Below are 139,091 nucleotides of genomic sequence, written 5' to 3'. Positions count from 1 at the left end.
AAGCTGACAGGTGTTCAACGATTTATCTAAACAAAAGAATTTTAAAATGCTTTACCACTTCTCCAAAATGTATGTCATCACTGCTGTTCATGACAGATAAATATATTCACTCTCCATCTAACTAATCAAATCAGTATTTTCTTAATGGTGAGAGAGTAATAAATGTGGAGCAGCAATGGGATTTGGGCATCCATGTACCATAATTTTCACAAACTTGAATAGATATAAAAATAATCAATATGACTAATATAATGTTGGCTCTTAAGGGAACTGGAATGCCAATGTGAGGAAATGGTGTTTCAGGGGTTTTTTACAGAACTGTACTCAGTTCTCATCTAGAATATTACATTCAGTTTTGGGCACCATACATCAAGAAAGATGTCCACCTTAGAGGGTTATAACACAAATTTCTCAAATTATACTAGAGTTTAAAGGTTTAAAATGAGGAATAATTGAAAAGCATGATGTGTACTTCCTAGAGTATAGAAGGTCAAGGGATGATCTAGGGCAGCAGGTCAGGCAGCATCCAAGGAGCAGGAGAATCGACGTTTCGGGCATAAGCCCTTCTTCAGGAAAGATTCCTGAAGAAGGGCTTATGCCCGAAACGTCGATTCTCCTTGGATGCTGCCTGACCTGCTGCGCTTTTCCAGCAACACGTTTTTCAGCTCTGATCTCCAGCATCTGCAGTCCTCACTTTCTCCAAGGGATGATCTAGTCAAGGTGGTTAATATGATAAAGGGATTTGATAGGGCAGATGCAGAAAATGTATTTCCTTTGTTGAGGGAAATCCAAAACAAACAGACATACTTGTCAAATTAAAATTATTATGTTTAAGAATAAAAATCAAGTCACATATTTGTATACAAAGAGAAGTGGAAATCTTTAACTCTTTGCCCAAATGACTCTTAATGCTGGGTCAATTGAAATTTTCAAGACTGAGACCTAGAGTGTTTTTTTTAAGTGAGTGTATGAAGGGATAGAGACAAGTATTCAGGGTAATGAGATGAGGTGTAGCTCAGCCTTGATTTAATTTACTGGTGGAACAGGTTTCAAAAGGCTGAACGACCTACTCCAGTTTCTATTACTTTCAAGATGCCAGCCATATTACGTTGAAACAATTCCAAGATCACATCATACATAATTAGCTGTTTTCTGCTTTCAAACAGGCCCCATTTAAAATGAGAAAAATCTTGAAACGCAAGATTTCAGACTCTATGAACGCATTTGAAACAGTGCCTTTGGTTAATCATCAGTGTATCCATTTTACTGTTATCTCATTCACTCTGCTGAAATCTATAAACCATGTTGCCCCAAGTTCCAGCAAACTATCAAGAAGCAGCCATTTTCTACATTGTCAGTAAGGAAGTGACATCTTATTACTGTTTTAATCATATGGGCAATGGCATTTTGTGAAGCCCTGTAGAGCTGGTTGGTTATCAACTTAAAACAGATGCTGCTGGACCTGTGTTTGTAGCATATTTGAATTTATTCTAACAACCTTATGCTTTGCACAAATATTTTGATGCATCTTCAAAGCCCAATGATAAATCTAAAGGCTCTTTCTATACTCAAAACTTATTTAATCTCATATACAAGTTTGACTTATCTTTCAGTTCTTAAGAGTAAAAAGCACTGGACAACTGTGCCCCATTTGAACACTTAAAATCCATGAAGAGCAAGAAGTTTACATGAAGCACAGCCATAGGTCTTTGAGAGATTCTAGCATTTGTGTGGCTTAGCACACAATTATCTGAATGCAGAGAATTTCAGAAAAATTGCCTTTGTCAGGGTGCCTATTTGCAAAAGGAAAGTGCCCAATGCACTTGAGTAGATTTCGGAAAATCTAATTATTTTATCCCATCAATTCCAAAAATAGTTATAAATTTTTGAATAACATTTCCTTCTTTTTTCTGCTGAAGGATATCAAACACATTGGAATGCAGTTCCACAGACACTGATTACACTGGTGTATAGAAAGTCAGCACTTTTTGCTTATGTTTAAAATTGTGCCAGATATCTAATCAACTCCTGACAGAAAAGCACCTCCATATTTTGCTCATTCAACATCTATTTTCTAGGACTAGTAACTTCACCTATATTCCTACTCTATTCAGTGCAGTGAACCTATTTCATTTATCTTGAAATTGTATTTTTCTGATGTAAAGTTTCAATTTCAAAACTCAATTTTACTTTATTCAAATTATAAAGCTTGATTGTGTTATTTAAAAATAGCATGCTTATGAGTTTATTTTTAGAAATGAAGTCAGAAGTGTTCACTCATGCTAAAATATCCTCGCCTTTTCATCATTTCGGTCTTAACAGTGAACAGTATAATACTCTGAACTAGCAAATATAATAATTATAATTTTGATAGATTTATGTAAACAGTCCACAATAAATCATTTCTAGCCAATTATGTCACAAATGCACATTTTGCACAGCAGAGAAGTTTTTTTTTTAAATAAAATGCTTCCTGTTTCTTTTGCAGCTTGGACTTGCATCCTGAGAAACTGTAGAATTTCTTGGTCAGTCATTTTAAAGTCTATTATGATGTTTTCGCATGAGCATTTTGTTCAGATTGATCCTCATCATCTGAGCTGCTGTCCACATCACTTCGATCATCTTTAGACACCTAACAATCAGGAAAAAGTACAACATTTTGGTTCAATGAAGGATGCTTACTTCCTACAGTTCAGAATGTTCCAAAAGCAACATTCCATTGTTTGTTGTTGCCTATTGCAAGGGAAATGGAATATAAAGTGGAAATGTCTTGTTACAGTAATATACAGCATTTGTGAGGTCACCTTTGTGCACAGATTTGGTCTTCTCATTTAGGAAGATATAAACGTATTAGAAGCAGTTGAGAGAAAGTTGACTTAGCTGAGACTTGGGACGGAAAGAGTTATGTATGAGGGAAAGTTGGATGGGTTAAGCCTATAATTTTTGGAATCTAAAACAATAATATGATCTTACCAAAACAGACAAGATCCTGAGAGGACTTGACAGAGCAGTTACTACAAGGATGTTTATCCTGGCAGAGAAACTAGAACAGGGATACAGTATGAAAGTAAAGGATCTCCCATTTAAGGCAGAAATGAGAAGAATTTCTTTTCTCTCAGGGGTCACAAGTTCTCTTCCTCAGAGAGTGGAGGTAGGGGTGGGGAATATTTTTAAAGACAGAGGTGGAAAGATTCTTGATTATGTTTAACTCGGACAGGTGGGCACTCGGAGTTGAGGCCACAATCAGATTAGCCATGATCTTATTGAACATTGGAGCAGGATTGAGGAGCTGAATGGCTGACTCTTGCTCCTTATTCGTATGCCTGCATGGTCATGTCAGAGATATTCTGCGCCATTTTCTATAAGGCTAACAAGATGGACTTATACTGTTGCTTTTGGGTGAATGTAATTGAACTCTTAATGCATCTTGTTAAAAATGGCAATGAACTCTAGGGCCAATAAGAGGTCCAATTTCCAACTATACTAAATGTAAACAGTGGAACAGCGTCTCCAGCAGATATTCTCACTCTCTTTGGGCTTTGCTTTGGATGCAATACCATCATTTTAGTATGAAGGCAGATTTTTTTTTTAATTACGGGGCATCCTACTAGATACCGTGAGAGTTTTTAAACTGAAATTTGATTTTAACACAAGGTCAGGAGGAACAACAGCTGTCTCCAACATTATGAATCAGATAGCTGGAAAGACAGTGGAAGAGGATGTGATCTTTAACTGCTGCAGGGATGACATGGTTGACAAATCACACATTGGAGTTGCTGACACAGAGAATATAATTTGTTTGGTCAGGGCAATCTTAGTGCTATCAAAATATTCTATGAGATATTTGAAACATAGTATAAGACAGAATCAACATGAAGTTGGAAGTGTCGAATTTACCTTCCACAATGATCCTGGGGTAGCAAATAGTCATGGCTTGAAATAATAGAGCATAGCATCATTTGACATTGTGACCAGATCTGGCAGTGAACAACTTTATTGATTGTGCATCAAGAAGTCAAGTTCACAGCCTTCGGAGTTGAATTATGGTTATACTGGATAATGATTGGTAGTATATCAAAAACGCAATGATCTCAGCACTGAGATGAAGTGTTAGTCTATATTATTGTCTCATGTCCTTCAATGGAGCTTCAACTTCTAATCATCCGACAAATGTGATTTCAGTGAATGAATCCAATCCACAAAATGAGTTTGGATGTTTTGACCAATTCCTAGTGAATGTGGATCCTTAATATTTCTTGGCACTCTCACCTGACAGACATTGTGTGGGAGGCTGAAAGAATTCACACTGATACAACTGAGTACAGTTTTTTGAGGATAAAGTTCAGATATATAATATTCAGCACTATGAGTCCATGCCAGGTGGGTATTCAGTTGAGGACATATTACAGCTAGCTGGGACACAGCCTTCCCAACAGGCCTAATAATCAGTAGCGGCTGGGTGCTGAAGTCAGTTGCCTGTTTACCATATGCATTAATACATAATTAAGGGTTGACTTAGATTGCTAAAAGTTCAAGTGACTCCAAAACACAATGCTCATTTCAAAATACATTTGTTATGGGCAGGTGTGTGGGAATGGGATATCCACTTCTTAAAACATTTATAAAACCAGGGGTTAGGAAAATGGGATACTGTCGACAGAGAGTGCTATTATGTAATGGGAGCCCCCATTAAGATGGTATCCCCTTTTACTTCTCACATACTTTGCAAAACTCATCCCCTGAATTCCATCTTGTCACACTTCCTACAATTTCTAAATCCTCTTACCTTAAGCGAATGATGCATCAGGCTTCCTCCTTTGAGGCAGAGGTAAGTAAGAGGATAAGTAAGGGGATAAAAAGTTACTGGAGGTTGGCAGATCTGCCATGAGCTTACTAAAGGGTGGAACAGGTTAGATGACCGAGTGGCATACATGCTCATTTTGAGACAGAGTAATGGGAGTTTTCTTTTGACACTGGGAAACAAAAATGCTTTGGCTTCAATTAAATCAATTTTATATTGTTGACAACACTGTCTGTCAGGGTCCTAATTATAATCTACTGAAAATGATAAGTTCAGAGGTTTACCTTTCCTTTATGAAATGCTTTAAACACCATACGAATGATTAGATGGGACCAGTAGATGTGCATAATCAGCAGCGTGATAAGAAGAAGATTAATAAAGCCCCAGATTTTGAAAGGTCCTATGATCTCCCAGCTTTCATAAAACACAGATCTGATGCTCCTGTAAAACAAAAAATACACATTACACATACAGCTTGTCAGCTGAGCAATATTTAAAAAATGAAAACAAATTTGAATCATACATTATGAATGGGGGAAGAGGTATTCATTATTTGGGTAATAAGCTAGTGGGTGAATCACTTGCCTTTAAAAAATTATTGAAATCAGAGCAAAAATGTCAGGTACTTTAATGACAGGCAAGATGCCCTGCTAGATTACCACATGGGTAGTAGGAATTAAAATCTACCCAATTATTTGTCCCTTGCTAATTGCAGGATAGAGTGAACTGGCAGTATGCAGCCCCAAAAATACTCGTGATCACAAGTGAAGCTCACTTAACAGCGTCACTTGGAAAGTATCTTTAGTTCAAATTATGTAAATTAACTCAGTAAAATTAGCAAACAGTGAAATTACGTCATCAGTTGCATTCTTTGGAGATAGTTAAGAACTTGGTAGAAATAGTTCAGAAGATTGTTGAGCCAAGCAACCTCTCGCTACTCCTAAGAAATAATATTCTCTTTTTGTGCAATACAAAATGCTATACATTCCTTTTCCACTCATTTATAGATCTCTTGCCACCTCAGCTGCTGAAAGCATGGGATACATAGATTCCTTATAATAGCTTCTCAAAGACATGTTAGACAACTAAGTCAGGAATAGCAAGGCTTGGTTAAATTGAAGACCTCAATAGCAAGATAAGTGAGACACAGAGAACCTCAACTAGCTGAGACATGAGGCAGTCCAGGATTTTGAATTCCTGAATGTAAATTTTGCAATCACGATCTTCAAATTACTGGGCAACATTTAAATTCAACACCTTCTATATGAAAACAAGTAGTCTATCAGAACACAAGCCACAGAAATCAACTTGAACCTTTTCCTCTTCGATGATGTGGATAAAATACACCAGTCATACATATTGCGCTACTGCTCCTGACTTTGGGAATTAGATTAGATTAGATTACTTACAGTGTGGAAACAGGCCCTTCGGCCCAACAAGTCCACACCGACCCGCCGAAGCGAAACCCACCCATACTCTTACCCCTACATTTAACCCTTAATTAACACTACGGCAATTTAGCATGGCCGATTCACCTAATTTGCATATCTTTGGACTGTGGGAGGAAGCCGGAGCACCCGGAGGAATCCCACGCAGACACGGGGAGAACGTGCAAACTCCACACAGTCAGTCGCCTGGGGCGGGAGTTGAACCCGGATCTCTGGCGTTGTGATGCAGCAGTGCTAACCACTGTGCCGCCCAAAATGTTTAATCCAAAGTGTTTTCCTACTGTTATTTGCAATAGGGAACAATTTCCTACGTTTGTTAATCAAATTATTGACCTGTTATACTCAAAATCATGGCTCACTACAGATAGTAAAGTGGAATTTGTTTCTTCATGAAACTTCTCCCTCAATCCAAAATAGTCAATCTAAGTAATAATACTGTTGCAATGTCATATGAAAATATATTTTTGCTATTGTTACTTTCTTTTTCTACAGAAGAGCTTTGGCATGTCCAAATATTCATGAATTTTAACCTAAGGCAATGTTTGCAATCTTATTCAATCTTATCACATGCATTCATCCAAATTATTTTTTAAAAGTTGGTTGTAATTAAACTAGGGAATACGGTGGATGACAACTTAACAAGCTGAACTGAAATGTCTTCCTGCTTTACAATGGAGGTGGCAACTCATTCATGTTATTATGCACCATGAATAAACAGCGTATTTAGTATTTTGAGCTTTTAAATTTCAACTTTTCTGGAGTCAATGAAAACTGGCTGTCATTTACTAATTTGTTCACGGAATCAGAATCACTGTCAAGGCTGTTGTCATCCTTTTCTTCCCCCAAAGTTAAACTACAAATGAGAAGATCCCAGGTTCATTTCTCAGTCTGTGCTGAGTTATCTGATTTCAACATTAGCTTGAAAGTTGTTTTCAGGAACACTGGATAAGCTCAGCATATCTGGCAGCATCTTTGGGGAGAAAAAGAGAGTTAATGTTGAGTTCAGAACTCTGATAAAAGGATCACTGGACTTGAAATGTTAACTCTTTCTCTCACAGATCTGCTGAGTTATTCCATCACTTTGATTTTCCTTCAGATTACAAGCATCCACCGTTCTTTATTTAATTTAAATTATCAGCCTTGGTTGCTGGAAAGTTGATGTAAATGGACATTGGGTGAAGTCCTGATGTCAAAATAATGCAAACAAACAATCTGTCAATATTCAGAATATGGGCTCAGGAGTGTACATTTGGCTGAGGTATCAAAGCGTAACTGGAGTTTATGATTTCCAATATGAGTCAACACAGTCAAAAGAAGAGGGGAAGAAACAAAACAAAATACATGTACATAAAAGAAAAAAAGGCAACCATTTCATTAGAAAATCTTACCTCTCCTTAATCAAGAGAAACTAAGCTTATCTGTACAAATAAAGAAATGGTTACTTACATGAGGGGGTATATTACCAGACGGGTTACAATGAAGACCACAGCAAACATCAAGAAGAAAATGTTACAAAGTGTTTGCCATTTAGCATAGTTTGCCATTTTAGCCAGCTGTATTTAAAAGGAAGTAGTAATTAGTGGTTTGACCATAATCAGTAAATTTGTAAGAAAATTGTCCACGCCCACACAAACATACAACTTGCAGGAAGCATTCATTCAACAGGCAAGTTATCCATATGCTTACTTTAAACAATGAAACTGTGCATTTCACAATTCTATTGATAAAGAATCATCTTGACCCAAAAGTTTAACTGTTTTTCTCCACAGATGTGTTCTAACCTGCTATTTTCAGCATTTTGTTTTTATAAGGTGGTTTCCAGTGACATTTACAGATAATGGTTGATTCAACACTACACCGATTTGCCAAAAGGAACTTTCTTATTTTAAGTGTATGACATCCACTCTCACTCAAAGTTAAAGGTTTTGCACCCAGCCTAGATATAACTTAATGGCAATACTTATCATTGATCAAAATGACTACATCACTTTCTATTGAATCATTTATACTATTCTAGACTTGCCTGGTTGATACAACATAGAATCAAAAATTACAACTAACCAGAGTTAAATTACAGAATTAATAGTGCATTAAGTCTTAATAAGCTTCCCCAGAGTCTAAATATTACGTTACAGAAAGAGGACCATCAGCACATCAACATCACACCAATGTCAAGAACTATCTATTCTAATCCCCATACTTGATCCATAGCCTTTGTGCTATGGTGCTTCACATGATCCTCTATGTACTTTTTCAATGTTATAATGGTTCTTGCCTTTCTCCATCCTGTGATTTCCAGTTATGCATGGCCCTGTAGGTGAAAACATATCTTCTTAAATCCCCTATAAACCTCCTGCTCCTTACTTTAAATCTGTGACTCCTCATAACTTACCCTTCTGCTAAGGGAATAAGTTTATTGCTATCAATCCTATCTTTGCCCTTCATAATTTTGTAGAGCACGATCAGGTTGCCTCTCAACCTTCTCAGTTCCAAAGAAAACAACCTCAGCCATTATAGTTTCCCTTCATAGCTGAAAAGCTACAGCCCTGACAACATCCTGGTGAATCACCTCTGCAACTTCTCCAGAGTAATCACTTCCTTTCAATAATGTTGTAACCTGAACTGCACACAGTACTCCAGGTGTCGCCTAACCAATGTCCTATACAGCTTCATCATAACCTCCCAACTCTTGTATTCTATTAGCTTTGTATTCTTCCTTGCATTTCATTGTCGTTACATTACTAGTTATTCATACCTCAATTTTTCCACTTTGCTCTTGATGCTCACACTCTTAATTTCACAAATTTCCTTAATTCCTAACATTTTGCTTCTCATTTATTGACATTCATCTACCTTCTTTTGCCTAAAGTGGAATTTTCACAAGTTCTCCATTGTGAAACATGCCTGGAATCCTTGTTCAATCTTTTTTCTCAACATTTCTGTAGAATCCCAAAATCCCTCTAACTTTTGAATACTGCTCTTATTCTAGTGAGGATCTTATGATAGCAACCAAGGGAAACATTCTCATAATAGTTGAATATGTGACCCCTCTGTGATTTTTAATCTTTAATCCCTGCAATGCACGGCAATGACAAATCATTCTCATTTCTATATCTATAACGTCGATCAATAATATGATGATTAGCCTTCTGAGGCTCCTCGTCTGCATTCACATTGTTCCAAGTGTGCTTCTGCCATCCTAATATGTTAAATTGATGCTAACTGCACAATTCCATCCTCCAACCTAAACATCTTACACAATCTTTTTGAAAAAGTCAATCTGGTTCATCTTGCCAAGTACTTTTTTTATTCCTACAATTAACTATTTTTTAAATACAAATCACCTAATCATAGAGTAAGGTACAGGATAAGAAAGTGTTGTTCCAACTCTGCCATCAGAAAGGCATGCTGTCACATTCTAATTTCCTTCTTGACATTTGTGCCTGCTATGGTCACATCTACTTTATGACACTATCAATATTTGGGATGGGAGCCCATATCCTCATCCTTAACTGTATGCAGTTGTAAACTTGACATTACTGCACTTCAGTGAGAGAACATGGGCCTTGGAATTTTGGGACTAATGGATTTTGTAGGAATACAGGTAATAAAAGGTATAAAAGGATTGAATGAATAAGGTAAAAGTAAAATAGCATGCAAGATGGTGTTAGAACGCAGATTGCTTCACTCTACAGGTAGCTTTGGAACTTCATTTAAATTAGCTAAGTATTTGAAAAGGAAGGGTAGAAAGAGTATAGTAAAACAGGCTAAAGTGTATAATTTACCTTTGAACCACAGGCCTACGTCAAATCCCATCTGCTTCAGTAGTGTGTAATAACATTTGAGCAGATTGATTAAAAAATTTAAAACTTCAATGGGATTGAGTGACTAGAATAGATAATTTGCAGAGGAGAGGAAATATTGGTATAGTTTGATGAGTTAGTGGTCTTGTTTTTCGTTGTTAATTCTAATGATTTTTTAAAAAGAAAATATAATATCATTAGTTTAGCTGAATGAAAGCACACACCACAGGCCTGGTTACATTTAAATCTGCCATTTTTAACAACAGTTTTGAAGAACTGTTTTCATCACCACATTGTAAGTTAATCCCATAATTACCTGGGTAATGGATATCTTTGTTGGATTATCTGCATTGTAAGAATCCAAGTACATGGCTTAGCTGGTACATATTAACTGATTAAGAAATGTTATATTTTCAAAGCCCGTTTCTTATACCTACCTCTAAAACAATGTCAGCTGCGTCATGCAACAGAAGAACAATGGCTCCTGCCCGTGTCATGTTGGCAACATACGCAATTGTAAGTAGCAGAATAGTGACATGATGATGGATACACATGACAACAAAATCCTAAAAACAAAGAAGTGAAAGGCAACCTGCATCATTTGGATCTTGTCTCATTTCAATCCATTCCTTGCCTTAATCTGGCTTATTTAGTGGTGTTCCACTGGTATTATAATCTGTAGACTGCAGTCCCAGCTAAGGATACACAAGCTTGTGACCAGTACACTCTCTTTTGGCCCAGATGGATCAGAGTCCTTAACCAGGAATTTGACACAATACCTAGATAGCATTATATTTGAGTGACAGAGGGATGCTGCTTTATCTGATGGTCCACTTTTCTGAATTCTCAGAATTGTATGGACAACCCTTTAACTAAAAGCAAAATTCCAGATACAAATTCAAGAGTTGCTACCAATGATACACATCCCAACTTTTCTTCAATTCTCATGTTACAGTACACAAGAGTACACGAACAAACCAGAACCAGAGGGTAATACACATTTTGTTTGTTGGAGACGAGGAGGATCTTAAAAGAAAGTGGAACAAGGATCAGTTAAAAAGTATAGTATTTGTTTAAAAGAATAATTTTTTTTTAGATTAGATTACTTACAGTGTGGAAACAGGCCCTTCGGCCCAACAAGTCCACACCGACCCGCCGAAGCGCAACCCACCCATACCCCTTACCTAACACTACGGGCAATTTAGCATGGCCAATTCACCTGGCCCGCACATCTTTGGACTGTGGGAGGAAACCGGAGCACCCGGAGGAAACCCACGCAGACACGGGGAGAACGTGCAAACTCCACACAGTCAGTCGCCTGAGTTGGGAATTGAACCCGGGTCTCAGGCGCTGTGAGGCAGCAATGCTAACCACTGTGCCACCGTGCCGCCCATAATGTTTTTGTTCAACATTCTGGAGGATAACACTCAATTCTTCAGTTTGCGTTTTGTTGTCTCCTGACCATTTTTTCTCTCATCTCACCAAAAATTCAAACGTCCCTGCTTATCTCCTGCAGACAGTGACATCTTAGGATAACATGCAATTTACACAAGCATCAGAAATAGAAGGAGGCCATTTAGCTCCTCAAGTTGCTCATGGCGAATCTGATTGTGGCTTTAATTTTACTTGTCTGCCCACCTTCTGTATCAAAAATCTATTTAATGCAGCCTTGTATATACAACTGTGACACAAATCAGTCAAGTATGAACAGGACGTATTTGAGCGAGGCTGGGTTTCTACTCGTCATAGAAATCCTGACCAAATTTTCTAGCCCATGGGTCAACAACACAACGGAAACATAATATAACCAAGTCTTCCTCAAATGGCTATGCATTTGAGTTTCCTACAAAACAGGAATCCTGCCTGCCTTTCTCTCCATAATCCAAATGCACTGTGCTGCTCAGGCTGAGGTCTGCTAATACAGGTCAGGGATTAGCCTGGGTTGTCCCTGGTCTGTAACAATTAGCACAGCAATATCTAGGTATTGTATCAAGTTCCTGGTTAAATTCTCAAGAATAAAATGAAAGCAAACAAATTTATTTTGAGGAATGTATTGAATTTTCAAACATCCACAGCTCCATTCCAGTTGTGTGGAGATATAGGCAATGGTTTAAAATTTTGTGGTAAAATGCAAATTTGTAGTTTACTTGTAGTTTATTTCTCTGGGCATTAAAATGTTGCAGAAAGTGAACACATTGTGGAGACTGTACACATGTCATTTCTAATCTGTATGCTGTTGATGCAGGAGCTTGTTAACTGTCAGCTACAGATAGGAACCTTGGACTGTGGTACATGTCATGAAGAGTGCACATAATGGGACAAGTGTTACAGAAAGTAATAGCCTGGTTTGTAAATTAAGTTTTTTTTTGGGAAGTATGTTTTATGATAAAGTAGTGGCATTTATTTCATATTTTGACACTTTTAGCTAATCCAAGATTTACTGCGATGCATAATTTGTACTCTATGAAGAGCCTAAATGGGCCAATACTACACTGGTCACCTTTCATAAACAGGTTTCATTGCTTTCTACCATGCTGTAGTCAATAATAGCTTTTAAACATCAACAATACAGAATCACAATCTGGAAAAACAATAAGGATTACTCAAAATAATTCCCAGATTAAATATCAAACTTATTTTTCAGTGTCTCTTTTACCTCATGTCCAGCACCATAATTACAATTTGAGGTATTACTTCCTTCAGTAGCACCTTCCCAAATCTGTGACCCCCTAGTACCAGGTAAACAAAGGCAACAGATGCACGGGAACACAATCAGCTGCTTGATCCCTACTAGCTGCACATCATCAGGACATTGAAGTGTACTGCCATTTTTTTCACTGGTGCGGTGTCAAAATTCAGGAACTCCCTTCCTAACAGCACTGATCATACTTACACCCGGAGAATTGCAGTGGTTGAAGAATATGATTGATCATCACCTTCACAAAGGCAATAAATGCCTGCTGAGTCAGCAATAAACACATCCCATGAACAGATTTTAAAAACTAGGAATAGATCCCATTTACAGAAACAACGACATGAATAAATATGTTCTCATCTATAACTATAGGCGAGGTGCCTGATGATTGGAGGGTGGCTAATGTTGTACCTTTGTTTAGGAAAGGTTGTAGGGAAAACACAAAAGACTATAGACCTGTGAGTCTGACTTTGGTTAAAGGTAAATTGTTGGAGGTGACTATAAAAGGAGGCAGTATTTATGGACATTTAGAGAGGCAAAATGTGAATGGGAGAGACAGCATGGTTTTATGTGAGGAAAATTGTATCTCACAAACTTGATTGAGTTTTTGAGGAAGTTACCAAAAACGTTGATGATGGCTGACCAGTAGACTTTGTTTATTTAGATTTTAGTAAAGTCTTTGACAAGGTTCTGCATGGTAGAATAAGTGGTAAAGTCAGATCACATGGGATTCAGGGTGAGCTTGCTAATTGGATACATAATTGGCTTAATGGCAGGAGACAGAGTAATGGTGGAGGGTTGCTTTTTCGACTGGAGGCCTGTGATGTTTTGGGTCCTCTTTTGTTTGTCATCTATATAAATGATTTGGATGAGAATATAGAAGGCATGGTTAGTAATCATGTGGATGACACCAAAATCAGTGACACAGTAGACAGCGAAGAAGGTTTTAAGATTACAAAAGGATCTTGATCAAATGGGGCAATGGGCTGCAAAATGGCAGATGGAGTTCAATCTGGATAAATGAGAGGTATTGCACTTTGGTCCAACAAACAAGGATAGGGCTTATACAATTGATGGTAGGGCCTTAGATAATGTTGTAGAACAGAGTGACCTAGGGGTGGAGGTAAATAATTCTTTAAAGTTTGCGTCACATATAGACAGGATGGTTAAAAAGGTTTGGCATACTCGCCTTCAATGCTCAGTCCTCTGAGTATAGGAGGTGGGATGTTATGTTGAGGTTGTACAGGATATTGGTGAGGCCTCTTCTGGAAAACTGAATCCAGTTTTGCTCACCCAGTATAGGCAAGATGTTGTCAAGCTGAAGAGGGTTCAGAAGAGATTTAACAGGATGTTGCCAGGTATGGCAGGTTTGAATTACAAAGGAAGGCTGAATAGGCTGGGACTTTTTCATTGGAGCGTAGGAGGTTGAAGGGTGACATGATAGTAGTTTATAAGATAATGAGAGGTCTTGATAGAGTTGTTAGGGAGTTTCAAGTCTGGAGGAACATTTTTAAGGTGAGAGGAGAGAGATTTAAAAAAAGGGGAGGCAAATATTTTTTTACACAGAGGGTGGTTCGCATGTGGAATGAACTTCCTGAGGAAGAGGTGGATGTGGATACAATGTTTAAAAAACATTTGGATAAATACATGAATAGGAAAGGCTTATATGGATATGGGCCTGGAGCAGATAGATGAGACTAGTTTAGTCTGGGATTATGTTCAGCATGGACTGGTTGGACTCAAGGGTCTGCTTCTGTGCTGTTTGACTCTTTAACTCTAAATGAGAATAAAGTGAATTCAAAAACTAAATTTTGCAAATGTGGTGCCACTGTTTTAAAAAAGGAGGTAGACAAAAGGCTGGTAACTAAAGGTCAGATATCTTAAAACTTCTGTGGTGGGGAAAATGCTTGAATCTATAATTAAGGAAGAAATAGCGAGACACCTGGATAGAACTGTCCCATTGGGCAGACGCAGCATGAGTTCATGAAAGGCAGGCCATGTTTAACTGAAATTTACTGGAATTCTTTGAGGACATTACAAGCACAGTGAACAACAGGAAACCAGTGGACGTGATGTATCTGGGAGTTCCAGAAGACATTCAACAAGGTGCTGCACAAAAGGCTGCTGCACAAGATAAAGATGTGTGGCATTATGGGTAATGTATAAGCATGGATAGAAGATTGGTTAACTAACTGAAAGCAAAGAGTGATGATAAATGGGTAGTTTTTAGCTGGTGATCAGTGGCTAGTGGTGTGCCTCAGGGGTCAGTGTTGGGACCCCAATTGTTTACAATTTACATAGATATTATAGAGTTGGGGATTAAGTGTAGTGTGCCAGAGTCTGCAGATGTTACTAAGATGAGGGGAGTGGGAGAAAAGAGTGCAGACAATGCAAAGTTTGCAGAGGGATATACATGCTGAGTGGGCAAGAATCTGGCAGATGGAGTACAATGTTGTTCCTACCATCCATTTTGGTAGGAATAACAAAGCAGAATTTATTAAAATGGTGAAAAATTGCAGCATACTGCTCTGCAGAGGGATGTGGGTGTCCTTATGCATGAATCACAAGAAGTCAGTTTGTAGGTGCAGCAGGTAATTAAGAATGCAAATACAATGTTGTCCTCATTGCTAGAATGATGGAGTTTAAAAATAAGAAGGTTATGCTGCAGTGTGTGGGTGCTGGTGAGACCACACCTAGAGTACAGTATACTGTACAGTTTTGATCTCCTTACTTGAGAAAGGATATACAGGCACTGAAGGGACGTACATTGTTTGCAGAGTTCAGAGGGTTGACTTCTGACGAGAGATTGAGTCGATAGGGACAGTCCTAATTGGAATTTAAAAGAATTGGGGGGGGTGGGGGGAGAGAGAAGAGAAGAGAGGCGGAAAGAAGTGAGGAGTTTGTTTCCACTGGTGGGTGGAACTAGAACTAGGGGACATGGTCTCAAAATAAGGGGGAGCAGATTTAGGACTGAGTTGAGGAGGAACTTCTTCTTCTAAAAGGGTTGTGATTCTGTGGAATTTCCTGCCCTGTGAAGCAATTGAGGCTACCTTGTTGAATGTTTTTAAGGCAAAAGGTAGATTTTTGAACAGTAAAGGAATTAAAGGGTATAGTGAGCAGGGAGCAAGTGTAACTGAATCCATGATAGATTTATTGAATGCTGGCCTACTCCAGCTCTTATTTCTTATGTTATTATGTTACATTTTTAAATAACTTTCACAATTAAAGAATGGTTACATTTTAACTTAATAAATCAATGAAGCACTAATTTCCATAAAAACATGATTAACACTGATTTTATTTATGATTATATCCAAGCCATGAAAAGCATGCTCAACACCCATCAAAAAAAATTGCATTTATATAATGCTCACGATAACAGGGATGTACAAAAGCACTTTACAGCCAACTTTCAAAGTGTAGTTTCCCTTGAAATACAGCAGCCTGTTACTCTTGAGCCAACTCCCAAAAATGGCAATATGATAAATGACCAGCTATCTTTTGGAATGTTGACTGGTGATGAATATCAACTCTCCTAATTGCTCTTCTTCTATATAGTCCCATAGGACCTTTTATGTCCACCAGATAGCAGATAGGACTGCATCCAAAATAGTACCTCAAACAGTGCAACACTCCTTCAGCATGCACCATTGTGTCAATCTGATTTTTGTGCTCAAATCATGAAATAGAACTTAAATTCACATCTTCTGAATGTGAAGGCAACAGCACTACCAAATGAGTCAGCAAACATTCCAATACAAGATACAAAATAATGCATTACCTGGTCCACTGTTCACTTACATACACCCAATGCATAAATATGATATTGAATCCCTGCAGCACACCCTCCTATGCTTTCCTTTCTAAAAACTATTGCTCTACCCAATTTCAATAGTGCCTTCAATGTGCTGTCTATTTCTCTCTGATTTTACCAACTTTACCTTAAGCCCAATCAACAAGGGGGTAATTTAGGTGAGCTGGACAAGATATCCCATTACGTGTTGGGAAAGCAGGTTTGAACTGTCATTTCAAAACCAGACACCGTCAACATATTGTCATCTTGGCTATTAGTTTGTATGAGATATCAATACGTGCAGATCATAATATGTCCAGAGGTCACTGGTAGACTTACCTTTCGTTTAACATCAAAAAACTGTGAAAATATCAGTGATCCATAGAAAGCAAATTCCATCATGTAGTGTACGTAAATTTGAAATGAAAGTTCCTGCACAAAAGGGAAGGAGACAGGATTTAACTTTTGGTCCTCTAACAAATATCCTTTGAGTGATAAAAATTTTTTTCCAATTATTTCCTTTTTCAAGCTACCGGCCTTTTTGTTTTAATACCCTGCCCATCTAGTGGAAACTTCCTGTAAATTCATTGAAGACATCCACAGAGATTCTGATTGTTAAATCTGCTTTACTCAGTAGGCAAGGAAGGTACCTGACAAAAACTAACCGAGTTAAACATCAGGGTTTGTATTCCCTATTTGTAAAGGATAATCACCAAAATGTTAAACCATAAGTGGACCACAAATCTTCTACTCTGCTCAGTTTTATTTTGACTTCTGGTTGTATAGTACTGGACCATTCTCAAGCCTAGACTGAAAAATTTTGAAACTTTATACCAGTTTTCAATTTTCTCTTTAAATGCTGCACATTTCAGGGAGTGGGGCCAGTGCTGGCACTTTTCCACTCATTGAACCCATCAAATAGAAAGTCAAAAGTTAATGTAAGTCCTCCATTCAGTGGTCTAAAAATGCATCTTTATCTAAGAGCTTTATTCAAATGTTGCACGTTCTCTTTTTGAGCTGGATTTAAGACCCAGATCATGATTTCTTTGAGCTCAATGATCTATCAATCTCAGTACTGGATGAACTTAGAGGCAGATCATCTGCTGTTCTTAGGGATGGATAACTCTGGAGATATCTGGCTTTTTGGGGTCCAAACCATCTCAGTCCAGAATGGCTGATTCATTGTTCTAACTCAAAATAATCATCATAATTAAGTTGGTGCAGGGCTGAGAGATTATAAAGATGCAAAATACTGCATATGCTAGAAATTTTAAACAAAAACAGGTGTGGAGAAACACAACACATCTGGCAGTATTTGTGGACAGGGAAATAAAGTTAATTTTGAGTAAGATTGGATTCTTCTTCAGAACTCAAATTATCTGAAAGAATATTACATTGTTGAAAATACCATGCAACAGAGGAGATGTTTAGGATGCCCTGACCAGGTGATCAGATCTATAATGATGCAAACTTTTTTATTTTCTAATCTCCGGTAAACATAATTCATCAATTTAACTGCTGCTTTCCCTGTCACCAAATTATGTCTCTCCCTTTGTCAATTATGGATAGTTTTATTTGTTGCACTGCACTCACTAGAAAATGGCTGAGCTCATTATATCTAGAAAAGTAATGGTCGGTAAAGTGAAGACTTTTTCACACCAGCTCAAGTGGATTCAAACACACTTTTACGACAAAGCAAGGTTAACCCATCTTTTGGATGTTGGTCATTGAAGTGGAGAAAGCTGAATATGTTTAATATTCTTCGATTTTGCACTTCGAGCAAATGTATTATCAGATGTATACCAAAGAGTGTTTATTTATTCTATAGGGAGTAGTTTGGCCACAACTAAATAGAACATAGTGAAGTACAGCACAGAACAGGCTCTTCGGCCCACAATGTTGTGCCAAGGATTAATCCTATCTAAAGTAAAATAACCTAGCCTATGCACCCTCAATTCACTGCTGACTATGTGCATGTCCAGCCATTGCTTACATGTCCCTAATGACTCTGCTTCCACCACTACCGAAACGTTGATTCTCCTGCTCCTCGGATGCTGCCTGACCTGCTGTGCTTTTTCAGCACCACACTCTCATGTTGGAAATTTTAGCAAACATCAAGATTGTTAAGTCCCCAGGGCCAGACCAGATTTATCCTAGATTGCTCTGGGAAGCGAGAAAGGGGGTTACTAACCCACTGGCAAAGATCTTTGCTTCCTCACTCTCCACGGGAGTCGTACCAAAGGATTGGAGGGAGGTGAATGCTGTTCCTCTTTTCAAGAAAGATAATAGGGAAATCCTTGGCAATTACAGACCAGTCAGTCTTACATCTGTGGTCAGTAAGGTTTTGGAAATAATTGAGGGACAAATTTATGACTATATGGAAAAGCACAGTGTGATTAAAAGCAGTCAGCATGACTTTGTGAGGGGCAGGTCTCATTGAATTCTTTGAGGAGGCGACGAGACAGGTTGACAAAGGTTAGACAGTGGCTGTGGTGTATATGGACTTCAGAAAGGCATTTAATAAGGTTCCCCATTGTGGGCTCATTCATTAAGTCAGGAGGTATGGGATTCAGGGAGATTTGGCCCTCTTGATTCAGAATTGGTTGGCTCACAGAAGGCAGAGAGTGGTTGTAAATGGAAAGTATTCTGCCTGAAGGTCAGTGGTGAATGGTGACCCACAGGGCTCTGTTCTTGGGCCTCTGCTCTTTGTAGTTTTTATAAATGACTTGGGTGAGGAGGTGGAGGGGTGGGTTAGTAAATTTGGTGATGACACAGAGGTTGGAGATGCAGTTGGTATTATCAAGGGCTATTGCAGGCTGCAGCGCGACATTGACAGGATGCAGAGCTGGACTGTGAAATGGCAGATGGAGTTCAACCTGGATATATGTGAAGTGATGCATTTTGGAAGGTCGAACTTGAATACTGAATAGAGGATTAAAGACAGGATTCTTGGCACTGTGGAGGAACAGCAGGATCTTGATGTTCAAGTGCATAGATCCCTAAGTTCAAGTTGCCACCAAATCGATAGGGTTGTTAAGAAAGCATATGGTGTTTTGACTTTCATTAATAGGGGGACTGAGTTTAAGAGCCACAAGGATTTGCTGCAGCTCTAGTGAGACCATATTGGAATATTGTGTCCAGTTCTGGTTGCCCTATTATAGGAAAGATGCGGAGGCTTTAGAGAGGATGCAAAGGAGATTTACCAGGATGCTGTCAGGACTGGAGGGCTTGTCTTACAAAAACAGGTTGACTAAGCTTGGACTCCTCTCTGGAGAGGAGGAGGAAGAGAGGTGACCTGATTGTGGTGTACAAGGTAATGAGAGGCATAGATACAGTTAATAGCCGGGCACGATTGACTTCCATGAGGGGTCATAGTTTTAAGGTGTTAGGAGGAAGGTATAGAGGAGGCGTCAGAGGTAGGTTCTTTACACGGAGATAGACTAACTCAAACTTTAGAGAGGCTCTAAAGAGACTTTTATTCCTTCATGTAATGTGGATGTTGCTGGAAAGGCTAGCATTTGTTTCCAACCCTAATTGCCCTTGAAACCAGAAGGTTTGGGAGGTCATTTCAGAGGCAGTTAAGGCAATCACATTGCTCTGGGGCTGAAGTAACATATAGAGTCGAAATGGGTGGCACTGGAAAAGCACAGCAGATCAGGCAGCACCCGAGGAGCAGGAGAGTCTGTGTCTCGGGCATAGGCCCTTCATTAGGAATGTGGAGGGGGAAATGGGGATGAGGAATAAATGGAGAGATGGGGCAGGCAAAACCAGGTAGGAAAACGATAGATGGATGCAGGTTGAAGTTATTATGATAGATTATTGGGTAGGGTGCAGGTAGGTGGTAAAGAAGATGGACAGGTAGGACAGGTCAAGAGGGTGGTGCTGAGTTGAAGGGTTGGATTTGGGATGGGATTGGGGGGGGGTGGGCGGTTAGAGATTTGGAAACTAGTGAAGTTGAAGCCAAGTGGTTGAAGGGTCCCAAGGTGGAAGATGAGGCATTCTTCCTCCAGTTGGCAGTTGGCTTTGATTTGGCAGTGGACACAGTCTAGGACTTGCATGTTCTTCGGGGAGTGGCAAAGGGAGTTGAAATGGTTAGCCATAGGGCAGTGGGTTGTTTGAAGGGTGTGTCTTAGAGATGTTCCCTGAAACGCTCCACATGTTGGCATCCTGTCTCCTCGATGTAGAGACCATATCGAGAGCAACTGACGCAGTAGATGATGTGGGTGGATGTGAAAAGATCCTTTGGGGCTTTGGACAGAGGTAAGAGTGGTTGCAGGTTTTAATCTTGTGTGGCAGCAAGGGAAGGTGCCAGATGTGGAGGGTGGGTTGGTGAGGAGCGTGGACCTAACAGAGTCATGAAGGGAATGGTCTCTGCAAGCATGCAGATAGGATTTTATATTAGATTAGATTCCCTACAGTGTGGAAACAGGCCCTTCGGCCCAACAAGTCCACACCGACCCTCCGAAGAGAAACCCACCCAGAACCATTCCCCTACATTCACCCCTGACTAATGGGGCGGCACGTTGGCACAGTGGTTAGCACTGCTGCCTCACAGCGCCTGTAGACCCGGGTTCAATTCCCGACTCAGGCGACTGACTGTGTGGAGTTTGCACGTTCTCCCTGTGTCTGCGTGGGTTTCCTCCGGGTGCTCCCACAGTCACAAAGATGTGCGGGTCAGGTGAATTGGCCAAGCTAAATTGCCCGTAGTGTTAGGTAAGGGGTAAATGTAGGGGTATGGGTGGGTTGCGCTTTGGCGGGTCGGTGTGGACTTGTTGGGCCGAAGGGCCTGTTTCCACACTAAGTCTAATCTAATCTAATCTAATCTAATGCACCTAACACTATGGGCAATTTGGCATGGCCAATTCACCTAACCTGCACATCTTTGAACTGTGGGAGGAAATCGGAGAGACACAGGGAGAATATGCAAACTCCACACAGACAGGCAGCACTGCTAACCACTGAGCCACTGTGGTAGGGTCAGACTGTAGATGATGGAAATGGCAGAGGATAATGCACTGTATCTGGAGATTAGTGGAGTAGAAGGTGAAGTCCAGAGAGTTTCTATCCTTGTTGCAGTTGGCGGGGTGGGGATCAAGAGTGGAGGTGAGGGACGTGGAGGAGATGTGCTGGGGGGTATTGTTGATCACTTGGGAGGGAAAATTGCAGTCCCTGAAATAGGAGAACATCTGGGATGTTGCGGAGCGGAACTGCTCCTCCTGGGAGCAGGTACAGTGGAGGCAGAGGAATTGGGAGTAAGGGATCGCACTTGTAGAGGTGGTGTAGTCAAGATAGTCGATGGAATGGAAATAGATGCCTCTGTTGAGTCAGTCACTGGAGTTGGAGACAGACAGATTGAGGAAGGGGAGGGAGGCGTCGGAGATGATCCGTGTGAACTTGAGGTCAGAGTGGAAGGTATTGGTGAAGTTGATGAACCATTCAACTTCCTTGTGGCGCCAATACAATCATCGATGTAGTGGAGGAAAAGGTGGGGATGGTGCTGGTGTAACTACGGAAGATGGATTGTTCCATGTACCCTGTGAAGAGACAGACATAGCTGGAGCTATGTTGGCCAGACAGGGTAAGCTTAGTGAATTTCCTCTCCCAAAGGAGAGTAGCGAAGCAGATGGATATTCTGAACAAATCGACAATGTTTACTGAGACTAGTTTCAATTTTCAATGGTATTAATTTAGTTTCCTCTAGCTGCCATAATGGAATTTAAACTCGAGTTCTCAGTGCATTAGCCTAGGCCTCTGGATTCCTAATATGCAAGAAAAGTCCTGGAAAATCTCAGCACGTCTGGCAACGTCTGTAGAGAAAAAAAACAGAGTTAACAGTTCAAGCACCATAAGATTTTTATTCAGAACTGAAGAAAGCTAGAAATGTTTTAGATTTAAGCTATTGAAAAAATGGGAGGGGAGAAGGGATAAATGGAACACAAGGACAGGTCAGGGAAACGCTAGAATGAGAAAAAGATAAGAAATCAAAGCTGCCATAGTACAAATAACCAAGGAAATGGTAATGGTTGTCAAAAAGCAACAAAGCATTGGTTTAGAGAAGGTGTTGATGGCAAATAAGAGTGAGTTCTGACAAAAACAAGAGTATGAAAACATGATGAATAATTTGAAGGAGAAATGGAAAAAAATCTTTCAAAACAGCAGACAGAGTTCACGGTCTAATGTTGCTGAACTCTATGTAGAATCTGAAAAGGGTGTAAAGTACCTAACTAGAAAATTAGCAGCTGTTCCTCCAGCTTGCACTGGATCACTCAAAACACAGAACAGAAATGTGAGTGAGAGAGCCAGATGAGTGTATCGAAATGGCAAATAACTAAAAGGTGATGTCATGTTTGTGGACTGAACAGAGGTGTTCCACAAAGCAGTCATTCAGTCTGCACTTCGTCTCTCCAATGGAGAGGAAATTGAACTGAGAGCAGCAAATTCAGCAGACTAGATTGTAAGTACATGTAAATTGCTGCTTCACCTGGGAGGATTATTTGGGGTTTGGACAGTGAAGTTGGGGGAAAGAATTCTCTGGATTATTTATTCTGTGAAATTATCACTGCACCAAATCTTCACAGAACTTCATTCATGTACAAAAATCAAACTAAGTAAAAAATACTGTATTCTGAAAATTTGAAAATAATTGCTGCTATTTTTAAGTAAAATGCATGGAAAAATTTCAAAATATTTTAAGAATTTGTTGAAACAATTGGGGTAGGGTGACACAAAAATGAACCTTACTCCATCCTTTCAAATGAGAATATAAAGCTGTTCTCCTATTGGGTGTATGCAGTGAACTCATTTTCTTTCTGGTCAACCCAAATTCTAAGGTTGGAGCTGGATAAACTCGTCAGACAGGTAAACTTATCAGGAGAAATATCAAAAAAAATGACAGTTTTATGTTGGTGGTTGCGTGAACATGAAAGTAGACAAGTTGAGAGTGCAATTACAAACAAATGGTTAAGTACAGCTAAAATTATTTGTTTTGTAGAATATTAAAAAAGAATACAGTGAGCATAATAAATATCAGTTAAGAAAAAGTTAAGAAATTATTAATACAGAAAATTTTGTAAGATAATACTGTCTTGCATATACAATTGAGAAAATTGCAGTTTTTACACTAGATTAGATTAGATTCCCTACAGTGTAGAAACAGATTCTTCGGCCCAACCAGTCCACACCGACTCTCTGAAGAGTAATCCACCCAGACCTATTTCCCCTCTGACTAATGCACCTAACACTATGGGCAATTTAGCATGACCAATTCACCCGACTTGCACATCTTTGGAAGGTGGGAGGAAATCGGAGCATCTGGAGGAAACCCACATAGATACGGGGAGTATGATGGTGCAAAAGAGAACCGAAGAAGTGTTTGCAGCCATCTTCAAACAGAAGTGCCAAGTAGATGATCCATCTTGGTCTTCTTCTTAGCTCCCCAGCATCTCAGTTACCAGGCATCAGTCAACTTGATACACCACATATGGTATCAAGAAATTGCTGAAGGCACATGAGAAAGTACCGAAGAGTTACTAGGATGATACAATACACACATGAATATGCACATTGAGACAGAACTGCAGGCTCAATGTTGGGAAAAAAAATTGAGGGTGACATAATGGAGATATTTTAAATTATCAAATGTTCTGAGAGGTTGGAAGCAAGGACAGTATTTCCTCTTTGTGACGACTTGCTGCAGCTACAGCAATCGATACAAGATGGTGCAACTAGAGGCAATCAATAGGAGAGTCAGCAAGAATTCCAATAGGGAATGGAGAAGAAATATCTTCACCCAAAATGTGCTAAGAACCTGGAACTTTTGACGACAGGTTGTGCTTAACATTAACCTTTATAAGATCTATTCAAGGAGAGACTGTACAAACATATAAGGGAGAAGAAAATTATAGGTGATAGACTGAGATCAAGAAAGATGGGAAGATGCTCTGCTGGAACACAGTTTAGTTGGATTGAATGGTCTGTTTCTGTGTTGCATATCCAAAGAAATCCTGTGTAAAAAAAGAACTGAAGAAGGCTATTAGGCTAATGCAGGAGATATCGTGATCAATTTTTTTTAAATCAAGTCGGACCCTCTCATTGTTTTAACTGTGCCTAATAGAAGTATTCTTATAGCAGAGCAACTCTCTTTAGTTGGCCTGTAAATTTACTACATGGCATGCTAGTGAGAACATTAGTTCAGTCCTTATCTGGCCTGAGATAGCTAACCTCAGCTTGATGATCAGTGGTTGGTGTGCTACATTTGACCCGAGAATCCCAAATAGGTAAGAAGCAAGACCAAGAGAAAGTTCTTACATCTGATTATTATCCAGTAACACTATTTCATGTGCATTCATGCAGCTGTTACACAGGGACAGGATTTGGCTCTGCTGTGATCCCCTGGATCAAAACTTTTGCCAGTATTTAATTTGTTCATTTCCTGGAGTCAACTTGATCCCAGAAGTTTGACTATCATTGATCTCAATCTGGTCTGTCCTGTGTTGACCTTACATATTCTGAAGAGGCCAGCTGCATACAGTCCATTATATCCATCATCCACTTTTTCCTCTGTTCTTTCTATGTTTTCTGCCAGTCTTCACTCCCAAGAACTATCTCTCTCTACTATCTGCTCTAATGATAAGACCAAAGCATCATAATTTTTATTTGATTTTATTGGCTTGTTTCCTTTTTTCTCCAGCCATTTCCTGCATTTCCTCATTAGTCTATCTGGCTGTGTAGGATAAGTGGAATATCCTCCTTTATGCCCACATAGTCTCATTGTTGTTGTCCATTGCTTTGAGGCCTTCAACATAGAAGATAAAATGGAGCACCTCAGCGTTCTTTTCTTAATATTCAATTTCCTTGAGGTTTACATATACTTTTTTCTGACAACCAGATCTTCCATCACAACAATAACCGGTCAAAAATATGTGAATCATTTCACTTGTTCCAGGACTTCATTTACTTCAATTTTCACTGCTGGAGCTATGTCTCTGCCTATCACCATTATCTTGGTCTTTTTCCACATTCATTTTTAATCTATATGCTATTATTTACATATGATGAATAAGTGTGATACAGCATGGATTCTTTGTATTAGCTACAATTAGAGTGCAAAATTGGTCAAGGGCTTTCCTCAGAATTACAAAAGAATTATTTTTCATGACAAAGCCTCTGACCGTGCTATCACTCACCATTCCTTCCCCTGCAATATCCTTAAACCACTGCAATGAGTGCAATATGTTTATATGAATCAAGGTTTGTAATGTTCATGAGATGGCCAATGAAGGCCTTCAAATGTTCATTTTTCCATGGCCTGGATAACAATTTTATTTTTACCTGAAATAACAGGATGCAATAAAAATGTGCCAGAGCATAACATTAACCAAAAGATAATAAAAATAATTCTCACATGAAAAGGATAATTATACCAGCACTCTCTGGTGTTCCAAAGCCATGGACTCTGTAAAGGAAAGAAGCATACATAAATTTAAAAAGTCAATGCACTTTCAGTATGAAACAGAATTTTAAAAAACAAATTTATAAAGCAAACATTTTTTTAAAATACACACATCAATTCTGACACAAGATTAGCATCTACCAAGAAAAAAAACAAATGCAATACCATTGTTCTGTATTGCACAAAGAAAATGAGTTACAGTTTGGACACTGATTTAAACACATGGATCACTTAAAATTCAACTGATTTTCACTTAGTTTGCAACAGTCAAGACTCATGCATTAACATACAAGAATCTGGCAGACACCCAGCTGAGCTGTTTGCCTCCCAAGTGTAAAACTGCCAAAAAAAATGCTTGTGCTGGAGTTGTTGACAGTTCTGATTATAGATTAACATATCTGTAAATTTGTGCAATTGAACTGAACAAATAAATAGCAAGCTTTCAAAACCAAAGATCCTTTGAGAACTTACATGAATTTCCCCAGTGAGTTTGCTGGACTACGCAACCAAATGAATGTCCGAATTTGATCGATGGCTGTACTGAATGACCGAATCTCAATCAGAGAAACAAAAGAGGGGAAAAAGACTATACCTGGACATAGTAAGAAAAAGCAGGGTTCACCTTTCTTACAGTGCCATCCAATAACCCTTGCTGTGAATGCAGTCTTAATTGCAACAGGATCAGACTCAGATGTGATAGACCTGGCAGCCAAATAGCTCACTAACCATCAGTGTCAAGGCTCAGGCCTCAACAAAGGCTATTTGACTGAGGTACCACATGATGACTAACACCCACAGAATCGTACCCCAACAAGTAGCAATCACCTGCAAGAAAGGCAAACTTAATAGTGGAGAAAAAAAAAGACATTTTTTTTTCAAATTGTGAGAGATCCTAAAAATCTGTTTTCTGCACTAGTACATGTTCCAAACTAAGTATTTAAAATAAGACTAATTTATTTCCTCACCTTTGACAGGTAATAAAAACTGAACGAAAAGGCCCACAGATAGAAGGTGAATTTCCACCTGTAAAAAGAAAATCAAAGTTTTACTAATACAGTGCAACATTGTACAGGAACACCTTAATTTGAAAAATTAAACAAACTCAAATGCATGCATTTTGAACTATTTTCTCATTGTCCAATAATGGGATGCCCAATAGTTTAAAATTAGGTCATGGGTCTAAATAAGTATACATCGAGAGGCAGCAACTAATTTCAGCTGCTTGCCCCACATATAACCTCAGGTAAAAAGTTGAAGCCCAACCCATAAATAGCTCATTTTGGAGGATTTGATTGAAGAAATATTGACAGGGTCCTGGGATGTCCTTCCACCATCTCAGCAACAAGTGAGGTATGAAATGGAGAAATGCTGGGGAAAAATGAACCCCCTAAACATGAACAACAAGGAATGTCTTGGAGTTCTCAAAAGTACATTGGAAAATGTGGTATGACAAAAATCAATTACATGCTCTCGCAGAACTTTGTCAGCAGACTTGGTCTGTCCTGATATCGCCGCAGTTTGAACCATTGTATCACTTTCTTTGTGTCCCAATCCAGCTGTTTTGCCAAACGATTCAGATGAGTTTTACCAGGTTCCTACAAAATTATTAAACAGCCACATAAACTTCATTATTAAGCATCAGAAATTATTTTTCAGGACTACAATTTCCCAGAAGACATAGAAATCTACAATAGTCCTTTGCTATTAATTTTCCTTTCTAATATAAAAGGAAGTTGAAACTTGAAACGTCTAGAAAGAGAAACTAGATTTATGATCCTCTCACAGCAGCCTCAAAGACAGCAGGCTGTATATTTCACATTATCCAGCTTGAGTCTTTTCCTAGATGCAAAATTAGCTCATTGAACGATTTTGATATTCATTACCATGCTATTCGAAAAAGTCAAAATGCACTCAAAGCAAAGTAAAAATCAGAACTAATGATATATCAAAGTGTAGAGTTGAAGTGAATCTTTTTTTAAAAATAATCAATAATTGTGAGCAATGGAAAACAAACTTTCACTTACGAATTAATACTTCACGTAAAACATACTTGGTGATTTTACTGGACATTCTCATAACATTATCATTATTTTCTGTACAGAACTGCTTTTTCTTTGCTTATCTCCATGCACGATTATTATGTGCTGTCCTGGTTTGTCTTTCTTGCTCCATAATCTATAAACTGCAACACATCCAAATTTGTACTCTCTATATCTGTATTAAATACCACTCATCCATTACTTCAGTCACATTGGCTTCCAGTTCCCCAACATGTCAAAATTTATAATTTCCATCCTAGTATTTAAATCCCTTTTAATCTTTATACCTTCTTCAGCTCAATATCCTGCCCCTCAAACTCTCTCATCTTCTGACTGGTCTCTTGCTCATCTTTTCCTCCATTCACCTCACCAATGCTGGCCACGCCTTAAATCATATACCCTATATACTCAAGTAAAAGTCGATCTCATGTAAAAGTCAACCCCCTATTTTTGACCAAAAAATCTGGAATTTTCTATATACCTCAAGCAAAAGCCAACCATAGTTCTTCACAGATAACAGATCAGCATTTGTGAATCAAGATATTTTCCTGCACATAAATGTTACAATGAGGAAATTAATTTTTTCATACTATTATGTATTTTAATACACAATTCACACCAATTTGGCACGAAAGTTTAAGACACATCAGTCAGAGTCAGGTGACAATCTCACTGTGTTCAACTCAGCATAGTTCAGTTCTCGTGTAGCATTCTGGAATACAGTCAAATACCTAGTTGAAGTTTTGAAATTTCTTCATCTATTGTAAAGATGCCCTCCAGAAAAGAACAAAAAATGTACAGCAGCGTTTAAACTGCAAGTTATTGAAGTTCCTGTGAAGACAAATAATTGTGTAACAACAACTGAGTTTTGTGATTCAGAGAAACTTGAGAGGGACTGAATAAAGATATCAAATCAACTTCAGACAATGCCAAAACGAAAGTGTGTCAGAGGTAAAGCTAGCAAGTGGCCACAATTGGAGAAAAAAGTTGCTGAGTGGGTACTTGAAAATTGTCAAAATGCAAAATATATTGGTCATGAAGCCATTCAAATTGATGCATAAAACGAATCAAACAAGGATGGAATTTCGGGTTTTAAGACAAGTACTGGGTGGTGCGCAAGGTTCATGAGAAGGCATGCCTTAATACTTCAGCAGAGAACTAAGATTGCACAAAGGCTGGTATTTTGGACTATAAACATGAATTTCAGCCCCACAGAAGTAGTATCCATGTAACAGCCAACCCCATAAAAGTAACCTTTAAAAAAAAGTTTAAAACAAATTCAACTTTTACACAAGTATATACGATAGGTCCCACACTCTGGAATTCTCTCCCTAAACTACTAACCATCCCCCCTCCTAGAAAGCTTTCCTTGACCAAACCCCCAAGTCTCCTCCTTTAGCTTGTTTTCTTTGTCTCTGTGAATCCCTGTTCATCAATGCAACGTATAAATGCTCTACTACATTCAAACAATTATATAATGACAAGTTGCTGGTAATGAATATTATGTAAAATTAGATTATGTAAGATTAGATTAAAATCCCAGAAACAGTTCATATATTAATGTTTATAACCAATTGGTGTAAAGTTATTTATTTAGTTTCTAAAACTTATCCTCTTGTAGTAATTATTTCAAAGACATGATCAATATAATCTCACCGTAGTTATATCTTTGAACACTTTTTCAAGAACAACATTTTGCTGAGCCTTCTGGATTGGTCTACAATCTACTCCAAGGAACTTAGCAAATGGTGTTGCAATAAACCTAAAACCATTGAAATACAGAAATTGAGATTATACTAGTAAGCACAGATTTTAAAAAGTCACCAAATGCATATTTTTTAATATAATGAAAAAGACTCCATTTGTGAGATTTCATATCCAACAGGATGGAGATCTCTCAAAAATAGACTATGGTATTTGGCAGACCCCACAATTGATTGTGAGAGGTTCTGACAGATTTCTTTAAACCTATACTGAAGGTGCTAAACTAAAAGTAATATTTGTACAATGTTGAGATTTCAGAGCAATAATATATTAATATACAACACCACATTTATAAATTAGATAGCTGTTCAATAATTTTTATAACTTGGTGGTTTCCACTGTATATACTGCACACACATTATAAACAGTAATATTACTATATCCATGTGTTTAAACTTAATCTGACAAGCAAAAAATGATATTGAAATAACAAGTATAGTTGTAGCATTGTATATATGATAGCATTGAAATCCACAATGTTCTAAATTAGAAGAATTTTTAATAAAAGGAGAAAGCTATTGACTTCTTTCAGAACTATTTTGGAGTATTTCATGTCATTGTTTATGATATAAAGAGATAGATACATATTCATGTCTAAACTTGTTCATATATCTGAGGTATGGGGTGAAGGCCAAGTATTTTCTCACTGGAAAGGTAAATTGAACAGTCACTCTAGATTGGTTTGATATTCCTCTCTCATAAGTGACTGTAGGTTACAGCTCTGATAATCTTTAAAATACCATAATCAAAGTGGCTAATGGAATGCCAGCCTTTATATCTACAGGAGTGGAGTATAAGTTATACTGCAGCTACACAAAACCCTGCTGAGACTTCATTTGGAGTACAGTGAGCAGATCTGGGCACCACACCTTTGAAGGATATATTGGACACAGTCTTTGAAGGCAGTAAACATAGGTTTACAAGAATCATAACTGGACTTCAGGGGATAAGTTAAGAGATTATACAAATTTGGCTTATTTGTCTAGAATTTAGATTGTTAAGGGGTGATATGATTGAAGTCTTCAAGATATTAGCAGAAAAAAGACAGAGTGGATAATGATAAATTATTTCCACTGGTTGAAGAGTCTCGAACAGGTGACATAGTTAAAATTAGGATTAGACAGTTCAGGAGAGATGTTAGGAAGCACTCCTACACACAAAGGGTGAAACAGGTTTGGAACTATCTTCCATAAATTGTATTTGATACTGATCAGTTGTCTATTTCAAATATGATAGATAAATTGTCAAGCAAAGCAATTCAGAGATATGGACCAAAGGCAGATATGTCAGGCAGGCCACAGGTCAGCCATGACCTTACTGAATGGCGGAACAGGCTTGAGGAGATGAATGGCCGACTCCGATGTTTCTCGAAAAGTCATACTGGGTTTGAAATGTTAACTCCAGTTCCACCTCAATGCTGGAAATCTGACACAAACACAATGTTGGAGAAATTCAATAAGTCTGGCAGCATCTGTGGTATTTTGCTTTTATTTGACTTAGGGTGTAGGTTTGCTTGCTGAGCTGTAGGTTTGATATCTAGACGCTTCGTTACCTAGCGAGGTAACATCATCAGTGGTGACCTCCAAGTGAAGTGAAGCTGTTGTCTCCTGCTTTCGATTTATATCTTTCTCCTGGATGGGGTTCCTGGGGTTTGTGGTGATGTCATTTCCTGTTCATTTTCTGAGGGGTTATGGCGTTGTGGTTGGAGTGCCAGGCCTCTAGGAATTCTCTGGCATGTCTTTGCTTAGCCTGTCCCAGGACAGATTTGTTATCTCAGTCGAAATGGTGTTTTTATTCATCCATGTGTAGGGCTACGAGGGAGAGAAGTCATGTCTTTTTGTGGCTAGCTGGTGTTCATGTAAGCATAAAGTATGCTGTGAAGATGATACAAGGAGTTTGCAGATGAATATAAAAAGGTTGTGAGTGTGCAAGAAACTGGTAGATGGAATGTAATGTAGGAAAATGTTCACTTTGGCAGGAAAAAGAAAAAGTGCACATTGTTTAAATGGAGGAACGACTACAGATTTCAAAAGATGCAGAGGGTGGTCAAGTGCATGAATCATGAAATATTAGTATGCAAATGCAGCATATAATCAAGAAGGCTAAGGGGACACAGTCCTTTATTGCGGGAGGTGTTGAATATACACGGAAGGATGTTATGCTTCAGTTATACAGGGAATTGGTGAGACTACAGCAGAAACATGCTATTTCGGGTCTCTTTATATGAGGAAGGATTGGTACCTAAAATGAGTGGTATCTTTGATAAACGTAGATTGAATAGGCTGGTTTTGTTTCTACTGGAGTTTAGAAGAATGTGGAATGATTTGATTACAGTGTATCAGATCCGGCGTAGTCTTGATAAGGTTGACATAGAAAGGATGTTTGCTCCGGGTAGGTTTGTCCAGGACTAGAGGGCATTGTTTTAACATTAGGGGTCAACCTTTCAAATCAGAGATGAATTTTGTTCTCTGTTTGACAGACTTTGGAAGTACGTGGAAGTGGAGTAATTAAATATTTTTACGATATAAGTGGATAGATACTTATAGAACAGGCAAATTGTAGGTTATTTTGGGCAGATGGGAATGTGGAATTCCAAACACAAATAAATCACCCTGATTTTGTTCAACAGCAGAACAGCCTCAAGGTGGTGACTGGTATACTTCTACTCTTATTTTATCTACTCTATTAATCCATGCCATTGGCTTTATCCTGCACCACACACCAGCCTCCTGCAATGACCACATTGACATTTTGAAACATCCAATTACCACACTGCACTGCCCTTTTCCTATAACACAGTAACTGCTTTCCTGTTAAAGCATACAGTGAAAGATATGATGATGCAGATGCTAAGGTGCAAAAAGTGAAAACTTCACTAATAAGAAAATTCATTTTGAACAATTAAAATGAAGATAGAAATAAGAATTTAAAACCTTTGTAAGCTTTGAAATCCCTACACTACAAGAAAAGTTGTATAACATTAAACCACATTATAACAAACTTCCATTCAATTCTATATAGAATCATAGTCATAGAGATGTACAGCATGGAAACAGACCCTTCGGTCCCACCCATCCACGCTGACCAGATATCACAACCCAATCTAGTCCCATCTGCCAGCACCTGGCCCATATCCCTCCAAACCTTTCCTATTCATATATCCATCCAAACGCCTCTTAAATGATGCAATTGTACCAGTCTCCACCACATCCTCTGGCAGTTCATTCCATACACGTACCACCCTCTGCATGAAAAATTTGCCCCTTAGATCTCTTTTATATCTTTCCCCTCTCACCCTAAACCTATGCCCTCTAGTTCTGAACTCCCCGATCCCAGGGAAAAGACTTTGTCTATTTATCCTATCCATGCCCTTCAATTTTGTAAACCTCTAAAAGGTCACCCCTCAGTCTCCAATGCTCCAGGGAAAACAGCCCCAGCCTGTTCAGCCTCTCCCTGTAGCTCAGATCCTCCAACCCTGGCATCATCCTTGTAAATCTTTTCTGAACCCGTTCAAGTTTCACAACATCTTTCCAATAGGAAGGAGACCAGAATTGCACACAATATTCCAACAGTGGTCTAACCAATGTCCTGTTAGGCCGCAACATGACCTCCCAACTCCTGTACTCAATATTCTGACCAATAAAGGAAAGCATTCCAAATGCCTTCTTCACTATCCTCTCGAGCTGCGACTCCACTTTCAAGGAACTATGAACCTGCACTCCAAGGTCTCTTTGTTCAGCAACACTCCCTAGGACCCGACCATTAATTGTATAAGTCCTGCTAAGATTTGCTTTCCCAAAATGCAGCACCTCACATTTATCTGAATTAAACTCCATCTGCCACTTCTCAGCCCATTGGCCCATCTGGTCCAGATGCTGTTGTAATCAGAGGTAAACCTCTTCGCTGTCCACTACACCTCCAATTTTGGTGTCATCTGCAAACTTACTAACTGTACCTCTTATGCTCGCATCCAAATCATTTATGTAAATAACAAAAAGTAGAGGGCCCAGCACTGATCCTTGTGGCACTCCACTGGTTACAGGCCTCCAGTCTGAAAAACAACCCTCCACCACCACCCTCTGTCTTATACCTTTGAGCCAGTTCTGTATCCAAACGGATAGTTCTCTCTGTATTCCATGAGATCTATCCTTGCTAATCAGTCTCCCATGGGGAACCTTGTCGAACGCCTTACTGAAGCCCATATAGATCACATCTACTGCTCTGCCCTGAATCTTCTTTGTTCCTTCTTCAAAAAACTCAATCAAGTTTTGAGATATAATTTCCCACGCACAAAGCCATGATGACTATCCCGAATCAGTCCTTGCCTCTCCAAATACATGCACATCCTGTCCATCAGGATTCCCTCCATCAATTTGCCCACCACCAACATCAGGCTCACTGGTCTATAGTACCCTGGCTTGTCTTTAACCGCTCTTAAGCAGTGGCATCACGTTTGCCAACCTCCAGTCTTCCGGCACCTCACCCGTGACGATCGATGATACAAATATCTCAACAAGAGGCCCAGCAATCACTTCTCTAGCTTCCCACAGAGGTCTTGGGTACACCTGATCAGGTCCTGGGGATTTATCCACTTTTAACCGTTTCAAGACATCCAGCACTTCCTCCTCTATAATCTGGACATTTTGCAAGATGTCACCATCTATTTCCCTGCAGTCTATATCTTCCATATCCTTTTCCACAGTAAATACAGATGCAAAATTTTCATTTAGTATCTCCCCCATTTTCTCTGGCTCCACACAAAGGCCGCCTTGCTTATCTTTGAAGGGTCCTATTCTCTCCCTAGTTACCCTTTTGTCTGTAATATATTTGTAAAAACCCTTTGGATTCTCCTTAATTCTATTTGGCATAGCTATCTAATGTCCCCTTTCTGTCCTGCTGATTTCCCTCTTAAGTATACTCCTACTTCCTTTAAACTCTTCTAAGGATTCACTCGATCTATCCTGTCTACACCTGACATATGCTTCCTTCTTTTTCTTAACCAAACCCTCAAATCTTTAGTCATTCAGCATTCCCTATACCTACCAGCCTTCCCTTTCACCCTGACAGGAATATACTTCCTTTGGATTCTTGTTACCTCATTTCTGAAAGCTTCCCATTTTCCAGCCATCCCTTTACCTGCGAACATCTGCCTCCAAGCAGTTTTCAAAAGTTCTTGCCTAATACCATCAAAATTGGCCTTTCTCCAATTTAGAACTTCAACTTTTCGGTCTGGTCTATCCTTTAGAAAATATTGAAGGTTACTATTTTTAAAAAATCTTTTAAAAGTGCAATAGATTGCAATGAAACTAATTTTGATGATTGAGGGATGTATTTTTTAAAACAGTGAAAAAAAGAAGCTAGAATAGTCATAGGAATTCTTTAAGAATGTACTCACGAGAGTTCAGGAAAAATGTTTTCTGTTAAAAGAAAATACAATCTAATCAATAATAAAAAACTTAGATGAATAAAAGGATAAAAGAGAAAAAATTAAAGGAGGGCAAAGGAGATCAAAAAATTAAAATTTTTAAAGAACATAATAAGTAGTACAAATACAGAAAGAACAAATTAAAAGTAAGGCTAGAGATAGGATCTTAAAGGGTTGTGTAAAATCAAGACTCTATTATAATAATAATAATGAAATGGCAGAAATATTGAAAGTTACTTCACGTCAATTCTCACCATGGAGGTTAACTTGACAAGGCATGACTTTAAAGAGATTTCAAAATAAAATCTCAAAAACTTTAAGATGGGAAGTGAGTGATAATTGAAAGGATAATTATACCCTGATAGGATAAAATTCATGGACCAATTGGATTATACTGACACATGCCAAAAGAATGTAACAGGAAGAGATAGCAAAGACCTATTAGATATGGACATATAAAATTCAAATAAAAGGTGAAATGTTTCGATGGACAGGACATGTTGTACCTATACAGAACTTAAAAAGAGAAATAGAAAATGTCCTAGAGTACTTTAGACCACTTAGTACAGGTAATGCAATCTTTATTCAAAGATACAGGTAAAAAAATCTAGAAAGAAGAAGTACAGAACAGTTTGAACAGATTTCAAACCATGTTTGACCAACATTATTGCATTATTTAAGACAAGGATAATGTAGTGAACATAATATTCTTGCTTTTTTTAAAAAGGAAGTCATCAATAATGTACCAGGCCCATGACTAAGGTCAGAGATTGTGAAGTTAAGGACGAGAAGCAGAATGAATAGCTAACTAGTTACAAAATAGAATAACAAAGAGTCAAGTTTCAAGATGATTATTCAGAATTTAAAAAAAATAATCACAACTCCAGGTTATAGTCCAACAGGTTTATTTAGGAGTACTAGCTTTAGGAGTGCTGCTCCTTCATCAGGTAGCTATCCTAAACCCAATGTTGTACTATTCAGATTGGAAGAGGGTGGGAAGTAGTGTTTTACAGGATCACTGCTGGGACTACTGTTGTTCACCACTTTTATTGTGATTTGAACCTGACAATTGGAAGTACAATATCAAAATAATAATATGATACCAAATTGGGTAAGGATACCTTATACTGAGGAAAACTGCAACAAAATATGATAAAGATGTTAACAAACTTGCAGAATCAACTCACAGCACAACCTACATGGATATTTGTTTCTGTTACTGTACTAGGTAACCTTGTGCTGGGGGAATTGAGCTTTTAGTTTTCTCTGCCTAAGTCTCAGCCCAGAAAATCCCTTGACAGCATAGAAGAAATTCAAATTCATCAAGGGGAGAAAAGGTACGATCCTGTATTTTTGCATTGCAAGGCACAAGTAGCCAAGTCAAGAATTTTAATGTAAAATTAATACATTGCTTAGGTCCCCTTATATATATATTTCTTTTTGAGAACCCTACCATATATAGAATGTCAAAACCATGGAGTGGTACAAGTGTGATTTGCTAAAGGTATTGGAAAAGCAAAGAACTGGATAGCTCATTCAAAAGTATAAAGTGCCACTAACCAGTATTCTTTTTACATGGGGTAGGTCACTATTGGTCAGAAGCAGGAGGCTTTTCACTGCAGGCTCAGTTCTCAGTTTCTATGTGTATCTTCATAGAAAATTACTGACAAGTGCCTTTCATGGATTATTGAATTTTGGACAATTAGTGAGTGAGTCATCTGGAGCAGGAAGGTCCTAAGTTTTATTTCTGTGCAGTGTCAGCTGATCTTCACCAGACCAACAAAACAATTAGCCTCAGCACTCACTGAATAAAGGGTGAAGTACTTTTCACCCAGCAGCATTTACTTGTCTGCCCTGAGACAGTGGAAGCAATTTTGGCTGTACAATCATAACATGTAGGATAGTGAATCTCTCCCAATTTTTAAACCAGCGAACAAAGCACAGAACGGAAACTTATCTTGTGTACTTCCCGATTAAATAGAAATTTAGTTAAATTCAAGTTAAGTCTGTATTTTAATCCTAATCACCAAACTAAATTTGGAACCATGACATCTCCATGTACAGCTACCAATGTTTAAGTCCATCATTGCTGTGTGTTGCTACCTGAATAATAATCTCATCCAAAAATATCTCATACTTTCTGAAGCAAAAGGAAAACATTCAATGTTATGTGGATACTTATTTATCCAATGTGTGTATTTTGAAATCGTGATGTAGTCATGTATATACCCTGACTTTACCATCTTTATAAACTTCACACATTGCTCCCGGTGAAGTAACATGTTTATCCAAAAGTATCTGAGCTTAGGAGGTCCAGATTGTTTTATGATTGCTATTCAGGAACTGGATTCTGGTAAAATATGTGCATGGAGCTTGGCTGAGGATGGAATCAAATTTGGCTGTAATGCTCTAACATTCAACCAAGTTATTTTATTGCATGCAAATAAATGAGCATATGGGAAAAGTACAGAGTATTCAATTAGCTGTATACAATCAATGTCTTTCGGCAAGTGAGTAGCAGAGAAGATGGAGAAAAATACTGCAATGGAAATAACATCTTCTAACAACAATCACGACTGAACAACAAATTATTATTAGCTGTTTAGCAGTTTAAATGTAACTACAATGTGGAATATTTTTACTAAGTTTCTTTCTATTAACTTTATGAAAAACAAGGTGCTTGGACTTTCATGACACATTTTCTATAGGAAAATAAAATATCACAACATAAATTACACCTTTTATTATTTTCAACCTTCCTTTCCTCTCCAAAGTCCTTGAAGGTGGTTTCATTTTTCAAATCTATGCCGACGTTTCCTGAAAATCCTTGTTTGAATTGCTCCAATTCAGGTGTTTATTTCTGCTGCAATACTGGAATGGCCCTGATCAAAGTGGCAAATGACATCCTTTCTGATTTGGAGATGCCAGTGTTGGACTGGGGTGTACAAAGTTAAAAATCACACAACACCAGGTTATAGTCCAACAGGTTCAATTGGAAGCACTAGTTTTTGGAGCTCCAAAATCTAGTACTTCCAAATAAACCTGTTGGACTATAATCTGGCGTTGTGAGATTTTTAACTTTGGACATCCTTTCTGACTATGGACATTGCATTCCTCCTTAAAATTTCTCCAATATGTTGGCAGCCTTTGTCATGTTAATCGCATCATCCTCTCTAAATAGCCCTCCTCCATAAACCAGCTTGGTGGGACCACACTTATTTGTCCCCATTCAGTAATTATCCAGCTATAATCAGAGAATGATCAGCAATAGTTTCTCTGCCAGTACCCACACCAGTACTTCTGATTGCTTCCAATGATCTATCATTGGCCCCTTTCTATTTTAATCTAAATTAACCCATTGGTGACATCCTCTGAAAACACAGTAGTTTCCAAAAAATATCATCTCCATCTCACTGTCACTGGACCCCTCCATTATCTCTAAACCTTCATGCAGATGGCCCCAACATGCAGTATTGAATGAGCAGAAACTTCCTTCAACAAAATATTTTGGAAAACTGAAGCCATTGTCTCTTACCTCCAACACAAAGTGCTCCCTAACCCTCAGTTCTATCCTTCTCCCTGGCAGCTGCACATCATTGAACCAAATGGCTCACCATCTGTTGTATTTGACCCCAAGATGTGCTTTTATTCACAAATCCATTCCAAAACAAGGCTCACCTGCTTCCACATCTTCAACTTTTCTCACCTGTCCTTACCTCAACTCATTTGCTTTTAAACACATCCACATCTTTGCTAGCTCTAGGCTTGATTTTTCCAATACTGTTGCCACATACTTCTCATTTTCTGTCCTCCATAAACTTGAGTGCATCCAAAACTCCACTACTTTATCCTAACATGCACGAAATCCCATTCACCCTGTATACACCAATCTACATTGGCTCAAGTTTCAGCAATACTATTTTTAAATTTCTACCCTTCTTCTCTCATGCCTCCATGATGTCACCCCTCCCTACTTCCAGACACCTCCAGCATTGTAATCCTGAGATCTCTGATCCTCTAAATTCTGAGCTCATGTGTGATCTTTTGTAACCATATCAGCATCTTAGGCTCGGATCCCTGGAATTCCATACATGAATTTCCCTGTCCTCCTTTGACTACCCAGCTACTATCTCCCTCAATGGTGTAGTGTCCAACCTTCTATGATAGTTTTGGGATGTTTTACTACACTAAAAGCACCTTTTTCTTTAATACGAGTTGTAATCGTTAATAGATAAGAGCTACGTTATAAACTCAAAGGGGAAAAATGTGCCGGACTGGGGGAAAGAATGAGGGTGTCGGACTACGTGTAGATTGATCATAGGACCAACATAATGGATTGCATTATGTCAAACTGTTGTAGAACCATGGACAATGTGTCAGAACTACAATTGCCTGGCGACGTCTGTCGGCAGAACATTGCCAGCACATTTGAGAAGTTGGAAGTTCCGATTGACCCAGCCTTTCTTTTTTAAAACATGAGGATAGCTATGTTTTGGGGGCGGGCGGGTAGACGGCCGCTTAAAGTCAAATTACCAAATAAATTACTTTCAAATCATTAGAAATGTGTAAACATTTTATTAAAGGAAGTGCCGGTTTGTCAAGAAAGAATGCCAGCGTACATTCGCCCTCCTCAGGAGTATTTTCCTTTCTCTCTTTCCCCCCATTACCTTTCAAACAGAAGCCGCAATACGTAGATCGCCCAGGTCCAAGGGAGAATAAAATACAAATCCTTAAGCCGGGGGTACACTGGATCCTGCGAATTTTCCAGCTGTGCCCTGCTGACATTGTGGGGCAGCCAAAAACTCTCGTCCCAGACTGAAATGGAAAGCCAGAGCGGCAGCCAACCGCTGCCCTCCATCATCGGAGCTGCCAAATCCACACCAGACTGAAAGACTCAGCCTTACAGCGAACGTGACCCCTACCGTTCTGTCTCATCTATTGGTTAAACATATTCGAAAACAAATTCCTGCCTCGGCTTCCACAAACCAGCGCTCCTTGTTAAATAAAGTCTCTAGGACCCCACTTCTTTAAAAATTAATTACATTATGTATTAATGAAAGTACTCATAAACAAAATTAGATAACATTAAAGTTGTCAAGCAGGTATGCTATATACATTATGTGCACGGAAATTTGCCAAAAGGAATTGCCTTTTTTATTCTCAACCTGAAATCTCTTTAAAAGTTTAATTTTTCACGTTGATTCAAAAAGTTGTTTATGCCGAAGTGACACAACGAACAAGTCAATGAAACCGCTCGTAGGAGGGCTCTGAATTAACATATACAAGATTGAAGCGCAAACCTCTCGATATTTAAAAAAAACACGGAAGCACCGCGCCTTCCCTCAACGAGGAGGATACATGTACAAGGCCCAGTAAAATCTGAAACTGTTTTAGAGCAGAATAGGGTCCGTTCCAAGCATGATAATTTCTGATTCGATTTTATTTTTAAATCGAACCATTAAAGCGGACTATAAATTTGTCTGGATAGTTTTCGTGACAATCGATAACATAAAATCCCTCGTGTGTGGGGGCAGGCCATTCGGCCCAACAAGTTCACACCGAATCTCTGAAGAGCATCCCAGCCCTGCCCTATCCCCACATTTCACATGGCTAATGCACCTTAAGATTGTGAGATGAAGCCGGAGGAAACCCGCACAAGACAGTCGACCGAGGCTAGAATTGAACCCATGTCCGTAGCAATATTAGGCATCAGCATTAACCACTGAGCCATCATACCATTCCCAAATTTATACAAAAAGTACTAGTCATAGACAAAAAAAAACCTAGAAAAACACATTTAAGGTCATAAACCCTGTTTAAAGTTAAAACAAGACATGAGATAAACACTATTTTTCTTGTTTGTGAATTATCTGGTAAACTTCGGTTTTGTAAACTGCCAACCCGTATCATTGAACAAAACAATCCTTTTGCTAGATTGGAAACTGCCAACTCGCTAACTGTACTAATTACATCAGTCGGAAACCACAACAGGAAATTATCAAGATCGATCAAATTGTCTTGCAGTATCGAAGGCTGTTAAATCATCTTTCTCACTGTTAGGTGTGGACAAACTTGATGGTTAAAGCTGATTGTTTCTGAGAGGTGCCGTGCAATGGTTTCATTCAGCACATCTGCAGAGCAGCTAGAAATGTAGATTTTTAAAACTTCCCTTTCAACGACTTCGTGCCCAGTATTTTAAAACAGTCATCTTTTCAATAATACGTGTAGTTGTTGTCTGATAAGAAAGATGGTCTCTATGAAGAAATATGTGTTAGTTTTACTTCACATTCGAACTATTACACTAATAGGATTTCCAGAATTTGAATATAGAGGGCAGAAGTGGCGCTGACTTTTTTTAGTTTAATAAATTACACTTTCTCGTTTATAATTCTACTACAACATTGTTAACCATTGGCTTATTTGTACAGTATATGAGTCACACTGCCCGATTATGTTCTGTAATTTACTGTTTAGGTTTATTTGCACATTTGTGGGTGGGGTTCCTTTGTTACTATGTAGTAACGGGGGGGTGGTGGTGGGGTGCCGCTAACATATTAGTCCATATTGATTCCTGATGAAGGGCTCTGGCCCGAAACGTCGAATTTCCTGTTCCTTGGCTGCTGCCTGACCTGCTGTGCTTTAACCAGCAACACATTTTCAGCTAATATTGAAACAGTGACCATCATGGTTCTGATCTATGTGCTTGTTCATACAAATCAATTTTGTACATTTTACTTTATTGATGAAAGTCATGGCGCATTTTATTTCCAGAGCAAGAAAAAAACTTTACATTCAAAAACACAAAAAAACTATTGATTATAATAGTGAACAATTTGTTTTGACATTTCCTGTACATTAGGGGCCTGCATCAATGTCTACCACCAGGGATATGAAACTTATCAAGTCCTAAAGCACATAGTTGGTAGACTGAGTCTGCAACAGGTGGTGAGGAAACCAACAAGAGGGGAAAGTATACACTGCAGCCTGATGGCTCAGCGGTTAGCACTCTGCCTCACAGACCTAGGGACCTCAATTTGATCCTAGCCTCAAGTGATTGTATGGAGTTTACATACAATCCCTGCGTCTGTGTGGATTTTGAATGGGTACTCTGGTTTCCTCCAACGATCCAATGATGTGCAAGTTAGGTGGCCTGAATATGCTAAATTGCCCAGTGTCCAGGGATATGCAGATTAAGTAGATTAGCCATGGAAAATGCAGGGTTACAGGAATGGGTGGGTCTGGGTGATGCTCTTCAGAGGGTCAGTATGGATTCAATGGACCAAATGACCTGTCTATGTTGAAATACTTGACCTCATCTGCTCAATTGTCCTGCTGCAGATACACTTGCCTTTGATAGTATTGACAAGAATGATCACTGCTCAGTCCTCGTGGAGGTGAAGTCCCATCTTCACATTGAGAATACTAAATAGGTTAGCTTTCAAATAGAATAAGTAACACAAGGCTGGCCATCCTTGAGGTACTGTGAGCCATCAATGTTGTAGTCCAACTCAATCCACAACCTCAGAACTTTCACCACTCTATCAGTAACATCAAGCCATGGGATCAACTCAGGTTCACTGAAGAATATAGGAGGGCATATCAAGAGCAGCAGCAGACATACCTGGTAAAGTTACAAAAAAAATGACTACTTGTCTGTCAAACAACATAAATAGGCCAGTAATAGAGCTAAATAATTCCACAACCAAATGATCACATCTAAGCTTTGCATTTCTGACATTCTGGCTGTGAATGGTGTTAGACAAGTAACTCAGAAGAAGAGGCTCACAATCATCCAAACCTTTACAGATGGAGCAGTTGTCTTTTGCCTAAAATGGGGAATTTCAAGACTAGTGAGCATACTTTCAGGTGAGGAGAGAGATATTACAAGACATAAGAGGCAATTTCTTTACACAGAGGGTGATTCGCATGCAGAATGAACTTCCTGAGGAAGTGGTGAATACGAGTACGATTACAACATTCAAAAGATTCGTAGGGATTCTAATTCTACAAAAAAAAAGACATTTGGATAGATACATGAATAGGAAACGTTTGGAGGAATATGGGCCAGGAGCAGGCAGGTGGGACTAGTTTAGTTTTTGATTATGTTTGGCATGGACCGGTTAGACCAAAGTGTCTGTCTGTATGACTCTATATGGCTAAAGCATTTGCTCCAATCTTCAACGAGAAATGCCAAGTGGATGATTCATCTCAGCCTTTTACAATGGTCCCCAGCATCACTGATGCCGTTCTTCAGTTAGTTCAATTCACTCAATGCAAAATCAAGAACAGCAAAGACTACAAGCCCTGACAATATTCCAGCAATATTACTGAAGATTTGGGTTCTAGGACTTCCCACACCCCCATTCAAGCTACAATATTGTCATCTATTGACAGTATGGAAAATAGTCCAGGAAGGTCCGTACACAAAAAAAAGACAAATTCAATCTGGCCAATTACAGCCCCAGCAGTCTACTGCTGATCATCAGTAAAGTGATGAAAGACATAAATAACAGTGCTACAAAGCAGCATTTACTTAGCAATAACCTCCTCTCTGACATTCAGTCTCGGTTCTGCCATGATCACTCATCTCATGATCCAATTACAGTCTTCATTCAAATACAGGAAAAAAACAGCTGTATTCCAGAATTAAGGTAAGAATGACTGCCTTTGACATCATGACTGCATTTGATCCAGTGTGGCATCAGGGATGAAAAGTGGGGTCAATGGGAATAGGGGGAAATGTTCTGCTGGAAAGAGTCATACCTGGCACAAAGGGAGATAGTTGTGGTTATTGAAGGTTAGTTAACTCACCCCAAGTCACCACTGCTGGAGTTCCTCAATGTGGTACCCTAGTCCCAACCATTTTCAACTGTTTTAGCAATAACTTTCCAGCTTAAGGTCAGAAGTGGGGATATTTACTGATGATTGCACAATGTTCAGCACTATTTAGGAATCCTCAGATGCTGAAGCAGTTCATGTCCAAAGGATGCAAGATTTAGCGACAATATTTAGGTTTTGGCAGGTGAATGGCAAGTAACATTTGCATCACAGGAGTTAGGGAATGCCATATCTAACAAGGCTAAAAATCATGCAACATCAGGTTATAGTCCAACAGGTTTATTTGTAAGTACAAGCTTTTGGAGCACTGCTCCTTCATCAGCTAGCTGATGAGGCAGGATCGTAGATCACAGCATTTATAGTAAAAGATCAAAGTGTCATACAACTGATGCGAAGTATTGAATAAACTTGGATCGCTGTTAAGTCTTTAGGACAGGCAGTTAAACATTCAAGGAATAACAACTTATGGAAAAGACAGGGAGACAAGCACAGGGGTCAGGTTTGCCTTGTTAGCTAAGAATGAGATTAAATCTATGGCACTGAAGGACATAGGGTCAGATGATGTGGAATCTGTGTGAGTGGAATTGAGGAACCACAAAGGCAAAAAAACCATAATAGGCGTTATGTACAGACCTCCCAGCAGTGGTCAGGACCAGGGACGCAAGATGTACCAGGAAATTGATAAGGCATGTCAGAAAGGCAAGGTCATGGTGACCTTGGGGGAACCTCAAAATGTATGTGGACTGGGTGAATAATGTTGCCGGCGAATCCAAAGAAACAGAATTCATGGAATGCTTAGAGGATGGCATTTTGGAACAGCTTGTGATGGAGCCCACAAGGGAGCAGGCTATTCTGGACTTAGTCCTATGTAATGAACCAAGCTTTTATAAAAGGTCTTAAAGTAAGGGAACACTTAGGAGGCAGCAATCATAATATGGTAGAGTTCAGTCTGCAGTTTGAAAGAGAGGAGGCAAAATTAGATGTAATGGTGTTACAGTTAAATAAAGGTAATTACAGGGGCATGAGAGCGGAACTGACGAAAATCAGCTGGAAGCAGAGTCTAGTTGGGAAGACAGTAGAGCAACAATGGCAGGAGTTTCTGGGTGTAATTGAGGGCCTAGTACAGAGCTTCATCCCAAAGAAAATAAAGATTATCCAGGGAGGGGTTAGACATACATGGTTGACAAAGGAAGTCTAGAAATGTATCAAAGAAAAAGAGAGAGCCTATAAAGTGGCCAAGAGCACTTGGGAAATCAGAAGATTGGGAATACTACAAAAACAAACAGAAGATAACAAAGAGAGAAATACAGAAGGAGAGGATCAAATATGAAAGTAAGCTAGCCAATAATATTAGAAATGATAGTTAAAGTTTCTTTCAATACATAAGAAACAAACAAGAAGCAAAAGTAGAAATTGGGCTGCTCCAAACTGATACTGGAAGGCTAGTGCTGGGAGATAAGAAATAGCTGAAGAACTTAATAAGTACTTTGTGTCAGTCTTCACAGTGGAAGACATGATAATAGCGCAACAATTAAGGAGAATTGGGGACAGATTTGAGTATGGTAGCCATTACAAAAGAGAAAGTGTAAGAAAAGCTAAAAGGTCAAAAAATCAATATACTTCCTGGCCCTTATGGGCTACATCCTAGCATTCTGAGAGAGGTGGCTGATGAAATAGCGGAGGTGCTGGCTTTGATCTTTCAAAAAATCACTGGAATTAGGGAAAGACCCAGACAATTGGAAAATCGCTGTTGTAACCCCCTTGTTCAAGAAAGAATCAAGACAAAAGATGGAAAATTATAGGCTGATTAGCTTAACCTCAGTTGTAGGTAAAATTCTAGAATCCATCGTTAAGGATGAGATTTCTAAATTCTTGGAAGTGCAGGGTCAGATTAGAACAAGTCAGCATGGATTTAGTAAGGGGAGGTCATGCCTGACAAATCTGTTAGCATTCTTTGAAGAGATAACAAGTAGGTTAGACCAGAGAAACCCAGTGGATGTTATCTATCTAGACTTCAAAAAGGCCTTTGATAAGGTGCCTCACAGGAGGTTGCTGAATAAGGTGAGAATCCATGGTGTTCAAGGTGAGTTACCGGCATGTATCGGAGATTGGCTGTCTGACAGAGGCAGAGAGTTGAGATAAAAGGTTCTTTTTCGGAATGGCAGCCGGTGACAAGTGGGGTTCCACAGGGTTCATTGTTGGGGCCGCAGCTGTTCACTTTATATATTAATGATCTGGATGAAGGGACTGGGGGCATTCTGGTGAAGTATGCTGATGATAAGAAGTTAGGTGGACAGGCCAGTAGTACTGAAGAGGTAGGGAGGCTACAGAAAGATTTAGACAGTTTAGGAAAGTGGTCCAGGAAATGGCTGATGAAATTTAATGTGAGCAAGTGTGAGGTTTTGCACTTTGGAAAAAAGAATACAGGCATGAACTATTTTTTAAACGGTGAGAAAATTCATAAAACCAAAGTACAAAGAGATCTGGGAGTGATAGTCCAGGATTCTCTAAAGGTTGATTTGCAAGTTGAGTCTGTGATTAAGAAAGCAAATGTTGTGTTGTCATTTATCTCAAGAGGGTTGGAATATAAAAGCAGCGACATGCTTCTGGGACTTTATAAAGCTCTAGTTAGACACCATTTAGAATACTGTATCCAATTTTGGGTCCCAGACCTCAGGAAAGACATAGTGGCTCTGCAGCATGTCCAACGGAGATTCACACGGATGATCCCTAGAATGGTAGGCCTATGATGATTGGCTGAGGATCCTGGGATTGTATTCATTACAGTTTAGAAGGTTGAGGGGAGATCTAATAGAAACTTACAAGATAATGCATGGCTTAGAAAGGGTGAACGCTGGGAATTTGATTCCATTAGGCAGGGAGACTAGGACCTGTGGGAACAACCTTAATATTAGGGGGGTCAATTTAGAACAGAAATCAGGAGACAGTTCTTTAGCCAGAAAGTGGTGGGCCTGTGGAATTCATTGTCACGGAACATAGTGGAGACCGGACGTTGGGTATTTTCAAGACAGAGATTGATAAATTCTTGATCTCGCAAGGAATTAGGGGCTATGGGGAGAGTGCAGGTAAGGAAATTAAAACGCCTATCAGCCATGATTAAATGACGGAGTGGACTCGATGGGCCAAATGGCCTTGCTTCCACTTCAATGTCTTATAGTCTTTAAACACTGAGAATGGGGATGCAGGTTTCAAGTGATTAATATGTAAATCCCAGAACTTCTGTCAAGTCACAGTCCTGACATAACTTAAGGTTTTATAAACAAAAGTGACATCTCAGCTCAGACAATGCAGTTACATATTACTCATTCAAACTCTGTAATACCATTCTATGTGATTAAAGACTTAATAGCAATCTAGGTTTCTTTAGTACTTCACATCTGTGTGAAAAGATTGCCCCTTAAGTCCCTTTTATATTTTTCTCCATCACCTTAAATCTATGTTTGCTAATTCTGGACTTCCCCACCCCAGGGAAAAGACCTTGGGCATTTATCCTATTCATGCCCCTCATGATTTTATAAACCTATATAAGGGCACCCCTCAGTCTCTGACGTTCCAGAGAAAATAGCCTCAGCCTCTCCTAATGGCTCAAACCCTCCACACTGGCAACATCCTTGTACATCTTTTCTGAACCCTTTCAAGTTTCACAACATCCTTCCTACAGCAGGGAGATCAGAACTGCACTCAGTACTGTATTCCAAAAGTGGCATAACCAATGTCCTGGAGCTATGACATGACCTCTCAACTCCTATACGCAATACACAGGCCAATAAAGGCAAGCATACCAAACGTCTTCTTCACTATCTGTCTACCTGCAACTCCACTTTCAAGGAACTATGAATTTGTACTCCAAGGTCTTTTTGTTCAGCAAAACTCCCCAGAACCTTACTGTTAAGTATATAAGTCTTACCCTGATTTGCCTTCCTGAAATGCACCTCACATTTAACTAAACAAAGCTCCATTTGCCACTCATTCCCTTTGGCTCATCTGATCAAGAGCCTTGACAATTCAATTTGGTTTGCTTCTCTCTTGTGATTGCATAGCCTTGCCATAGAAAATACTTTGTATTCTGTAAGGAACCGTGCTTCCTTGCACAAGAACATGGTCCTATTCATCATCAAACTGGAGACAAAATTTTAAAAAAATCAGAAAGTTGATTTCCAATAGTAAAGGTCTTCATCATTAGCAAAAACAGAAGGAATGTGACTCTCAAATAATGACACCAACAATTCTAACTCCTTTAACATTATAAAACGCCAAGGTGCCTTGCAGGATTACCATAAAATGAAGTATGACAGCCAGCCACATAAAGAGACATTAGGTCACATGATCAAACCTTTATAGGACAAGGGATTTGCCATTTTAAATTAATACACAACAAAGTAGGACTGATTTGGATTGTGATAAACTATTTCTCTTTTTCTTTAAACCAGGCTGCAGCCTTTGGCCCAACTGATCACACGAGGCTCCACCACACCTCCTTTATTGCAGAATAGGAATTCCCTCACATGGTTCTATTCCTACCTGTCAATTTGTAGCCACAACATCATAACATTTTCTGCAATGGCTTAATTATGTCAGGAATTCCCAAATGATATATTATTAGTCCTCTGCTTTTTTTTCATTCACAAGTTGCCCCTCAGTTACATCATCCGAAAACACAACAAATTTTATGTTAACCTTAACAAGACACAGTTCAACTCAGCACTGTATCTGCCGATGTCTCCACTTTCTCTGATTGGTCACATTGATTATCTACTATCCAATATTAGATGGGCAGAAATTTCCTCAATTAAATATTAGGAAGAGTGAAGCCATTGTCTTTGGTCTTTGCCATAAACTTTGTTAGTTAACCAACAATTCCACCCCTCTCCCTAGCAACTGTCTAAACATGTGCAAGGTTTTAGCACTTGCATTGAATATCTTCATCACAATATATTATGGAGGTTCAATCAATCACAAGCTGCTTATAGTCCAGGCATACAATTTGACCTTGAGTTGAGCTTCTGACTCTACATCTGCTCTATCACCAAGACTGCCTACTTCCATTTCTATGACATTGTGTATCACACTTCCTGCCTGAGCCCAGCTGCTGCTGAAGCTTCATTTTAATATTTATTACTTCGAGATTCAACTATTCCAATGCTCTGAAGGTCAGCTTCAACCTCCCATTTTCAACTTTGAGTATACCCAAATACCCGTTGGCTGGATCCTAATGTTTACCCAATATCCCTTTGCCTCACATTTTGGCAGTGCTCTCAATTTAAAAGGAAATTCTCATGCTTGAAATCCCTCCATTCTTCAAGCCTCCCCTTCTCTGCATCCTCTAGTTTTCCAACCAACTTAGATCTCTATGCTCTCCAGTCCTGACTTTGTGGATCACTGACATTCTTTATTCTAACATATGTAGCTGAAGGCACAGCTACCATAGAGCTAATCTTTGGAATTTCTTTCCTTGCTGACAAAGGTGTTGCCGGAAAAGCGCAGCAGGTCAGGCAGCATTCAAGGAGCAGGAGAATCAATGTTTCGGGCATAAACCCTTCTTCAGAAATGAGGAAGATGTGCCAAGTAGGCTAAGATAAAAGGTAGGGAGGAGTGACTTGGGGGAGGGGCATTGGGAATGCGATAGGTGGAAGGAGGTTAAGGTGAGGGTGATAGGCTGGAGAGGGGGTGGGGGCAAAGAGGTCGGGAAGAAGATTGCAGGTCAAGAAGGCGGTGCGGAGTCCGAGGGTCGGGACTGAGATAAGGTGGGGGGAGGGGAAATGAGGAAGCTGGAGAAATCTGCATTCATCCCGTGTGGTTGGTGGGTTCCAAGGTGGAAGATGAGGCACTCTTACTCCAGGCGTCGTGTTGCCATGGTCTGGCGATGGAGGAGGTCAAGGACCTGCATGTCCTTGGCAGAGTGGGAGGGGGAATTAAAGTGTTCTGCCACAGGGCGGTTGGGTTGGTTGGTGCAGGTGTCCCAGAGGTGTTCTCTGAAACGTTCCGCAACTAGGCAGCTTGTCTCCCTAATGTAGAGGAGGCCACATCAGGCGCAGTGGATGCAGTAAATGATGTGTGTGGAGGTGCAGGTGAATTTTTGACGGATATGGAAGGATCCCTTGGGGCCTTGGAGGGAAGTGAGGGGGGAGGTGTGGGCACAAGTTTTGCATTTCTTGCGGTTGCAGGGAAAGGTGCCAGGAGTGGAGGTTGGGTTGATGGGGGGGTGTGGACCTGACCAGGGAGTCGTGGAGAGAATGGTCTTTCCGGAACACTGATAGGGGAGGGGAGGGAAATATATCCTTTCTGGTGGGGTCTGTTTGGAGGTGGCGGAAATGACCAAGGATGATACGATGTATCTGGAGGTTGGTGGTGTGGTAGTTGAGGACCAGTGGGGTTTTGTCCTGGTGGCGATTGGAGGGGCAGGAAGTTTCAAGGGCGGAGGAGCTTGCTTGGCACACCCTCCTCATTCCTGAAGAATGGCTTATGCCCGTAACGCCGATTCTCCTGCTCCTTGGATGCTGCCTGATCTGCTGCACTTTTCCAGCAACACATTTTTCAGCTCTGATCTCCAGCATCTGCAGTCCTCAATTTCTCCTAATTTCTTTCCTTAACATCTCTACATGTTGGCCTGGTTTTTACCTTCTCTAAAGAGGTGGATAAATCGACATTTTGGGTGTAACCTCCACCTTCTGACGCTGCCTGGCTTACTGTATTCTTCCAGCCTCCTGACTGTCTATTTTGGATTCTGGCATATGCAATTTCTTTTGTCTTTTACCTTCTCTAAGGCATTATTACAAATATCATGTCAGGTTCATATTTGGTTCAGCTCATAGTAACCACAAATGTTGGCAAATGTTAGTCTATGCTGCTGACACAACTAAAGTGAATTTAATATAAACAGGAATTAGTCAGTAGATAGTCATTGGAAAAAAATGACAATTTAGTTGATTTAATGAGTAGGAGATATGGGAGAAAATCAGGCTTAGCAGTCATTATGAATAGCTTAAACAGGAGAAGCCACAAGCACTTGCACACCTGCCTTCTTCTTAGTCCCTTTGGAATGAGGATACCTTGCTTTTCCTTCAGTTTGATGGTTTCCAAGTAAGCTGATAAGTCCATTATGCGTTCTGCAAAATCTGCCACATAAATGGCAAGTTGTGCCTGAAATGTTGGTTTGACATGGTTATTTGAAAGTTTGTGCACTTCCTTCAAACTCTCAACTTTGCCTCTTTATGTTCCCAACGTAGTTCTCTCAATGTGTTTTAATGGCATCTTTAATAAGCCATCTCCATAAGTTAGCTGGTATTTTTGACCTTTTAAGGGTTGTTTGGAGGACATTCTTAAAGCATTTACACTGCTCTCCAGGGAGCCCCCTGCCATCTATGACAAATAGAACAGCTACTTTGCTTTAGCACACATACAAACGTCAGTGACAGTCCTTGTAGCATCATGATGAAGGGCTTATGCTCGAAACGTCGAATTCTCTATTCCTGAGATGCTGCCTAACCTGCTGTGCTTTGACCAGCAACACATTTGCAGCATCATGATTGTGTATCCACTTTTGGGCCAAAAGGCCTTTGGTTGAGTCCAGAGGCACGTCATAACATGCCTGAGCAGCTTGATTAAACTTATCTACAACGACATACTCTGTCTAGGGCTGCTGGTCCTGAGTGATTTGCAACCTCAGTGCTGGGAAGTCTCACTGTGAGAGAATACTGCTGTCAGTCTACCTTTCTTATGACCAAATTCAAAGGAATTCCACCCTTCTTAACATAGCAGGGCTGCAGCGCAGGAGGCCATTCAGTCCATCTTATCTGTAACAACCCTGTCAGAACCCCACGCCCCCGCAAATGCTTATTCTTCAGGTAGCTATTCAAGTATGTTTTGAAAGCCTAAAGAAAAGGTTCTCCTGTCGTCGCCAACGTTTGCTGGAATCTGCTTCTAGAACATTCCGGGAGCTCACCTGGTGACGTCAGGACGCCGACGTCAGGTGCGTTGCTCTCGCAAGATGGCGGCTGTCCTCAGGATGTTCTGAAGTTGCGGTAAGATCCGACCGTATCCAGCAGCTCAGGATGGACGACAGCTCCCTGTCGGACTCTGAGAGGCTGTCGGGGGAGCGCTGGGCTCCGGTGGGAGCGGTGGCTAGCCCCGAGGAGACGGAGAGGGCTGCCGTCCCCACCGAGGTAGGCCTGGTATGCGGCGGCGCTGGGGTGGCGGTGATGGCGGAGAAGATGCAGCGGCTGGAGAGCGAGCAGGAGCTGCTGAACTCCTCACTGCTCGCCCTCACCTCGCATTTCGCCCAGGTCCAGTTCCGCCTCAAGCAGATCGTCAACGCTCAGAGCGACGAGAAGGAGCGACTGTTGAAGGAGCTGGAGGACTTCGCCTTCAAAGGCTGTCCACAACCTTTTATCACCCGGGCTCTGGACGGGCAGCAGCTGGACAATGCGGTAAAAGACATCATTTTCATTCAACCTATTATAGAATCCCCCTTTCTTAAAAAGTCCATTTAGATTTGAAGACAAGTCATTTTTCCCACAAGTCCAATTTTCTTGGGAATTAAATGATAGGAAGTTGACAATCGCAGCCAGCTACTAACAAATCTGAAGTGCTGAAACTCATCTCCAGCATGGCAATGATATGGGCCGTTTCACTACCTCCACCACCACCATCCCTAATCTTCTGCTTACTAGTTTGTAACTTAGTATGTTTAAAAAATGCCAAATCAGCTAACCTGACCTACCTCTATTTTGATGTCCTTGATTGCAGACTTGCTGTAATAAAATGCATATCGTTCAGGCCATCCAGCTTGAGTATACCTAATGATGCAGCCTCAACAGTCCACTGCATTAAAGAATCCCTCAAACTTGCTGTCCTTTCAAGAGAAGAAATTCCTTGTCATTTCTGTCCCTGGATGACCCTTACTCTGAGATTGTGCCTTTGGATCCAAAATCCTTCCACAACGGAAAAGAACCTTTTTAAAATATGTAGAAAGGCATGTTCAGAGAGAGATTAACAGACTGAGTAAATTGGCAAAATGTTAGCATGTGGAATATAATGATGGAAGATGGAAAGTTAATTTTGGAAGGTAAAACATGTGTCATTTTATTTAAATAGAGAAACACTACAAAAGCTGTAACACAAAGAGACTTCGGTGTACTTTTTCACAAAACTAAAAAGCTAGGACACAGGTGCCACAGCTAGTTGGAAAGGCTAATGGAATGTTGGCCCTTTTTCTTTCAAGGGATTTGTAGTGTAAGGGTAGGTAAGTCTTACAACCGTGCAAGGTGCTGCTGAGACCGCATCTGGATTAATGTGAGCAGTTTTGATACCCTTATTGAAGAAAATATATTATTTCATTGGAGGTAGTTCCTAGAAGATTCACTGGGATAATCCCCGGTATGAGAGACTGGGGTGTACAAAGTTTAAAAATCACACAACACCAGATTATAGTCCCAACAGGTTTAACTGGAAGCACTAGCTTTCGGAGTGCTGCTCCTTTGTCAACCACCTTTTTTTTTAGATTAGACTTACAGTGTGGAAACAGGCCCTTCGGCCCAACAAGTCCACACCGACCCGCCGAAGCGAAACCCACCCATACCCCTACATTTACCCCTTACCTAACACTACGGGCAATTTAGCATGGCCAATTCACCTGACCCGCACATCTTTGGACTGTGGGAGGAAACCGGAGCACCCGGAGGAAACCCACGCAGACACGGGGAGAACGTGCAAACTCCACACGGTCAGTCACCTGAGTCGGGAACTGAACCCGGGTCTCGGGTGCTGTGAGGCAGCAGTGCTAACCACTGTGCCACCGTGCCGCCCACAAACTGCAAACTTTATTGGACTATAACTTGGTGTTGTGTGGTTTTTAACTTGATATGAGAAAAGGTTGAGTTCTACTCGTTGCAATTCAAAAGAATGAAAAATGGTCTCATTGAAACATATAGGGTATGTTTTCTTTCCCATGTTTTCTTTCATGGGAGTATCTAAGATTAGAGGGTATAGTCTGAGAATTTTAATGGGGCCAATTTAAGACTGAGATGAAGAATTTCTTGAAGGTTGAGCCTTTAAACTCTCTTGCCAGAGAGAAGGAACAGTGTCTTTGTGTATATTTAAGGCAATGACCGACTTTTTCTTGATCAGTAGGGGAATCAAAGGTTATGAGCCAAGGGCAGCAAAGTGGATGTGAGAAGTGACAATTGGCTGTGATTGTTTTGAATCGGGGTAAAGTAGACTTAAGGAGTTGAATGGCCTCCTACATTTCCTATTTCTTAATACCTCTGTATCTACTCTTTCAAGCTGTCTAAAAATCTTGAATGTTTTAATAAGGTGCTTTTCCAAACTCCAAATGAGTCCAGGCCAACCCACTTAAATTGGAGGTGTAGTGAACAGCGAAGAAGGTTAGCTCCCCAAGTAGAACAGGACCTTGATCAGATGGGCCAAGGAGAGGCAGATGGAGTTTAGCTTAAATGTGAGGTGCTACATTTGGGAAGGCAAATCAGGGCAGGGCTTGTACACTTAATGGTAAGATCCTGGGGAGTATTGCTCAACAAAGAGACCTTGTAGTGCAGGTTCATAGTTCCTTGAAAGTGGTATTGCAGTTAGACAGGATAGTGACGAAGACATTTGATATACTTGCCTCTGTTGGTCTGTGCGTTGAGCATAAGAGTTTGGAGGTCATGTTGCAGCTGTACAAGACATTGGTTAGGCCACTTCTAGAATACTGAGTGCAATTCCGGCTTCTCTGCTATAGGAAGGATGTTGTGAAACTTGAAAGGGTTCAGGAAAGATGTACAAGAATGTTGCCAGATTTGGAGAGTTTGAGTTATAAGTAGAGTCTGAATAGGCTGGAGCTACTTTCTCTGGAGTGTCAGAGGCTGAGGGGAGATCTTTTTATAGAGGTTTATAAAATCATAAGGGACATGGATAAGGTGAATAGCCAGGTTTTTTTCCCCTGGTTTGGGGGAGTCCAAAACCAATGGGTAATATGTTTAAGGGAAAATATAAAAGGAACCTAAGGGGCAACCTCCCTACACAGGGTAGTCCATGTATGGAATGAGATGTCAGAGGAAGTGATGGTGGCTGGTCCAATTACAGCATTTAAAAGCTATCTATGGGTAAATGAATAGGAAGGCTTTAGAGGAACACGGGCCAAATGCTGGCAAATAGGACTAGATTAATTTAGGATATCTGGACAGCATGGACGAGTTGGACCGAAGGATGAATTTCAGTGCTGTATGACTAATCTCGCCTTTGAAGAATTTTTCTAATGAAGAACGGTCTGGTGACCTTTCTCCGGACTACCTTTAATACCTCTCTTTCCTGCATTTGATGTAGCTCCTTCCTGTATGAGCACACTTACTGCTCATTATTCAACTGAATTTCAAAAAGACGACATGAAAGTAGACGAAAAAATTTCATCTAGAAATATGTGGATTCAGAGTGTCAGAATGTCCATGTATAACATTTTTTAGTCACTAGCTATTCGATTATCTGTCATCAGTTTTTTGTTTGTGCAAAACTATGTATCAATTCCACTGGTACAGTTTTTTTTGAGTAATTGAACAGAAAATATTTTCAGTACGAGATATGAATTTACACTGGGATTCTCAAGGGAATTATACCATATTTGTTGTTTTTTTTGAATGAATAGATTTAATTAATTTTAGAATATATAATATTTCACTAGGATGAACAAAGTAATTTTTTTTAACAATTATACAAGTCAGTATTGGCCTTGTGAAAGCAGGTGTTTTGATGCAGATTTTGCATCTTTGCAAATGTATTAAAATTGTAACTACAAGTATGCTGTTAAATGTTGAAAGCAAAAGCTTGCATTACCTATACTACAATATAAGGTTAAAAGATTAGAAAATCCAAGATATTGCCAAAGCTGGAAAGCACAGATATTAGTTTGCATCTGTGAAAAGGAAAGGCAGGTCAAGTGTGCACTTGGCATTTAGTATTAAGACAGTGTTCTGAATGTAGTTAACAACTTTTGTATGCTGGCTGCACTCTTTCCTCCATGTGATTACTTCATCATAGTGATACCTGACCATTAGTCTGTTCACTTATTTCTATTGGGGACAAGTTTTCCATTACTTTGTCTTCAATAGCAATGGCAAAGCAACTTGCCTACTTTAGAATTGCTGCGACATGTTATACATGGACATGACATTTGGGAGAGCATCATAAACCATATTCAAACATCTCAAGTGACAGGTTTCCAAAATTTTCAACTTTACTTAATTTTTAAATTATGATATTTACAAGGAAATCCAAGGATCCATAACTTGCAACATTCTTTGGATTAAACAAGTAAGTTGTTGCTGATTAGTATAGCAGACAATTGCCATTAGCTGTTCAATTTTGCAAAGGCCAGCGTTTTCTGGTTTGGTTTATATACAGGTAAAGAATTGAAAATTTTACCCACGTAGCTTAGTTTAATTTGGAATGAAATGTTCAGTGAGACAGGATAATGCTGAGATTGCTGACTTAAAGCAGCAGAAAGTTAGAAGAAATTAAATGATTGCTACACATTAAAATTAATCTAATCTTCTGTTTTTGTTTTGATCCTGCCTAACCAACAGGAAGGTTTGGTAAGTTTATATTTAAAGTTTAATGATTTAATATAGATTACTGATAATTGTGCCTTTTACTTAATGCAAAGTACAAAACATTCTTTTTTTTTAAGTAACACGTGGCCAGGTAATGCAGTCCTTTAGATAGTAAGCTCTGTTGAAAAAAGGAAGTTCTCACCACATCAACTTTTTAGCTGTGGGGCCCTGACATCCGGTGCCAATAGTCATTGAAGTCAGTTGATGTGGCAAGATGTTCCTTTTCTTGTGCTGTTGGGTTGCTGTTTGATCAAGTGTAGCTGGATATTTAAAGGCCATCTGAGTGATTATTACTGAGCAATAGATCTGACCCTGCAAAAAAACTTTTGTATTTGTACAGTGTTTTAACTTTTAATTACCTTAAAATTAATTTTGAAAAGTGATTTTAATAGCTGTAATGATTGTGCTTTAAGAGTTCAGTATCCAGAGGTGGGGGGAACTGCGAACGTATGAATGTGAAAATGAGTGCTTGTGATATTCGAGAGTTAGTGTTTTGTTTTGCTGAGGTGTATTTTTATTTATTATTATTTATTATTTTGATGTTAGTTATTATTTATTTAGTTTAGTTGTGGTTTTTATATTTTTATATATATTTGTACATCAGGCCATGATTGGGTTTTTAAAATGTTGGTTCTTTGTATTGTTTTGAATTGTATTGTTTTGTATTTGTTGTAATATTTTAAAAATCTGTTTTTCAATAAAAATATATTTTAAGATTTTAAAATGGTTTGAGTGAAACATATTTCAGCATCAATTTTAATTCATAATCCAACTGCTATCTTGCTGTATGAAAAGGCTGTCATTTTGATCAAAGTGGCTTTCATTTGTTGTTTGGCCACCTGTGGAAGTCTTTAGCGATTGGCTGTTTGGATGGAATGTTGACTGCCATAGGGTACACAAGGAAACCTCATTATAGAAATGGTAATCCATTCAATGGCAAGAAAGATAATGTTTTTTGCCAAGAGGTTGTTAATGTGGCAGAGTAGAAATTTGCTGGTGAAGCATGTACATTAACTGATGTTTGAACCAACTTTGACCAAAAAGTAATAGATTAATTTGCATTGTTCAAGAATTACCAGAAATATCACTTGTCTGTTTGGTCCTTGCATATCTTACATGCACATAGAACATAGACCGCTTCAGCGGTTGGCCTCAATGTTGTGCCGACCTGTGAAAATAATCTGATGCCCATCCACCTTACACCATTCCATTGTTATCCATATGTATGTCCAATGCCCATTTAAATGCCTTTAACGTCGGCGAGTCTGCTACTGTTGCAGGCAAGCCATTCCATGCCCCTACTACTGAGAGAAGAAACTACCCCTAATATCTGTCCTAAATCTATGTCCCTTTGTGTTAGCCTTCCCCATCTGAGGAAAAAGACTCTCGCTGTTCACCTTATCTAACCCTATGATAATCTTGTATGTCTCAATTCAGTCACCTCTCAACATTCCTCTCTCCAGTGAAAACAGCCTCATTTCTCTCAGCCTTTCCTTGTTAGGCCTTCCTTCCATACCAGGAACATCCTAGTAAATCTTCTCTGAACACTTTTTGCTAAGCTTCAACATCAATCCTATAATGCGGTGACCAGAACTGCATGCAGTACTCCAGTTGCAGCCTTACCAATGGCTTGTACAGTTAAAGTATGACCTCATGGCACCGAAATCCATTCCCCCTACCAATAAACGCCAACACACCATAAGCCTTCTTAACCCTATCAAACTGGGTGGCAACTTTCAGGGATTTATGCACTAGGACACCGAGATCTCTCTGTTCATCTACACTGCCAAGAATTTTACCATTAGTCAAGTACTCTGCATTACTGTTACTTCTTCCAAAGTGAATTGCCTCACTTTTTCGCATTAAACTCCATTTGCCACTTAGCCCAGCTCTGCATCTTATTCATGTCCCTCTGTACCCACCACATCCTTCAGCACAATCCGCAACTCTGCCTACCTTAGTGTCATCCGCAAATTTACTAACCCATTCTCTATGCCCATATCCAGATCATTTTTAAAATTGGCAACAGCAGTGGCCCCAAAACATCCTTGCAGAGCACCACTGGTAACTGAGCTCCAGGATGAACATTTTCCATCAACCACCACCACCTGTCTTCCTTCAGCTAGCCAGTTTCTGATCCAAACCACTATGTCCTCTTCAATCCCAAAACTCTGTATTTTGTGTGGAACCATTATCAACCACCTTACTGAAGTCCATATACACCACATCAACTGCTTTACTTTCATCAACCTGTTTTGTCACCTTCTCAAAGAACTCAATAAAGTTAGTGAGGCATGACCTACCCTTCTCAATACGGTGTTGACTATCCCTAATCAAATTATTCCTTTCCAGATATTAAATCCTATTTCTTTTAACCCTTTCCAACATTTTGCCCACAACTGAAGTAAGGCTCCGTGGCCTATAATTAACCCAGGGTTGTTCCGACTCCCTTTAAACAGGGGAATAATATTTGCTATCCTCCAGTCCTCTGGCGCTACTTCTGTTGACAATGATGACATAAAGATCAAAGCCAAAGGCTGTGCAATTTCCTCCTTGGCTTCCCAGAGAATCCGAAGTTAATCCTACCTGGCCCAGGGGTCTTTATCTATTTTCAGTACTTCCAAGATTGCTTAAAAACTCCTCTTTGTCAACCTTAATCCCATCCCATCTCATCTTGGAGCCTATTTCTGTATTCTGACTAACATTGCCCATTTTAAAACGTGAATACTGATGAAAAGTATTCATTAAGTGCTTCCCCTATGTCCTCCGATTCCACACAAAACCTTCCACTACTATGTTTGACCCTAATCTTACTCTAGTCATTCTTTTATCCCTGATATACCTAGAGAAGGCTTTAGGGTTTTTTCTTGATCCTATCCGCCAATATTTGGAGACATTGGATTGGGTGTATAAGGTTAAAAAACTTATAGTCCAGCAGGTTTATTTGGAAGCACTAGCTAGTGCCGTTGGACAATAACCTAGTGTTGTGTGATTTTTAACCCTATCTGCCAACAACTTCTCATGTCCTCTCCTGGCTCCTCTTAGCATTCTCTTGAGATCTTTTCTTAACTTCTAACTCTCAAACCCCCTAACTGGGCCTTGACAACTTATCCCCATGTAAGTTATCTTCTTCCTCTTGACAAGAGCTTCAACTTTCTTAGTAAACCATGGCTCCCTCTCTCAACAACTACCTCCCTACCTGATAGGTACATACTTATCAAGGACCCATAGTAACTGTTCCTTGAATAAGCTCCACATTTCAAGTGTGACCATCCCCTGCAGTTACCTTCCCCATCCTGTGCATCCTAAATCTTGCCTAATCGCATCTTCATTGCCCTTTCCCCCAGATAAAACTTTCCCTGCGGCAGATACCTATCTGTGCCCATTGTTATTATAAACATAATGGAATTATGGTCACTATCACCAAAGTGTTCACCTACTTCCAAATCTAAGACGTGGCCGGGTTCATTCCCCAGTACCAAATCCAATATGGCATCTCCCCTTGTTGGCCTGTCTACATACTATGTCAGAAAACCCTCCTGCACACATTGAACAAAAACTGACCCATCTTAACTACTTGAACTATAGTATTCCCAGTCAATATTGAGGAAGTTAAAGTCCCCCATAACAACTTGTTACTCTCGCTCCTATCGAGAATCATCATTGCTATCCTTTCCTCTACACCCCTGGAACAATTCAGAGGCCTAGAGAAAACTCCCAACAGGTTGACCTCTGCTTTTCTGTTTCTAACCTCAGCCGAAAGTACCTCAGTGGATGAGTCCTCAAATATCGTCTCAGCTGCTGTAATATCCCCCTTGATTAACAATGCCCCCCCCCCCCCACCTCCACCGTCCTCTTTTTAACCATCATATCTGTTCTTGCTGAAATCTCTAAATCCCAGAATCTGCAATAACCATCCCTGTCTCTCCTCTACCCATGTCTCAGAAATGGCCACAACATCGAAATCCCAAATACCAACCCATGCTGCAAGTTCACCCACCTTATTCCGGATGCTCCTGGCATTTGAATTACGCACGTTGCAAACCACCACCCTGATTGCCAGTGCCTTCTCGCGACCTTGTAAACCTCTTCCTGACCATATTACCCTCAACCTCTAGTTCACTAGAACTAAAATTCAGTTTCCCATCCCCCTGCTGCATTAGTTTCCCCCCACTCCCACCCAAGAGCATCAGGAAATTTCTTGTCTCCCAGGATGTTGGTAGTCCTCTGTAACTCACAGCTGTAAACCAAACTTTGCTTGCCCTATATAAGCATGTTTCAGGACCCTTGATGTTAATTACGATGTTTTATTTTCAAATTAATTTTTACAAACCTTTTTTTCCCTTGACCTGTTGAATTCCTTCCTTCCCCTTGTCCTACAATCTGCTGGCTTGTTTTCAGAATTTTTTTTTCTGTCTGAAACGGTCTGTCATAGTCATAGAGGCGTATGGCACAGAAACAAACCCGGTCCAACTTGTCCTTGCTGACCAGACATCCTAACCTAATCTAGTCCCATTTGCCAGCACTTGGTCCATATCGCTCTACGCTTTTCCTATTCATATACCCATCCAGCTGCCTTTTAAATGCTGTAATTGTACCAGCCTCCATCACTTCCTTTGGCAGTGCATTCCACACATGCACTACCTTCTGCATGTAAAAGCTGCCCTGTAGGTCCTTTTTTTTTATATATAATATCTTTTGCCAAAACCCATGCCCTCTAGTTCTGGACTACACCACCCTAGCAAAAAACTGTCAGATTGTGTTGGGGTGCAGAAGCAGTTTATAATGACTGTACTATCTCAAAGCGTAATGTAGATAACAGTTTACTAGGGAAACCCAACTCAGGACCAAGGCTGCATCAATTGGGATGTATGAATGTGTTTACAAGTTGTTGACTTGGTTTGCCCTGCTGGTATTCACAGCTTGCACAGATAGGAAGTGTAGTGCTGAAGTGTATTTTTTAATTCTTTGAAGAGACTTGGGAGTCATCAGCAAAGCCAATGTTTATTGCCCATCTCTAATTGGCTGTGAACTGAGAACTGTTTGCATCATTTCTGATCAGTTGAAAGTCAGCCAAGTTGCTGTAGATCTAGAGTCATTTGAGCTGTATGAACAGTTTTTCCTTCCATAAAGGTGGGTTTTGTGACAATTGATTGCTCGTGATTATTACTGAGGCTAATGTCCAATTCTAGATCTTATTTACTGAATTTAAATTCCTTCAGTTGCAAGAGAGATTTGAAATCTTATCCCCAGAGCATAAAATTGTGCCTCTTGAATACTAATCCAGTGATGTTATCAAAGTGATATCATCTTGAGTGTCATATGTTGGATTTCTGGGGTTGAGGTTTCTAATCCAACTTAGATTTGTTATGCATATGTTCATGGTGGAGCTGAGCCTGCTGGGTGCAGGAATTTGATGGGTTAGTAGTAAATGTTAGAAGAGGTACAAGTAATTAATTACCCTGAGTCAGGGTGGTGGTTATTGTCCAATGTCTCAAGGAGCAGACTCAAAAAGTTAGTGACCGCAGTTAGAAGGTGGATTGTGTATATCAAAGCTATGAGGATAATGTTCAACATTGTTTGTGAGGCTGCTCTATTGTGAAATTGGAGGAAGGGTAGTTTTGAGGTTACAAGGAGTTGGATGAGTGAAGTAATAACAATGACAGTGTAGAGTTGGTGGAAGACACTATATTTATCCCACGTGGAATTTCAAGAGGAACGTGGGGAAGGCTAATTTGAACACAAATGGTGAAGCAGCTTTGACATCTTTTCCAGCTTTCTATATTCCATATCTGGAAATATCAAAATAAGGGTATTTTATTATTTTTTTTAATTTTAAAAACTGCTGTTTTGAAGTTTTTTTGCCATTTCAGCATTGAAAGTGTAAAATGCAATGATTTGTCTCAAATCAACCCTTGGGCTGAAAACATTACTATTGCTTTAGATTATTGTTTTATCCTGCTCCAATAGTTTGCATTTATTACTTTGTTCCTCTAGGACATAGCTGCACATGTTATGTTTTAACTTTTTTGCTGTACATCTCCAATTTAATCTAATTTACTAACAATATATAACATTCCTGCATTTTGCATTCAATAGTTTTAGATTTCGTATCATTACTCATGAAACTTACAAATATGTATTTGTTTATGAATAATAAAGCTTCAGTTTTCCCAGTATTTGGTCAATTTGGATGGAACCTGTGATTGTAATGTATATTTGAAAGAACAGAATATAATACTGATTTATTTTTTTGCTTAGACTGAAAGGGAAAAACTTGAAAGACTTGAGGCCCAACGGCAGAAACAGAAAGAGTTGATTATACAGCTAAAGACACAGCTGGATGACTTGGAGACGTTTGCTTACCAAGAGGGCAGCTATGAATCCCTCCCTCAGTCAATAGTCCTAGAACGGCAGCGGGTAAGGCTTGTGACTTTATATTGTTGAACCTCGTTGTATAATAGGTGTCATTTTTCATGTCACTTGTAATCAATTTAATCTAGCAGCACAGTCAACCAAAAGTAACTGTATTAATATTGCAACAGCTTTAAGTTGTTTCAATCTGGATCTTTCTCTGTGTCAAGACAACCAGAGGAGGCTGTGGCACAGTGGATCTGGGAACACTGCTTTGAATTCCACCTTGGCCAATTGTGAAATGTGAATTCAATTGAGACCTGCAGGTAAAAGCTAGACAGTTGTGAACCATTAATAATTGCAGTTGTAGAGGAATAATACCGTGTTATTTTCTGGGTCTGTAGAATGTGAGGGAGCAAAAATGGCCTTTGCAGTGATATGTACTTGTCAGATGTGGGAGTTTAAAGAGAGTTTAAGGGTTACTGCGGATTATATCTGCCATAAATGCTGTTGGATGCAAATCTTATCAGATCGAGTGGATCGGTTGGAGAGACAGAAGCGATGAGGAATTTGCAACAGCAACAGTATGTGATGAATGGCAGTTATAGGAAGGGGGGAATGTCTCCGATACAGTCACATAGATGGGTTAACTCCAGGAAGGGTAAGAAAGGTAGGCACCTAGGGCAGGAGTCTTTTGTGGATATACCCATTTCAAACAGGTATGCTGTTTTGGAAAATGTTGGGGGTGATGGATTCTCAGGAGAACGTAGCACGAACAGTCAAGTTTCTGGTATTGAGACTGGCTCTAATGCAACAAGTGGTACGTCAGCTTCCAAGAGATCAATTTTGTTAGGGGATTCTGTAGTCTGAAGTACAGACAGCTGTTTCTGTGGCCAGCAGCGAAAAAGCAGAATGGTATGTTGTTTCCCTGGAATCTCAATGATTTAAACTTGTAAAGTGAGTGGTGTGGGGTACCCAGGGAGGTAGTGAGGTAAGAGATCAATCGGAGACTGGTACAGAAGTGAGTCAAACAGTCAGGGCAGGCAGGGACAAGGTAGGACGAATAAATTAAACTGCATTTATTTCAATACAAGGGGCCTAATAGGGAAGGCAGATGAACTCAGGGCATGGTTAGGAACATGGGACTGGGATATCATAGCAGTTACAGAAGCATGGCTCAGGGATGGAGAGGAACTTCTTAAGTGCTTACAAGACAATTTTCTGATTCAATATGTGGATGTACCTACAAGAGAAGGTCAAGTTTTGCACCTACTCTCTGGAAATAAGGCAGGGTAGGTGACTGAGGTGTCAGTGGGGGAGCACTTTGGGGCCAGCGACCATAATTCTGTTCGTTTTAAAATCGAGATGGAAAAGGATAGACCAGATCTAAAAGTTGAAGTTCTAAATTGGAGGAAGGCCAATTTTGATGGTATTAGGCAAGAAGTTTCGAAAGCTGATTGGAGGCAGATGTTCACAGGTAAAGGGACGGCTGGAAAATGGGAAGCCTTCAGAAATGAGATAACAAGAATCCAGAGAAAGTATATTCCTGTCAGGATGAAAGGGAAGGCTGGTAGGTATAGGGAATGCAGGATGACTAAAGAAATTGAGGGTTTGGTTAAGAAAAAGAAGGAAGCATATGTCAGGTATAGACAGGATAGATCGAGTGAATCCTTAGAGTATAAAGAAAGTAGGAGTATACTTAAAAGTGAAATCAGGAGGACAAAAAGGGAACATTAGATAGCTTTGGCAAATAGAATGAAGGAGAATCCAAAGGGTTTTTACAAATATATTAAGGACAAAAGGGTAACTAGGGAGAGAATAGGGCCCCTCAAAGATCAGCAAGGCTGCCCATGTGTGGAGCCAGAGAAAATGGGGGAGATACTAAATGATTATTTTGCATCAGTATTTACTGATATAGACTGGAAGATATAGACTGTAGGGAAATAAATGGTGGCATCTTGCAAAATGTCCAGATTACAGAGGAGGAAGTGCTGGATGTCTTGAAAGGTGGATAAATCCCCAGGACCTGATCAGATGTAGCTGAGAACTCTGGGAAGCCAGAGAAGTGATTGCTGGGCCTCTTGCTGAGATATTTGTATCAACTATAGTCACAGGTGAGGTGCCGGAAGACTGGAGGATGGCAAACATGGTGCCACTGTTAAGAAGGGCAGTAAAGACAAGCCAGAGAACTATAGACCAGTGAGCCTGAACTTGAAAGGGTTCAGAAAAGATTTACAAGGATGTTGCCAGAGTTGGATGATTTGAGCTATGGGGAGAGGCTGAACAGGCTGGGGCTATTTTCCCCAGACCGTCGGAGGCTGAGGGGTGACCTTATAGAGGTTTACAAAATTGAGGGGCATGGATAGGATAAATAGACAAAGTCTTTTCCGTGGGATTGGGGAGTCCAGAACTAGAGGGTATACGTTTAGGGTGAGAGGGGAAAGATATAAAAGGGACCTAAGGGGCAACTTTTTCACGCAGAGGGTGGTACGTGTATGGAATGAGCTGCCAGATGATGTGGTGGAGGCTGGTGCAATTGCAACATTTAAGAGATGTTTGGATGGGTATATGAATAGGAAGGGTTTGGAGGGATATGGGACGGGTACTGGCAGATGGGACTAGATTGGGTTGGGATATCTGGTCGGCATGGACGGGTTGGACTGAAGGGTCTGTTTCCGTGCTGTATATCTCGGACTCTATGACTCTAATTGCAATTAAAGAAAAGCTGTCCTTAAGGGAAGAAAATCTGCCATCCCTAACCGGCGACTCCAGACCCACAACCATGTGGATGACTCTTAATTGTCCTTTGAAATGACCTAGCAAGCCATTGAATTCAAGGGCATATAAGGATGGGCAACAAACAAAAGCCTTGCCTGTGATGCCCACATTTGTTCCAAGAATGGAAAAATCTTTAATTATATAAAGAGCATCTCATATGCTTCAACCATTAGCATAGTGAAAATCTAGAACCATTTTCACCTTAAAATCACTCAAGGTTGGGACTGTCTTTGTCTCAATCAAAACTGTGATTTTTGTTGATTTAGAGTGCAGGACAGACATGAGGGATAGAAATGGCAAGATTAGGGAACCGTGGATTACAGGTGAAACTGTGATATTTGCTATGAGGAAAAAGGAGGCATCTGTACGGTTTAGGTGACTGAAAACAGACGAAGCTTCGGCAGAATATCAGGAAAGTAGGACCAATCTGAAATGAGGAATTAAAAGGGGTCATGAAATATCTTTAACAAACAGGGTTAAGGAGATTCCCAAAACCTTTTATTCGTAATCTAAGGAGCAAGAGAGTAACTAGAGAAAGAGTTGGCCCACTCAAGTACAACGGAGAAAAGTTATGTGTGGAGTCAGAAAATGGGTGAGATTCTAAATGAGTACTTTGTGTCGGTATTCGCCGAGGAGAGGGACAAGATGGCTGTTGAGGTTAGGGATAGATGTTTGATTACTCGAGGTCAAGTTCCATAAGGAGGATGGAAGTGTTGGATATTCTAAAAGGCATTAAGATGGACAAGTTCCCAGGTCTGGATAGGATCTATTCCAGGTTACTGAGGGAAGCAAATGAGGAAATAGCTGGGGCCTTAACAGGTATCTTTGCAACATCCTTGAACACGCATAATGTCCCAGAGGACTGGAGAGTTGCTAATGTCCCCTTGTTTAAGAAGGATAGCGACGATAATCCAGGTAATTATAGACCGGTGAGCCTGACGTCAGTGGTAGGGAAGTTGTTGGGGTAGATCCTGAGAGATAGGATTATTTATATTTGGAAGAAAATGGGCTTATCAGTGATAGGCATTATGATTTTGTGCAGAGAAGGTCATGTCTTACCAACTTAATAGAATTCTTTGAGGAAGTGACAAAGTTGATTGAGGGAAGGGCTGTAGATGTCATATACATGGACTTCAGTAAGGCATTTGATAAGGTTCCCTGTGGTAGGCTAATGGAGAAAGTGAAGTCGCATGGGGTCCAGGTTGTACTAGCTAGATGGATGGAGAACTGACTGGGCAACAGGAGACAGAATAGTATTGGAAGGGAGTTTCTCAAAATGGAGAACTGACCTGTGGTGTTCCACAGCGATCTGTGCTGGGATTACTGTTGTTTGTGATATGCACAGGCAATCTAGTGGAAGGTATAGGTGATCTGATTAGCAAGTTTGGAGGAGTAGCAGATAGTGAAGGGCACTGTCGAATGCAGCAGAATATAGATTGGAGAGGTTGGCAGAGAAATGACAGAGTTCAATCAGGCAAATGCGAGGTGATGCATTTTGGAAGATCCATTTCAAGAGTGAACTATACACTAAATGGAAAATTGATGTACAGAGAGATCTGGGTGTTCAGGTCCATTGTACCCTGAAGGTGGCAACGCTGGTCGATAGTGGTCAAGAAGACATATGGCATGCTTTCCTTCATCGGACAAGAGTTGGCAGGTCATGTAACAGTTTATAGGACTTCAGCCACATTTGGAATATTGCATACAGTTCTGGTCACCACATTACCAGAAGGATGTGGATGCTTTGGAGAGGGTGCAGAGGAGGTTCACCACCAGGACGTTGTTGGTATGGAGGGTGCTACTTATGAAGAGAAGTTGAGTAGACGAGGATTATTTTCATTGGAAAGGCAATGGTTGAAGGAGGACCTGATTGAGATCTACAAAATCATGAGAGATATAGACAGGTTGGATAGCAAGAAGCTTTTTTTTCTAGAGCGGGAGACTTGGTTACTTGGGCACAAGTTCAAGGTGAGAGGGGAAAAGACTAAGGGAAATATGCGTGGAAATTTCTTTAGGCAGAGGGTGGTGGGTGCTTGAACACGTTGCCAGCGAGGTGGTAGAGGCTGGCACGATAACACCATTTAAGATGTATCTAGACAGATATATGAATGGGCAGGGAGCAGAGGAATACAGATCTGTGGAAAATAGGTGACAGGTTTAGATAGAGGATTAGAATAGGCGCAGGCTTGGAGGGCCGAAGGGCCTATTCCTGTGCTGAAATTTTCTTTGTTCTTTGTTTGTTAGGAAAAGTGCACATTATGGCACCCAAAAGAAGGTAAGTATATTTAACATACACATCAAAAATGTCACAGTGCTGGGGAGCTGAATAACCCCTCTCTGTTCTTATATTCCTAAGTAATATATTCATTCCTCTAAATCTGCCAGGGCTCTGTTCCTGAAAAGCTGGCGCAAATGATGAAATGTGCAATTGCAGAGCTCATTTGAAAATAGGTTAAAAATCGGAGATACATAAATTTTGCCCATGGATGTTGATTCTTTTTGTTACTCACTTCTTCGCTTGGGCCAGGAAATTCACAATTTGTGATTTTGTGTGATTTTGAGGGTTTACTATATCTACTTTTTTAACAAGTTATATTTACAAGGAGGGTTTTGCTTGATGTTGTGCCCAGCACTTTACAGCTAATGTGATGTTTTTGCAGTGTTGTAACTGTTGTATTGTAGGAAGCATAGTAGCCAGTTTTAGCATAGCGAACTTTGCATAGTCAGTCTTATCTGTCGATACTGACTGAGAAATAAAATTTAGCCAAGATATTGGGAGAACTCCAGTTTCTCTTTAAATAGTGCTGTGCAAATCTTTGCACATACCTGAAAGGAAAACTAGGTTTAAAAATCAAACCTGAAAGATGACACATGATTATGCGGTACTGAGTGAATGCTGCACAGAATTGTTGACCTAGATTATACATTTGTCTCTGGGATTGGGGCCCAAAGCAAGCCATAACTTTGATCCAGGTGAGGAATGCCTCTGAACCAAGGCTGATGTCGTTGGGCTGTATCAACAAGCTGCTCGTTTGTAACCAGAGTTCTTAACCCTATCAGGTATAAGGGGGAAGGAGAGGTGAGAGTGCAGGCTTATAGGAACAGGGAAAATAAGTAATATTGTCTTAAACTATTTCATAGCAGACCATTTGCCTGTCTGCCTTAAGTGAGCCTTTAAAATGACCCTGTAAAATTTGGTGAAAGGATGGGGACTACAGAAGAAATATGTTTTGATGGCTTTTTTGTTTATAATCAGGTAATCATCGATGAATTAATTAAGAAGCTAGATGTAAATCTAAATGAAGATTTTAGCAGTTTATCACCAGAAGAACTCCGACAACGTGTTGATGCAGCAATTGCCCAAATTGTGAATCCAGCAAGAGTGAAGGAACAGCTGGTGGAGCAGCTTAAAACTCAGATTTGTGACCTTGAAATGTTCATCAACTTTCTCCAGGGTAAGTAGAACAATTGTGCTGGCCGCTGGCATTTATTGTACTTATTGATCCTAAGATCAATTAGCTTACCTTTTTAGATTTGTGATGCTTGCACAAAAATGTGAGAGAGAGACAGGAGACAATTCCAGGGAACACCATTTTTACCATGCTCAGTCTTGCTTTCCCCCACCTGCACCCTCAAAATACATCCCTTGTGTAGTTTGAAAGATGACTAGTTCTGGATGCAGCAATCAAAACTGAGCATGTAAAATTAGACAGTCCAAAATACAACCAACTACAGGGTTTTCAATAGTACATACTTGTTTGATTGTTTGATGTTTTCTCTTTCTCATCATGTCCCCTCACCACCAACCTTTCAGAAAAAGTGTCTCTGGGTCTTCAGAACCTATAATCTGTTGAGCAGAGAAAGAACTCTGTTTAAGATTATGCATTTTTTAAAATTGCAATTTGTTTCAGAGTACCAAAGTTTGGGAACAAATTCTGAAGCTTTTTTTTTAGTTTATTAGGTGATCTCAACACACTGGCAGGGAGTATTTTATTGAGACTGAGTCTCAAAGGTCATGTTTGGTAGGTGATGTGTAGCTTTGATTCTGATCTTAAATCAATATGAACTTTGTTCATTTCCTAGAGTTAAACTGAAGTTTTGCCTGACTATGCAATTATATAAATGTTCAGGCTGAGAGTTTGATTGAAGTTGTGACCCACATATTTTGCCAAATTGATATGATCTTTACACTTGTTTTCATTCCCCAGATGAGGTTGGAAGCCCTCCGCAGGCTCAGAATGGAAAGTGCACATGCAATGTGCATGGAATGAAAGATTCTCGGGCATCAACTGCAAAACTGTCAGGTGGAAGGCATCATGGTGAGGTTTAGTTCTACTGATTCAGTTTATTTCTGGGTCTGATACTTTAGCTAAATGTCAATTTATTCAAAGAGCCTTCACACCGCAAGGAAAACATTGTTATATTCCCAAAGTGTTAGTGGTTATGGATTTATTCAACGTTGTGATTTTTTTTAAAGATGTGACCTACCTCTACATTTAATGTACAGCTTTGCTTTTTTCCTGTCCCCATTCCTGGCCTCGATATTTGTGGATTAAAAATAATAACTACTTATTTATATAATCTGATTTTGGAAATCAATACCAATGCTTACAAAAATAATCTTTAAAATCCAGTAAATATTTTCACCTTTATAAAGCAATAATTTGGGAAAATCTAAGGGTAGCTGTGTGACTTGTACTTTTACATATGATTTAAAAAAAAATCTCCTTTTGGAGCTGAAGGTCTATTATAGTTGTTGCTGAACATCAGTAGTGATAGTGATTAATTTGAAATATCAAATTCATGTGGCAAGAGATGGCATTACATATGTGCAAGTTTTATTTCTGTTGGGAATTTATTTTTTAAAATTTTTCTGTTGGTTTGCAGTGGATCAAGAAACAGCTAGAACGATGAGAGAGACTGGGTTAAACCTTGTGCGCAGAGCATTGGCAATATTGCAAATATTTGCTGTTAGTCAGTTTGGATGTGCTGCTGGTCAGATCCCACGTGGAATGTGGCAGCCTTATGAAGCAGACAAGAACTACAGTCCTCTGTTACTGAAACTAGAAGGTGCTGTCGATAAAGTGAAACAGCTGGCATTGAGACATCAGCAGGTTGACGAGCATGTAATCAGTAGCCGTGACTTTTATCTTGGGAAGAATGAACTTCTAACAGCTGTACGAAAAGAATTGTCAATAGCTCTCCGAGATCTGATGAGCCATGGTTTATGTGCCTCCTCTCAAGGAATGAGTTTGGTCCTAGCACCAATTGCGTGCCTCCTTCCCTCATTCACAACCTCTCCACAAACCATGCATCCCTGGCAACTTTTTGTGAAGTACTATAATACCAGAAATGGTAGAGCTTTTGTAGAGTCTCCTGCTCGCAAGCTGTCTCAATCCTTTGCCTTGCCAGTGACTGGGAGTGGCATTGTAACTCCGAAACAAAGTTTACTTGCTGCAGTACACACTGTGCTCACCGAACACGATCGTTACAAGCGCAGTGCAGATTCGGAGTTTAAGGCCTTAATATGCATGGCATTGAATGAACAGCGTTTGGTTTCCTGGGTAAACCTGATTTGTAAATCAGGAACACTTATCCAGAGCCATTACCAGCCATGGAGCTATATGGCATCTACTGGGTTTGAGAGTACACTCAATTTACTCAGTCGTCTTAGCAACCTGCACTTCAGCCTTCCGGTTGACACTGCAGTTCGACAACTAAAAAATATCAAAGATGCTTTTTAAGGTTTCCTGTGTATATATTTTATCCTATGAAAGATTAATTGTAAATGTTTAGATCCATTGCAAGATTATACCTCTTGCTATGATTACATGGCCTTGACTGAAAGTTTGAAGAATGATGAATCCCATAAGATCAATTACAATTGTATTTTAAATCAAAGATATAAATTACTATTAAAACTTAATTGATGGGATTTTAATACTTGTAAAATTACAGGTTGCTCATCACAGTTCTCATTGAAATATAGGATGTTCTTTCCTGAACAATGGTGTTATCAGCAACTTGTGATTATGGCTAATGTTATAGGAATTGTGTGACATTCGCACACTACATTGCAAAGTTTTAAATATATTACAGTTAGAGCTTAAATTGTTAGTATAAAAGAAACACAAGGGAATTGTTGGGGTTTTTTGTTTTTTTTTTCATTGAATACATGCAATTACTAAGGAAGGATCTTTGAACCTGTCACTTGATGTTTGTTACAGTTACTAATTGTCAGCTCGGAGTTTTAGCAGTAACAAGATAGGACATCTGTATTGGAGCCTGGTCAAAAAAGCATCCGCAGTTTTTGTGGGAACTGGAGAAGGCCAAATAACCCTGAGCCCATTCTGCCAATTCTTAGATTCATGGTCATCATGTGATTGGCTTCACATTCCTTAATTACAAACTCAAACTTATTTGTGAGGCCCCATGTTAGAAAGGTCTTGTGATTCCTGAGCACTTTAAGTTTGGAAGCAAGTTTTGTTTTCCCCTCAACTTTTGAATTTCATTTTTAGCTTTTAGTTTTTGCCTTTTTCATTGTCTCCCTGTCTATACACCAGTTTTTGACCAGTCAAGGTGGTCAGGCATGCTACTTTGGGATGTGTGCAAGGTTTCTTTAAGGAATATGGCTTCAAATTTAATCTTTCAGTTTAAATAATGTAACACTGTACGAGGTAAATTTACTACTCATCCGCAAATTGCCATTCCGTGGCATTTAACAGTGTAGCACGATTTAAACTGTGTAGCCTGTTTCAATTGTGCTTGTTGATTCTGTATTTGTCATGTATAATAGTACAGTATTTTTGGACCAAGGGTGTGTACTGTGTTTTATTGGGACAATGCTATTTTCTTTCAGACATTATATTTTTTCAAGGATCAACTAGAGCCAGCTGTAACTTAATGGATGTGGTTAGACAATATCTTAAATGGTTGGGTTACAAATATTTATTAGTTTATTTACAGTTTATGTAAGAACAATGTATTCTGTTATGGTGTGATGTTTAGTGACATTGAAATGTTCTGATATAAAATCAGGGTTTCAATTTTCTTTTATCTGCTTGTCCTTACCCCTTTCCTGGCTGTGTACTCTTATTGAGAAGTCATTCTAGTTAATGTTATACATCTTATGACCTGTAGTGCTTTTTGATATAGAATATGAACCATATATGGTAGAAGAAAATGATAACGTTCTTTTCTGTAATGCTAATTTACACTAAGTTGAAATGTAACCATGCATGTCTTAACTGTTAAGTATGGTTTGAGTCATTTCACTAAGGTCATGAAATTGGATCATTTGATTTTGTACACCGACAATTCATTCTGTGCTGTAATCTCTGTGTCTCTCAGGAGTAAGGTTAAAACCTTTGAGGGAGGTCTGGTAGTCTACATGACTGTGTAATGAATTTGTTTATTACATATGTAGATGTAGACATGTTTTGTTCCTCTGGAATGTTGAGTACGCACTACATTAAAATGTAGGAAAGCAAAAGTTTATTTGTGATATTAATGTGAAAATTGCTCTATAACACTCTTTCTTTTCAAGGAAACTTTATGAACAGAAGAAAAAATGTCCATTTCTGTACCTAATTATCAAGTTATTTTCTTGTTTCATGAAATAAAAGTGGAAAGGAGGATTCTTACCTTACATTCTAAATTATGAAGTTTGCACGTATTAAATTCATTTCCATTTAGCTAAAGATCTCAGCAAAAAAAATCAACCAAAATTTGAGATGGTTATATGAAGTTTGTAGTGATACTTACATGGCAACCATCGCTGTTTGTAAGTTTATTTTGTCTTTTATTGATGATCAACTCAATGTATTGTCAAATCATATTGGAATGTAACTGCTAGTCCTTGGAAATTTTTAAAGAACTATTTATAACAATTTTTTTAAACATAACAGTTGCTTGTGCTTTTAATTGCTTCATTTAAATTGTTGACAATTTTAATTTGAAAGCATATGTTTTTTTAAATCAAGACCATTTATAATCTATCCTTTTTTTTAGACCAAAAACTTGATTCCCAAATCACTATATAAATGTACCTTAGTATTGAACTCCCCTACAAGTGGAAGTGTTTCTTTTTAGTCTGAACCCACTGTAATTTTGAACATCTCTATTAGATCACTGGTCACTCATCTCTTTTCAAGAGTGATAACCTCAGAATTGTCTTTCTTTCCTTTTTAAAGGTGTACCTTTAAACCAAGTTTTCATGTTGTTTTAAAAATAGCTCTGCTTTTGAGTTTGAATTAACTAAAAATAGTCCAATGTGCTTTGTTTGTACTTTATGGCTTTAACATGCATTGTTTCTTTTACTGACTTCTATGCCTTGATACCATTTTGATTCTATATTTCCAATGACACTGACTTCCTAATTCCTTACACCAAAATAAACCAACTTTTGCATCGATGTTTAAATTAATTTCCCATTTCTGAACATTATGCAAGCAAAATACTGTCTTATTTAGCACTGCCCCACATGTTAACTATGCTTCCTACTTTTTTTTTGTCATCTAGAAATAAAAATGTTTCTTTTTGCAGCATCACATGAATATGATTATAGCCTGAATGTAGTGTCAAGATCCTTCTTCCCATTCCACTTATCATTTAAAGGAGATTGTTTTTGCTGCAGTTCAGCAGAGAAGTTTTAAAATCAACCTGTTCATCCACTTTTGGGAGCTTGAATATGAGCCTTCTGACCCAGAAGTAGGGATGTTCACAAGAACGTCCTGCAATAATCTGGGTCTTGGGATTTCATTTGCACTTAGAGTCATAAAGCACGACACAGACCTTTTCGGTTCAACTAATCCATGCCGAACACTACCATCCAGCCTTTCTTTATAACTCAAACCATCCATGCCTGGCAGCGTCCTGGTAAATCTCTTCTGAACCCTCTCCAGCTTAATATTCTTTTTATAGCTGGGCAACCAGAACTGCGCACACATTCCAGAAGGGTCCTCACCAATGTCCTGTACAATCTCAACATGATGTCCCAACTCCGATACTCAAAAGGACTGAGCAATGAAGGCAAGCATGCTGAGTGCCTTTTTAACCCCCTCTCCCATCTATATGTGATACAAACTTCAAAGAATTATGTACCTGAACCCTGAGGTCCCTCTCCTCTACAACACTACTCAAGGACCTAACATTAATTGCAGACCATACCCTTGTTTGTTGTACCAAAATACAATACCCCTCATTTATCCAGATTGAACACCATCTGCCATTTCTCAGCCCAGTCTCAAACTCTAATCATTTGAGGACTTAAGGTGATCTCAGACTATTTGAATATCTGTTTGCTTTTGGTTAAAGTTGTTAGAATTTTCTCCATTTTATGAATTGATCTGTAACCTACCTTTATATGTCATTAATGAGTGAACACTGTCTTTTGGTTGAGATGCAATAATAAGCCTTCAATGGCCTTTTCAATTCAGTACTAAAAGATTCATGATGCGCAAACAAATATTTTCCTCCAACCAGTGCCACCAAAAGCAAATTTAGTTATTTATCTCGTGTTCAGGAGACATTGATTTTTTAATTTTGCTGAATTTATCCACCATGGTTATTACACTTCCAGAATAATTTGTGGTTGAACATTGTATTTCGGGGTATAAAATGTTATTACTACAAACTCCAGTCTCATGGAGTCAACACTAAGATTGTCAGGACACCTGTGGGCACTGATCTCCCAATGGAAATAAATGTCTTCCCAAGTTATCTGAACTGATAGTGATAATTACAAGACTCCTTGGGTAAAGAAATATCTGGTCTGCATTCTAGCCTCCATTTTCAGCTGTCTGGTCTAACACTTCATCACATGTCAGGCTGCAGCCCACAAGGTGAGTCAGCAAAGATTACACTTGCTGTGCTTCCTCACTGGATCATTGCTCCAAATAACCCATAACCCATAAGGGAATATAAATATCTTGTTACACTTTACTAATAAAACATGTATTCTATTTTGATTGGAGGAGAAGGTAACACTAGCTTCTGGGATAAGTCAGTTGTGCAATGTTTTGACATTTAGATAAATGGCACAAATGGGATTGTACATTATCTAATAAGTTTTAATTTTCCCTCTAATACAAGTTCCTAAACCTTTAACTGGCATTTAACTGTGAAATTAACATTTATCATTTTGTAAGAGTTTTATGGTATTTACTTTTAAAACTTCAAGCTGTACATCATGACACTATCAAATGATATTTGTTACATCTCCAAAATTAAAGTGCCAATTTATCTCCAGAAGTTTACCTTAATGATTTAAGATTAATAGTTTTATGGATGCATTATGGATAAAACTGAAATGCAAGTTGTCACAAAAAATGCTAAGATGACAATGTCCTAACTTGAATTTTGTATCTAGAAGTACAAATTTAATCCAGTTTGTTGTTTAAGGCAATGATTTTTTTTAAGGGGAATGGACTACTATAACAAAGCTGAAATGGAGAATGGTCATTATGTTGTACACTTATTAATAAATTGAATTTATTTATCTTATGAATTCGCACTGAAATCTATTTTCATGAGCTTTGGGAGTAGTGAAAGTTGCATATTATTTGAAAGTGTAACATATATTGATATTTTAAATATGGTTTGGTGTTTGTGACCATCCTTTTATAATTATGTAAAATGAATTATTGCTGTATTTGAAATTCTATCTAAGTACCAAAGTGTGTACAAAGAATCAATATTTTTTTTTGACATGCAACATGTGCACTTGTTTTTATGAACTTAAGAGCTGGGAGCAGGAGTAGACCATTCAATAGGGTCATAAATGAATTTTCCCCAGCATTTAGAAAGAGATGGAATTGAAAAATGAAAAAGGGGCTGAAAAGGGCAAAGGGTGAGAAAGCATTGTTCACTGCAGAGGGGTCAGCATGTCAGACTACAGGGTCCAGCTCGACCCTGGCTTTCATGCCCCCATGTACCTTAATTCTCTTTGAGCCTAAAAATGCATTGCTTTCTGTCAACAACCTTCTCTGGATTAGAGGATTTCAAAAAGATTCTCAACACTTTATTTACTGAAGAAATTTATCCAAATCAAAATTAGGGTGGTGTGGTGGCTCAGTGGTTAGCACTGCTGCCTCACAGCACCAGGGTCCTAGGTTCAGTTCCAGCCTTGGGCGACTGTGTGGAGCTTGCACATTCTCCCTGTGTCTGTGTGGGGGTGCTCCGGTTTCCTCCCACAGTCCAAAGGTGTGCAGGTTGGGGTGGGTTACTCTTTGGAGGGTCGGTGTGGACTAGTTGGCCCAAAGGGCCTGTTTCCGCACTGTAGGGAATCTAATCTAAATGGCTTACCCTGCAGTGAGATACCGCAATGCAGGGAACAACATTTTCTCAGCATTTGTCCTTTTCAGCCTCCTCTTCTTATTTTTCTATTCCATCTCTCGTTATAAATGCTGGGAAATATTCACTGAATCTACTCAAACACTCCTCAGACTGGCTTCTATAAGGAGGGTTTGTTCTATTTTAAGTTTGCCCTCCTCCTCTAGGTAAGAAGACCAGATCTATGCATGGTGTGGCCTCACCAATTCTCTGTGAAACTATAATGTAGCTTTACCTTATTGTAAAGCAATAAGGCAAGTGTTGACTTTTTACTAATTGTTTATTGTAACTTCATATTAGTTTTTATTCCTTCAAAAAACTATACAGATTTTATGCATAAACAGTATGACACAAAATAAAAGATCAGTTTCTTTCCAAGAGTAAATGAACTGCCTCACTACACTTGCTATTTTTACTTAGTTTAATTTGCATTTAATTTCCAACATTCTTTGCATACTATCCAAGGAGTTTATCATGAGCTACCCAATGGAAGAACACTGTAGTATTGGTTTTTTTTGCACAGTCTTTATGGTGGTTGCTTCAAACTGACCTTGAACCTATTGAGTATTGCCAACTGGTTAATTCCATTGTTACTACTCTTAGTAGGAAAGCAGCAAGTTTCAGATAGACCAAAGAGTTCACTAAGTTCATAGTTATCCAGTAATAGTTGAATTTCTGTGTCCCTGAACTGTCCAGAAAGCGCATTGTCCTACGTCACTAAGCTGCTTGTTGTTTTTAAAAAAAAAAAATTGTTGGATCTCATTCTAGGTATGGCATTACAGAAGGTGATGGCTTCTCTATATTACAAGATGCTGAGATTCTGGGTATGCTGTTCTCACCATCAGCTATGCAATGTCTTGCTGTTATTTGAAAATGTTGGCAATAAGGCATTCTACCAATTGATTGACTGTCTTGCACAGGGAGCTATCTAACCGGATACATAGCCTCCTTTTCTACAGAACCTCAAGACTTATGTACAACCATGGATAAATTTGTGGTCAATGGTGTTCTTTTGCACAGCCCCTTCTCAAGGATTAGATAAAACAAGTTCCATGGCAATGTAACCAAACCCATCCTTCAAAATGCACTCGTAGGCTTTGTAACTTCACTCACTGGAGATGATGTATTATTGATGTTCACTCTATTGAGTTTAGAGTCATGGAGATGTATAGCATGGAAACGGACCCTTTGGTCCAACCCGTCCATGTCGACCAGATATCCCAACCCAATCTAATCCCACCTGCCCATATCCCTCCAAACCCTTCCTATTCATATACCCATCCAAATGCCTCTTAAATGTTGCAATTGTACCAGCCTCCACCACATCCTCTGGCAGCTCATTCCATACATGGAGCACCCTCTGCGTGAAACAGTTGCCTCTTAGGTCTCTTTTATATCTTTCCCCTCTCGCCCTAAACCTATGCCCTCTAGTTCTGGACTCCCTGACCCCAGGGAAAAGACTTTGTCTATTTATCCTATCCATGCCCCTCATAATTTTGTAAACCTCCTATAAGGTCAGCCCCAGCCTGTTCAGTCTCTCCCTGTAGCTCAGATCCTCCAATCCTGGCAACATCCTTGTAAATCTTTCCTGAACCCTTTCAAGTTTCACAACATCTTTCCGATAGAAAGGAGACCAGAATTGCATGCAATATTCCAACAGTGGCCTAACCAATGTCCTGTACAGCCGCAACATGACCTCTCAATTCCTGTACTCAATACTCTGACCAATAAAGGAAAGGATACCAAACTCCTTCACTATCCGATCTACCTGCAACTCCACTTTCAAGGAGGTTTTGTGGAGACAAACAGAGGTTGTAGTTAAAGTGTTCTCTGAAAAACATTAAGCTGGGCTTGTATTAGTTTACTTGTGCATTTGTTCATAATGTTTTTCTGCTGGAGGAACTCATGTTTTACAATAGCAATCTTACGTGCCGCACGGTGGCACAGTGGGGGCCGCACGGTGGCACAGTGGTTAGCACTGCTGCCTCACAGCGCCAGGGACCTGGGTTCAATTCCCGCCTCAGGTGACTGACTGTGTGGAGTTTGCACGTTCTCCCCGTGTCTGCGTGGGTTTCCTCCGGGTGCTCCGGTTTCCTCCCACAGTCCAAAGATGTGCGGGTCAGGTGAATTGGCCATGCTAAATTGTCCGTAGTGTTAGGTAAGGGGTAAATGTAGGGGTATGGGTGGGTTGCGCTTCGGCGGGTCGGTGTGGACTTGTTGGGCCGAAGGGCCTGTTTCCACACTGTAAGTAATCTAAGTAATCTAATCTAAACGTCGTCACCCAGCATGAGAATTTCATTTATAAACAAGTGGATGTTGCCATCTGCTGATAGTTGGTGGTATTACCATGTTGTAGCTCATGTGAAAAGAGTCGCGAAAACAAAAATCTGGAGAAGCTCAGCAGGTCTGGCAGTATACTTGGAGAAAAACCAAAGTTAACGTTTCAGGTTGAGTGTCCCTTCTTCAGCAGCTGAATTTCACACTTAATGAACAGTAAGTGGGTGGAAGGTACTTCTGCCTGGTGGCCAACAGGAAATCTCTATCAGCTTTCCTGAGGATGGGTGTTGATATTTGAAAGTTGCCTTGAAATGATGTCATTGAACCCTGTGTTGTCCAATGATATACTATCAATTTTAGGTGGTTCTTCAGCTGCTTATTTTAAGGATCCACAAAGTGATCCAGAGATCAATAGGCAAATGTAGTGTAAGTTTGTCCGCACAGCATTTTACTTGGTAAGACAATGCTTATGTCAGGACACCAACTTGCAGACTGTTTCGGAGAACATCTCTGGGACACATGCACCAAACAACCCAACCACTGTGGCCAACCACCTCAACTCCCCCCTCCCATTCCAATCAGAACATGCAAGTCCTGGGCCGCTTCCACTGCCAGATTGCATACTACAATATGGTGACGATATCATGTCCATGACTCCAAAAGGTATACTGAGCGTAAGACACACAACACAACTTTATGCTATGGTTTTGCTCGTGCTATTTCTCCAGTCCTGCCTGAAAACAAGCAAACGTCAGCCTCAATGTCTTGCAAATAGGAGAGCAAGTAAATCAGGAAATTAGTGAGGGAAACAAGATAAATAATTTCTATGGATGAAGTTCCTGCAGATCTGTAATGAGTGAAGTCTCAGTATTTCAGAGCTTCTAGATGTTACAGCAATACAGCTGACACTCAAGGTTTTGGAATTTTCTTTTTAAACTTCTTTGCTGCTCTCTCTCTCATCCTTTTAAGAAAAATCTTTTAATTTCTTCCTCTTAACACAGCTTTTGGTTATTTGTTCTACTATCTCCTTGAGACTCAGTGCCAAATTGTGATTAACTCTCTTGTGAAAGGCCTTGGGCTGTTTTACTCCATTAAAGGGGCTTTTTGTTATATCACGTTTTGCAGTTTGGTGAAAAATGTAATTTGATAATGTTTTGTGAAGTGCCTTGAGATGCTGTACTATGTTAAAAACGCTGTATAAACACTGCATCGCCACAGGAAATGACATCATCAACCCAAGGAAACTCAAACATATAGAAAGCAGGAAATGCCAGCATTGCTTCGTCTGGAGGCTCACTGAAAATGTTACCTAGTATGTGACAAAACAAATGAAAATGAAAATGAACCTTCCAGCTCAGCGAGTAAACCTACATCCAGAACCTGAGCTACGAATCTTCTCAAAACTTGCTAACTGTATAAATGCAAGATTTTCTTATTTTTGTATAGTTCTCCACAGAGAAATATAATAAGATTACTGCCCTGCCTAACATTCTATTTCGAAGACATTGGTTTTGTTAATTTGTTCATACTGTAGCAAGAGCTTAAAAATGTGTTGCTGGAAAAGCGCAGCAGGTCAGGCAGCATCAAAGGAACAGGAGAATCAACGTTTCGGGCATCAGCCCTGAAGGAGGGCTGATGCCCGAAACGTCGATTCTCCTGTTCCTTTGATGCTGCCTGACCTGCGCTTTTCCAGCAACACACTTTTAAGCTCTGATCTCCAGCATCTGCAGTCCTCACTTCCTTCATACTGTAGCAAGACAATTCCATGGATTCTGGTATGTGTTACAATGGCAACGCCAAGAAATAACAGGCATGATTGAATGCTTAATCACTGATTCCAACAAACAGGAACACAGCTTACAAAATTACTGTAAAGGGAATTGTACAGAGAAAAACAGGAGAAAGTCACAAAGACATAATGTCCAATAGATAACTGGTGCAGACCTGAAGGACCAAATGGCTTTCTTGTACAAGTTCAATAACCATAGTTACCACATCCACTGTGGTTGACAGGACCCTCAACCTCATCCAACCTATCACCCATGCTTTTCTCCCTTACCCTTTCCCATCACTCTCAGCAGTGTGATCCGGTCTCCCATGTTCTCACTTTTCATCACACCATCATCCTCGTTCAAAGGATCATTCTCTGCCATTTCAGATAACTCCAGCAGAATGCCACCACCAAACATATCTTCTCTTCACTCCTCCATCTGCATTTTTCAGGGATCACTCCCTCCAGGACAACCTAGTCCATTCCCCAACAATCAACACCATCCATCCTTCTCTTGACACTTTCCCATGTAACCACAGAAGGTGCAGCACCTGCCCCTTCACCTCCTCCCTGCTCACCATCCAAGGGCTTTCCAGTCTTTCCAGGTGAAGCAGCATTTCACCTGTACATTCTCCAATCTTGTGCGTTGTATTCACTGCACCAAATGTGGCCTACTATACATCGGAGAAACCAAATGTAGATTGAGTGACCACTTTGCAGAGCACCTCTGTTCTGTGTGCAAGCAGGTCCCCGAACTTCCTGTAACTGGTCGTTTTAACACACCATCCTGCTCGCATGCCCACTTCTTTGTCTTCGGAATGCTGGGGTGCTCCTATGAATCACACAGCAAACTGGAGCAACAACATCTCACCTGCAGACCGGGCACTTTACAGCCTTTGGGCTCAATATTGAGTTTGAGACCTTCAAATTGTGAACCCATTCCTAACCATTCTTTTCGCTTTAGGAGTTGTATTCTCTACCACAATACTCTTCTTGTATTCCTCTTCTTCCCCTCCCACCCCCCTACATCCATCCCAGTGGGACTGTCTGTTCTTTCCAGTTTGGCACTTAGACACATCATTGTTCTGCTATTCCCACATTCCAGTTACTTAATCTGAACTATCAACATCTTTTTCTCCCCAGCATCTTATACCCACTGCCCTCCACGCTAAAGTTCAGCTCTGATGATAACTCATCTGGACTTGAAACATCAGCTTGCTGTATCAATATGGATGCTGGCTGACCCACTGTGATTTCCAGCATTTTTTGTTTTCAGTGCAGATTCCAGCATCTGCAGTAATTTGCTCCTGCATCCTGAATTTTAAGACAAAATCCAGTTCTGGTCATGAGGACCCCCACCTCATTGGAATCCTGTGGATGCTGGAAATCTGACACAAGAGAAAGCCTCAGCAGGTCGGTGACCTGAAAACAGGATTAATATAATCGAGAGCAGTGACCCAGAATATTCTGAACAGACTTGTGGCAGGGGGTCGGACTCGAACCCGGATCCCCTGGATCAGAAGCGGCGACACTGTCACAGCGCCACGAGAACCTCGCTGGCGGGCAAGTGCGGATGTGACGTGCAGTGGGCGGGACGGAGGCGGTCAAAGGTGAGAGCGATCGGAGGGCACTTCCTTTCGGGCGGGTAGCGGCCATTGAGCAGCGGAGCCGGTGAATGATGCGATTATAATCCGCGTCCATCCGCCGTCAGGGCGCGCGGCGCCGATTCCGCGCCGGCCCCTCGTCAATCCTGCGGCCTTCCTTTGGGCGGCGGGCGCGGTATTTGTGGTCTCTGTCCCCCGGTTAGGCCGCAGATGGACGAGGGGGTGGGAAGTTGATCCAGTGGTAGCTCCTGGGGCCTGCCGTCAGGCTCCTGTTCTGCCCACCCCACCCCCTCCCCGTGCAGTAAAGCCCCCCTGCTCTTCACGGCAGGGGTGCCCTCAGCCGCCTGCACTACAGCTTTCCAGTTAGACCTGTCCCTGAGGCGGAGAAAGCGTGTCCTTTGCGATCATGGCTCTCCACTGGAGCTGTGAGAGAATCCAGCGTAGAGTCATAGAGATGTACAGCATGGAAACTGACCCTTCGGTCCAACCCGTCCTGATATCCCAGCCCAATCTCATCCCACCTGCCAGCACCTGGCCCATATCCTTCCAAACCCTTCCTATTCATATACCCATCCAAATGCCTCTTAAATACTTTCAGGTCAGTGATAGGAAGTAAATGGACCCTGCAGAACTTATGGGGAATGTTTCAGGGCAAAATAATTGCCTAAAATTTGCAGCAAAGGCAAATTAAGAAGCAGCAAGTCCTCAGTCCCAGGGTGCATCGTGCACAATGAGATGAATTGCTGGCTAAATCTGTTTTCAGCAGGATGAGCATCCTGTGCCTCTTGGATGTGTGGTTATTTTGTTGTGCTGGCTAATTATGTGCCATGTTCTGTCTTATCTTTACAGAAATGGGGAAGTTTATGAAACCTGGGAAGGTGGTTCTTGTGCTGGGCGGACGCTACGCAGGACGCAAAGGTGTCATTGTAAAGGTACAGAATTCATGATGGTGAAATACCTTAAATAGAGCTTTTCGTAATGAGGTTGCAATGTGTAATTGCCTTCTCGGCTGCAAGATTAATGTGCTTTTGAGTTGCAGCTGGCTGCAAAGCATTTTTTAAGTACCTGTACTTCATCTGGCAATTTCTTGTAGCAGATTATCTCCAGATCTATCAGGTAGTATTGGCCACTAACTGGTGTCTTTTAATGGTAGGCAAATAGGGAGGGTCTGATTGTCACAGTTAAAATCGGAGAACTTTGGGGTTTGACAGCTACATTTTTGGAATCAAGGAACCTGAAACATTGAGGTTAGGTGTCTGTTTTATCTGCTGTATGTCTGCTTTGCCGGTACATATATTTGCAAGTGGTGGGCATGAAGTTGAAGTGGGAAGAGGGTGAACTTTAAGTACCAGGGATGTGATTGAGTTGCTGCAGGAGGAGAGCTGAATGAAGCTGCACTGGCCTCTTTGGGACAGGTGAGGATGGTATTGTCAGTGACCAATGCCAAGGAGGGGATGGACTGCAATCAAAGGTTGGCATTGACTTAATGAATCAGGAACCTGATTCTTGCTGATGGCTTCGCGCTAACACTGAAATCTAAATATTATCCTTTACCTTGCAGAACATCGATGATGGGACCTCTGACAGACCTTACAGTCATGCTCTTGTTGCTGGTATAGATCGTTACCCGCGTAAGGTCACTGCCAAAATGGGCAAAAAAAAGGTGGCCAAGAGATCCAAGATCAAATCCTTTGTGAAAGTATACAACTACAACCACCTGATGCCAACCAGGTAAGCATCAGAATGTGTCACTCTGTGAAAATTGAGTTTATTTGATGCTACAGTGATATGTTCAAGACTGTCTTTACTGCTGGTATTTCACAGAGTTAGAAAGCTATACGTTGTGGGTGGCATACAGCCAGACTTCAAGGTTGCATCTTAACAGGGAAACCTCTATTATCCGAATGAGATGGTGGGCACTAGTTCGTTCGGATAATCGATTATTTGGTTAATCGAGTAAATGTCTTTCCTCTGGGGCTAGGAGTTATTAAAGTCTGCTCCCAGTTCAGGAGATTGCAGAAGCGCACAGCTCGCAAGCCCCCGTCCCTGTCCAACACCTGTCTCCGCCCGCGCCATGCAGCACCACTCCCCCAACTGTCCAATACTTCCCCCCGCATTCCCCAACCATCCAACACTGCCTCCGCCCCCGCCTGCCCCTCAACCCCATCCAACACTGCCACCTCTCCGGGGCAGCTGGACTGGACACCAGCAATAAGACTGCTGCTGCCTTTGTGGGGTAAGTCTCCAAATAGCACGCGCACACAGCCACACACACAACTTTTTACTGCAACATTTTGACAAGTTCCACCTCTGATCTGTATAGGACAATTTTGGTCAGATTATCTGGGGAAGTCAGTGGTGGCGGGGGGAGCGGGATTTTAGGGTACACCCCTCTGTAGCACTCCAGGGAAAGTGGGGAGTGAGAGAGGGTGGGAGGTCAGTTTTCTGGAGATGGTGCCTGTTTAATCACTGTAAACAAATGACGCAATGACTGCTGGAAATAAGTCTTTGATGTGCAGGACCTAGAGATCTCCTTTGGATAATCCAATTTTTGGATAATTGATATTTGGATAATCAAGATTCCTCAATTTCTGATGTACTGAGAGTTTTCTAGAATTTGTGTTAAATGTCTTCCCAACATCCATTGCATAAATTGCACTTATATGAGGCTGACATGTTGATGGGTTTTACATTTTATGTGGCACCTTTTAATAAAAGTTTATTTGCCATTTCATTATATTATCCTGAGATATTTCATTTGGATTGGATGCTTCATTTCAAAGGGACTAGAGTACATACAATGGGGATGTACTGCTGAGGCTGTATTAGCATCTAGTCAGGCCACATTTGGGATACTGTGAGCAGTTTTGGGCCCCATCCTAAGAAAGGATATGCTGGCTTTGGAGGCAGTCCAGGTGAAGTTCACAGAAATGATCCAGAGAATTAAAGGTTTGTCATATGAGGAGTAGCTGAAGACTTTTGAGTGTAACGCAGTGGTGTTTAGAAGGACGAGGGAGGGAAATCTCATTACAAATTACAGAATATAGAGGAACCTCGATTACCCTGCATTCGATTATCCAAATATCAGATTATCAGGCAAGATCGCAAGGTCCCAATGCTTAGCTAAATTGTGCTATTCAGCTTTCGATTATCCGGAATTCGATTAACCAAACAAAATACTCCCTGCCTGTGTCCTTCGGATGATTGAGATTCCTCTGTACAGAGAGGCCTGGATATTGTGAAGTTCAAGATTATATCACTAGTAAGAGAGCCTAGGGCCCCGAGAGCACAACATCAGAGTGAAGGGGCGACCCTTTAGAACGGAGATGAGGATGAATTTCTTCAGCTAGAGGGTGGTGAATCTGTGGAAGTCATAGCGACCACAACTTTCTAAGGCAAAGTCATAGTGTCTTTAAGACAGATGAGTAGGTTCTTAATTAGTCAGGTGTTGAAAAATCATGGGGGAAGGCAGGAGAATGAGATTGAGAAGTATATCAATTGGAATCGATTGGCAGAACAGACTCAGTGGGCCAAATGGCCTGTTTCTGCTTTTGATCTGATTGCAGAATGTTCAGAGAAATTTCAACTCCTCAAAATGTCGCATGTAGCCCCCACTTTTATTTAATATGCAATGTGATGTTGAGAGCTTAAGTGCAAATTGTCTGGCAGCAGCTGTGGAGAGAAAACAGTTAATATTTCAAGTCCAGTGCCCCTTCTTCAGGTGCCAGTCTTCCCCATTCTAGCCCAGGAGGTGCCAGGTATAACTTCAGCCCCAGCAAATAAGAGTCACTGGACTCAAAGCATTAACTTGGTTTTCTTTCCACAGTTGTTGCCAGGTATGCTTAGTCTCTCCAGTAACTTGTATTTTTGTTTGCTTCAATGGGTAGACAACATGCTTTAAGGTTTATGTATTAAGAATCTGTCAACTTTTAATGGAGAATTCAAATGCCAAATGAAGTTGAATTTTGAATACCTAATTAGATATGGCGTGATGGTTTTTCACGCTTTAATGAACAGCTGGAAAATGGGTTGCATCAAATATTTGGAGTAATACCCAAAATGTCACTGACCAATTTGACTTTACTGCTGCAATTATAAAATGCTTTTTGCTTCAAGCACCTAATCCATGCAGTAAAAGTAATAATTATTTGTTTCTCTGCAGCTGTAACCTTTAAAGTTGAAGATGTTCTGATTTAAGAGTTTAACTTCAAGCATCCTGTAGGTTTTAGACACTGCTTTGCCAGCTACATTTGATAATTGGGACTGAACTTGATTCTCTGAAAATCTGTTTGGTACTCGCTTCTGACTCCTTGAATTTGATGAATAATAAGAGATAATGTGCAGTTGAATATTTTTCACATTAGATTTCATTATGGTGTAAATATTAAAGATTTTAGGAAGGTAATTAAAACAATTAGAGGCAAACTAGCAAAAGCAGGAACATCACTTTGCAGAGAGTGTGATTCTTGGGAGGAGAGGCAAGAGTTCTAGATCTTTGAAATTGAGTGAAGCTGTTTTTTTTAAATGAAAGGTCACTTTCTTCCTTTGCAGGGTCTTTACAAGGTATCCAGAATTAACACCTGATTTGGTATCAGTGACAGACTATCAGTCAAATGTAATTTTATCTGAACTCCAATGTCCCCTCTGTCAGGAGTTTCTAGTCAGTTGACAAGTGAAGGAACACCAACCACCCCTCTCTTTTCAAAAGTTCCTATTCAGATGTAGTGCATAGAGAAGTCTGGGTTCAAGTGTTTTACCAAAGTATTCAATATCCGACCTAAATCTCAGATTTCACTTGTACTTAGGTTATTTGTGCTTTGTGGGTGAATTGTACCTGGCGGCTCCTGGGATAGAATAGGGAATAATATCTGGTGTTCTCCTAACTGACTTATTAGAAACCCCTAACTGAGTGAGAGTGTGTGTGTGTGTAGTTAAATTTACGACAAGATCAGATACGACAGTCCACAACCACTGACACTGTCACCTCTGGATGTCCACCAAACAAGAAGAGAAAACTCAGTTTCCAAAAATAAAGTACTTTGAAATGTCGACTTCCCAAACTTTTCAAGGCTTGAAAACTGTTGTAATGTCTCAATGAGCAAGGAGGGGAAGGGAAAGAAGATGCAAGAGCAGGGACAGAGCGAGGCGACCTGGTGCAAAGGGGGAAAGAGGATCCAGCCCTGTGACAGCTATTGCTTCCTTGGATTGTTGCATTGTTTTCGGGAAGCCAGTTTCTCACCTCTAGAGCAATGTCTTACTTATATTGGGATGTGCTTAGCAGTTGGTCATTTCTGGCTCATGGTTTTCCTTTATTTATTCCTTTTTTACAATTACACTCCATTCCTTTGATCTCTATGAGCTAATTGAAGTGAATTTGCTTTACTGTCCAGGGAAATTTTTGTGCATGTTTTTCTTTTTTCTTGTGTATTGTTTGCAGTACCAATGAGGTTATGTTTATTGTTCAAACCAGTTGTACTGAAGAAGCAAAATTGACCTGTTATTTTTATTTGCTGCTGGGATTATGATGGTGGTTATTCAAAGCCAATGGCTTTCTTGTCGGCTGGCTTGTGATGCCAACACAATGGCTTTAATTCGTGACATGCCGAATGTTACCAGGAGGGGTTCTCCTTCTCAGTTTCTCCTCTTGCCTGAGGTATGGTGACCTCAGGTTAAACCACCACTGGTCATCTTCTCTTCCCCCCCACCTTCCCGTCCTGCCTCCCTCCTTCCCCCACTCCTTCCCTGTCTCCGCCTGTCTCTGTCTCTCTAAAGGATATTTTTAATCAAAATGGTTCCCATTTCAAAAGGTCACCGTCATTCATATGTATGTGTGCAATTGTAACCATGAAGTTATTGCCAGCTTCTGGTGAAACTAACTCTAAGATCTGGGAAAACTCAAAGTGGTTAGAATAAGTCTGTAAGTCACTTCTGGTGGGAACGTTCTCAGTTTTCAATGAACAGAAGGCTGATTAATTTTCAAACAATGTTGTACTGCATGGCTTTTTAACAGTCACCCAAAGCATACCTTTAAAAAATTTACAGACTGATTTAACTGCTCCTGAGCTTTCCTGAATCTTAGAACTAGTTTAAAGCTTAATGGCAGAAATTATTGTGATCTGGTTAATAGTTTTTTTTGCTTATAATGAGTTTTGCTGTAACTGACAGTCACATGCACCGCGTTTTGAGGGCTGCAACTCTCGCCTTGCAGACTGCAAAGTTTCACCTGGAGAGAACATTGCCCATTAACATAGTCCTTTTTTCCTTTGCTAGCCTTCAGTTGTTTTCTTTCTTTCCAGATATTCTGTTGACATTCCCCTGGATAAGACCATTGTGAATAAGGATGTTTTCAGGGACCCAGCTTTGAAGCGCAAAGCCAGACGGGAAGCCAAAGTAAAGTTTGAAGAGAGGTATGGATCAAATATGTATCAAAGCCGATATTTAATACATGGCTGTCATATAAATAAGACAGGAAACGTTTTATAAACAAGTTTTACTTTCAAAAACAACGTTGGAATTTGTGCATGGACCTTGTCTTGCTTTACTCTGCTTGGAGGATAACAGTATTCTGATCCAAACAGCCTTTATGGCTAATTCATGCTAATGAAAATGTTGTAAATGCTCATCAAGGTGCTTATGGATATACTTACTGAACATTCTATAAAATAAATGATCTGTTTAAAAACTAGGTTGTTGACAAACAGTCATGCGACATCTTAAGAAATTATAATTATATTAAAAGTGTGTCAGTAAGAAAGTGGTGCTCTAACCTCAGCTATGGAAAGCTCTGTAGGTTCCCTGTGTTTGGATTGTTATGTTTGAGTTTTCTTGTAGTTATCACGTTGTTTCCTCCTTGCAATCACTTCTGGCTGCTGCTGTCCTTCTAATTTCTGCATTACATCTACCATCTTGTGTTGTTTGCACCAAATAAGGAGGTTTAAGATGTCTCTGGATTTTCCATGACTACTACTAATTATTTATGGATTATATTTTTTTAAATAAAAATACCAAGTTGTCTCTATCCTTTGAGGAGAAGTTAACAGTATGCAACTTTGCTTTTCCGCAGGTACAAGACCGGAAAGAATAAATGGTTCTTCCAGAAGCTTCGATTCTAAATTGTATTTCAATATAAATAAATGTCCATGTAAAATAAGAGTATTGGTGTAGTCTTGAATTGGTTTATTATGATTTTCTTGCATTGAAATTTTCGATGTTATCCTGTATGTTTCATTAACCTGCAGATTATAAAGGCATATTCCAACACACATGCCACCAAATGCTTTGGTCTACTTAAATTTCTCATCAGCCTGTTCATAGATGTTATAACATACCTCTGAAGCAGGTAGCTTTTGAACACCAGCATTCTGGCTCAGAGATGGGGCATTACCACTGTACCACAAGAACCATGGACTTCTGTTAAGTTTTCAGCTAAAGAGTAAGCAGAAGTTTGCAGGCCCATTTGCTGTCAAAAAAGACAAAGTATTTTTGATTTTTGATTTTTTTTCCTTTGAGAAAAATAAATAGAGGGAGAATCATAGAAATTAACCTTTTTTTGGGTAAAGATTTAAAATAGTGATGGAAACTGATAGACCGGATCTAAAAGTTAAAATTCTAAATTGGAGGAAGGTCGGGGGTTTTTTCGGTATTAGGCAAGAACTTTCAAAAGTTGATTGGGGCTAGATGTTTGTAAGTAAAGGGACAGCTGAAAAATGGGAAGCCTTCAAAAATGAAATAATGAAAATCCAGAGATGGTATGCTTTTGTTAGTTGGGTGGTGCTGGAAGGTTTAAGAAATGCTGTATGACTAGAGAAATTTAGGTTTTGGTCAAGAATAAGAAGGAAGCATATACCGGGTATGGATAGCAGAGTTGGAGTGAATCCTTAAGACTATAAAGGGAGTAGGAGTATACTTGAGAGAAATCAGGAGGGAAAATGGGTATATGAGATGACTTTGGCAAATAGGGTTAAGCACAATCCAAAAAGGTTCTACAAAAGGGTAACTGGGGAGAGAATAGGGCCTCTTAAGGATCAAGGCTGTCTGTGTGGAACTGCAGGAGATGGGAGGAGATCCTAAATGAGTAATTTGCATTAATGTTCACTGTGGAGAAAAATGGAAGATAGAAAACCTGGGGAAGTAAATATAAACATCTTGAAAAATGTCCATTTTACAGACAAGTTGGTGCCAGACATCTTAAAACGCATAAGTGCATAGATTTCCAGGACCAGAACTATGTGGGAAGTGATTGCTGGGCCCTTTGCTGAGGTATTTGTATCATCAATAGCCACAGGTGAGGTGCAGAAAACTGGAGAATTGGTAATGTTTATTTAAGAAAGGTGGTAAGGAAAATTTGGGGAACTACAGACCAGCAAGCTTGATATCAGTGATGCGCAAGTGGAGGGAATCCTGAGGCACAGGATTTACATGTATTTGGAAAAGCAAGGCCTGATTAGGGATAGTCAAAAGTGGCTTTATGTATGGGAAATCGTGTCTCATTAACTTGATGGAGTATTTTGAAGAAGTAACAAGGAGGATTGATGAGGGCATAGTGGTAGGTGTGATCTATGTGGACTTCAGTAAGGTTTTTGACACGGTTCCTCACGGTCAGCTGGTTAGCAAGGTTGGATCTCATGGAATACAGGGAGAACTAGCCATTTGGAAACAGAACTGACTCGAAGACGACAGAGGATGGGGTGGAGGGTTGTTTTTCAGAGTGGAGGCCTGTGACCAGCAGTGTGCCACAAGGATCGGTGCTGGGTCCAATGCCTTTTGTCATTTATACAAATTATTTTAATGTAAACATAGGTATGGTTAGTAAATTTACAGATTACACCAAAATTGGAAGTGTGGGCAGCGAAGAAGACTACTTCAGAGTGCAACGGGATTTGGATCAGCTGGTAGTTGGAGGTTAATTTAGATAAATATGAGGTGCAGCATTTTGGACAGGCAACCCAGGGCACGATTTATACACTTCACAGCAAGATCTGGGGAGTGTTGCTGAGCTGTTGTGAGGCTAACACAAATATTTGACTTTGAATTAGGCTGCTGGAGAGGCTGGTAGATGCAGATACAATTCTGGAAGGAACATGGGACTTGATCAGTTTAGGATATCTGGTCAGGCTGGATGACTTGGACTGCAGGCTCAGTTTCTGTGCTGTATGAATATGGCGATCATAACTTGATCAGCGACATTTGATTACTACTTGAAGGCTCCAAGCATTATTCTCACCAATGTTCTAAGCAGCAATGTTAATTAGAACTACAGGAAAATGCAATTTTTTTTTGAGAAGGTATGACAGGAACTGAAAATCTTCAAACTCTTCCCTAAACGTGTAGCATGGTGATAATTCTGGCTGTGATTATACTTGCCCTGGAGTCCAATGACGCAGTTGAGCTTTGAAAAGTCGATCATTATCGGAATCAACCTGTTTAAGTGTAACACAGTTCCATGACTGGTGGCAATTGAACCCCAATGTCCTGGCCAATAGGGATGCAGTCTCTGCCACAACATTGAGTGGCCTGAATAGGGACAAAAGGAAGAAACTGCCCCGTCCGTGAAACTATCAAAACCAGAGGATGAAGTGAATTGGCAAAACAAGAAATGGAGTTAAAAAGAAGTTCTGAAGCAGCAAATCAATAGGATCTGGAATATACTGTAAGTGTTTTTGATGCCAATTTGCAGGGTCACAGAGAAAAGTTGGGGAGTAGCACATGGTGACTTGCCCTTAAGAGTTGGCACAGACATCAGCTGGATGACCTGTGCTATTGGGGGAAAGTGAGGACTGCAGATGCTGGAGATCTGAGCTGAAAATGTGTTGCTTGAAAAGCGCAGCAGGTCAGGTAGCATCCAAGGAGCAGGAGAATTGACATTTCAGGCATGAGCCCTTCTTCAGGTTGAGGAGAGTGTGCCAAGTAGGCTAAGATAAAAGGTAGGGAGGAGGGGCGTTGGAAATGCGATTGGTGGAAGGAGGTTAAGGTGAGGGTGATAGGCCGGAGTGGGGGTGGGGGTGGAGAGGTCAGGAAGAAGATTGCAGGTTAGGAAGGTGGTGCTGAATTCGAGAGTTGGGACTGAGACAAGGTGGGGGGAGGGGAAATGAGGAAATTGGAGAAGTCTGAGTTCATCCCTTGTGGTTGGAGGGTTCCTAGGCGGAAGATGAGGCGCTCTTCCTCCAGCCGTCGTGTTGCTATGGTCTGGCGATGGAGGCTAGTCTGTTTGAAATCCTTGTAGAGGGAGGAAGAGAGCTTCTTCAAGGAAGGCATCCTTGTAAGGATTCGCAGTAGGTTAAAATCTTCTAGGAGAAAGTGAGGACTACAGATGCTGGAGATCAGAGCTGAAAATGTGTTGCTGGAAAAGTGCAGCAAGTCAGGCAGCATCCAAGGAACAGGAGAATCAACGTTTTGGGCATGAGCCCTTCAGGCACCTGTGCTACTACCATTCTATGTGCTATAATTCTGACACATTGGAAATACCCGGGTAATAAATTCTAATAGGTTCCATTATTAAATTTACCTACTGCCCTTCTGAGCAAGGATTTCTGAGCATTCTGTGTTTTTAATTTTCAATTGCAATAAGCGTGTTGCTGATCATAATGTGGAACCATAGAATCCCTACATGTGGAAGTGGCCAACCCACTGAAGTGCACCCCACCCAGATCCCTGCACAGTCCCTGTAACCCTGCATTTACCATGGCTTGTGCTTCTTTGTTTTTGCCAGTGTTTTCACATGTTTTTCAGTACAAGTAAATCGAATACACTTACCCCTTTGATGTAACATTTTTGTGGGGCCTTGAAATCTTCTTTGGGTAATCGAAGTTCCTCTGTACTAGAAAATTGAAAACCTGTAACATTTGGCTGTGAAATGCATACCTGAGTTGGTTGCTGTCTTGACAGCAATTTTAATTTAACCAATTAGTTAAAATCATTAGTTAAACCTAATTGAGTTAGAATTTATTGTTTTGTCAACATCGACCAATGAGGTGATCCAATGTTGGGATTATAAAAATGCAGACATTTTGAAAATTGCAGTTAGAGCAACTGCCATCAAGAGAGACCCAAGACATTGAAACATTCTATCAAAGATACCTTTTCATATGAAACATTCACAGAAAAAAGAAAGAAGACATCACAGGGAGATCTACAGCGAGAAGAAGCAGACGCTGAAGATGACAGCGGCTGTGGTTTTGAAATTAAGTTGATGTAATTTTAATAAGTGTCTTATTGGAACACCATATTGTTATAGAGTTGGAGGCAGATAATAAGCTGTTAAGAGAAAGGTGGGGTTGGGGTGGGGGAGCTTAGAGTTGTGAACAGTTGTTTAATGTTCACTTTTAGAGTTAAAAATAAATTGATATTTTCTTTAAATACTGGAATTTGGGAGTTCTCTGTCACTCATATTTTAACAGATTACAAGACGAGATGAGCTTTCCTTGGGTGTTCCTTTAATTAACAGAGAGGTTTACCATCGTGTCGTAACAATTTGTACTATCTTTTGATCTCTCTGCCTAGAAATTCTGTCATGATTTGGAGATGCCGCTGTTGGACTGGAATGTACAAAGTTAAAAATCACACAACACCAGGTTATAGTCCAACAGGTTTAATTGGAAGCACACTAGCTTTCAGAGCGACGCTCCTTCATCAGGTGATAGTGGAGGTCTCAATCCTAACACAGTGTGATGTAACTGAAATTATACATTGAAAAATTGATTGTCTGTTAAGCCTTTCATCTGTTAGAATACAGTGATAGTTTCATTTCTTTCATGTGTAAATCACAAAACCTTTTTTTTAAAAAATTGCATTCTCGGGTTAGCTGTTAACGATGGTGTTAATTCACCATTGTTAACAGCTAACCTGAGAATGTAACTTTTTTAAAAAAAGGTTTTGTGATTTACACATGAAAGAAATGAAACTATCACTGTATTCTAACAGATGAAAGGCTTAACAATCAATTTTTCAATGTATAATTTCAGTTACATCACACTGTAAATTTTAACTATAAATTCTGTGTTAGGATCGAGCCCTCCACAATCACCTGATGAAGGAGCGTCGCTCTGAAAGCTAGTGTGCTTCCAATTAAACCTGTTGGACTATAACCTGGTGTTGTGTGATTTTTAAGCTAAAAATTCTGTGCTTGTGTGCTTTACCTGACAAAGGGGCATCGCTCTGAAAGCTTGTGATTTCAAATAAACCTGTTGGACTATAACCTGATCTTGTGTGACTTCTTGTCCAAGGAGAAAGTGAGGACTGCAGATGCTGGAGATCAGAGCTGAAAATGTGTTGCTGGAAAAGCCCAGCAGGTCAGTCAGCATCCAAAGACCAGGAGAATCAACGTTTCGGGCTATTCTCCTCTTTGGATGCTGCCTGACCTGCTGCGCTTTTCCAGCAACACATTTTCAGTTCTTACCTTGTCCATCCAATTCCAACACTGGCACCTCCACATTGAAATCATATCCTGACAGGAGTGTACTCCTATCTACTTGATGCACTAAATAGCTTTTTCTTGATAAATACTAATGCATTAGATTTTTAAAAATCTTAGATGTGAGATTAACACGTCTATGTTGCCCAAAGTTATTGAAGGATATGGAACAAAGGCAGTTATACAGAGATCAGAAAGGCTTAATGAGGCTCAATGACCAACTGTTTAGTTCCATGGAGTCGGTGTAACGGAGGCTCACCAGACTAATTCCAAGGATGGTTAGATCGGGGAATGAGGAGGAGACTGGACCTGTATTAATGGGCGTTTACAAGAATAAGAGGTGATGTTACTGAATGTTATAAGATTCTTAAGGATCTACACAGTACACATGCTGAAATGGTGTTTCTCTTGGATTAGACATTTAGACCCAGTGGACACAACTTCAAACTAAGGGAAACCATTAAAGGCTGAGGTGCCACATTTCTTCACCATGCACTATGGCATTTCAGTCTGTGTATTCAAGACAGAAATTGATAGCTTGCAAATTACTAATGGATTGTGGGGTTAGTGTGACAAAATGGAGCTGAGATAATGCTCTTAGAGTCATAGAAATGTACAGCACAAAAACAGACACTTGCATCCAATTCGTCCATGCCAAACAGATATTCTAACCTAATCTAGTCCCATTTGACTCAACAGGTCTGGCAGCACTTGACTCATATCCCTCTAAACCCTTCCTATTCATACACCCATCCAGATGCCTTTTAAATGTTGTAATTGTTCTAGCCTCCACCACTTCCTCTGGCAGCTCATTCCACACACGTACCACCCTCTGTGTGAAACAGTTGCCCCTTTGATCCCTTTTACATTTTTCCCCTCACCCTAACTCTAACCCTTTCCCCACCCCAGGGAAAATACTTTGTCTATTTATCTTATCTATGCCCCTCATGATTTTATAAACCTCTATAAAGTTAGTCCTCAGTTCCCACGTTCCAGGGAAAACAGCCCCAGCCTATTCAGCCTCTTCTTACAGCTCAAATCTTCCAACCCTGGCAACATCCTTGTAAATCTTTTCTGAACCATTTCAAGTAAAAGAGATCTAAGGGGCAACCTTTTCGCACAGAGTGAGGTACGGTTATGGAATGAGCTGTCAGTGGAAGTGGTAGAGGCTGGTACAATTGAAACATTTAAGAGGCATTTAGATGGGTATATGAATAGGAAGGGTTTGGAGGGATATGAGCCAGTTGCTGGCGGGTGGGATTAGATTGTGTTGGGATATCTGGTCGGCATGGACAGGTTGGACCGAAGGATCTGTTTCCATTTAAAAAGTATCTGGATGGGTGTATGAATAGGAAGGTTCAGAGGGATATGAGTCAAGTGCTTGCAAATGGGACTAGATTAGGTTAGGATATCAGCAAATTACTGCGGATGCTGGAATCTGAAACCAAAAGAAAATGCTGGAAAATCTCAACAGGTCTGGTAGCATCTGTAAGGAGAGAAAAGAGCTGACATTTTGAGTCTTTGACAAAGGGTCAGTTAGACTCAAAATGTCAGCTCTTTTCTCTCCTTACAGATGCTGCCAGACCTGTTGAGATTTTCCAGCATTTTCTCTTTCGGTTAGGATATCTGTTTGGTATGGACGAATTGGATGCAAGTGTCTGTTTTTATGCTGTAGATCTCTATGACTCTATCCTTCTGATAGGAGGGAGACCAGAACTGCATAGTATTCCACAAGTGACCTAACCAATGTCCTCTACAGCCACAACATGACCTCCCAATTCCTGTACTCAATACTCTAACCGATAAAGGCAGATGTGATCTAGAATGGCGGAGCAGGCTGGAGGGGCTGAATTGCCTCCTCCTGTGTCTCTCATGTCATCCTTGGTTCTTTTGCCTAATAGTCGGAACTCAAAAGCTCTGCTCCTGACCCTACAACCTCTGCAGTATTTATTTACATCCTTCACAAGAAGTGACCTTGGGGGACTGTGAGGAATGAGCTGAAAATGTGTTGCTGGAAAAGCGCAGCAGGTCAGGCAGCATCCAAGGAGCAGGAAAATCGATGTTTCCGGCATGAGCCCTTCTTCAGGAATGTGAGGAATAAATATCACAGGTTACAGAGATGGGCTGACATCAGTAATCTTGCATGAAACAGCATGTAGTGCATTGAGGGGACACCTCGGTTTAAATCTCCAACCAAGTTCGAGCCTTTCACTGTGTGCTTTCGGATTGTTGTTCCCGGATTACTGCAAAGCAGTAAGTTTCAGTTTCCAGTAAAGCGGGTGGTTCTAGACTGGAAGCCGGAATTGACCAGAGTTGCTGCTCTCCTGTGCAGTCAGAGCTGATTTTCACGGTAAGATCTTGTGGTCTTCCCATTTCTCCTCGACTTTTCCAATCGTGAAAAGTTTGGCAAAACTATTGCCGTTGATATCTTTCCTTTAGTAAACACCGCGAAATCTAGACGAGAGAAAGATCAAAATTTAAAGGCTTTCCGCTAGTAGTTGGAAAAGAGGCAATTAACTTTTTTTTTGAGATGGGGTTTATGGTCTTGTGTTCTGCAATGAAGGAGGAAATTTTAATTTTGGGGGACACACATTGGGAAGCAATGATCATTTCGATGTGCTTGCCAAAGAAACGAAAGTGAAAGTAATGGTTGTCATGTTTGATAAAATGTAGGAGTTATCGATGTTAGAACTAAATATGTTTCCGTTGGTCGTTATTTTAATGTAACATTTTGTAACCTACGTGTGTTTAAAGTCGAAAAAGGCATAAATAAACATGCTGCCGTTTTGTTTACTAATCTTCACCTTTGTTTTGTTTCCCATTGCATTTCATAACTAAAATGGTCAATTCTTTAATATAACCTGCTGTTGTGTGATTTTTAACATTTAATATAAAACACCGTAGAATGGAGTTTCTGGGTTTTGCCATCCTCCATGGGGTGTTCTCTGTTCCCTACCCCTCGCTCTCACATTTCCTCTTCACTCGCGGTATTTTTGGTCATTCTATTTTCCTATCTCTTTATTTCCCTCACCCATTCACCATATCCTGTTGCCCACGGATAAACAAATGTCTCATCTGCAGATGTTAATCCTGGGCTGGGGTTATGTTTCTGTGGACAACAGCTACCCTCCAAATAGCTGGTGGGGGAGTATCAACAGAATATTAAACTATTCAGTACTCATATTTAAACATCGCATTAAGGCTCTTGTGGCACAGTGGTGGTGACCTTGTCTGGAGACCTAGGTGTGTCCCTCCCTGCTGCAGAGATGTGTAATAACACTTGGGAGCAGATTGATTAGAAACTGTACAAACACCTGCATTAAGGATCTCTGATAATGTTACCATTCCTTAAAGATAGTTAATAGTTGAAAAATTGGCAAGATTTCATTTGTTAAGTGGTGGATGTGGGCACAATTATAATATTTAAATGACATTTGTATAAGTACATGAATAGGAAAGATTAATGGGCCAGTAGCAAACAGGTGGGACTAGTATAGTTTGGAATTATGTTTGGACCAGTTTCCAGGCTGTATGACTCCATGACTCTAAGATGTTTACTTCAACGAACCAAAAATACTATTAACTAAGCACTCATTTTGTAGGCAATTTATACTTTCAACTGTACGACAGAATGTTTGTCAATACCGAAAATTCCTGTTGTGAGGTACAGGTTATACTGTGCTTTAGCTAAAAATTCAATTCTCCCCAAATCAATCTGAAATGATTCTTGTCTCCTGTCACTGGTTTTCCCATCTTCTCCCAGAATGGAAGCTTTAAGATGCAGAACTGTCTTTCTTAGTAGGTTTGCCTGCAAACATCTTCCTTCAACTAAAGCTCGGTGAATCTTCTAGGCTCATTTCAAATTTCCACAGACATGACCCTTTCAGTCTGAGTGTGAGCTCTCAGCCACATTTCCTGTATAGTGGACTACAGATCTTAGAGCTATAATTGCCCTCTCTACCCTGGATCCTGACAGTCAACTGTGTTTGTGGGTTTTCAGGGATATCTCAGAAACCCGTTCCCTCTCAAAGCCTATGTCTATAGAATATGAATCACACGACTATTGTGTCCATGTTTTCTTGAGAGCTCAATACTTCCTGAATTTTGAACTGAATTGACAATTTGAAGGACAACTATTGACAACCCAACATTCCTAGTGCTTTCTCATAACTTTGGACATTCATTGTTAGCACATGGGTTACTGCCATTATCTCCAAATGTAAAGATTATGTGCCCCCTTCTCAGTTAAGGCATCTGTGGTCATTATCTCTTAAAAATTCAAACCAACCAGGCTATCTGTCAGAGTTCATAACTGGGCACACAATCCTCTTAATTAATCCCAAAGAATGACAACCTTATAAAAGTTGTCACGCCTCTCTGTGATCAGGATCAAGCCCCACTATTCCTGAAATCATCACAAAGTTTTAAAAAGTACACAGTGATTGCCTAATTTACCTGATTTTCAGACCTAGACTAATATAAAGCACAGACTAAGTAACTGCACTTAATGGAGGAGAAAGTGAGGACTGCAGATGCTGGTGATCAGCGCTGAAAATGTGTTGCTGGAAAAGCACAGCAGGTCAGGCAGCATCCAAGGAACAGGAAATTCATCAGGAATGAGGAAAGTGTGTCCAGCAGGCTAAGATAAAAGGTAGGGAGGAGGGACTTGGGGGAGGGGCGATGGAGATGTGATAGGTGGAAGGAGGTCAAGGTGAGGGTGATAGGCCGGAGTGGGGTGGGGGCGGAGGGGTCAGGGAGAAGATTGCAAGTTAGGAAGGCGGTGCTGAGTTCGAGGGATTTGACTGAGACAAGGTGGGGGGAGGGGAAATGAGGAAACTGGAGAAATCTGAGTTCATCCCTTGTGGTTGGAGGGTTCCCAGGCGGAAGATGAGGCGCTCTTCCTCCAACCGTCATGTTGTTATGGTCTGGCGATGGAGGAGTCCAAGGACCTGCATGTCCTTGGTGGAGTGGGAGGGGGAGTTAAAGTGTTGAGCCACTGGGTGGTTGGGTTGGTTGGTCCAGGGGTCCCAGAGGTGTTCTCTGAAACGTTCCGCAAGTAGGCGGCCCGTCTCCCCAGTATAGAGGAGGTCACATCAGGCCCTTAATAACAAATACAATTCATTACTAGTATTTGCACTCTAACTACAGATAAACAATTAAAACTCCAAATCCTTGGAAACTCCCTCTTTTACACACACACACACACACACACACACAAGAATACACATAATTACACATACATATACACATAGAAACAGATAACAAATATGTGAGTTAGAGCTGGAGAAGTCACAATGAAAGCAGTTCAGGAGTCCCTGTCCTCAACTGCTGAGATGATTTGTATGTTTCTCGTGCTGCCCTTCTCTGGATGCTTCCACTGATTTGCACGAGACACAGAGCGGCTGGTTCACGACTAAAAGATCTTTGACAAAGAGTCATAGAGATGTACAGCACAAAAACAGACCTTCGGTCCAACACTTTAATGCCAACCAGATATCCCAACCCAATCTAGTCCCACCTGCCAGCAACTGGCTCATATCCCTCCGAACCCTTCCTATTCATATATCCATCCAGACGCCTTTTAAATGTTGCAATTGTACCAGCCTCCACCACTTCCTCTGGAAGCTCATTCCATACACATACCACTCTCTGCGTGAAAAAGTTGCCCCTTAGGTCTCTTCTTAATCTTTAACTATTCACACTAAACTTATGCCCTCTAGTTCTGAACTCCCCTACTCCAGGGAAGAGACTTAGTCTATTTATCCTATCCATACCCCTCATGATTTATAAATCTCTATGAGGTCACCCCTCAGCTTCTGATGCTCCAGGGAAAACAGCCCCAGCCTATTCATCCTTTCCCATAGTTCAAATCCTCCAACCCTGGCAACATCCTTGTCAGTCTTTTCTGAACCCTTTCAAGTTTCACAACATCCTTCCGATAGGGGGTCTATAATACAATCCCAATAAGGTGGTCACCATTTCTCATTTCTTAGTTTAACCAAATAACTTGCCTGGATATATTTCCAGGAATATCCTCCCTTAGTACAACTGTAATGCTATCCCTTATCAAAAACGCCACTCCCCCGCCTCTGTTGCCTCCCTTTCTGTCCTTCTTGCAGCATTTGTATCCTGGAACATTACGCTACCAGTCCTGTCCATTCCTGAGCCACGTTTCTGTGATTGCTATGATATCCCAATTCCCTGTTCCTTACCATGCCCGGAGTTCATCTGCCTTCCCTGTTAGGCCTCTTACATTAAAATAAATGCAGTTTACTTTATCAGTCCTACCTTGTTCTGTCCTTTGTCCCTGCCTGCCCTGATTGTTTGACTATCTTCTTTAATCAACTGTACCAGTCTCAGATTGATCTTTTTCCTCACTATCTCCCTGGGTCCCCCCCACCTCACTTTACAAGTTTAAATCTTCCTGAGCAGCTCTAGCAAATCTCCCTGCCAATATACTTGTCCCCTTCCAACTTAGGTGCAATCCGTCTTTCTTGTACAGGTCATTTGTACCCTCAAGAGATTCTAATGATCCAAAAGTGTGAATCCTTCTCTCATATACCAGCTCCTCAGCCATGTATTCATCTGCTCTTCTCTCCTGTTCCTACCCTCACTAGCCCAGGAGTAATCCAAATATTACTACTCTCAAGGATCTCCTTTTTAAATTCCTGCCTAACTCTCCATGTTCTCCCTTCAGAATCTCATCCTTTTCCCTTCCTATGTCATTGGCTCCAAGGTGTACAATGACTTCCTGCTTGTCCCTCTTCCCTTGAGAACATTCTGCACCCTCTCTGAGACATCCTTGATCCTGGCCCCAGGGAAGCAACACACCATTCTGATTTTGCGCTGCTGGCCATAGAAACGTTTTTCTGTGCCTCCGGGCAGAGAGTCCCCTAACACAATTGATCTCTTGGAACTTGACAAATCCCTCATTGCATTAGAGCCAGTCTCAGTACCAGAAACTTGGCTGTTCATGCTACATTCCCTTGAGAATCCATCACCTCCTACATTTTCCAATACTTGTTTGAAATGGGGATAGCCACAGAAGACTCCTGCACTACCTGCCTACCTCTCTTACCTTTCCTGGAGTTAACCCATCTATGTGCCTGTATCTGCAACTTTTCTTCCTTCCCATAACTGTCATCCATTACATCCCCTTGCTCTTGTAAATTCCTCATTGCCACTAACTATCTCTCCAACTGATCCATTCAATCTGATAGGGTTCACAATCAACGGCATTTATTGCAGATATAATCCTCAGTAACGTGTAAACTTTCCCTAAATTCCCACATCTGACAAGAAAACCATATCATTCTACTAAAGGCCATTTTTGCTTCTTCCAATCTAGATCCAAAAATTAGCACTGTCTTATTCCTGTACAAAACACTGCTCCAGGCAAACTTAATACTTACAGCTTATATTTTTAAGTTTAATCAAGAGACCTATCTCAATAAAACATATAATCTAGAAAGAACCCACTCTGCTCACTACTGCAGACTTGCCGTAAGACCACACCTAAAAATATTCACTTATGTTTCTGTGCTGTGACCTCTCCCAAGCAGGTTCCTCCAAGACTAGTTGTGAATTTTACTGTTTGTTAATTTTCCCAGATGCACTCTGATGTCCAGTGATACATGAATTCAACTGCGCAGGTTCACTGTTGTGTCAGTTAGCATTGTGGTTTTTTTTCTCTCTCTCTCTCTCCTGCACTGACCTCACCATGTGCTGCTTTTTTCTGTTCCTCTCCATTTTAAAAGTGCTGTTGTTTTGACTTGTTTTTTTCCTCCAAAGTTCCAAAACAATGCAACAGCATAGAAAACTGTAATTGCTGCTCTTGGAATGCGAGGAAATCACCGCCACCACCAAAAATACCTCAAAAAAGGAGCAGCCTGTCGCAGCCAAAAAGTTTTCCTTTCCTCCATCTTGAATTACCCAGAATCTTATTAACTAAAACTCACAGTTTACAGCAACTGCTGACCCAAAGGTAAATTACTTTTCTCCATGTTGTCAGAAGGACATGAAAGGATGCAGAGGAGATTTATCCCAGTGTTGCCTCAGATGGAAAGTCTTAGTTATAAGAAAGACTGGCTAGGCTGGGTTTGCTTTCCTTGCAGCAGGGGAAGCTGAGTAGGGATCTAATTGAGGTATATACTAATTATCGGCATAGATCTGGTAGGTGAAGGATCCATGTTGTATGCCTCTATTAAAGTGCTTTGCTGTGCAGAACAGAGAGGGAGCTCCTCAGCTGATGGTGGGCTGAAGGCCTACCTCTACCTGTTCAGCTACCTGAGAACCAATCATGTGGTTGTTGGCAGGCAGAAAATCTTTGTCATTGGTAATTGGTCATTTCCCCCTCCATCCTCCTGTTGTCAACCAAAATTCCCTTTGAAATTCCAGGCTGTGGAGGAGCCAGTGTTGGACTGGAATGGACAAAGTTAAAAAGCACATAACACCAGGTTATAGGCCAATAAGTTTACTTGGAAGCAATAGCTGCTCCTTCATCAGGTAGCTGTGGAGCAGTTGAACCTGTTGGTTTATAACCTGGTATTGTGTGATTTTTAACTTTGAAATTCCAGGGAATTTTTCAGTCCGTCCCACTTGCAAACCTGGCCAGCAGGAAAGTGTAAAACTCCTCCCCAGGAATTAGATGGATTTTCCCAATATGTGCGGTTTAATAACTCACTTTGGCCATGTTTGGTTTTACTTTGCAATTGTAAAACATGAACCATCTCTGCAGGAGCTCCTCACGGTAATGTCCTAAGCCCAAATATCTCAGCTGCTTCATCAATAACCTTCCATCCACCATAAGGTCAGAAATGGGGATGTTTGCTGATGACTACACAATGTTCCGCACCATTTGCTTAGATACTGAAACAGTCCTATATCTAAATGCAATAAGACCTGAACAATCTCCAGATTTGGACTGACAAGTGGCAAGTAACATTCACACCACTGAAGTGGTTTACAATGACCATCTCCAACAACAAAGAATCGAATCATTGCCCCTTGGCATTCAATTGCATTATATGTTTTGAAACACCCACTGTCAACATCTTGGAAGTCACCATTGAAGCATCATAAATACTGTGAAGATAAGAACAAGTGAAAGGCTCAGGATCCAAAAATGAGTAATTCTCTTCCTGACTGCCCAAGCCTGTCCGCCATCTGCAAAATACTAGTCAGCAGTATGATGAATACTCCCTATTTGCCTCAATGGTGCAACTCCAACAATGCTCGAGATGCTTGGCACTATGTAAGCCAAAGCAGCCTACTTGAGTGGCACTAAATCCAATAACAAACAGTAGCTACACTGTGTACCACCTGCAGAATGCACTGCAGAAATTTAACAAGTCTCCTTAGAGACTTTCCAAGCCCAGGACTACTACATGTCAAAGGTCAAGGGCAGCAGATACAGAGCAACATTACCACCTGCAAGGTCCCCCTGTAAGCCACTCACCATGATTTAGATTTATATCACTGTTCCTTCCATGTTGCTGTGTTAAAATCCCATAATTCCCTCCTTTACAGCTTTATGGGTACAGCACCTGGAGTGCAATGGGTCTGGGAAGCTGCTAACCACCACCTTCAAGGGCAACTAGAGATGGGCAATAAATGCTAACATAGCCTGCGTTGCCCACAATGCATCAATTAATTTTTAAACATTGAGGAAAGCTAATTTTGTATAAAAACTTGAGAAGTAAGGAGGCGAAATATCTGAATAAAGAAACCGAACAGCCTTGCTAGGCCCTGTTGGCAATTGCCAGTGTTATCAATAGTGTACATCAAATGTTTGTATTGTTAATCTACTGAATTGCATACAGCAAAGTATGAGAACATCTCCAGCCACAATGTGAAATCACGTGGGATGTTACCATTACCAGAAGGTAATATCTACTTAAGGGAGAATGTGATTCTGTCAATACTGTGGAAGCAAAAGTAGGAATACTGCACACATTCTTTGTTACCAGTTGTATTGCCACTGTTCCTATTACTGCAGAGTTCAGTGGTTTTCTTAAATTTGACTGCATAATAATCCTTGTTTTTATGTTTTTGAGAATAAAATTAAGTTTATTGTCTTAATTATCATAATCTCTGCTGAACCTTTCCAGTCTCAGATGACTAATCTAGAAGCTAATTCCTATTTAAAGACCTGGATGGATTCAAGGCTTGATTAATATCAAGGAGGACAAGATGCACGTCAAATTTTAAATTCAAAATTAATATTTCTTTCAGTTAATGGCTGTGCATGTTCTAATAGTCTGATTGAAATTTTACTTCAATACTTCAACACGCACTGCGCTTGAAAAGAATATTAGAGATCAATTCCTCCACTGGAACCTTACTTTTGATTAAGTATATTGCCCAGCTATCTGGATTGGACTGTTCAATTCATTGATATAGGGGACAGATAAATTCACTATTACTTTGGGGCTAAGCTTTGTGCTCAGGTCCTTCAAGCACTGCCAAAGTTTTCAGTTTCAGCCAACCTGGATTATAATACTCAAAATCACTATTCATGTGATTAAAAACTGCTAGTGGAATCTGTGTAGAATCTTATCAATCACTTGAAATATTAAATATCAAAAATTGGCTGCTGCAGGTGGTTTGGGTGAATCACATACCTGGGTCAGTACCATATGGGCTAGTGTTTCCCCAAGTGCGAAAGTCTGTGTTGAGCCACCAAGTTATAAAACTTAACATAGATCCAGTTTTGATCCCTGATCCCAGTTTGAGCGTTTAATGTGGCTGCAATGCTCGTGAGCTAGGAAGTAACAGAAAACCACAGAAGAAGAATGCCATGTGATGGGAGGTTCGGGAGGGCTATTGATTCACATGGGGCTGTACTCCATCGAGTTATCCTTCAGGAAAGAGGAGGAGGAGTAAATTGGGGAACAGAATTCTGATAGACCTGGAAAAGGACATCATAACTGGAGGAAGCCATTTGGCCCGTCAAACCTGTTCTATCATTAAAATGAAATCATGATGGATTTGCAATCTAACTCAATACATCTGCCTTTGTCCCAAATCTCTTAATACTTTTGGTTAACAAAAATCTTTAAATCAAACAATGACAACAATAATAGTAGCGAAAATATTAATGTGTTTATATAGCACTAGCCTTCTTTATTCTTACACTTAGTTTCACACCAATGTAAGCCAAATGTAGTTAGTTTTTACAGTTTAAAAAACTCTGAGTAGCATCAGCAACATATCCTGCAGGAGTTTAATGTGAAACTTTGTCCTTTTGTAGCACGTTTGTGGCGTGGAGACTCCATAAATTTCAATGGAATCTGCTGATCAGGTGAGTCAATTTCTTTGAAGTGACTTCATTCAATATTGAAAGTGATGCAGTTTCGTTGAGTACAAATGCTTGAGAATTCCTTATATTTTCTCTACAGAGTGAGCCTGCACAGAAGCAACAGGTGAGTTGATCATGTTTCTGTCACTGTGACAAACAATAATAAAGACAGGAATTGGCCATTGAATGCCCCCAGCTGGGAATTGGTCTAGCTCAGTTGGTTGGATTGTTGGCTCACAGAGTAGTGTGATACTAACAGTGTCGGTTCAATTCCCATCACTGATTTGAGATCACCATAAAAGACCTCAACCTCTTCCCTTGCCTGAGGTCTGGTGACACTCAGGATGAATTGCCACCAGTTGCTTCTCTCTGATGAGAGAGCAACCCCTATGGTCTGGTAAGACCTTGGTGTCACAACAAGCCCTTGAGGTGGTTGATTTGCCATTTTTACTCCCTCGTCCTTGCTAACCTTAACAAACAACAGTCTATGAATCTCAATTTTGAAAATTTCAATTAACCCAACATCCATAATCTTTGGGGGAGTACATTCTACCCTTTGTGTAGAAAAACTATCCAGCTCAAATTTTAAGATTTTGTCTGCTTGTTCGGTATTCCCCTATCAAAGCAAATAATTTTACTGTATCTACCCATAAAATGGCTTCTTAATCTTCAGCATCTAGATTATCATCTGTACTCATCGCAATACCTGTTTCCAAGACTAAAAGTTTAGCCAGAAAGTACGGGGTCAGCTTCTCCATGGGTTTGAGGAATTGAAAGCCACCTGCTCCCAGGGTCTCACCATCACAGAGTTGTTAGGAGGTCAGAGACTGTTCCTGTCAGCTTCCCACACTAAAATTAGTTCGAAAGGTACCAAAAGGTATTTTACTTGTGCTCTGTTGAAAAAAGGCACATTACACTAAAACTTTTTGCACTCATCAGGACAATTCACAAGAAACAGTAATTTAATATTGTCAACTGCATTCTCCATGGCATTGCTTCTATCAATCACAGTCTACTTACTGGCCAATCAACACATAGTACAAATGGGCTGGCTTGCAAACAGGCCTAAAGAGTATTTTAATTAATGAATTATATTTAAAATTGTGAAACTTTGGTCTTATGTCACAGTACAAAATTGATTCTTATCATAAAGCTGGTGCATCATCCATGGCTAACTTTGAAGCCCTCAGTGCCTAATTATTTTGCTTGTTTTGGGACAAAAGATTCATTCAGATAAAGTCTAATCTGGCAATTTTCTTTGATGTTTCTTTGACTTCATTTTCTCCCAATGGTTTTCTTCTGTTTGCATATTTTACATATAAAAAAATTATTCTTTGCTGTCTGCCTAAAAGCTTCCTGCAATCCCTAATTTGCTTCTCCGTATCTTGAATTCTGTAGCTGCTTTGCAACTATTTGAGTGCTCTACAATCTCAATTATTTTATGTTTGGATGGGGCTATGTATCTGCTGTTCCTTCTTGATGCCATATTGGTGTATCAGAGGGCAGGATTGGAGGGGAATGCAGTGCACACCCGTGAGGTGATAGTCTTGACATCGCCCACTGACATGTACAGTTAGGAATACCTGATAATCACTGCCTTCAAAGGTGTGCTACTCTGCGATTTTATGAACGAGTAGGATTGCATCTGGTCAAGTTTGTCTTCAACAGCAGCAGAAAAAATTTGGATTTTTTTTGGTCAGAAGTCATAGGTTGACATCCTTTTATATTATTCTTGCAATGTGAGACATCACTGGCCAGACCAGCATTTATTGCCCATCCCTATTTTCTGACAGTGGATGTGAAGGTGATTGTCAGAAAATCCCAACTGATTCACTAATGTCCTTCAGGGAAGGAAATCTGCCATCCTCATCTGGCCTGGCCAACATGTGGCTCCAGATCCATAGCAATTGTGGGCGGCACGGTGGCACAGTGGTTAGCACTGCTGCCTCACAGCGCCTGTAGACCCGGGTTCAATTCCCGACTCAGGCGACTGACTGTGTGGAGTTTGCACGTTCTCCCCATGTCTGCGTGGGTTTCCTCCGGGTGCTCCGGTTTCCTCCCACAGTCACAAAGATGTGCGGGTCAGGTGAATTGGCCAAGCTAAATTGCCCGTAGTGTTAGGTAAGGGGTAAATGTAGGGGTATGGGTGGGTTGCGCTTCGGCGGGTCGGTGTGGACTTGTTGGGCCGAAGGGCCTGTTTCCACACTGTAAGTCTAATCTAATCCATAGCAATGTGGTTGATTCTCAATTGCCCTCTGAAATAGCCTAGCAAGCCACTTAGTTCAAGGAGAAAGTGAGGTCTGCAGATGCTGGAGATCAGAGCTGAAAATGTGTTGCTGGAAAAGCGCAGCAGGTCAGGCAGCATCCAAGGAGCAGGAGATTTGACGTTTTGGGCATAAGCCCTTAGTTCAAGGCCAGCTAAGGACAGGTAATAAATGCTGGACAGCCTGCACTGCTCACATCCTATGAGTGAATTAAAAAATAAAATTGTGAAGCCCCATCTCCTGTCAGGTGTTTAATTGTCAACACCATGGATGTTGCAGGACTGCAGAATTTAGATGTCATCCATGCGTTATGGGACTGCTTAGCTCTGTCCGTGATATGCTGCTTCCACTGTTTGGCATTCACGTTGTAGTTCCACCAGGTTGACACCACAGCTTTAGGTATGCCCAGTGCATGCCCTCCTACACTCTTCATTGAATCTGGGTTAATCTCCCAGCTTGATGGTAAGAGTAGAGTGGGGGATATGTGAGTCATGATGTTGCAGACCGTGATTGAGTGTAATTGTGAAGGTGCTGGCAGCCCACAGCGCTTCATGGATGCCCTGGTCTGCGTTGCTAATGTTTTTCCAAGTTTGTCACAGTAGTAGTGCCACACAACATAATCTGCAAAGTATATGAACAATGGAAGACTTCTGGCCGAAAAAGTCAGGAGTCAACAGGCAATCGACAGATAGTCGAGTGCACCAAATACCCATCAAGCTTTTAAAGTCAAAGCAATCCAAACCAAATTTATGCAACCTGATCTCATACCTTAATTCTTGATGCTCTGGTTTCATTTTTGTCAGTTTATGCTGCACTACTTCCACATCTTTCCTGAGATGCAATTTGACAAAGCAGCTCAGTATAGACCAGTGATCACTTGCAAGTGATGTATTGCACTTCTTTCTGACTGGATAGCATTGTGTTTTCAAAGGAGCAATATATTTAGTGAACACATTCACGAAGAAACAGCAAGTGCTAAAAATGCAGAGCAAGGTGTTCAGTATTCATAGGCAATTTAGAAAAAGGCAGAAACACAATGAGCTTACACAGCACATTATCACATCTCTGAGACATTCTAGAGTACTTCGCTAATTAATTTTACACAAGTAATTAAACACAACTTCCAGTTTGCACATAGCGAGCTCATACAAGCAACAAAGATGAGTGGCCTGCCAGTGTGCCACCAATGGTTTGGGTTAAACAAAGAATTTTGATTAAAAGACCAGAATATCTCCTGGTTCTCAAATATTCAGTGAAAAAAACATTCAATGATTTCTTATTAATCATGCGTAAACTGAAAAATTTGTTGCAACAATTTAAATGGATTTTATATCTAAATTAAGTGGAATACAACTTTAGATGACATGAAATGCAAATTGCTTTGAACATCAGTCTTAAGATTTTATCCAATTCATCAGCATTAGAAATCCTTTATTGATAACTATATAATGTTACCAGCAGGAAAACAATTCACCCAGCTTTTTTCAATTGCTTAATTTCCTCTGTATACCTTGGTTTAGGATGTTCTACATTATATCCACTTGAGTAGGCAAGGGTATCAGTCTGAGATACCAACCAAAAAGAGAAATCTTCTCAGAATGGAGCACCCCATACTTCATTATTACATAGGGTTAGCAGCCTAAATTCAAGGCCAAGTCTATAATGGGTCTTAGCTGAAAATGTGTTACTGGAAAAGCACAGCAGGTCAGGCAGCATCCAAAGAGCAGGAGAATCGATGTTTCAGGCATGAGCCCTTCTTCAGGAGAGCAGAAGCTCTCCTGCTCTTTGGATGCTGCCTGACCTACTGCGCTTTTCCAGCAACACATTTTCAGCTCTGATCTCCAGCATCTGCAGTCCTCACTTTCTCCTACAATGGGTCTTAAACTTGCAAAATGAAAAATGAAAGCATCACCAGTTAAGCCAAAGTGACAGTTTTGTAAGAGTGGATGATTTTGTTTTGCAGAAATTGGCCGTTAAGTGCCCGAACCTGGAATTAGCGAAGGATGATGCCTCAAAACTGGAAATAATCCAACAGGAAATAGAAAATCGCAAGGTCAGATTAGAGTTTATATCAAAATTCACCTTCTTTGGCTGCATAACTCCTCTGAGTTCGATATGCTACAACATTGTATATGGCTTTGAGAAGATATTACAGTATTTCCAATAAATCGCAAACACTTTCAAGAATTCATTTAATAAAATAGTGTTACAATTGCAGGAATTTAACATGCAGATGGTGGAGGCAATTTGGAAGGTAAATAACATGGTACCCTTAATGCAAGAGGCTTCCAGTGTAACAGTAAGGAATTTTAGCTGCAATGATGGAATGATTTGAATACAGTTGAAGCACTTCCACAACTTTGTTCTCATTTTCCGAGGAAGGATTTACTTTGTTTGGTGGATCTGAAGGAAAGATACTTGATTGATGTCTGGCATGAGAGGGATATGCCATGAGGAATGACAGTACAGTAGGAGCCGGCTATGCTCTGGCATTTAGTAAGTTTAGCAATGATCTTACTGAAATGAAAAATATTCTTAACAGTTGTGATAGCTGGATGCTGAGAGGCTAGAGAATGGTGATGCATCACATAAGCTTGATGCATTTTTAAAATTCATTACCCCAAAATGCTCAGGCATGACTGAGAGGGATAAATCTTTGGACACGAAAAGAGTCAACAAATCAGGGAAAGGGCAGAGACAAAAAAAAATTGGCCAGGTCTTTATCAAATGGCAGGATAGACTTTGAGGTCCATTCCACAATCTCTCTTTTATCTTTAATAAAGTAACCTGATGAATTCTTATCTGTACCATTAAGGAGGAGGGAGGAATTAAAAACGATGCTGTTTGAAATCGATTTTTTAATATTTTTGTTGTGGTGAGTAAACAGCTTGGATTCTGAAAACTGAAGTGAGATCAAACCGGAAAGAACATTGAAGTCTGGAAAAAAAATCTCAGGAAATGACAAAATATGGTCCAGTAACAGATGAATAAATGAGTGACATAACTCTTGATTCCTCTCTCTCTTCCTTCTTTGTTTCCATAAGACATGGAATGATATTTGTAGGAACGCGTTGATTAATGGGGTCTAATTAATAATCTATTGATTTTTGTTCCACTAGGCCTTTCATAATGCTTTGCAGAATGACATAGCTCAGCTGAAGAAAGCAAAACATGAATCAGAATTGATGGCACAGGAATTTAATGCCCGGATTGAAAAACTCCAACAAAGTATGGAGGATGATCAATTAGAACAACACAAGCAGGATTTAAATTTTCAGGTTGGCAGTTTTGTGGTTTGTATTTATCTTTAGCTATTTTATGTACAAAAAGCAAAAGTGAATTTCATTTTTAAACTGTTAAAGCAAATAAACTTGTATAATTCATCTGTGAGTCCTGACATTTGCAAAAGCTGTTTTAATGATCTGGACACTGCCATCTCGGAACTTCAATCACAAGTATTCGAACACTCTCACCAATGGTGAGTTTATGGAGGAAAGCATTTATGTTGGTGAAGCAAAAGGATCTGTTTTCTTAAAATAACCAAAAACTGGGCATTCTGCCTGGTGGCCAACAAAAAACAAACTACACCCAGGCATTTATTAAACACCTCTAGTATAATAAAATCCTGCTAAACTCTTCATGGGAATTTTATTTCTGACAGAATTTGATGCTGAGTCAGATAAGGGTGTGAGCACTGGTTTCGAGAAGGTTGCTCATAGGCAGAGGCTTTAAGGAGGTGAGAGAAAGTTTAGGGTGCAGTTTGGTTATTCCAGAGCTTAATGATCTTGGTCTTGCCACCGAGAGAGGAGTGATTCAAATCATGGATCTTCAAAAGGCCAGAAAGGGAGAAGCACATATATCTCTGAGGTTGTGTGGCTGGGAGAGATTATAGAGATAGGGAGAGGTGGGGCCAGTGAGGTATGCCGTAACAACGATGATGATTTTAAGAGTGACATGTTGTCGAACTAGAAGCCAAATGGGTGTAAAGCAGAAATTGCCAGACAAACTCAGCAGGTCCGGTAGCATCTGTGGAGGAAAAAAATAGAGTTAACATTCAACTGAATCAATGGTTTTTGAAACCATAAAGTAATACCTTTACAGAATTTTACTACCTCAAGTCGTGTGGGACTCTACAGTTTAATAAAAAATAATGCAGCCTGAGGCCATATTGGGGCCTTCTCTTTGAATATTCCTTCCAAAGAAAATGAAAACGACTTGACAATGAACTCTCAAAAACTTGTACTTCTGTTATTTTCTCCTGTTCGCTTATTTGTTGGAGATATTGCATTAATTTTATTTTTGAAAATGGGTTAATACCTCATTAAAATAGAAGGCTGAGAAATATTCCGGCTGTTGTAAAATGTGCTGACTCCCTGCATGTGTTCAAGAGGGAACTGAACCAGCCATAACTGGGCCCAAGATTGGGTCATATGGAGCATATGTAGGTTATTCAATAGCAAATGCATAGTCGAGTGTGAGCTTCCAGATTGTCTGAGAGCATGTTAGAGGAACTTTTTGGTATTTTCCCTCCCTCTTCTTGGCCTTGGTTTTTCTTGGTTTCACTTTGCCCATTCCTGATGATCACATGACAGGAAGTACAGCTGGGTGTGTAGATCTAATAGAAGTGTCTCAAACTATGGGAAGGTTCAGAATGATAAATGAGAATTATATTATCATAATGCTCCATCCATGAAAGTGAAGTAGACTGGATGGATCATGAAAAGGTGAGCTTAACCCTTTATTTCCTTTTAGACCAGAACACCTGATATTTTTCTGCCTGTCATTTTAAATTATAAATATGAGTGTGCATTAAATCCTTGTCCCTAATAGCATCAACAGTACTTTATAAGTTAATATGTTTTCTGCAAGGAAACTAAACTTCTTAAATTAAGCTTTACAGCTGCCAAGCTTACAATTGCAAATTGTTTCTAAGAGTTGTGTTGCTATTTTGGGAATCCACCACTTTAATTGTATCTTCAACCACCAAGGCACAGAGCTCTGGAGTTCCCTCCCTACATCTTTCCACTTCTCTTTGCTACTTGTACACATTCCTTGAAACTGACCTGTTTGATCAAGCTATTGTTGCTTTTTCTTAGTATCTCCTGATGTGGTTCTGAATGATCTTTGGTTTTCTCCTGCTTCTGTATAGCATCTTGAGAGGTTTTATTAAACTGAAGCTATAAGAATAGGTGATTGTTGTAACTCTCTGTATCTTTTATATTAGTCATATTTATAACACAGAAGAAGCTTCGTTTTCAGAAAATACAGAAACTTAACACTGAGAGGAGATTTTCACCAGGTGCAAGTCTTGGGTTGAAAGTGCTTAACCTGAGGGGAAGCATGAGTTTTGAGTGTACTGCTCTTTACTGGACCTTCAAGGTTTAAATTACAAAGAGAAATCTCCCAAATAGAGTTGTAATCTCTGGAATTTAAATGGTTACAGGATGATATGATTGAGGCTTTCAAAACACTCAGAGGAATAGACTGAATAATTTGGTAAAAACTATTTCCATTCATCGAGGAAGAAAGAAGAATGATAGGAATAACACCAGAACAGACCTCTCAGGAGTAAAATTAGCAAACACTTCTTCAAGCATCGTGTGGTACTATTCTATTGGAACTTATTGCAAATGGCAGTTTATGCTAGGTCAATGAGTCAGTTTTCAAAATGAGATTGATGGATTTCTGTTAGCCAAAGTTATCAAAGGACATGGAATACAAGTAGTTACATGCAATGAGTTTGTAGATAATCCATGATCTTATTGGACGTTGGAGCAGGTTCAAGGTGCTGAAACGTTTACTCCTGTTTCTACGATCTATTGTTGCAACCTGTTTTGTATCTCAAAATGAATTAAATTTTAAAGTTTGTCTTTTATTGAGCCTGTGTATTCTTCCACAGAAACAATTGAAAGATGTAGAGATTGTGAATGACAATCTGAGGGAGGACCAAAGAAATATGAAGGATGAGTTAATGAGACTTGAAGAAGAAAGATCAGAGCTGGAGAAACAATTCAAGGTAGGATAATATTCCATTAGGTCTTGTGAGGGAAGTGAAATCACTCACCACAACAGACAAATAGCAAATGGGACAGAACACCAGCGCTTCACCGGTGGCTCACTGATGATGTTACCCAGCATAGTGATGAAACATCTGAGAGTAGATCTATCTGCTCAGCGAGCAAACTTACAACCAGGAAAAACAAAAGTCAGAAGTGATACTAATCTGACATCGCAATCATTTAATGTTTGGAGTCAATTGTATTGCGCTACCTCACTTGTGATAATGACTCAAAACATCTTTATACTGGTGATTGCCCTACAGGACGTCATTTGATGATTAATAGTTGCCAGAGCCTGGATAATGTGATGTACCATTGAGCTTTCTGATTGCTTCCAAGTGGCAATTTCTGGGCCTCTTCCACGCACTCATTTCTGTAAAAGCAAGTTGAAGGTTTTCCAAGTATGCAGGGGAGAACCCTGAAGCTACATGAAAGATAAATGATTTAGATGAGATTATAGAAGGCATGGTTAGTAAGTTTGCAAATGAGTTTGCAAAAAGTTTGCAAAAGAACAAAGAAACTTAGAGGTTCAGGAACATTTTTTTGAAGTTTGCATCACATGTAGACAGGGTGTTTAAGAAGGTGTTTATCATGCTTATCTTCATTGCTCAGACCTTTGAGTACCGGAGTTGGGAAGTCATGTTGAGGTTGGACAGGACATCGGTGAAGCCTCTTCTGGTGTACTGTGAGCAGAACTGCTCTGTTCTGGTCATCCTGTTCTGGGAAGGACATTATTCAGCTGGAGAGGGCTCAGCAAAGAAATATCAGGATGTTGCCAGGAATGGAGGGTTTGATTTATAAGGAGAGGCTGGCTAGGCTGGGACACTTTTCATTGGAGCACAGGAGGCTGAGGGGTGACCTTATCGAGGTTTTTAAATTCATGAGGGCCAGAGAAAGGTGAATAGCAGGTGTCGTTTCCCTAGAGGGTATATTTTTAAGGTGAGAGGAGAAAGATTTAAAAACGACATGAGGGGCAACTTTATTACATAGAGAGTGGTCCGTGTGCAGAATGAGGAAGCGATGGATATGGGTACAGTTACAACATTTAAAAGACATTCAGATAAGTTTGGAGGGTCATGGGCCCAGAGCAGACTGAATGGACTGGTTTATTTTGGGATTATAGTTGGCATGGACTTGTTGGAATAAGGGTCTGTTTCCATGTTGTATGATATTCTGAAAAACAAAAGTCAGAAGTGATTCTAATTTAGGATCACAATCATTTAATGTTTGGAGTCAGTTGTAATGCGCTACCTCACTTGGTTATCTCCAGCTGCTCCAGTTTTCTCCCACATTTCAAAGAAGTGGAGGTTAGGTGGACTGGCCAGGCTAAATTATCCATTGTATTGGGGGGGGGGGGGGAGCTGCAGTTTGCGTGGCCTGACCAGGCTGAATTATCCCTAGTGTCTGGGGGTGTCCAGGTTGGGTGGATTGTCCATGGGGAATGCCAGGTGTTAGGGTAGGGGAGAATGGCTCTGGGTGGGATTGCCCTTCAGAGGGTCAGTGTGGAGTTGATGGGCTGAATGACCTGCTTCCATGCTTTAGGGGTTCAATGAAAAGCTTTAGAAACCTGTCTCTGTTTCAGAAATTTGAAGTGAAAACATTATTAGAAATCAATGCTAAATAGTTCTCTAAAATTTCTTTTCAGTTCTGGGAAACTCACAACCCTCCACGTGCCAAAGGTTGCATCTTCAGAGCATCAGTATACTTGTCCTTTGCAGCAGACAGTCATCTCTGATTTTGTCCTTTCCTGTTCCTTCTTTGATGCTTTCTTTAGTCATCCCTGGATAACTGGATACAGAGCTCCTCAGCATGAGCTTGACACTCCCTTTCTGCTCTCTCCAGTATGTGTGTATTTGCATTTGCATGGTTGGAGAGCTTCTCATTTGTGAAAGGATTACCCCTGTACAGTTGAACAGCATTGGCAGAGGCCTGTGTGTAGGGTCCCTCTATTCTGCATTGAGATTGTGTCGCTGCAAAAGCACAGCAGGTCAGGCAGCATCCGAGGAGCAGGAAACATCAATGTTTCGGGCCGGAGTCCTTCATCAGAAATTCCTGATGAAGGGCTCTGGCCAGAAATGTTCATTTTTCCTGCTCGTTGGATGCTGCCTGACCTGCTGTGCTTTTCCAGCAACACACTCAACTCTGATCTCCAGCATCTGCAGTGCTCACTGTCTCCCCCTACCCTGTGACCGGATACTTGAGAGGAGCCAAAACAATTGGGGTGAAGAAAATAAGAAAGTAAAGGATATTCAGTAAATCTGAGAAATAATCAACAGATATGGCAATGTTTGAGGGAGACAAACAGGGTTAATGTTTCAGGTCAGCGATATCTGAATGCACTTGATAGAATAGACTTTGAAAGTCTGTTTCCCTTAACTGGGAATTTCAAACATGGAGGTCCAGTCCCAAAATAAAGAACCGATGATTTATCATTGAAATGTGAAGGAACATCTTCCCTCAAAGGGTTCTGAATCTTTGGAATTCTCTACTACAGAGGGTTGTTCATGCTCCATCGCTGAAGAAATTTTTAAGACTGAGATGCTTTGGCTGTAGGAGGACCAAACATTGGAGAAATGATGAAGAATTGGTCAGGGGGAAGTGGTTCTGGGTGGGTTCCTCTGCGGAGGGTTGGTGTGGACTTGTTGGGCCGAAGGGCCTGTTTCAACACTGTAGGGGATTAATCTATTCAAATCAACTGGAGCTGGGATGGGGGGAGGGAGGTGAGGATCAGCCAGGATTGTACTGAAGGCAGAGAAAGCTTAGAATTTCTTCTGCTTATTTATGATTTTGTTTTAGTGTCAGTTTGGCAGTGAAATAGGTTGGAAAGAAAGAATTTTCAAAAGGGTGAATCACATAAAACACTTACTAATGCCCCATCCTGTTTGAAAGTACTAAGCATCTTCTATAGCGGGACCACCTTTGTGGGTGAATACTTCTGTCAAAAAGCCTGTGAACATGCCCCAGTCTGGACAGTAATAACTATTTAATATTAGACTGTATGTATGAACAGGAGAAAGTGGGGACTGCAGATGCTGGAGATGAAGGCGAAAAGTGTGGCACTGGAGAAGCACAGCAGGTCAGGCAGCACCTGAGGAGCAGGGTAATGGACATTTTGGGTGTAAGCCCTTCCTCAGGAACATCGATGGGGTGAAGGGGACTGAGAAGGCGATGGATAGATACAGGTGGGGAATGATGGTGATTGGTCAGAAGGGAGCAGCTAGATGGGAAGGAAAATGGACAGGTAGGACAGGTCAAGAGGGTGGTGCCACGTTGGAAGGTTGAATCTGGGATGAGGTGGGGGGAGGGGTGATTTGGAAAGTAGTGGAGTCAATGTTAATGCCATGTGGTTGGAGGATCTCAAGGCAGAAGATGAGGTGTCCTTCCTGCAGGTATCAGGCGGCTAGAATATGGTGGTGGAGGAAGCCCAAGATTTGCATGTCCTTGGGGGAGTGGGAGGGTGAGTAGGAGTGGTCAGCCACAGTGCAGTGGGGTTGTTTGGTGCATTTGTTCCAGAGATATTCCCTGAAGTGATCCGCGAGTTGGCATCCTGTCTCCCCAAAGTAGAGGAGACCACATCGGGAGACACAGTCGATGAAGTGTTTGGATGTGCAGGAAAATCACTGCCGGATTTGGAAGGATCCTTTCGGGTCCTGGACGGAGGTGAAGGGGGAGGTGTGGGTGTAGGTTTTACACCGCTTGCAGTGGCAAGGGAAGGTGCCGGGAGTGGATGGTGGGCTGGTGGGAGGCTTGGACCTAATGAAGGAGTCACGGAGGGAATTGTCTCTGTGGATTGCTGATAGGGATGAGGAGGGAAATATATCTCTGGTGGTGGGGTGTGATTGTAACCCTCCCCCATATTCTTGAGGAAGAGCTTATGCCTTTTGATTCTCTTGCTCCTTGGATGCTGTCTGACCTGCTGTGCTTTTCCAGTGTGACACATTTCCGACTCTGGGGGTGAATGTATCTGCTCCCAGGAGGACCAGTTCCACCATAGAACACACCAGATGGCCTCCTTCTTTAGAGACCGCAATTTCCCTTCCCACATGGTTAAAGATGTCCTCCAACGCATCTCGTCCACATCCCGCATCTCCACCCTCGGACCACACCCCTCCAACCGTAACAAGGACAGAACGCCCCTGGTGCTCACCTTCCACCCTACCAACCTTCGCATAAAACAAATCATCCGCCGATATTTCTGCCACCTCCAAAAGGACCCCTCCACCAGGGATATATTTCCCTCCCCACCCCTTTCCACCTTCCACAAAGACCGTTCCCTCCATGACTACCTGGTCAGGTCCACGCCCCCCTACGACCCATCCTCCCATCCTGGCACTTTCCCCTGCCTCTGCAGGAACTGTAAAACCTGTGCCCATACCTCCTCCCTCACCTCTATCCAAGGCCCTAAAGGAGCCTTCCACATCCATCAAAGTTTTACCTGCCCATCCACTAATATCATTTATTGTATCCATTGCTCCTGATGCGGTCTCCTCTACATTGGGGAGACTGGGTGCCTCCTAGCAGAGTGCTTTAGGAAACATCTCCGAGATACCCTCACCAATCAACCACACCGCCCTGTGGCCCAACATTTCAACTCCCCCTCCCCCTCCCCCTCTGCCGAGGACATGGAGGTCCTGGGCCTCCTTTACCGCCGCTCCCTCACCACAAGACGCCTGGAGAAAGAATGCCTCATCTTCCGCCTCGGAACACTTCAACCCCAGGGCATCAATGTGGATTTCAACAGCTTCCTCATTTCCCCTTCCCCCACCTCATCCCAGTTTCAAACTTCCAGCTCAGCACTGTCACCATGACTTGTCTGGACTGGTCCAACCTGCCTATCTTCTTTTCCACCTATCCACTCCACCCTCTCCTCCCTGACTATCACCTTCCTCTCCTCCCCCTCTCACCCATTGTACTCTATGCTACTCTCTCCCCACCCCACCCTCCTCTAGCTTATCTCTCCATGCTTCCAGCTCACTGCCTTTATTCCTGATGAAGGGCTTTTGCCCGAAACGTCGATTTCGCTGCTCGTTGGTTGCTGCCTGAACTGCTGTGCTCTTCCAGCACCACTAATCCAGAATCTGAATGTATGAACAATCTGCATTCCATATCTTATTGCTAACACATGTTACACAAATGCTGCTAATTTGTCCCCATTGTCAATCATATTAATATGGTGGTTTTCTTGAAATCTCCACAGGTTTCTTACTCCATGCCTGAAAAACAATGGTGCTTTAAAGGCAAAATTGAGAAAGATGGCAATCCAGCAGTAGAATTTGACCTAAAGCCATGCATTCATTACCCAATAAAAGGAGGCTCAGCAGTGATCACATTCGAAGATGAAACAGGTAGAAAGTAATCCAATGACAAAAGGAATCAGTTGTTGTGCATGTCTTCTGGTGTCCAAAGTTAATAATTACTGGCTAAACGTACAGAACGGTTCTGTGTTCTGGTTGCTATAAGACTGAGTTTAGTTGTAACCTTGACAACAACAGAAGTTGCTGGAAAAGCTCAGCAAGTCTGGCTGCAGCTGTGAAGAGAAATCAAAATTAGCGTTTCAGATCTGGTGACCCGTCCTCAGAACTGATGGTAGCAAGGAAAATGTCAGTTTATGTGTAGAAGGTAGAGTGGGGAGGAGCTGGTATGGACTAAATAATAGGGGGGGGATAGAGCCCAAAGAGGCAGAAAGACAGTTGGACAGACAAAGGAGTCAATAAAGATCCAGCTGGAAGAGTGAACAGCTGTTAATGGAGAATGTTAGTGGCTAACAATAGGCAGTATGTGATAACAAGCCCTGGTGTGTGTGGTGGGGTCTAGGGAATGGGGGAGTTCAGCTCCTAAAATTATTGAACTCAATATTGAGTCTGGAGTGCTGCAGGGTTTCCAAGCGGAACATGAGCTGCCTTTGTCTGTCCAACTGCTCTTCCCTCTCTCTATGCTCTATCCCCACCTATCATTTACTTTTTAGCCCCTCCCCCACCCTATCTTCTGCATATAAACCGACATACTCCTCACTACCATCGGTTCTGAGCAAACGTCACCCGACCCGAAACATTAACTTTAATTTCTCTTCACAGATGCTGCTAGCCCTGCTGAGCATTTCCAGTATCTTCTGCTTTTGTTTCTGATTTACAGCATCCGCAGTTCTTTGGGTTTTTATTTAGCTGTAACCTTGGCAGTTGGCAGAGGCTGAATGAAATGGCTAAATTTGATTTAAATTGATTTTGTTGGTGTTAATGATGAGTTGCTGATTATATGTCACTAAAATTATTCTTTCCACAAACTATGAAAGTAATGTACTGTGAGCTAAAGCTGCTATATGAATGCAAGTTATTATTGTACCCATTAAACAGCACGGTTTTTTGTATGTATTTTTGCAATCCAATGTGGGCAGCATGGTGGCTCAATGGTTAGCACTGCTGCCTCACAGCACCAGGGAACTGAGGTTGATTCCCGCCTCGGGTGACTGTCTATGTGGAGTTGGCATATTCTCCCTGTGTCTGTGTGGGTTTCCTCCCATAATCCAAAGATGTGCAGATTAGGTGAATTAGCCATAGTGTTCAGGGACATGTAGGTTAAATGCATTGGTCAGGGGTAAATGTAGAGTAATGGGTTTGGATGAAGTAATCTTTGGAGGGTTGGTGTAGATTTGTTTGGCCGAAGGGCCGGTTTCTACACTATAGGCATTTTATGATTTGAAATGGTTAAGTTCATTTTTAGTCTCATACCCTCTGGTGCAGAGATAGAGGCTCTCTCAGTTAGGGTGGTCAAGGCTTGGCAAGAACTGGGCCTCATTGTAATAACATGGATATGCTGCCAACCACCTGGGAGCCAGTTCATAAGGAATTCAGGTTCAGCCCCACATCACATTATGGACTAAGGCAGATGGAGGGAGTCAAACATGGGCTGGCAACTGTGTTGTACAATGGTACAGGTCTCAAAAAGACACTATCAGCTATGCTGAGTTGGCAACATGACATGTGATGCTGTAATATAGGAGGTCTCCTCTTACTCCTTATTTATTCAGCCAGCAGTCTGGAAACTGGTCACCTTGTTAGTCAGTAAGTTAACAATAGCGGGGTTGGTTAGCTTGATGGCTGGTTTGCAATGCAGAGTAATTGTGTGAGTTCAGTTCCTGCAACAGCTGAGGTTACTGAGAAGAACTCTTGTTCATATCCTCTCACCTTCAGGTTAAACCATCCACCAGTCATCTCTCTCTCACAGAGCGGCTGTACGGTCTGATAAGACTATGGCAACTTTGCATACAATCAGCAATTTAACCTTTGCTATCATAGTAACATATATACTCTCATATAAATACCAAGTAATATATTAATTATCTAAATAAGCATACAAACAAGACATACATGAATAGAACGGGTTTAGAGGGATATGGACCATGTGCTGGCAAATGGGATTAGATTGATTTAGGATACCTGGTTGGTGTGGATAAGTTGGACAGAAGGGTCTGTTTCTGTGCTGTAAAACTTTATGACTTTAAGACAATATATCTAAGTTTGAGTAGTGTGCATTGTGCTTTGTTATATCTGATTCTATACAAACCTGATTCTCTGTGATATATAACACAAGGGGTAACATGTCAAAAACCACAAGAAACCCATGATGCTGGCAGAAAGTGAATACATGATGGTGTGCTGGGAACACAGGAGGAGGACAGAAATGTTGCGACTGGCAGCCACTGCCTCGAGGTCACTGAGTTGAGAGGCAGAGTCAGTTCTAGTCCCTCTTTAAATCATTTGATATTTAGGCTCCTTGTTTGCTTTTATAAAGGATCTATTACTCACTCCAAGCAGGTGCCTTAGGTGCTCGAGAAGGTATCTGTGTATACAGCGGTGGTTGGGTACGGTTCTCCCAGAAACTGACCTATATTTACGCCACAAAAGAAGCTCACTGCAGCTCAGTTTCTGCCCTTTAAGATCTCCGAACTTCAGCAGCCTGTCAGTACATTGAATACTGCATCACTCATAATTTAGTGAGGTGCCAGTACAAAGCATCATGGAATGATCATATTATGCCTTTACAGATCATGTGCAAAGTATCTCAACAATTTCTCTCCAAGTAATGTCTGTAGCGAGAACCCAACTAAAGTTAACATGTTTTTTAAACTGCTGGTCCTAAGTTTATGAATCATTAAGGCTCAGTGAACACAAAATATCTGTGTTTTTTATTGTATTTCTGGAATTATCTCGAAATATTATTGGAAATGTTAAGCTGGCTAACACTTGTATCTTAAGAACTTTTGATCTTTTTTACTTTTGCAGTCGCTAATAATATACTGGAAATGGAAGAGCATGTGATTGAATTAGGAGACTGTCAAATTAAGATAAAGGCTCAACCTTTGAAGCTGCCGATGTTAAAAGAGATCGAAGTAAGTCTCAGTTGTGACTGGGTTCTGTATGGTAAATTCATCACCTGCAGTTACCATTGATTGGTCACTAGATGGCAGAGTGTCAAACTTTCTGCAAAAGAGCTTTCTGCTTCCGGAAACCAGTCAACATTTCGGGTGTAACCCTTATTCAGGACCAGAAGATGAAACGTTAGCTTCTCTACCTCCTGATGTTGACTGGCTTGACGTGTTCTTCCAGCCTCCTGCTTGTCGACCTTGGATTCTAGCATCTGCAGTTTTTTTTGTCTCTGACTCAGGAAATCAGTGGCAGAATAATCTCATTTGCTGTACAAAGTTAAAAATCACACAACACCAGGTTATAGTCCAACAGGTTTAATTGGAAGCACTAGCTTTCAGAGCGCTGCTCCTTCATCAGGTGGTTGTGGAGTACACAATTGAAGGAGTGGCGCTCCAAAAGCTAGTGCTTCCAATTAACCTGTTGGATTATAACCTGGTGTTGTGTGATTTTTAACTTTGTACACCCCAGTCCAACACCGGCATCTCCAACTCATTTGCTGTGAATGTGACTTCTGCTTTCTGGTTTAAAATGGGCACTAGTGTCTCATGACAGGGCACGTGTAACCATTCATATAACCGCATCACTCCATGTGTACCATGGAGTTGTCTGTGACTGTGTGACCATGGTGTGTTATTGCTCTTTAAACTTTTGACACAATGTAGCCCGAATTTCTTGTCCATTGCTTTTGTCATGCTCAGGTTAATGAGATTGTTCTTACTGAATTCCACCTATGATGTAATAATTATAGCCATCACTGCTGTTGCCCGGTCCTGCCCCTTCCATTGTTCTCTTAAGGCCTGGCCTTAATTTCCTTTTTCTTCCTTAGCTAAATGTTATCTCTGGGAGGCAAGGACCGCAAATAAAGGGTCAGCTTCCATAAGGACATTGATCACCAATCCTGTTGAGCCCCTCTGTTGCTCCTGTGCTGTTTGGACCATTTCCCTTGCTACCTCAATACTTAGAGTCATAGTGTCCTACAGCATAGAAACAGACCTTTCGGTCAAACCTATCCATTTCAAACATAACACCAAAATAAATTACTCCCACCTGCCTGCTACTGGCCCACCAAACCTTTCCTATTAATGTACTTATCTACGTGTATTTTAAACATTGTAACTATGCCTGCATCCACCACTTCCTCAGGAAGTTAATACCACATGCGAATCACCCTCTGTGTAAAACATTTGCTTCTCATGTCTTTTTTCAATCTCTCTCCTCTCACCTTAAAAATATGCCCTCTAGTCTTTAAAACACGTACCATTATATCTGTCTATAGCCCTCATAATTTTATAAACCTCTATAAGGTCACCTCCCAATTTCCTACGCTCCAGTGAAAAGAATTCCCACACTATCCAGCCTTTCTTCATAACGCAAACCTAGCAACATCTGAACCCTCTCTCACTTAATAGTATCCTTCCCAATGAAGATACTCTTATAATATTTGTGGAAGTGGGTCAAAAGGCAGCTCTGTCTGATGTTGTGTGACAGGTCTCACTGGGTGAGTTTTACATGGTCAGTGACGTAATCTGCAGAGTAAGAGGGCTGACGTGCTGATTTTTTTTTCCCACAGATTCAGACACAAGTGTGTAAAAATCGAATCCTGGTTTCCAATATCCCAAAGCTTCCTTCAACCGACCAGCTGCTGGACAAGTTGGAGCTGTACTTCAGCAAACAACGGAATGGTGGAGGAGAAGTGGAAAATGTTGTGCTGTTGGAAGATTCTGGGAATGTCATAGTAACGTTTGTTGCTGAAGGAAGTAAGATACCCCTGAAAATATCTTGGAAAAACGTGAATTGAACTGAATTAATAACCTCCTGTTCGGCACATGGAAATGCATCAAAGTTACATGGAGAGATCATTTTGCTGAAAAGTTTGGTGTCAGTATTTGGAGGAAGTGAGGACTGCAGATGCTGGAGATCAGGGTCAAAAGGTGTGTTGCTGGAAAAGCACAGCCGGTCAGGCAGCATCCGAGGAGCAGGAGAGTTCCTGCTTATGCACCAAATGTCGTCTGCCCTGCTCCTCGGGTCTCCTGACCGGCTGTGCTTTTCCAGCACCATACTTTTGGACTGCTATCGGTATTTACCCCCCAGAACAAAAATTACATCCATCCATTCTATTCCCATATCCCTTTATTTCCTTTCTCCATCTACTTTTCTAGTCTGTTCACTGAAGTTGAAACAATTTCTGCTTTAACACTTCAGCCAATTCTGGAGAGGCCAAGCTGAATGGTGTTATTGCTGGATTGTTAATCCAGGGACTCAGGGAATGTTCTGGGGACCTAGACTTGAATCCCATCGTGGTAGGTGGAGGAATTTTAATTCACTAACAATGTAGAATTTACCATCTTAATTATGGCCATGACATTATTTTGTAGAGTTGTTGGAGAAACCCATTTGTTTCATTAATGTCCTTTAGGGAAGGAAGCTGACTCCAGACCCATAGCCATGTGGTTGACTCTTAACTGCTCTCTGGGCATAGAGATAGGTGATAAATGATGGCCCAGCCACTGATATCTATAACCTACAAGTGAATAAAAACAAATTAAATAAAACCAAAGGACTGCAGATGTTCGAGATTTGAAACAGAAACAGAAATTGCTGGAGAAACCTAATAAGTCTGGCAGCATCCAAGGAGAGAAAGCAGAGTCATTGCTTTGAGTCTTTTTTTTAAAATCAGAACCTGATGAAGAGTTGCCAGAATTGAAATGTGGACTTTATTTTCTCTCCGCTGATGCTGCCAGACCTGCTGAGTTTCTCCAGCAATTTCTGTTTTTATTTAGTTTTAAAAAAACAAGCCTTTGGAAGTGACATTTCACAATCTGGAAGTTCTCTTACATTTAATCTTGTCCCTGTGGCCACTCATCCCAGAACCACATCAACTACTCGGAACTTTCTGCTCCTTTCTACCTGATCCCATCTTTCCATCATTTTGCGGTCAGTGTTGCTAAACTAGGAAGAAGTCTCAGTGTATTTTGTCCTGGTAGATAGCATCCTAATGAACCTATTGTACCCACTCTAAAGCCTTGACATCTTTTTCACGGTGTGGATCCAATACCACTCACCATAATCTAACTGAAGACTTTAGTGAGGCTCAGTTTATATATTAGGAGAAAGTGAGGACAGCAGATGCTGGACAGTCAGAGTCATAAAGTGTGCTGCAGGTCAGGCAGCATCTGAGGAGCGGATGAGTTGATGTTTCAGGCATAAGCCCTTCATCAGGAATTCCTGTTTAAGGGTTTACATCCGAAATGTCAACTCTCCTGCTGCCTGACCTGCTGTTCTTTTCCAGCACCACATGTTTTGACTCGGTTTATATATTATTAACCCCGGCGATCATTTATTTGATCTTTTCTATGTACAGCCTCTTTGTGTATTTCTCACAATGAAGGTGGTGTATAAAAGCAAGGTGCTGTTGACTATCTGGAGTTTTCCCAAGGTTTACTTTGTCAAAATAGACAATGGTTGGAAAAATGGGCAGGTAACAGCTTAGATTTGATCTTGGATCTGAGTCTAAGTTAACAGATCTCAGCCCGGGTTGGTGACAGACATTTGAGATCACTGTCTCTGGGCTAAGCAGGAGAGAGTGAACCAGGGGTTCTACTCCTGATTGGTGCCCGTTTCCTGTGCATATAGATCAGAAACGCTAAAACCTTTTAGAGTCACCGACATGAAATCTGACAACTCTAAGGTACACCAAAATATCAAGTGAAATGGGGTGTGAAGTGAGGAACCAGCCCACGTCCCTCACTTTGTCACAGGCCACCATGACTCAAAATGACCACTTCAGATCTGAAATACATTGATGTTATGAACTGGATATCTGGTAGTGGGTGGTAAGGAGTTACAGGGTACCCCATTTGTAGATTTTTTGTTTTAGGAGAGCAATGAGTTTCACTGTGACAATCCTATGATGGAATGTCACAGTTGAGAAAACCACAGATTGCACTCAGTCATGAAGAATTGTCCTGTGAATGAGATTTTCAATATTTTAACAACGTAAGGCATGTATGGTTTCAAACAGTGAGAGTAGGTTTAAATAATTATTTTCTAAAAATCTTGGGTGAAGGGTTTGACCTACAGGGAGATGCTGAATAGGCTGGGGCTGTTTTCCCTGGAGCGTCGAAGGCTGAGGGGTGACCTTATAGAGGTTTATAAAATCGTGTGGGGCAAGGATAGGATAAATAGACAAAGTCTTTTCCCTGGGGTTGGGGAGTCCAGAACTAAAGGGCATAGGTTTAGGGTGAGAGGGGAAAGAAAAAAAAAGTGACCGAAAGAGTAATTTTTCACACAGAGGGTGGTACGTGCATGGAATGAGCTGCCAGAGGAAGTGGTGGAGGCTGGTACAACTACACCATTTAAAAGGTGCCTGGATGGCTACATGAATAGGAGAAAGTGAGGACTGCAGATGCTGGAGATCAGAGCTGAAAATGTGTTGATGGAAAAGCGCAGCAGGTCAGGCAGCATCCAAAGAGCAGGAGAATCGATGTTTCGGGCATAATTCCTGAAGAAGGCCCGAAACGTTGATTCTCCTGCTCTTTGGATGCTGCCTGACCTGCTGCGCTTTTCCACCAACACATTTTCAGCTCTGGCTACATGAATAGGAAGGGTTTAGAGGGATATGGGCCAAGTGCTAGCAAATGGGTCTAGATTTATTTAGGATATCTGGTTGGCATGGACAAGTTGGACTGAAGGGTCTGTTTCCATGCTGTACATCTCTATGACTCTATGACTGTAATTGCTGCATTGACTGGGGTTTAAGTCTGTAATTCTCCTGGCTGTGACATTCAGCTACTCATCGCCTTAACCAACTGCAGGTTGGGGTTTGATGTTATATAATATTTAACTATATCCCAGAGTCTTCTGTCCCCGAACCTCAGCAAATGTGATGGATTTAAAGGCTGCTTGTGCACATGGTTCTGACAGAAAAACCCAATGAGAAAAAGTAAAGAAAATAGTCATTGGGCAGTGCAGAACTTGACAAAGGGGATAATCTGCCAAAGGTTTATCATTCTGCCCTCACCAGGACAGATACAAAAATGGTACATTTGAAAGGGAGCAATGATATATGGTGTGCGAAAAGGGTGCTGACCGATTGGCAGGTTGGCTCTGATTGGTCGAGCTGTTGCCAAGTCGAATACCCGAGGTGCAGGCCCAAGTGACGTGCTGTGTATAATTGGCAAAATGGAGAGGTGCATCAATCTGCCCATGGTTGCAAATATTCCGTCAAGTGCTAGATGTGATTCTGGATTGGACAACATTTGCTGAACAATTCTAAGTGTTCCACGAATTGCAATAACAACCATTTTAAGATTATCAGTCAGACTTGGAATGTTAGGTACTAATGTCAGACACATTCATTCCCAGGGACCTGTCCTCTGCAGGCAAAAGGAACATGTCCAACCATTTTATCCTTTTTAATTAAACAAGAACTTGGGTAACAACAGTTCCTTGATGCATTCTCCATTCAACTAATTAGAATCAAAACTGCCAGCCAATCAGCACCCTTGTCTTATGAGTTGTAAATCGTTGTTCCCTTGAAAATTTGGCATTCTTGGGTCTGTCCTGGTGACTGCAAGATGAAAAGCTTCAACAGTGTATCCTTTTATTCCAGATTTTTTAAAAAAACTATGCTTCATGACCAAAGTAATGGAGTTCCTGGCCTCAATCTGACCACTGATCACATTGACAAGGTGGAACAGCCCTGAGGAGCTGAATAACCTCTCTCTTTGTTCCTTTGTTCCACTAGGAAAGCCAACCTCAAGTATCCTGGCCACAAGAAAACATTACGTGGTTTTGTCCAAACCTCCCCTTCCTGACTTTGTCATTTCTTAGGCACTGCAAAGTTTGTGACATTGTGCGCACACCTAGGAACAAGTCACTCTGTTCCACTTCGATGTCTGTTGGGTTTTGCAAATGGGATCACATGAAGGAAGGAACTTGTGAAGGATTTTAGGAACTCTTGCAAGTGACCGCAATGATATGAACAGGAATTCATGAGAAACTTGAGTACACATCTGTATTTACCTTTCTTTGTATTTCTTTCAGTTGCCGAGAACTTGACAAAGAAAGAATTTCACCAAGTAGACCTTCGAGGAATTGGCAAAATACCCCCACTGAGAATTTCCCCGTTTATCAATGGTGAAATTGTAAACAGAACAGTACGCAGAATCTTTTTCTCCTGTTATGTATCTTTCATTTATTTTATAGGAATGTTTATATTTATCCGGTGAAATCACCACAGGGACGAACACAGTTACAATTCAGACACAGTAGAGTTGATTGATGGAGGGATGGATGGAGTTTAGTGCCAGATTTTTCCTGTATTCCAAGAATTTGGAATTTCAGAACACAAGAGTAACAGTCCCAGCACAGAGACCCGGGAGAATAGGAACATCAGTCCCAACACAGTGATCCAGCTACAGGGAGTAACAGTCCCAGCAGTGATCTGGGAACACAGGAGTAACAGTTCCAGCACAGTGAGCCGGGAACACGGGAGTCACAATCCCAGCACATTGGTCCGGGAGCACAGGAGTAACAGTCCCAGCACAGTGAGCTTGGAGCATGGGAGTAACAGTCCCAGCACAGTGATTCAGGAGCACAGGAGTAACAGTCCCAGCACAGTGAGCTTGGAGCATGGGAGTAACAGTCCCAGCACAGTGATTCAGGAGCACAGGAGTAACAGTCCCAGCACAGTGAGCTTGGAGCACGGGAGTAACAGTCCCAGCACAGTGATTCAGGAGCACAGGAGTAACAGTCCCAGCACAGTGAGCTTGGAGCACGGGAGTAACAGTCCCAGCACAGTGATTCAGGAGCACAGGAGTAACAGTCCCAGCACAGTGATTCAGGAGCACAGGAGTAACAGTCCCAGCCCAGTGATCCAGAAGTACAGGAGTAACAGTACCAGCACAGTGATTCAGGAGCACAGGAGTAACAGTCCCAGCCCAGTGATCCAGAAGTACAGGAGTAACAGTACCAGCACAGTGTTCCAAGAACACGGAGTAAAGTCTCAGCACGGTGATCCGGGAACACGGGAGTAACAGTCCCAGCACAGTGATTCGGGAACATGGGAGTAAAGTCTTAGCACGGTGATCCGGAAACATGGCAGTAACAGTCCCAGTCCAGTATCCCAGCACAATGATCTGGGAATAAGGAAGTAACAGTCCCAGCACAGTGAGCCAGGAACACGGGAGTAACAGTCCCAGCACAGTGATCCGGGAGTACGGGAGTAACAGTCCCAGCACAGTGATCCTGGAATATGGAATAACAGACACAGCACCCAGTGATCCAGGAACACTGGAGTAACAATCACAGCACAGTGATCCAAGAACACGGGAGTAACAGTCCCAGCACAGTGAGCTGGAAGCACAGGAGTAACAGTCCCAGCACAGTGATCCAGGAGCACGGGAGTAACAGTCCCAGTACAGAGATCAGGGAGCAGGGGAGCAACAGTCCCAGCACAGTGATCCAGGAACACGGGAGTAACATTCCCAGCATAGTGAGCTGGGAGCAAGGGAGTAACAGTCCCAGCACAGTGATCCAGGCGCACGGGAGTAACAGTCCCAGTACAGAGATCAGGGAACAGGGGAGTAACAGTCACAGCACAATGATCCGGGAATAGGGAAGTATCAGTCCCAGCACAGTGATCCACGAACACGGGAGTAACATTCCCAGCACAGTGATCCGGGAACATAAGAGTCACAGTCCCAGCACAGTGATCCAGGAAAACGGGAGTAACAGTCCCAGCGCAGTGATCCGGGAACACGGGAGTAACAGTCCCAGCGCAGTGATCCAGAAACACGGGATTAACTGTCCCAGCACAGTGATGCAGGAACAGGGAATAACTGTTCCAGTCCTGTGTTCCGAGAGCATGGGAATAACAGTCCAACCCAGTGTTCTGGAAGAATGGGAATAACAGTCCCAACCCAGTATTCTGGAAGCATAGTAATAATACTCCCAGCACAGTGATCCAGTAATATAGGAGTAATATTTACAATACATTGTTCAGGTTCATTCCTCAAGTTAATCTTCACTGTCCTGGTTCACTGGACCCTCCTCTACTTTGATGGTTTTTCCCAACTCACTTTCTTCTTTTGGTGAATGAAGATAACTCAGTGTTGTGTATGTGTTCTGTTGTTATTCCTCTCATTGTCTCCTCTTCAATCTGTACATTTCTTTCTCTCCCATTGCCCATCCAAGCATTGCACAAATCATCCTGTAATCACACCTTCCTTTTCCCCTCTTGTCACTTTGTTCCCTTTTTAACTACACGATTCATCTTTAATATACGTGTAGGGATTGTAATGAGCTCAGCCACATGGACTTGCTAGAATATGAGTTCCTTGATTGGGGTTGTTAATCTGTTCCATTCAGGGAGCCCTGGCTGACAGATATAAACAGGAGTGTCAAACATCCTGTTCACTCTGAGAGCTGGCTCTGTGGGAGCAAGATCAGTGTCAAGGACTCTCCACGTACAGATAAAGGGTGACTTGGTGATGGGATACCGGCCTCTGTGGAGTTATTTAATCTGCTAATCTTCCTTTCTGACAGATGTCACCTGATTTGCTAAATACTTCTAGCTTGCTCTGTCTGGATTTTTAACATTGGAAGTATTTCAGTTTTGTTAAAATATCCTGCTGCTCTCTGTTTTACCCTCAGATACAGGAGGTCGTTTCTAAAAGGAGTGTCCTCTTTACTGGAATTGAGGATATAATGGATGAAGAAATCTTACAGGATAATTTGGAAATACACTTCCAGAAACCCAGTAATGGAGGCGGTGAGGTGGATGCATTTGCATACGTTCCCAAGGGAAAAAGTGCAATTGCCTGCTTTGAGACAGATAGTGAAAAAGAGAATTAAGATTTGCTACTTTCTGAGCATGATTAATTGCTCTACCCATTAACTATCTAGACAATGTGGTAACCAAACCGAACTATGCTTTTTAGTTGGCTTCCAGTAAAACCTTAGTAAAGGTAGTTTGAAATTAAAACAGGTGAGATATTTAGTCTTCCCTTCATCAGTGGTACTCACAGATCCAAGACTGAGGGATCTCCCTTCACCTTCCCATTACTGCCGCAGTCAGTTGCCAGGGCGAATTCTCTGATATTAGATTGTAACCAGTGCTGCTAGGAACCCCAGTCAGGAGGAGCACGAGAGCTACCGTGGTAATTATCATTCTGCGTGACACTCTTATCCCATGTTTGGTGTAACACTCCTGGGCCATGGAACTGCGTGGAATGACGATCAGACCCCACCATTTTGTAGCACTTTACACCCTCCTGCTCTGTAGTAACTGACAAAAAAGCAGCGACTACAAACTGGAACACACTGGCCCACTGTGGATCTCAGGACATCACCCTCCCTCTGATGACCGCGAAATGCCATTAGGTTATATCCATTTATACACATAGAGTAAATGACAATAAACATTAAGAGTCAAGATCATGGTTTAATTAAAGAGATGGACTATTGGATACAAGTAATTCTGTTGAACCCATGTTAATTTTGATTACAATTGCTATCAGAGCCTCGGACACTCAGGACCGTTGTTTTCCTTCGATAACATCCTGTGTTTGTGGTCGTCACCACATCAGCTGCACAGAAACATAGAAAATATTTCTGTTTCAAATTTCTGTTTCAAAGCTGCATGAGCAGACTCTGTCTCAGTGCCCCAGGCTGCAGTAGCTGAGTTATTAATGGGCCTGGAACAATCCAGATATTGAAAAGTAGCACTTCCTCGTGTGGAATTTGTACATGCTCCACTTTTCAAAATCTGGGTTGCATCTTTGATGTTCTGCCAAGGGTGGCATCTGTTAAAAAAAATTAAGTAATTTTGAAAATGCTATCTCTGACATCGTTTAGATCATAACAGGAACCTCTGAAAACATTCGGTGGGGGGGGGTCAGATGGTGTCTGTGGGAAAAGAAAGAGAAGTAACGTTTCTCATCTGTCACCTTTCAGCAGTACTGGTAAAAGTCAGAAAAGCAATCATTTTAAATAAGTCAAATGGGGGAGGGTGGAAAAAGACCAAGATAGGCAACATTACTGCTTTCTTTGACTCTTCCCCAGTGATTCTTTTATCATTTTTAGTACCTTCTGTAATACGTATGATTTGACGTGCAGACATGCAGCTGTAGAGGGAGCACAAATCAATCCAGATCTATCCTGGAATGCACGGCTAATCTAAATCCCATTACAGGAATCAAACTAGATTTTAAAAAAGGGCCTTATCATCCACTGATGCAGACAAATTGTGTAAAGAGTAATAGTACAATATATGTTATTTGAGTTTGATCAATCTTGCCTTCAATTAGTGACAATATTTGCTTCTAAATGGTATCTTAATTTGTCTAAAGATAGGATTCTTAAAATTCATTTTGTGACCTTTTCCAATTTGTCTCGGAATGATGCACTATTCTGTATTTAATATGTATCTTGTTTATATTCTCTAGAGATAGAAATACTGATACAAACATAAATAGGACACTGGATGTGTCTTCCTTCTGATACTTAAGGGGCCTTTCAAAGAAAATCATTTCTGGATTTAAGTTGACTATTTTCTAAATAATTTTGGCCTGTATTTGGCTAAATTTGGCTCAATAAATTCGGCTCCATCTATTCAATCTAACTGCTGTATCATCCATTGTCTGAAAAAACTCACAGAATGTCCTTTTTTAATGCTTTTCCATCGTGTTTGTACAAAAGACATTTCTGTTTGCATATGGTCTTTGAGTCATTAGGTTTTTATTTGATGTCAAGCAGTCAAACGTCAAGCAGAATATTTTGTGTAGCAATAAAACTTTGATAAATGATTCAACTCTTGAGACGCAATGACATTCAATCACATTATCACCCATAAGTTTCTCAGTCAGTTACACCTGAAGAAATTTCTCATGTCACACTTGCACAATTCCTTGTAGTTGTAAAAGGAATCCATAGCTGGCACATGGAATGTTTATTAAAGGGTTAATTTATTTATGAAAAGGATGGAATTGTCTCTTCGTTTATTGGAATTATTATTTCACAATCCATTCAATCTAAATTTAAATTCCAACAACAGCTTTTCATGCCATCAAAAACATTCCCACATTATAATACTTTGATGTAGCATCTTTCATATCTACCAGTTCTGAATGAATAAGTTTAACTTATTTTTAATTTTTTGCTGCTTGTAAGAGTTTCTTTGCATTTCTTATATTACCTTTGGAGAAAAGAAAACTCAATTTTATAAAGTGAGGAAGGTGGAAGTGCTGTTTGATTGAATATAAAGACACCTCAGGCAAAATGGTCTTATATTGGCCTTGAATTCAGGCCCACATACGTCTGACAACACAACTTTTGGGTAACTGTGAAGGTTTGATAGTCCTGAGGCTGGGTGTCACATCTATTACTTCTTGTGCAGCTGGTCACTTTTGTCATCAAGGCCTCATTCCTTAAGAGTTAGATTCTGATGTAATGTGTGTAATACCTAGTAATCTCACAAATTGTAGAACTGAAGCCCTTCTTTACCACCTTTAGCTGACTTCATGTGTCATGGGATCTCTCAACACCTCAGAAAGTGATAGAATGATGATTCTGTCAAATTATTGCTTACATTGTAAATAAACAAACAAGTCTGGTTTTTAGTAGTAACAAAAGACAATGACAGAAATCTATGGTGTTTTATCTGTTCCTTGTTCAATCAAAATAGGCTCTCTTCATTAAGTCATTAAAACAAGACCAAGATCACCATTCATATGATTATCAGTGGAAATGTTTTGGATTAATGGAGTATCCGCATCCGTTCACATTGGCCTCTGAAGAATGAGGAATACAAGTGTCCCTTGCATGTACTTCCTATCATTTTTAATGTTCAACCACAGAGAAATGAACATGCAACTTCCAAAAATCAAAACTGCCGATGATACATACATTTGAACAGGCGAAACAGACATCCAGGTGGAAAGCAGTGAGAATCTTTGCTAACACATTATATTGAATCCCAATGGTGCATCCGAACTCAAATTAGAACTCTGAAATAGCTCCTCATTGCAAAAGTGAAATATTGGGCCGATCATGCCCAAAAAAGCACTTACCTTTTCATTTAAGTTTCTTTGTGGGGCCAAAAGAGAGCAAAATGTGCATCTCTGAGCTCCACATGTCTTCAGCCCTAGGCAATTCCCCCTTTACTAAATTAATTCCACTCTCTGACCCTTCTGAACACTGGGGAACAGTACTGCACAGGAACAGGACCTTCGGCCCACCAAGCATTCTCCGACACATGACGCCTTTCTGAACTAAAAACCTTTTGCCTCTCTATTGACTGTATCCCTCTATTCCCTGTCTACAAGTCGTCTAAAACTTGACAGACTTAACAAACAATCCAGGTCTTTTTCAATAAATAATTTCAGTTACATCACACTGTAGACTTTTGCTATAAATTCTGTGTCCTACGATCTTATACTCCACAACCACCTGATGAAGGAGCAGTGCTCAGAAAGCTAGTGCTTCCAAATAAACCTGTTGGACTCTAACCTGGTGGTGTGTGATTTTTAACTTTGTCCACCCCAGTCCAACACCGGCATCTCCAAATCATCAAATCCATTTGTTGCTTTGTTGGAAATACTCTTTGAATGCTCACAGAAGCAAGCGGTGCACAGTAAACGTGGGATCATTATTGTACTGTTGAAAGGAACTATTCTCATTGTTCTCTCACAGAGCGTGCTGACCATTTTCCTATTATCCAGAGAGAGGCTGATAATATGCAAACACGAACAGAACAATGGCAGGAAAATAAAAACCAGAGAAGCAATAAAACACCCAACCTTGGCAAGAAAATAGACACAAAGGACAAAACAGCATAACTGAACCTATAATTTTTACGGCCTTGGCAGGTCAAAACCGATTTATATTGCCTGTCACTGAAACAAGAGACATCTGAAAGCTAATCAGGAAAGAAATGAGAAATCTGCACTTCACTGGAATGACAGATATTCCTACATGGAGACAGGTTTTTTGTAAGCTCAAACAGCCCATGCTGGTGTTTATCCTCCACACAAGCAGTATATCCAATTCTACGTGCTTGTCATGCTTCTGTATTCCTTTATCCCCAGCTTCACACTCCTACCTAATCAGTTCTAGTTCATGATCATCACCCTGAAATTTTAATTCCATTTTTCAATCCACTGACGTGAACTTGGATGAGTACTTCTGCAATTTTGAGTTCTTACACCACCTAGCTAAGCTATAATATTAAAGAAAATAAGTTATTTTTCCCCAGCTCTCACAGGGCACGAATGCATCCACAGTATGGGCATCAGTAATTCAAAGTTTCCAGTCTTGGACTGCATAGTCAGAACACTTAAAGGTTCTACAAATTATACAGATGCATAAAAAGGAACAGAAAAAAGACACAGCCAGAATCTGCACCTCACACACTGGGAGACAGGAACAAGTGTAGGAGTCGGGGTTGACAGTGTGTTGCTGGAAAAGCACAGCAGGTCAGGCAGCATCCAAGGAGCAGGAAAATCGGGTAAAAAACGTTGATTTTCCTGCTGCTCGGATGCTGCCTGACCCACTGTGCTTTTCCAGCAACACACTCTCGACTTTGATCTCCAGCATCTGCAGACCTCACTGTCCCCTGTAGGAGTAGGGGCTGAAGTCTGCCTCTCTTTTCAATACCTTCATAGTTGATTAAACACTTCAATGTATTTTGCCTACCCCATGCCCATAATCCTATATACCACGTAGTTAGAAATCTATCAATCCCTGCCTTAAACATAAGTAAAAAGTTCATTGTTGCATTTTGGTAAAGCAGTTAAAAACAATGACTGCAGATGCTGGAAATAAGATTCTGGATCAGTGGTGCTGGAGGAGCACAGCAGTTCAGGCAGCATCCAAGGAACAGCGAAATCGACGTTTCGAGCAAAAGCCCTTCATCAGGAAAGCAACCAAGGCAGGATTTATACAGGTAATGGTAGAACTCTGGGGAGTGTTGCCGAACAAAGAGAGCTCAGGGTGCAGGTGTTGAGTTCTTTGAAAGTGAAGTCGGGGTAGACAGGGTGGTGAAGGCGTTTAGCCCACTTGTCTTCATTGGTCAGAACATTGAGTATGGGAGTTGGGACGTCATGTTATGGCTGTACAGGACATTGGTGAGGCCACTTTTAGAGTACTGCTTACAATTCTGGTCATCCTTCTAAAGAAACAATGTTGTACTTGAAAGGATGCAGAAAAGTTTTACAAGGATTTTCCTGGGATTGGGGGTTTCAGTTACAGTTGGAGGCTGGGGCTTTTTTCCCTGAAGCGTCGGAGGCTGAGGGGTGACCATATAACAGGTTATAAAATCATGAGGGGCATAGATACAGTGTACAGCCAAGGTCTTTTTACTAGGGTGCAGAGTCCAAAACTAGAGGTCTTAGGTTTAAGGTGAGAGAGGAAAGATTTAAAAGGGACCTGAGGGGGACCATTTTCACACAGAGAGTGGTGCATATATGGAACAAGCTGCCAGAAGAAGTGGCAAAGGTTGGCACATCTGGATGGGTATATTAAAGGAAGTGTTTAGAAGGCTATGGACCAAATGCTGGCAAATGACACTAGGTCAGATTGGGATATTTATTCAGCACAGACAAGTTGAACCAAAGGGTCTGTTTCCATGCTGTATGACTCAATGACTCTGATTCTTACAGAAATAGATGGGATAGATGCAGGAAGGATGTTCCCGGTGACAGGGAGTCCAGAACCAGGGACTATAGTTTAAGGATAAGGAGTAAAGGTTTTAGGATTGAGATGGGGAGAAATTTCTTCACCCAGAGAGTGGTGAGCCTATGGATATCACGACCACAGAAAATGGCTGAGCCCAAAACATCGTGTTTTCAACAAGGATGTAGATATAGCTCTTGTGACTAATGGGATTAAGGATATGGGGAGATGGTGGGATTATTGCATTGAGCTGGATGATCAGCCATGATCATACTGAAAGGCAGAACAGGCTCAAGGGGTTGAATGGCCTACTTCTGCCCCATCTTCCATGTTTCTATGTTTCATCCGTCTGCTAGGCCTCACTGTTTTACAGGACAGCCAGGATACCAATGTTCCCCATAAGACCATTCTTATCCACTGGAAATGGATCCTGGGGGTGTGATGTAGAGGTCCTTACATCATTGTTAATTGACCACTTAACAATCTCAGTTAGTGGTGAGACAGGAGAGCCTTCACTTGTAAAAATCAATTTCTGTGGCAGCAGGAAAATGATGTGTGTTTCCCTGCCCCAATCTCCCCCATCAAACCCCCCACCCTGCAGACACACAGACACACACACAGACACAGACACACACACACAAAATGCTCTGGGAGATCTTTAGAATCCTGAGATTATATTAGGGAGACGGTACCGTTTGAAGTGTTGTTCTAGAATTGGAAATAATAATAAGAATGTACCTTTCCAATGGGCTGTTATTCAGTTCAAACACCTTCGACATGATAGTTAAGGTCAGCTGCCTCCTTGAACCTCTGCAGTTCGTCTGATGGAGGGGAACCCACAGTGCAGTTCAGAAGGAGGTCCAGGATTTTTCCCAGGATCAATAACAATGATTGAAGAAACAATGATATATAATCCCAAATCAGGTTGGTATGTGGCTTGGAGGGGAACTGGTAAGTGCTAGTGTTCCGATGTGTCTCTTGCCCTTGTTCTTCTAGACGGTAGATGCTGTAATATTTCCCAGGTGACCACTCAGGTACCTTCTGATATTTGTGATCCATTGGTTATGCCACCAATCTCTTTTGTTTTCGCTTTGCTTTAGGCCTGAGGCATGATTAATGGTGGAGGATACACACTGGGGAATATTTACAGAAGAGGCACTGTTCTTAGATAA

At 40.7% G+C, this 139,091-nt stretch overlaps 4 protein-coding genes across 5 annotated transcripts; 3 read left to right on the top strand and 1 right to left on the bottom strand.

Annotated features, from left to right (window-relative positions):
- Positions 1-2,213: 2,213 nt before the first annotated feature.
- On the bottom strand, positions 2,214-40,125 carry LOC132830712 (ceramide synthase 6-like). Its single transcript, XM_060848534.1, has 10 exons — positions 39,887-40,125; positions 29,687-29,792; positions 27,456-27,586; positions 26,957-27,014; positions 25,944-25,994; positions 16,880-16,972; positions 10,490-10,618; positions 7,696-7,802; positions 5,086-5,242; positions 2,214-2,632 (listed from the first exon to the last, which is right to left on the bottom strand). Exons 1-10 carry the CDS (start codon positions 40,078-40,080, stop codon positions 2,546-2,548), a joined length of 1,113 nt encoding a protein of 370 aa, XP_060704517.1. The 5' UTR covers positions 40,081-40,125; the 3' UTR covers positions 2,214-2,545.
- Positions 40,126-51,763: 11,638 nt separating this feature from the next.
- Positions 51,764-73,401, top strand: rundc1 (RUN domain containing 1). Its single transcript, XM_060848614.1, has 5 exons — positions 51,764-52,504; positions 62,939-63,097; positions 69,066-69,264; positions 70,018-70,128; positions 70,697-73,401. The coding sequence occupies exons 1-5, from the start codon at positions 52,130-52,132 to the stop codon at positions 71,551-71,553; spliced, it is 1,701 nt and encodes a 566-aa protein (XP_060704597.1). The 5' UTR covers positions 51,764-52,129; the 3' UTR covers positions 71,554-73,401.
- Positions 73,402-82,784: 9,383 nt separating this feature from the next.
- rpl27 (ribosomal protein L27) lies at positions 82,785-89,942 on the top strand. Its single transcript, XM_060848541.1, has 5 exons — positions 82,785-82,859; positions 83,642-83,724; positions 84,354-84,523; positions 89,089-89,199; positions 89,856-89,942. Exons 2-5 carry the CDS (start codon positions 83,644-83,646, stop codon positions 89,902-89,904), a joined length of 411 nt encoding a protein of 136 aa, XP_060704524.1. The 5' UTR covers positions 82,785-82,859; positions 83,642-83,643; the 3' UTR covers positions 89,905-89,942.
- A 7,509-nt stretch (positions 89,943-97,451) lies between these two features.
- On the top strand, positions 97,452-134,200 carry ifi35 (interferon-induced protein 35). 2 transcript variants are annotated; one of them, XM_060848741.1, is made up of 11 exons: positions 97,452-97,551; positions 106,453-106,503; positions 106,601-106,624; positions 110,728-110,817; positions 111,884-112,042; positions 114,664-114,780; positions 120,021-120,168; positions 123,103-123,209; positions 124,817-125,003; positions 129,292-129,404; positions 131,902-134,200. In XM_060848741.1, exons 2-11 carry the CDS (start codon positions 106,486-106,488, stop codon positions 132,100-132,102), a joined length of 1,164 nt encoding a protein of 387 aa, XP_060704724.1. In that variant the 5' UTR covers positions 97,452-97,551; positions 106,453-106,485; the 3' UTR covers positions 132,103-134,200. The 2 variants fall into 2 exon arrangements, with proteins under 2 accessions (XP_060704724.1, XP_060704725.1); XM_060848742.1 differs by lacking the exon at positions 106,601-106,624 and having other exon boundaries at positions 97,453-97,551.
- The last annotated feature ends 4,891 nt before the right edge of the window (positions 134,201-139,091 follow it).

This window comes from Hemiscyllium ocellatum, chromosome 32 (genome assembly GCF_020745735.1).
Source record: "Hemiscyllium ocellatum isolate sHemOce1 chromosome 32, sHemOce1.pat.X.cur, whole genome shotgun sequence".
NCBI classification, from domain to species: Eukaryota; Metazoa; Chordata; class Chondrichthyes; order Orectolobiformes; family Hemiscylliidae; genus Hemiscyllium; species Hemiscyllium ocellatum.
This window is presented reverse-complemented; position numbering and strand designations above follow the sequence as displayed.

What these genes read in the sequence shown, in the direction of transcription:
- LOC132830712 (XM_060848534.1), bottom strand. Translation starts at nt 40,080, where the DNA reads ATGATGGAGGGCAGCGGTTGGCTGCCGCTCTGGCTTTCCATTTCAGTC. An exon ending in ACAAAGTTCTGCGAGAGCAT is followed by an intron (nt 27,015 to 27,455) that starts GTAATTGATTTT and finishes TTCTTTTTACAG; the next exon opens with GTGGAAATTCACCTTCTATC. An exon ending in CTGGTAATATACCCCCTCAT is followed by an intron (nt 5,243 to 7,695) that starts GTAAGTAACCAT and finishes TTTGTTTTACAG; the next exon opens with GAGCATCAGATCTGTGTTTT.
- rundc1 (XM_060848614.1), top strand. Translation starts at nt 52,130, where the DNA reads ATGGACGACAGCTCCCTGTCGGACTCTGAGAGGCTGTCGGGGGAGCGC. An exon ending in TAGTCCTAGAACGGCAGCGG is followed by an intron (nt 63,098 to 69,065) that starts GTAAGGCTTGTG and finishes GTTTATAATCAG; the next exon opens with GTAATCATCGATGAATTAAT. An exon ending in GTCAGGTGGAAGGCATCATG is followed by an intron (nt 70,129 to 70,696) that starts GTGAGGTTTAGT and finishes GTTGGTTTGCAG; the next exon opens with TGGATCAAGAAACAGCTAGA.
- rpl27 (XM_060848541.1), top strand. Translation starts at nt 83,644, where the DNA reads ATGGGGAAGTTTATGAAACCTGGGAAGGTGGTTCTTGTGCTGGGCGGA. An exon ending in GCAAAGGTGTCATTGTAAAG is followed by an intron (nt 83,725 to 84,353) that starts GTACAGAATTCA and finishes TTTACCTTGCAG; the next exon opens with AACATCGATGATGGGACCTC. An exon ending in AAAGTAAAGTTTGAAGAGAG is followed by an intron (nt 89,200 to 89,855) that starts GTATGGATCAAA and finishes GCTTTTCCGCAG; the next exon opens with GTACAAGACCGGAAAGAATA.
- ifi35 (XM_060848741.1), top strand. An exon ending in AGCTGGAGAAACAATTCAAG is followed by an intron (nt 114,781 to 120,020) that starts GTAGGATAATAT and finishes AAATCTCCACAG; the next exon opens with GTTTCTTACTCCATGCCTGA. An exon ending in CGATGTTAAAAGAGATCGAA is followed by an intron (nt 123,210 to 124,816) that starts GTAAGTCTCAGT and finishes TTTTTCCCACAG; the next exon opens with ATTCAGACACAAGTGTGTAA.